At 37.9% G+C, this 144,179-nt stretch overlaps 4 protein-coding genes and 1 long non-coding RNA gene across 5 annotated transcripts; 1 reads left to right on the top strand and 4 right to left on the bottom strand.

The window, feature by feature from the left end:
• The first annotated feature begins 12,799 nt into the window (after window positions 1-12,799).
• Window positions 12,800-20,405, top strand: LOC121981424 (probable galacturonosyltransferase 4). Its single transcript, XM_042533938.1, has 8 exons — window positions 12,800-12,975; window positions 13,081-13,115; window positions 13,323-13,437; window positions 13,584-13,789; window positions 17,332-17,549; window positions 18,432-18,789; window positions 18,886-19,461; window positions 19,822-20,405. The coding sequence occupies exons 1-8, from the start codon at window positions 12,864-12,866 to the stop codon at window positions 20,095-20,097; spliced, it is 1,896 nt and encodes a 631-aa protein (XP_042389872.1). The 5' UTR covers window positions 12,800-12,863; the 3' UTR covers window positions 20,098-20,405.
• A 39,509-nt stretch (window positions 20,406-59,914) lies between these two features.
• On the bottom strand, window positions 59,915-114,757 carry LOC121981423 (sodium/hydrogen exchanger 6-like). The gene is made up of 22 exons (XM_042533937.1): window positions 114,407-114,757; window positions 88,535-88,586; window positions 88,382-88,441; window positions 88,266-88,290; window positions 88,080-88,165; window positions 87,885-87,996; window positions 81,558-81,620; window positions 81,421-81,440; window positions 81,252-81,337; window positions 75,396-75,424; window positions 63,753-63,784; window positions 63,585-63,632; window positions 63,420-63,480; window positions 63,254-63,351; window positions 63,100-63,175; window positions 62,990-63,009; window positions 62,204-62,301; window positions 62,020-62,126; window positions 60,698-60,778; window positions 60,441-60,532; window positions 60,262-60,332; window positions 59,915-60,125 (listed from the first exon to the last, which is right to left on the bottom strand). The coding sequence occupies exons 1-22, from the start codon at window positions 114,606-114,608 to the stop codon at window positions 60,082-60,084; spliced, it is 1,563 nt and encodes a 520-aa protein (XP_042389871.1). The 5' UTR covers window positions 114,609-114,757; the 3' UTR covers window positions 59,915-60,081.
• Window positions 114,758-134,254: 19,497 nt separating this feature from the next.
• LOC121981421 lies at window positions 134,255-135,892 on the bottom strand. Its single transcript, XM_042533936.1, has 3 exons — window positions 135,849-135,892; window positions 134,836-135,764; window positions 134,255-134,728 (listed from the first exon to the last, which is right to left on the bottom strand). Exons 2-3 carry the CDS (start codon window positions 135,640-135,642, stop codon window positions 134,255-134,257), a joined length of 1,281 nt encoding a protein of 426 aa, XP_042389870.1. The 5' UTR covers window positions 135,643-135,764; window positions 135,849-135,892.
• A 2,866-nt stretch (window positions 135,893-138,758) lies between these two features.
• On the bottom strand, window positions 138,759-139,414 carry LOC121983153. The gene is made up of 4 exons (XR_006112404.1): window positions 139,360-139,414; window positions 139,163-139,242; window positions 138,931-139,047; window positions 138,759-138,826 (listed from the first exon to the last, which is right to left on the bottom strand). It is a non-coding gene; the product is annotated as an uncharacterized LOC121983153 (long non-coding RNA).
• Window positions 139,415-139,587: 173 nt separating this feature from the next.
• On the bottom strand, window positions 139,588-141,050 carry LOC121979916. Its single transcript, XM_042531891.1, has 5 exons — window positions 141,045-141,050; window positions 140,309-140,514; window positions 140,090-140,149; window positions 139,797-139,888; window positions 139,588-139,688 (listed from the first exon to the last, which is right to left on the bottom strand). The coding sequence occupies exons 1-5, from the start codon at window positions 141,048-141,050 to the stop codon at window positions 139,588-139,590; spliced, it is 465 nt and encodes a 154-aa protein (XP_042387825.1).
• Window positions 141,051-144,179: the final 3,129 nt, after the last annotated feature.

Raw genomic sequence — 144,179 nt, 5'->3', positions numbered from 1 at the left:
GGCGATTACTGGGTATATAACAAATTATGCAAAGGGATGTGAGTGATGTAGATGGGATCTATCTCTCCTATATGACGGGAGAGACATCGGTATTCTTGATAGAGTGAGACCACGAAGTGCATGGCCATACCCAAATGAGTCAATATAGGATATTGAGCTCATTTGATTTAGTGAGTCTACTTGGAGTTCAAGATTTAGATTGGTCAGAGGATGACACGGTCTATGCCTCACATTGACCAATCTAGATGTGTAGGATAGAAGGACACTTGTCATATATTGTGAGGAGTCACAATTAGTAGTCACAAGGTGATGTTGGATCTCAACATTCTTGTAACTTGGGTAGTAATGATGTGTTGCTAGATACCGCTCATTACTTATGCTCCTAAATGGGTTTAGGGGCATTACCAATGTTACAAGAACCTATAGGGTCACACACTAAGGGCAATTAGATGGAGACTAGGTTCATTTGATGAACCTAAATGATTACATTCATATGATGAACCAAATTGGATTAAGAGTAATCCAAAGTAGGCTAATTGAGTTGGACTCAATTTGGTTCATGTGTTAAGTGAGTCTAATTTGGACTTAGACTCATTTAATTAATTTAATTCAATGAATAGAGATTCATTAAATTAAAATTGGCTTGGACCAATGGTTAGATTAGATCAACCAAGGGATAGAAGTGGTCAAGTTTGACTTGACTTAAGTAGGAAGATGAAGAGTCAAGTTTTGACTTGACTTTGACTTGACCAATGCCACATCATCAAGGCTTCTTCATTTGGTCAAGTTTGACTTGACCAAATGCCACCTCATGGGAGTTACCAAGAGTTATGACTCTTGATATTCCATGGGGGTTACAAGTCTTAATGTGGCCGGCCACTTTTAGTGTGGATGAAAGTTTTATTTTCATTCAAGGCTAATTGATTTCATCTTCTTCCTCTTGCTCACAATTCTTCTCTCCCTCTCCTCCTACTTGCCGAGACCTTGCTTGAGTGCTAGCACACTCTAAAGGTTTCTTCTCCATCTCTTGCTTGTGTGGATACACATAGAGAAGTGTCTACTTTGACACTTTCGAGATCCAGCGAACCGAGGACAAGCGGGATTGCGAAGGGCTTCGCTACAAAGGTATAAAAAGGTTTATCCTTATGTAGATCTACTGTAGATCAACGTTTAAACTCGTACTCATATTTTTCGAATGTTTTCTTCGCACAAGATCCAGTGGCTAGGGGGTTTCGGGGTTTCCACAACGCGAAAAAGCGGTTTTTACGGCCCGAAAAACCCAACATACTACATGCTAGAATTCAAAAGAACTAAACTTACTGATTCTAAGCATATGTGAAACTTGTTTCATTTGTTCTAAAACTTATACTTTATTACTTCAAAACAATAATAAAGTTCTTCTTGGTTAAAAACTTATACTTTAATACTTAAAAATAATAATCAACTTCTTTCTTGGGCCCAGGCTTAGTACCAATGCGCGCTCCCTAATAGAGACTGTGGTAGCTAGTCATCAGTCCTACGATGGTAAAGACCTTGGTTTTACCAGGGCCAAGACCTTGGAATTGGTCACCTGGATTTGTTTAACGACAACCTCGGAAGTCGGGTACTAGCCTCTTTAAAGTAAAATACTTATTATCTTTTATTACTTCTTCTTTAAATGTCTTGACATTTTAACAAGCACCTTGTGTGCCAAAATTCCTAAAGTCTTGACTTTGGAAATCTACTTAAGGTCTTGACCTTTTTCTTTCTTTTCTTTATCTTTCTTATACTTGTTCAAGTAAAATACTAGCCTATTCCAACATGCTACAACAGATTTAAAACCAAGGAAAACAAATATGAAATCTTTAGGCATGCTACAGCAGAAATAAATTAAAGAAAGAAAGATCTGCATTCTTAAAAAAAAAAAAAACTGCATGCACTTAGAGAGTAGCTGTTCATGCTTGTTAAAGTAACGAAGTAACTAAAATTGCAATGCTAATAACAGGGCTGATCATGTTTGTTAAAATAGCAAAGAAAACTAATACTATGTACTTAGATTAAAGGTTGTTCGTGCCCTCTAAATAGCACAAAAAAGTCTAAACAGAAAATGCTAAACATAGGGCTGTTCATGCCCATTAATGACACAAAAAGATCTAAACTTGTATGCTAAATATAAGGGTTGTTCCAACTAGTTAAGAAAGCATAAGAAACTAAATCTGAAACTGAAATCTTATACTTAGATACAAGGTTAACAAAAGGAAAACTATAGAGAACTAAATCTGAAACCTGAGCACGAAGAGGAAAACTAAAACTACATGGTAAGAAAAACTAAATCTTATACTTGCTAAACTGCAAATTGAAAAGAACTAGATGCTTATAGGAATCTAAAATTCTACACTTCTACTAAATATGGTACACGCCTACTGCCAAAACAAAAAGAAGTAGATACTTAAAGAAAACAGCAAAAATCTGCACTGCTAAAGGAAATAAACTGCAATTCAAAGGAAACTAGATATTTGATGCAGGAATCTGAAATGCTTAACACCTACTGTACATGTCCAATTAATTGCAACCTAACTCAAAACTGAATTACTATCTACCAGGTCTGAAGAAATCCAAATCACATGCTTAAACTATACCATTTACTTCCTTCCTTTGTGATTCATGGTAGCAAACTCAAACACAACAGCACTCTTCAAGGCTTACTTCGAAAATCAAGAAGAATTCGAAACTACTCCTACCACAGGTGAGTAGCAACTTACACTTGTTCTTGCACTTACAACTGACGGAATGGTTCTAGGGTTCGGAGGAGGTGAAGATCTCAGCGATCCCTTCCTATCCGCATGTTCCCCTTGACGAGGAGACCACGAATCCGTAAATGGCTCCCGAAAAGAAGTCCTCGCCGGCCGCCAAAAGTGGAGCCCTAATGTCGGCTTCTGTTTCACCCAAGCAAAAGTCGTCGTCGCACGCAGAAGAGAAGAGGAGAAGAGGTTTAATCGAGAGAAAATTTCCTCTCCTTAACTTATCCTTTAATACCAAGGTTTTATTTCCGGTTTCTAAAACCTCTTAAATACAATTCAGTTCCTATTAGTTCACGAAATAGCCGCTTGACCACTTGGTCATCCGCTATGCTTAAGTCTCGAGTTGGGTCGGAGGTCGCCGGGTCGAGCTTCGGCTCGGCCATTTTTCTGCAACCTTTTTAAACCTAAGGTATTTCTGTATCAATTAGAACTTATATACATCTCGTTCCATAATCGTTCACGAAACACTTGCGGAACAGTTGGCTAGCTGGGTTCGGTTAAGGTTTGGTTCGGGTCCGAGGTCTTCGGTTCGAATCTCGGTTTGGACATTTTTTTGTCAAAAACTTCTTTCGTTTAGTAAAATACCAAACGACCTCCAAAAATCGCATAAAAATACTCTAAAAATTTCTAAAAATCTCTAGAATATTTCTATAGCATTTTTAAATATTTTTAAATTACTTTTAGGACTCAAAATAAGGAAATTTGGGTTGTTACAATTCCCCATACCTTATAAAAAGTTCGTCCTCGAACTTAGAATAACTCTGGATATTTCTGTCTCATACTATCCTCACGCTCCCAAGTGACTTACTCGTGTTTCTGATTCTGCCAGATGACCTTCACTCGTGGCACTTCTTTGTTTCTTAGTCTCTTGACTGCTCTGTCCACTATCTGTGTAGGTCTGCTCTCGTAGCTAAGATCCTCTTGGATCTGCACTGTCTGAGGCTGAATCACTTGACTAGGGTCGTGGAGACACTTCTTTAGCATGGAGACATGAAATACGTTATGTTTGGCTGACATGTCCTGTGGTAAGTTCAGCTTGTAAGCTACTTTCCCAATCCTTTCTGTAATCAGGTAGGGTCCTACATAGCGAGGACTTAATTTGCCCTTCTTGCCAAATCTCATCACTCCCTTCATAGGAGCGACCTTGAGAAAGACTGAATCCCCTACTTGGAATTCAAGTGGCCTACGGCGTGTGTCAGCATAACTCTTCTATCTACTTTGGGCAGTCTCAATTCTCTGTCTGATCTTCTGAATAGTTTGAGTAGTTTCATCTATCAGCTCTGTCTGAATGCCCAGTTCAACTTCCATTTCTTTTCTTTCACCTGCCTCTTGCCAGCAAATGGGTGATCTGCACTTCCTGCCATACAACGCCTCATATGGTGCCATCTTGATGGTGGCTTGATAGCTATTGTTGTAGGCAAACTCAACTAAGCATAGATACTTGCACCAACTCCCCTTGAAATCTAGTGCAAAAGCTTTGAGCATATCTTCTAGAATTTGATTTACTCGCTCTGTCTGCCCATCAGTCTGAGGATGGAAGGCTGTGCTGAACTTGAGTTTGGTGCCTAGTGCATTCTGAACACACACCCAAAAGTGAGAGGTGAAGCGCCCATCTCTATCAGAAACAATAGATTTAGGAACTCCGTGAAGTATGATCACCTCTTTAACATACAGCTGTGCCAACTGCTCTATAGAGTGAGACACCTTGATGGCTAGAAAATGAGCAGACTTGGTCAATCGGTCTACTATTACCCATATCGCATCATATCCATTCATGGTTCTTGGAAGACCTGTTATGAAGTCCATGGATATGTCTTCCCACTTCCACTCTGGTATTGGGAGAGGCTGTAGAACTCCTCCTGGTCTCTGGTGTTCTGCTTTGACCCTCTGGCATGTCAGGTAGGTACTGACATATTTAGTTACATTTCTTTTGAGTCCAGACCACCAGAACCTCTGTTTCACGTCTTGGTACATCTTGGTGGAACCAGGATGCATGGAGTAAGGTGTACTATGAGCTTCTTCTAAAATTTTCTTTTTCAACTCTTCATCATTGGGGACACAAAGACGGTTCCCCTGATAAAGAATTCCACTGTCTGAGACTCGAAATTCTGAATTTTCTCCTTCTTGTATCCCTTGCTTGATCTTTTGGATATCTGGATCTTCACTTTGCTTCCTTTGTATATCCTCAAGCAGGGTTGATTCTAAGGTCAATACAGAGAGTTGCCTATAAATAATTTCCATTTCAAAGTCTGACAACTCCTTCTGCAGTGGCAGGGCTAATGATGACAAGAACATCAGGGATGCACTGGATTTCCTGCTTAGTGCATCTGCCACTTTGTTAGCTTTGCCTGGGTGGTAGAGGATTTCACAGTCATAGTCTTTGACCAACTCTAGCCACCTACGCTGTCTCATGTTTAAGTCCTTCTGAGTGAAGAAGTACTTAAGACTCTGATGGTCTATGAAGATTTTGCACTGGACTCCATACAAGTAATGTCGCTAGAGTTTCAATGCAAAGACCACAACTACCAGCTCAAGATCATGAGTGGGGTAATTCTTCTCATAGTCTTTGAGTTGTCTGGAAGCATAAGCTATAACTTTTCCTTCTTGCATGAGTACAGCTCCTAGGCCCATCTTGGAAGCATCACTGTAGATGTCAAAACTCTTGTCACTTTCTGGAACAGTCAGAATAGGAGCACTGGTCAGTCTCTTCTTGAGCTATTTGAAACTCTGCTCACACTTATCTGACCATTCAAACCTCTTGTTCTTCCTGGTGAGGGATGTTAGTGGAGAGGCTATCCTGGAAAAGTCATCCACGAATTTCCTGTAGTACCCAACTAAACCAAGGAAGCTTCTGATCTCCCTGACATTCTTGGGTCTACTCCAATTGTTGACCGCTTCTATTTTGGCTGGATCCACTTGGATACCTTCTTTAGAAATGATGTCACCTAGAAATGCCACCTGATCTAACCAGAACTCGTACTTTGAGAACTTAGCATAAAGCTATCTTTGCTGTAGGATCTACAGGACTATTCTCAAGTGCGTGTCATGCTCCTCTGGGGTTCTGGAATATACTAGAATGTCGTCGATGAACACGATGACAAATTTGTCAAGGTATTCTCTGAACACTCTGTTCATTAAGTCCATGAAGACCGCTGGTGCATTAGTCACACCAAAAGGCATGACTACAAACTCGTAGTGTCCGTATCTGGTCCTGAAAGCCGTTTTGGGTATATCACTTTCCTTCACTTTCAACTGATGGTACCCAGAGCGCAGGTCTATCTTGGAGAACATTGTTGCCCCTCTCAACTGATCTAATAAGTCGTCGATTCTGGGCAGTGGATACTTATTCTTGATGGTCACTTGATTCAGAGCCCTATAATCTATGCACATCCGCATAGATCCGTCCTTCTTCTTGACAAACAACACAGGAGCTCCCCATGGTGAATGACTAGGGCGGATGAAGCCTTTGTCAAGAAGCTCCTAAAGTTGTTCTTGTAACTCTTTCAACTCTGCTAGAGACATACGGTATGGAGCTTTTGAAATTGGACCGGTACCAGGAACCAATTCAATCTCAAACTCCACTTCTCTGTTGGGAGATAGTCCAGGTAGCTCCTTTGGGAATACCTCTGGATACTCACAGACTACCCGAACTTCCTCCTGCTTGGGTCTTTCTTGTTCTTCTGTACTCACAATGAATGCAAGAAAACCAGCACACCCTTTAGCTAACATCTGGTGAGCTGTGAGGGAAGAGAGGAATTTCTGGGTCTTCCTCTTTGGCACTCCTGTGAATTCAAAGGATGGTTCACCTTCTGGACTAAAGATCACTTTCCTTCTACGGCAGTCCACTGAAGCACTATACTTGCTGAGGAAATCCATACCAAAAATGATATCGAAATCCTACATGGTGAGGACTACCAGATCAACATATAACTCTCGGTCTGAAATTCTGACTGGTATAGCCCGAAGCCACTGGTTAGATTCCATGATTTTCCCAGAAGGTAGGGTCGTCAGGAACTTGGAGTTCATGCTTTCTGTAGGTACCTATAATTCTTTGGCAAAAGGTACAGATACAAAAGAATGGGTCGCCCCAGTATCAAATAGTGCAGTAGCTAAATGCTGAAAAATAACTACTTGACCTGTTACGACCGTGGAGGCACTAGCAGCTTCCTCTTTAGTGAGGGAGAATACTCTGGCACTGGCTGGAACTGGTGGGGCTTCCAACCTTCCTTGACTGAGCTGAGGTCCTTCCAGAGTTGCAGGCATATAATGTAGATGAGGTTTGCCTCCATATTGTATTGCCTGTGGCTGAGGTGCTTTGAGCTTGTTAGGGCATTCTTTAGCCATGTGTCCTTCCTGCCCACACAAATAACATCCTGTCTTTCCCAGAAGACAGGCTCCTGGATGTGTTCTCCCACATTTAGGATAGGGAGGGAACTTGATCTGCTTGTTTGTTGGCCCTCCTTTCTGGTTACCTCCTGAGTTCCACTGCTTTCTCTTATTACTTTTACCCTTCAAGTGCTGCTTATTTGCCTGAGGTTTCTGACTCCCAGCTGTCTTATCTTCAATCTTGACTGGCTTATGTTGCGCTCGTTGTGCCCTGATGTTGTCCAGATAGTGCTCAGCAACTAATGCTCTGCTGACCAGCTCTTCGCCAGTCTGGGGCTGATGAGTACCACTACTCACATTAAGTGTTATTACTGGCCTCAGCATCCTGAGCATTAGTCTGACGCGTTCCTTCTCCATGCTTACTAGCTCTGGATAGAGACGAACTAGCCTATTGAATCTCTTTACTGCTTCTTCCACTGACAGGTCACCTTGTCTGAATTTTATGAACTCCTCATAATGCTTGTTGGTGATCCGCTGGCAGAAAAATTCTTCATAAAACTCTGCTTCAAAGTCAGCCCAGCTCATCTGATTGACTGCTCTCTTGCTTTTAACTCTCTCCCACCACATACGAGCATCTCCAGATAGGCAGAAAGAGGCACACTTGACCTTTTCGACTTCTGGCCAGTCAAGAAGCTCCATGGTGCTCTCCAGTGTTTTGAACCAAGCCTGAGCATCCTAGGGCTCAATCGTGCCTGAGAAACTCTCTGGCTTCAGCTTCAGCCACTGTATCAGATATGCTTCTTGTCTTCTAGGTGCTGTGGGGACTTCCAAGGCGGTTGGTGGAACCTCAGTCACCACTGGAGTCTCCACATTAATCGTTGGAGGAGTGGGAGGGACTGGCTGCTGATTCGCCATCAGATTGATGATTACTTGCTGCTGCTCCGCCACTTGTCTCTGGAGTTGAGCAACAACTTCAGAGAGATCAGGTACGGTTGTTCTGGGCTCTTCGTTCATCTGTGCTCGATCTTCAGTACGAGCGGTACGGGGACATCCTCTTCTTGGCATCTAATTATGCAGAGAAAAGACTTGATACATTCTTTATCCTTTCTAAATAAACTTATGTATATGAATAAAAGAAAACAAAACTTCCATCTTACTAAAGCGCATATAAGCAATTACTCTATACTACAAATAATAAAGAAAGCATAAAAGGAAAAACTTAAATACTTTCTTACTTGAAGACGGCAAGGTTGATGCTGATGTGTGTGTGATGCTGGAGAATGGGAACTTGGCTCTGATACCAACAGTAACGACCACCCTTTTTAAAACTCTACTACTCTCTAAGGTGACCATTACTTAACTATTAACTCTACTTAACCGGTGTAATCGAAACCACGAGGAATCCCTACCGAAAAATTTTGGCAGAATCTCCCCTATACCGGTGACCATAAACATCAATACATACACAGTATACACAGCCACAGGCGGCTGGAACATATATCAAACACCCACGCAGTTCATATATAATCAAAATAATTAACTTTCGCAAAACACGATAAAACAATCCATAGAGTAGCATGTACAAGTTCTAAATTCTTTAAACAATTAACCAGAAACAGACTTAATAAATTCTTGGTGAATCCCCAGGTCTCTCCATAGTCCTGGCATCATACACCATCCGCACCGCCTTGTCGCCTTCCTTGCTATATCTTTTCCTTTCCTTTATCTGTAGTAGGAGGAAATGCAATCTATAAGCAAAATTTGCTTAGTAAGCGCTATCTAACTCACAAAAACATGGATATGCATGTATACAAGAAGAACTAGAAACTGAATGCTCTAAAAGAAAATAAAGCATAAATATAGCTGCATCATGTTTAAATGTACTGAAACTAGAAATAAATCTGCTCATGCATAATCAATAGTAATCACTATAAACTACATACTCATGATATACAAGAATAAACTGCATGCTAGTAGATAAATCTAATCATGCTCAATAAACTAATCAGGAAACAAATAAAACTAATACTGCATGCTAGAATTCAAAAGAACTAAACTTACTGATTCTAAGCATATGTGAAACTTGTTTCATTTGTTCCGAAACTTATACTTTATTACTTCAAAACAATAATAAAGTTCTTCTTGGTTAAAAACTTATACTTTAATACTTAAAAATAACAATCAACTTCTTTCTTAGGCTCAAGCTTAGTACCAATGCGCACTCCCTAATAGAGACTGTGGTAGCTAGTCATCAGTCCTACGAGGGTAAAGACCTTGGTCTTACCAGGGCCAAGACCTTGGAATTGGTCACCTGGATTTGTTTAACGACAACCTCGGAAGTCGGGTACTAGCCTCTTTAAAGTAAAATACTTATTATCTTTTATTACTTCTTCTTTAAATGTCTTGACATTTTAACAAGCACCTTGTGTGCCAAAATTCATAAAGTCTTGACTTTGGGAATCTACTTAAGGTCTTGACCATTTTCTTTCTTTTCTTTATCTTTCTTATACTTGTTCAAGTAAAATACTAGCATATTCCAACATGCTACAACATATTTAAAACCAAGGAAAACAAATCTGAAATCTTTAGGCATGCTACAGCAGAAATAAATCAAAGAAAGAAAGATCTGCATTCTTAAAAAAAAAACTGCATACACTTAGAAAGTAGTTGTTCATGCTTGTTAAAGTAACGAAGTAACTAAAACTGCAATGCTAATAACAGGGCTGATCATGTTTGTTAAAATAGCAAAGAAAACTAATACTATGTATTTAAATTAAAGGATGTTCGTGCCCTCTAAATAGCACAAAAAAAGTCTAAACAGAAAATGCTAAACATAAGGTTGTTCGTGCCCATTAATGGCACAAAAAGATCTAAACTTGTATGCTAAATATAAGGGTTGTTCCAACTAGTTAAGAAAGCATAAGAAACTAAATCTGAAACTGAAATCTTATACTTAGATACAAGGTTAACAAAAAGAAAACTAAAGAGAACTAAATCTGAAACTTGAGCACGAAGAGGAAAACTAAAACTACACGGTAAGAAAAATTAAATCTTATACTTGCTAAACTGCAAATGGAAAAGAACTAGATGCTTATAGGAATCTAAAATTCTACACTTCTACTAAATATGGTATACGCCTACTGCCAAAACAAAAAGAAGTAGATACTTAAAGAAAACAACAAAAATCTGCACTGCAAAAGGAAATAAACTGCAATTCAAAGGAAACTAGATATTTGATGCAAGAATCTGAAATGCTTAACACCTACTGTACATGTCCAATTAATTGCAACCTAACTCAAAATTGAATTACTATCTACCAGGTCTGAAGAAATCCAAATCACATGCTTAAACTATACCATTTACTTCCTTCCTTTGTGATTCACGGTAGCAAATTCAAACACAACAGCATTCTTCAAGGCTTACTTCGAAAATCAAGAAGAATTCGAAACTACTCTTACCACAGGTGAGTAGCAACTTACATTTGTTCTTGCACTTACAACTAACGGAATGGTTCTAGGGTTCGGAGGAGGTGAAGATCTCGGCAATCCCTTCCTATCCACGTGTTCTCCTTGACGAGGAGACCACGAATCCGTAAACGGCTCCCGAAAAGAAGTCCTCGCCGTCCGCCGAAAGTGGAGCCCTAACGCCGGCTTCGGTTTTGCCCAAGCAAAAGTCGCCGTCGCACGCAGAAGAGAAGAGGAGAAGAGGTTTAATCGAGAGAAAATTTCCTCTCCTTAACTTATCCTTTAATACCAAGGTTTTATTTCTGCTTTCTAAAACCTCTTAAATACAATTCAGTTCCTATTAGTTCACGAAATAGCCGCTTGACCACTTGGTCATCCGCTCCGCTTAAGTCTCGGGTTGGGTCGGAGGTCGCCGGGTCGAGCTTCGGCTCGGCCATTTTTCTGCAACATTTTTAAACCTAAGGTATTTCTGTATCAATTAGAACTTATATACATCTCGTTCCATAATCGTTCACGAAACACTTGCGGAACAGTTGGCTAGCTGGGTTTGGTTAAGGTTTGGTTCGGGTCCGAGGTCTTCGATTCGAATCTCGGCTTGGACATTTTTTTTTCCAAAACTTCTTTCGTTTAGTAAAAATACCAAACGACCTCCAAAAATCGCATAAAAATACTCTAAAAATTTCTAAAAATCTCTAGAATATTTCTATAGCATTTTTAAATATTTTTAAATTACTTTTAGGAGTCAAAATGAGGAAATTTGGGTTGTTACATAACAACCGGTCAAAGTCCAGTTGAGTCTGCGGACCTGACAACTGGCGGGAAGACCTAGTGGGTCAAAGGCAAGTCGAGTGACTATAAGTGGTAAGTAAAGGTAAGCAACTAGAGGAGAGATCCAATGAGGACACATTCCCCATTGAGGAAACTGTAGACGTCGGTCTAGCTTAGGTCCATTTGAAAAACCTAAGTTGAGACCTTGACTAAATCTTGGTCTAGTTACTACTCATGTTTTATTATGTTGTGCTAACTCTGTTTTGTAGGGAAAATTTTATTTTTGGTTGCCTAGGACTAACCTTTTCTGTAGGGGAAAGATGTTGAAGAAAAGAGGTCTGGGCACCTAGAAGGAGTCCAGGCGCCCGGAGTCCGAGCGCCCGGAGTCCGAGCGCCCGGAGCTAGTCCAGGCGCCCAAACCAAGCTTGCTCGAACGGGCCGTAGGCACCCAGGCAGTCCGGGCACCCAGAGTCGGTCCAGGCGCTCGGACTCAAAACTTCATCCACAAGCTAACATGGAGCACGTCGATTGGCCGAGCCTTGTGGTTCAGGCACCCTGAGGGGTTCTAGGTACTCGGAATGGACTTATATAAAGACCTAGAGCTTCAGAATAACAACGGCTAAAAGTTTTCTTCTTGCTTGGTGCTCCGAAAAGGCTTCTACTACGCTCCACCAACAACCGGCGACCAAGACTTTTCAATTCTATTGTTGTTGGTGGTAACTTTTTCTAGTTCTTATACTTAACTCCTGCAATCTTTTGCGAACTGTTAGTGGATTGCCCAACGAAAACATTCCATGAGTGCGGATCTTAGAGTATGAGTTGTCGAAGGCTCTGAACCAAATAAAACTTGATTTGTTAGCATTGGTTTATTTTCCTTCCGTTGCATACTTCGATTAATTCGCTATCGATTTTCGAAATCGCTTTTCACCCCACCCCCCTCTAACATTCTTTTCGATCCTATAAATTGTTCTCCTAAATCTAACCACTTTTAAGGTTGAATTTGCTCCTAAGTCTAGCCGCACCTGCACCTCATTCTACAAGTGCAATTCTCTCATCCTCATAGAAGCTTAATTGCATGCCAAGAATCTCCATGACTTCATCCTTCATCTTGCCAGGAAGCCACACTTCTATATCTTCCATGCCTAGAGACTCTTGCTGCTTCTAGGATTTCATCACCTTGCTTTGCTCTCTAAGTTTTATAAATTTTAAAATTTTCAAAATTATATAATTTATTTACCAATTTTAATCAGCTGTTACTTTCAATTTTCTAAAAACAAATCATAAACAAACCAAATTATTCTTTGATCGAGTCAAACTCATTTTCTTGAAACTATGAAATAATTTAAATTCAAATCTCAAAGGTCAGACAGAGCCATGCACGTGTCCTCCACGTCATCGCGAGAGTTCCGCTGGGCTGGACCCAGGACTATTCCATTCCTCGTCGTTTCTGGAAGCCCGCAACGGCCATTTCGATCGGCGAGTAATGAAGGCTTGTTTTCGAAGGGGGCGGTAGGGAATACCGAATATGGCGAGGAGGAGGAGGAGGCAAACGCTCGTTCTGTTCTTTCTCTGCATAACTGTTGTCGCGCCGCTGGCTGTCTACACTGATCGGCTCGCCACCACGCCTACTTTTGTCGGTAACGCCTCCCTGAAGCAAGCAGTCCGAAGAAGAATCAATTTATTTGTGTTCATCTATTCTTCGCTCTATCACTTGACATTGTTTCCTCTTTGCTTTTCGGCAGCAATTGATCATCTCGATGATGAGATCCCTTTCCAGGTTTGTTACTCCTAGTTACAAGTTACATCAGATTTTATTTTATTGTGTTTTCCACGTTCTGGAGTTCAGGCAATGTGACTTGTATACTGAATGTCATTCGTATGGCTCTTTTCAATTTTCTCTAATATTTCTCGAGTTTATTTGTGCATTTTGATCTATAACCTCGTAATAAAAAATTGTCATTTTTGTGGTTCAATATCGACGCAGGAGTCTCTTGGTGCTGTCAAAGAACCAGCTTGGCCAATTTTCCCTAAAAAATTGAGTGATTCAAATCAGATCCATGCTCACTCTGGCAATGATGCCCCAGTATCTGGGGCAAGAGGTAATTTCACTTATTCTTGCTTCATTTTTATTGTAGTCCCATATCATAACCTGACCTTTTGCCTCACCAGTGCTTGCACTTCTCAAATTTGTTTGAGAAATTGTTTTGCTGTGAGTTTGATATTGGTCTTTTATGTCTGATGATAGAAATATATTTGAGCAATGCTGGTGACCGTCCAAATAGAGTCTTATCCGAAGATATCAAGGGAACTAGATTAGAAGCAGAAAGTCGAATTAAGCAAGTGACTAATGAAGAGGGAAAGCATGCCGGCTTGCAGGAAGGTGAAACCAAAGGAGAGGAAATGCCGACAAGATTCCATAAAACTATATCTAAGACACTGTCTGTCAATCAGGTAGCTTCACATATGAATTTATCTGCTTGGATTAGGTTTACCTCTTGTTCTACCAAAAATTGTTTACTCGTGCTTGTTATAACAAGTTCAATAATTCCTACATAATTTCTCAAAGAAAAGATATTGGAAATTTGGTTTCCGTAATCAATAAGATGAATATGGACAAGGATGACTATTTTGCATGTAGACCATTGAAAGCTAATTTCTCAAGTGAATGATAAATTCATGTCCAAAAATATTCAAGTAATGGAGGGTTGATCCAATGTGGTACAACAAAAGTATCAGTTCATACAAAAGTAGGGTCTATGGATATAAGTACACCAACGCTAACTTGAATATGCGTAAGTGATATTTCTCGTGGGATCATTGTCTAAAATATTGGGATTTATTCTTGAGATTAGTTTACGAGGAACTAAAATTAATAATGGATGCTGATACGGGATGTTACGAACGGATCTAAGTATGACATGACAGTCAAAGTCAAGGTGAGTTGGGGGTCCAAGTCAAGGGGAGGTGGCAGTCAAAGGGTCACTCAGCGCTAAGAGCCTCGGTACAAGGATGGCCATTCAAGAGGCCGGTCGGACCAAAGGGGCCTAGTGCTCCCCGCCTGTATTAAGACACCTAGTATATATTCGACTATCCATCATTCGTTCAGGTTCACGAAAGGCTCGACCGGCCACAACACCGTCCGGGAGTAATATTCAGACAAGTCGCAGGGACCTAGTCTTTCGCTCTGATTGCCTAGTATACAGTGGGTCGATCTGACAGCCGGTCAAATATATGGGCTTTCATTGTTCATTCCCCATCCTCCTGCATATGGGTGGCTGGGTATAAAGTTAACTAAAGTTATAGGGCTCAATATCTATCTCTGAAGAATAACATACAAGGCAAACCTCAGAAGAAACTCGACCGAATTTCTAAAGCTCAAGCTATCAGTTTAGGGATAAGCCTCCAAGTACAAGGCCGATCGGCTGAAAGTATCGATTAGGCCTCTCGAGGCTCAATTCCCCATTCAGAAGCAAGTACCCCCACACATGGTGGGTCGGTTATAAAGTCGTCCGGAGCTAGGGGATTTGGTTCTCTATTATTTCATAATCAGATCTCCAGCACCACACGACATGTATCCGAGCAGCCCTAAGGGCCAAAAGCCTTACCATACTCTGCTTCTATATATACACTCGGTCGGCTAGGTATTCGGCCGGGACATCTTCAAGGGACCACATGGTCAGAGAATCACAACAGCTTGTTAGAGAATACCAACCGTTTGTAAGAGAATATTCTTTTATTGTTACATGAGCATTCAATGGAACTTTCCTCGAAGGTGACTCTACATTTTCTATCAGTCGACACATTATGACAGCATATTCCTTCAAGCGCCACATTAATGGCATAAGTTACAAAAAGGATGCACATGGGTAACGGAAGATTCCTCGGACGGCGATTTTACGCCTCCCAGGCGGTACATATTCCCTTACTCGACAGCTTCTGATATCCAACATTCTCTGTCACCTCATGATTGTGGAGGTTATGAGAAGTGGTATATAAAGGGGTCCTCTCTATTGGCTAGGTACGCTTTTATAGCAGTCTCATTTACGTGCACGCATTCTACTATTTATCTCTCTGTTTTTTCGCTTGGCCATTAGACTTAAACGTCGAATGTCCTTTGCCAGGGACCCCTTCCCTGGTTTTTGGGCACTGATATTCTGTCTTCTTGTTTGAGTGTGTGCAAAGGATCTTCACCCCCGTTCGCAACCTTTTCTCTAATTAAAAATCTTCTCTCAGTCAACATTACAGTCATCTGTCCAGCGCGCCATCTCTCTAGATTTCAGACAGGATCAGATGCACTAATTGAAATGGGTCAAGATAGTTAAAATCAAGGGGATTAACAACTCATTTATTCCATTATTGATTTGGTGGGCCAATAAGGCCTAAACTTGATAGCTTAGTGAACTTCCTAAAAGGCTTCCATTTAGGAAGCCCAATTCTATAGACCAAGAATTTTGACCGTTACGTCAAAATTAATTAAGGAGTATTAATTTCTTTTAATTCATGCACTTTAGCATAGTTACTGAAGGAAAGTGTATGGTGGGTATAATCAGTGCATCAATATTTAAATGGTCATAAAGGTGATTTGTTTGCTTTTGCTTTTTTATTAATGTTTTTTTAACCTTTCATACTCCCTCCTCACTCCTATAAAAAGGGCTCAATACCTGACTTCTAACTTTATTCTCAACTTGTGAATTTTCCTATTGAGTTATTCTTTCTTCCTCTCCTCTGTAAAGAGTTCTAAGACTTTGAAAATTTGTCAGGCCTCAAAATTTAGAGTGTTCCTATTTCAAGTCATAGGTTGTATCTTGCGAGGCCATTACCAATCAACCATAAGCCTCTAGCGTGTCAATATCATCTTTTAAGGAAAGAAAGGCTAGTCTTTGCCTCATCTTTAAAATTGTTATATGAAGGGATAAGCTCACATGAAATGGTGTGTCGATATTTGAAGGGATAACTCGGCGATCAACGAGATAAAGTTAGTGATGATGATACCAAGGAGAGTATGTTTGTTACTCAAAGGGGTGCCTGATGGCCAAAAGGGTGTATTGAGATTATAAAGAGGATAAGATTTATATTGCCAAAAGGGTCTGGATCGAGATGTCGACTCATTAGCAAGGTGGTTGAATCAACTTTAACAACTATCCAACAACAATTGTAAGACAATATTGTCACTTATGACGATCATAAGGCTCACTCCTATTGAAAAGAAGGCCAATGAAAGGCAGGCTTCCAATGGGTAGCTAAACCAAGAACTAACAAGAAGAGGCACATTAATAATGACCTAAACTGAAAGGCCATGGGAACTACTACTGTGGAAAACCTTACCATAGAACTAAGGATTGACCCTCTAAGAGGCAAAAACAAGGTCTTAAAAAATAGAAGCCCAAAGGTCAGGTGTAGTTTACTGGGACATACTCGCTCACAACAAATGTGTTACATCCATCATTGCTGGTACTCGAAACCAATATGATTGTTACCCCTGGAGACTAGTGGATTGACACAAGAGCAACACATACACATATGTGCTGATAAGGAGATGTTCTCTTCCTATACTTCAACAATATGTAGACAAGAACTTTGTAAGGGTAACTCATCTAAAGATCATACTCCATATGTCCTCGGGAATAAAGCTAATGCACATTGATGTCTTGCACGTTCTTAATATTCAAAAAAGTTTACTATCAAAATGGTTGCTAGTCAAGAGAGACATCATGTTAGCATTCGAGACTGATAAGGTCATACTTATGAAGAATAACGATCTCAAAGAGAAGGGATACTTAGAAAGAGAGTTATTCAATTTGAATACAACTCTTGTAAAATATAATTTGATTAGTCTGGCAATGAAATATGGTAGTTCTAAGTAGAGGGTTTGAAATCAGCATTATCTTATCTACAGATATCCATTGGTTGTCTTTTCATTTCCTTGCCAACTAAATTTGAATTAGACAAAATCCAGTGATCATTTCTAAATATATGATTTTTTTTTTTTAAAGGATCTTCATAATCCAGAAATGAGTTCTAAAGTTGATTCAAGTGGTTTATCTCTTGCAAAAGTTCAGCAATTCAAGGACCAGCTAATAAGAGCAAAGGTCTATCTTAGCCTTTCGCCTTCCAGAACTTATCCTGAATTCATCAGGGAGCTTCGAGCACGGGTGAGGGAAGTTGAACACACACTTGGAGATGCAACTAATGACACTGAACTGCCAAAAGGGTATAATCTCTTATTTTTGGTTGCATCTTCTTAAGTGCAAACAAACGTTTCATTTGATATCATTTATCCTGTTTCTATTTCGATTATAGAATTATAATAGAGCATTACTTTGCCCTCGGATAAGGACATGACAAGGTTACTACGTTTGTTAATAGCAACATTAGTCTTTTCCATATTCAGGTTAAGAAAACAAAATGTAACATCAAGCTTGAAACATATTCATAAGATCATCCTTTTTTTCTGTTTTGCAAGATACTTTGTATGCCCCACTTCCATATCATATCAAGTTAGTCAATATTATCTTTATCCTTCCTCCATATTCAAGTTGTAAGGTCATCCTCCTTTTTTATTTTATGAAAGTTTGTATGTCCTACATCTGTGTGATCATCGTTGTCATCGTCATTGTTATAATCAGCATCATCATTCTTTTATGGGGTTGAGGCAGAAGCATCTACTTAATTATTCTACTTTGCAACAACGCAACCTTGGCAGCTAAATCCATTCCCAAATAGTTCATTTTTTTTGGGTTACGTACTGAACTGTCCCATGATTTTACATAGGGCTTCCTTGAGAAAATAAAAGTTTGGGGATAGAAGTTTGAGGGATGAGGGATTAATTTGTATTCTACCTTTCTCATTGCCTGATAATGCAACTGTATTTGTTGCATCCTTGGAGTTGTTTTTAATTAACCCTTGTTAATTTTTTTGCTGCATTCAGTTTGCATTTTAGGATATCTATCTGCAGGGTTTGTCATAGATGTTTCTAACAGTCATTAGATATGTTGTTGCAGTGTCTTCTATATTTATTAAAAGCAAACAAACTGAAGCTGATGCTTCTTAGAGACTTGACAAATTTACATGTGTGATTGGTTGTTTGATCTAGTGCCCATGAGAAACTGAAGATGATGGAACAAACTTTGGCAAAAGGCAGGCAAATTCATAATGACTGCTCTTCTGTGATAAAAAAGCTTCGAGCTTTTTATCAATCTGCAGAGGACCAATTGAGAGCTCAGAAAAAACAGGAATTGTTCCTGACACAAGTTGCTGCAAAAACCCTTCCTAGAGGTCTCCACTGTCTTCCTTTGCATCTCACCACAGCATATCATTCACTTGACTCAAACAAACAGCAGTTCCCTCACCAAGAAAAGCTTGAAGATCCCAAACTCTTTCATTATGCACTTTTTTCTGACAATGTACTAGCGACTGCAGCAGTTGTTAACTCTACAATATTAAATGCTAAGGTCATCTTCTAAGTGCATTAACCATTGTGTTTTATTTATTCTGAGTTTAAAATTGAATTCATGCTTATCAACACATTCTTTTCTTATTACATGCAGTACCCTGAAAACCATGTATTCCATATTGTTACTGATAGGCTCAACTATGCAGCAATGAAGATGTGGTTTTTAGCAAATCCACCAGGGAAAGCGGCAATTCAGGTTCAGAATGTTGATGAATTTACATGGCTGAACTCAAGCTATAGTCCGGTTCTAAAGCAGCTTGGATCTCAGTCTATGATAGATTACTACTTCAAGTCCCACCTTGCTAAGTCTGATGGGAACTTGAAGTTTAGAAATCCAAAGTATCTATCTATCCTAAACCATCTGCGATTTTATCTACCAGAGATCTTCCCCAAGCTCAGCAAAGTTGTCTTCCTGGATGATGATGTCATTGTGCAGAAAGACCTTTCCTCTCTGTGGGCTATTGATCTCAAGGAAAAAGTTAATGGTGCAGCTGAGACCTGTGGTGAAAATTTCCATCGGTTTGATAGGTATCTCAACTTTTCTAATCCTCTCATTGCCAAAAATTTTGACCCACGTGCTTGTGGCTGGGCATATGGAATGAATGTGTTTGATTTGATTGAATGGAGGAAGCAAAACATCACGGAGATCTATCATCATTGGCAAAAATTGGTAAGAAACATGCTCTATTCTTCATAAGGCACTTTTGGTACTATTTCACTACTATTCTCTCTGAAGTATATATCAAAATGCCAATTAGGATATCTTAGCAAATTACTATTAGTAATCACTATTCAGCATTTGATATATAACAACGTGCAGTCCTTTTACTTGTACCATGTTACTTGTACCAAATACATGGCATTACATGTTTCCTTATGTAGATACTTGTGCGACTTTCCTTACTGTGTCTTGTTCATACACGGTTATCCTCTATGCAAACCTCGATGGTTTACCAAGTTAAGATCCACGTTTATGCTTCATTGACACTTCGAAGTTACTTCACATTTTTCCCCCTACTTTTATCTACAGAATGAAGACAGACTATTGTGGAAGTTGGGTACTCTTCCACCAGGCTTAATAACATTTTGGAAGCGCACGTACCCTCTTGATCGTTCATGGCATGTTCTAGGGCTTGGGTATAGTCTAAATGTGAGCCAGAAAGATATTGCAGGTGCAGCTGTGATACACTACAATGGAAACATGAAGCCTTGGCTTGAAATAGGCATCGGGAAGTACCGTAATTACTGGTCTAAATATGTGAACTACGACCAAGTTTATTTGAGAGACTGCAACATTAATCCTTAGGAGCCATCTGGCACTGCTCCAGCTGATTCATTTTTTGAGTTACGGTTCTTTTGGGCCATGCATATTCTCTTATTTTCTTTCTTTGTTTTCAGTTTAAGTAAAAACATTATGCTTAGATACGTTCTTTGTGCTCTGGTTTCACAAAAGCAACTTGGGCCTTTGTCTTAGGGTTTTCTTGATACAGGCAGCATATATAGATAATTGGGCATTCCCCTTCAATAGGTTTTGAAGTATGTATGTTGCATTCGCAATTTTAACTTTAAAAGGACCTTGAGTAAATATATTTTCTTAGATAGTGAAGGTAATAATTCTGGTTTCATGGGATCATATCCTCCCTTTTCCATTAAAACATGTGAAGTATGAATATAACATGACTAATGCTAATGCAAATAAGAAAATAAATTGATATAAAAAAAGTTAAACAATGATTGAAAAATAAATTAATAATTGTTCAATTCGATTAAAAACCTACTTTTTCCATTTTGGATTTATGTGTGATGCAACTAGAATTAACTTGTATTGTCCTATCTTTTCATTTGACGGAATCGTGTGCTCTTAAATTTAGAAGAATATCATATTTAAAATGATTTAAGTTATTCAAGTTATAATTTTTATAATATTGAAAATTTTAAAAATAGTCCATTTAGTTTTAATATTTTTAAATGAGTTGAAAAGTTTTAAAGAGGTTCAAAAGTATATTAGAGTTATTAGGAGGTGAGAATTGATTTGTTGTCAAATTCTCAGTTAGATAGTGTATGGTAAAGTTGTTTTGATATCAAGTGTATGGTAAAGTTGTTTTGATATCAAGTGTATGGTAAAGTTGTTTTGATATTAATAAGGTAGCATGCCTTTAACCCCTTATTTTCTATCTAGTATTTTGCCCCTTTATATTTAAAAAAAAAACATTTAATCCTTTTTAACCAAAAGTTAAATGTGAGAAATCTTGTAAAAGATAATTTTACTATTGTCTTTTTTTATTATTTTTCAATAATAACTTTAAGAGAGAAAAAAATACATTGAATTGACCATTATATCTTTCGATAAAAACACTCATAAAATTTATACATGTATCAACATAAATAATAGAAAATAATAACTTTGAAAGGGATAATAAGATAAAAACTTATTCCACCACCCTCATTAAATGAAAAAAGAACCAGGAATCTAAATTAATGAACCAAAACCAAATGAAGATAGAATAAAGTTCATCATTAAAAATCTCCTCATCATCAAATGTGACATACAATGAATAAAAGATAATTGTGTTATTGTCTTTTTTATTATTTTTTTATAATAACCTCAAGAGGAAAAAAAATATATTGAATTGACAATTATGTCCTTCGATAAAAATTCTCATAAAATCCATACATGCACCTATATAAACAATAGAAAAGCAGCAACTCTGAAAGGGATAACTAGCCAAAAACTCATTCCACTATTCCCGCTAAACAAAAAAGAGCTAGAATTCTAAATTGATGAACCAAAATCACTTCTACTTCATTATACCTCACATTTGATGATGAAGAGAAGATTTTTAATGATGAACTTTATTCCATCTTTATTCGATTTTGATTTCTTAAATTTAGAATTTTGGCTTTTTTTTAGTTTGGTGAGGGTGGTGGAATGAGTTTTTTTGTTGGTTATCCCTTTCAGAGTTGTTGCTTTTTTGTTGTCTATGCTAGTGCATATATGAATTTTGTAAGAATTTATATTGAAGGGATATAATAGTCAATTCAAGGTGTTTTTCTCCTCGTGAAGTTATTATTGAAAAATAATAAAAAAGACAGGCATAATTGTCTTTTATAAGATTTTTCACATTTGACTTTTGGTCAAAGGGGGTTAAATGTTATTTTTTAAACACAGAGGACAAAATGTTATTGGATAGAAAATAAAGGAGGTTAAAGATATTTTAGCCTATTAAAAAGGTATGTCTTTAAGTAATTTAGGAACCACTCCCAAGTTGACCCACACTCAACCTTAGTAAATGCAAAGCCATTTGACATAAGGTTTCCATTACTATCTACTGTTGTGGTCATCAATAAAATACTTGGCTATTCGTTACTCAAGTGTGTTGCATCAATTCCGATTAGTTTATGAAAGTATGTTCAGAAAACTTTGCCATATGCACCAAAGGCCCAAAAACAACCTTCGAATTTTGTTATCGATGCTTGTTTTCAATGCAACATATATTTCTGGGTCTCTATATTTTAGTTCTCATAGAAGTCTAAGGAGGTCACCAAAATCCTTTTCAAAATCACCTATCATATTTGTTAGAGCTTTTTGACATGCATTATATGCCTTGCGATATGATATATCTACTATAAATCATCCTCTCATATTTCATTGAATATTTATAGGTTTGTATTCATCTGGAGACGTAAATTGACTTTCAATCTGAGAAACTATAAAAGAAGTGCGTGTAGGATGATAAACTTTTCCTAAGCAACGACCACACTAGTATTCTTCTAAATATTTTATAACAATCAACTCTATTTTTCCCATTGCAATTATTGTTCATGTTCATTTTCTCCAACATAAATTTCTTTAATTCTCGTTTTTCTTGAGTTCTTTATTTTGTAAATGAACTTCTTCTTCATAGCATACTGAGCAAGTACATCTTTAAATTGTTTTTAGATTGGGAATACCTATACAATAATTGATAGTTTTTTAGTTACTACTACTGCACGTTAATTATGAAACATAAAATAAAATTTTAATTACATTAGTGTTTTGAATTTAAATAATAAATTACTTATTACATATTTTATTTTATATTACCTTATCAATGTAAAATTCATCCTTCCCGTCTAGTTCTTGCCTTTGCAAGGCATACAATGTTGAGTTCCTTACATACTCATCTTCAACTAATGGAAATACATCTTTAAAATCATTATACTCAATTAATCACTATCGAATCTATTGAATAATATATATAATTCGCTATAAATTCATCCTCAGAGACATCTCTTTTAATTTCTGCTACCATTCGAATGTTGTATTTTTCTTGTTAAGTCCACGTATCTTCAGACATTTGCTTTAAACAATTCTGGCCTATGATATCGTCAATACTAATAGCTCCTTATAAATTGTATATACAATTCATACTTCCTCCAATACTCACCACAATGTAAGGAACTAGGGCGCTAAACACGCGAAAGTATAGCAAAAAACTTCTAGTTCCTTTATCTAATAGATCCATGCGAAGGGAAGAAACATTGCTTAAAATAATCTATATTAAGTTGCATAATAGTGGTTATACCTTTGATGCGTGCTCACGAACTCCAGACAGCTTGGATCTCAGCACGATCACACGTTCAGCCTCTACGGTATCCACACAAACAAGTCTTGCCTTCGTTTATCTCACAAACTCACAAGAAAGAGATGGAAACCACCTAAGGTTGTGCTAGCAACCACACAAGGGGTTTCGGCTAAGAGAGGGAAGGAGGAAGAAGAAGAAGACTAAAGGTTTTCACATAATGAAAATATCATCCAAAATGATATATATACCCATCTCATGAATACCAAAGAGTTTTACCCTTTCATCTTCCAATCCAATGGCTCAAACCATTTCATCTTCCAATCCAATGGCTCAAAATTGGTCATTCAATCCAATGGTTCAATTTTGACCATTCAACTTCCTTGGTGAACTCAAGTTCACCCAATGAGTCTAACTCATTGATTCTCATGCAATTTCGAATTCAATGAATCACCATTCCAATCCTTCGAATTGATTCAATGAGTCTAGTTTGAATTGGACTTAATCCAACAATTAGATCCAATTGAATCTTACTCAATAAGTCCAATTCGGATTAGACTTAATCCAATGAACTTATCTCCATATCTACTTGTTCTTTGTGTGTGACTCAATAGGTTCTCGTAACGTTGGCAATGCACTCAAATCAATATTTAAATATATAAGTAATGAGTGGCATCTAGCAAGGCATCATTGCTACCCAAGTGACGAAAAAGTTGAGATTCGACCTAACATATCCGTGGTTATTATCTTGTATGACTTGGTCCCTCTATCCTTGATATCTAGATTGATCAATGAAGTATAGACCGTGTCATCCTCTTATCAACCTTTGTGCTTCTTAATCTCTAAGTAGACACACTCAATCAAATAAGCTCAATATCTCATATTGACTTATTTGAGCATGGTCATGTTTTCTTGTGTCATACTAATCAAGGGGCTCACAGATATCGCTTCCGTCATATAGAAGGGATAGATCTCATCTACATCACTCACATCCCTCTGCATAATTCATTACATAGCCAGTGATCGATTTTATTGTCTACCTTGTTACAGGTGACGTTTGTCGATATCAAAGTACACAACTCCTTATATAGGGAACCGTAGTGACTTTAGGTCTAAGGACTATTTATACCAATAGTCATATGAGAATGTTTATGACACTCATATAACGATCCATGAAACATTTTCATGGCGGGTCATTCAGTATATATTCTTTAATATATACTTATGTGTCAACCTGATATCTCATATCCATGACTTGTGAGATTAAATCATCCGTTTACCTACATGCTAGTCTCAACGTATTAATATTGTCCTTGTATATTAATGCTTAACTAGAAATAGTTAAGAGTAGTGTTCTATGTATATCTACAATATCTCATTATCAATTCAACCAATTGATATGTTGTAGATAAAAACCTACTACCCAAGGACATTATTATATTTATTCAATCGGCACTAAATTGAAACAAATATAATAACCAACCTTGTCTTTTATTAATAATGAAATATGATACAAAATTGAGCCCTTTACAATCATCTCATAATTGGTACTATGGATAATACTAACACAACACCAGCAGAAGTGGAAGATGACATCTTACTACCACTGTTTTTATATTTGGTGTGCCATCACCGAGTCAGTATTCTTTTTTGAATCAATCGATTCCATCTTACATGACAACACTTCATCAGAAAATGAATCCCTGCATTGATGCAACCATAAATAACAATATCTTTGATTAAATATATGAATATCTTTATAACACACTAGCCAAGTGAAAAAAAGTCAATAGATCACCACATGTTCCTAAATTTATAGTTACATATTTCAAAATTTAACATTTCACAGACAATCAACTTTAATCTCATAACCACACTTTTTATGAATTGATTCAAGATATTATGAATTAAACTCTCAAGACTAAAAAGGAAAACATAAAAGTCTAGATATATAGCATTAACAACATAAGATAATCGCTAATTTACTAAATTACATTGCCAAGGTTTCATATAATACTAATCTATACATCATATTAATGCATTTACACATTAGTAAAATCAAACATACATGTTGTTCACAAGATTGATTAGATCATAAAACTTCATCCACACTACAATTTCAGATATCACTGCTATTGTAATTGGTTTTTCAACAATGACAAAAATAATTATTAGACGAATATAACAAAGATTTCTTGACCTACAATTTTGGTAAGGGCAATTTAAGATGTTATTGTCGCCTAACTAGGTTTACAACATATCAGGAAGGTTGTGTTGGGGATCTTGTATGGCAGTCTAGAAGGGGATTGGATAAACGGCCCTCCCAAATCAATCGTTTCCTAGGTATTCATTAGTTGCGGAGAGGAATAATACAAAAACAAAAGTTAAAGACAATAAGGAAAGAATAAGCAAACCAATACACGTCGATTACATGGTTCAGAGATAAAGCTCCTACTCCACGGCTGTCCATAAGGTGGGCGATCCCTATCCGTCGGTGGATTACTCCCCAGAAGACCTCTGGCTAGCTCACGTAGCTCCTTGTGGGTGGAGAAATCTCACCACAACTCTCACAAGAACTCTTGAGAAGTTAGGGCATTGCTAGACTACTAATAGGGGTTAACCACCTCTATTTCGTCAACCTTAACCAAGCTTCCAAGCCTTGGTTATATAGGCCACGGGTTGGAAAACTCTGCCTACCAGTGGACTGGTGAAAGTGTCAATCTACTGCCCTCTGTGGAGATTCGATCGTTACAATCCAATGGCTCTATACCAGTCGACTGGTGAAAGTACCAATCGACTGCTCCACACTGGCTGAGTGAACAGAAGTATTCTGTTCGCTCCCAGTCGACTGCTATTTCCATCAGCCGACTAGTACCCCGAGTACAATCTCTCAGCACTTGGACCCTCACTCTTACGACTCACTTGACTCTTCTTCGTTGCAGCCTTGACCTCTTGCCTTCAAGCCTACTTCCTTTGGCTCTAGTCCGTCAGATGCATCTAAGCCCCCGGCTCATCCCCAATGTCATCCTTCGCATATGCCTTGAAGTCGCTTCCCTCGGCCCTTGTCCTTGTTGCCTTATCCACGGTCCCTCGGATGCTCCATCCTTCACCAGACCCGAAGCCATCAAGCTGAGTCATATGTATATCCTGCAAACCTGCACACTCATATACACATATCAAATACAAGGGTGAACATAACTTAAACTCTTTTCCTAAACACCAAAATACATGGCCGCACGAACCATTGGGATTGCTCCAACAGGTTGGTTGACATAATTTAACAACTACTTGCATTATTTGAACCTCGCGTTACACATGTTTACACCCTCTGCCCAACCCCTCGCTTGAACCCTTCTCTGATACAATAATAGAGGACTGCCAAAGCCACAACCTAAATCTAGGTTTCGTTGCTTTCAACTTCGTGGTTATGAGGGAGGCGTGTGGTCTAGAGCAACTACCTTATGAAGATCGTCGAAGCTATAAACTACGCTGTGTTGGTGCAATTTATACTAACGATCTAACTCAAGTTTTGATGAATGACAAGTGAGTTGAGTTAGGTGTTATTGTAATATAACCTTATTATCGAGTGTGTAAGATTGACTAAACTTGACGGGTCAAGAGGACTTGACACTAGGCAGGAAGTCCAGTTGGGATGTGTGATTCTCGAGTGGCAAATTCTGGATGTGTGATTATGGCAGGAGATCAGGATGTATGATTCCCAAGTGGCGAAGTTCAGATGTGTGATTCTGGCAGGAGATCAAGATATGCGATTCCCGAGTGGCGAAGTCCGGATGTGCGATTCCGGTACGAAGACTTGGTGGGTCAGATTGAATGTCAAGGAGGTGACTTGACACTTGGTAAGTAAAGGTAAGTCACTGGAAGAAAGTGACTAAGTGAGAATGCGTCCCAGTTGAGGGGACAGTAGGCGTCAGTCCAATTTAGGTCTATTTCAAAAACCTAAATTGAGACCCTGACTAGAGCTTGGTCTGGAGGACAGGGTCTAAGTCATAAATTAATCTTATTATTGTTGTATTAACATTATTTTGCAGGTTAGATATTGTCGTATTGGACTAACCTAACTTGTAGGGCAAAAGGAGTAAAAACACCTCGGGTGAACAGTACCCGAGGCACCTTCAAGCATTGGAAGATGCTTTCGCACTGTTCATGGAAGGCGCCTTCACTGATATGGAAGGCGTCTTCCAAGGGATAAAATTTAAGCTTCATTGTAGATAAGGAGCAAAGAGTTTGGGAACAGATTTTACACGTTGGAGGTGCCTTCAAGGCTATAGAAGACGCCTTCCACACCCTTTAAATGGGTATCTCGACCAAGCTTCAAAACACAACTGATATACGAGTTTTTACGCATTTGATTGGCTTTCCGACTGCTCCAGCTTCCTGTTGTTGCCCTGCTTTGACTTTACTACATCCTACTGCCATCAAGAAGTCGCCCAAACACCAAGCTTGAGCCAACCATCTATAAAAGTGTTTGTTAACAGTAATTTATTTGTGTACTTAATTTCTGCAAACAGAAAGTATAGCGTGTTACACTTTTTCGATTCTTGTATATTCGATCCCCTTTTTCAGCGGTTCCAGAGGAGGTTTTTCAATGAATTACCCGTCGATAGATCCATGGGACCTAAGTTTTGAAGTAAGAGTCATCAAAGGCTCTGAACCAAGTAAAATTGAATTGTGTCTTTTACTTGCTTTTGCTTTTGTGTTTGCTTTCTAATACATACTTATTTCAAAATTTTAAAAAAAAAGTTTTTTGAAAACCACATGATTCATCCCCCCTCTCATGTGCATCTCGATCCAACACAATGTTCATCAGAGAAAAAGTTGCACCAGAGCTACATTTGTTAGGTTTTCTCCGATCACTTGTTCTGTGTACGATAAGCTACAAAGTTTGCCAAAAATGATACTCTACTAGAGTGACGATTTTTACCTATGTCCTGTTCCCCGTTTTCTCAAACAACAAGATACACTGTTCGTCAAAAAATTTTCCCCACTGGCCCAACATTTGTCACTTCCTCTCCGTTTGACTTTTTTGGATAGCAAAGGATCACCGTTTTCCAAAAAAATAGTTGCACCGTTCGCTGGAAAATTAGCTACACCATTCGCTAGCTGTCGCATTTTGTTCGAACGTAGGTCATTTTCTTATAGAAGATGCCTTTGCGATTTGGAAAGTTCCATTTTTGGCTTCTAAAGGGTAAAATAGAAATTTAATCTGGAGGAGATTACACGATTTGGACACTACCAAAATGCCTACGCGCTTTGAGGAAAAAACAAAAGCAACTACGTTATTTGGTAAACTACCAAAATACTTTTGACTAAGAATATTTGATGGGTAAATGTTGATTTCTTTAACATGAAATAAAACTGTAAAAACTTACAGTGATCTCCCAAAGCGAAGCGATCTTCTAAAGATAAAGAACAATCTTCATGCTTGTCATCAGTGAGAAGATCACAATGAACCTCCTTGACATATCCATAAACCAAATCCCTTGTCTCGAACTTGAATGTTCTTCTGCCAAAATGATGCACTCTTCTCCACGCAAGAATTGAGTTCTCCCCTTCACTTTTAGCTACTCCCTTTTCACTTGGATGAACTCCCTTTAAGGAAAAGGAGTGTAGTGGGGTTTATGGGGTGTGGCAAGCAACTGATCTGCAGTTGTAACTGCCACAACCCTCCCATTATTAACATCTTCCACTCATCCAAATTATGTCATAAAGACCATATTAGAATCTAGTCATAAAGATTATATCAGAATCTAGTCACAAAGACTATATTAGAATATACAATTTATACTAAAGGAAAAATATTTCGTGCAACAACAAGCATACTGAGCAATTGATGCTTAGAAGGTTGTGACACCATATATAGCCGTTCTTTGAGCGATAAATGCTAATAAAGTTGTTACACTTTACTTAACCACTCTTCTGATGGCACACATCTGCTCTCCAAAAGATATCAATGCCTTGTTATTTATCCAGATTAAATCATTTACATCATTATAAACATCTCTAATCTGAGTGGAGTAGGTGGCATCCTCACCTACTCCACTCAGGAGAGTTTACCTGTTGTCTGTTGATCCTCCAGACTAATTGGACTTTTGCTCAGATCCCGAGGCTCCAAGACTTTCTGTTGGATGTCCGCTCCACGACCCATCCAATCTTCCACCTAGTTCGTGACACTAGGACTTTCCACCTAGAGTCCTCGACTCTAGGACTTTTGTCCGAAGCCCTCGACCCGCTAAGACTTTTTGCCTAGGGTTACCAGCCCTTAGGATTTTTCACCTGCCTAACCGTAGCTAGGACTCTTTTCTAAGTACACTTAGGACTTTTCTGCAAGCTCATTTAAGCATGTTAGATCACAAATGACCTTAACTTTGAACCCTTTGTCATTATCAAAACTTAGGTTCGATCGTCGGATGCTTACCACACCAACAATCTCCCCCTTTTTGATTATGCCAACAAAATTCAAAGTTAAGTAAAAACATAGCAAGATTATAGCATAGTAAGATAAATACAACATGGCATAAAAAACCTAGCAAGTAATGCAATAACAAATTGTTCTAATTATTCAACTTTAACTTAACTTTTTATTTATTTTTAACTTAACTCTCACTTTCCTCTCCCCCTTTACCATAGATCAAAAATACTAATTATAGAAAGAAATAATTAGCTCCCCCAAAAGGTAGCTCGTACTTGAAATATTAGTTTTGATAAAGAAACTTTAGCAAAATTTTTGAATTTTTGAAAATGACTTAGAGAAAGTTATATACATTTAAAGAATCTTAAAACATAGTAAAGTACTTAAGTTTTTAAACGATGTGAAAGAGAAGTCTAAGATAAGGTTTTTACTCAACGCTTAGCTAAATATTAAGATATTTTGAAAAAAAAATATTGACTTTAGCAAAAATAAGCTTAAAAAGAAATTTAGCACTTCTAGCTTGGAAAGAGAAAAATCTTATAAAAACCTTAGTAAAATGTAGTTAAAATAATTTTGTCCAAAGACATTTTTAAGCTAAGTCAAAAATATTTATTTCAAAAACTAAGAATTTATTTTATCACAAAAATTTTCAACACTTAGTAAAAAAGTTTTTAAAAAAATTTAACACTAAGTAACATAATAATTTCAAAAACTAAATCAAAAGAAAATATCAACTTAGTTTTAAAAATCCATTGTTCACTCCTCCTTGATTAATGCCAAAACAATTTTCTTATAAAAAAATCCTAGAGTCCAAGCATGAGTAACCAAAATATTTACTTACAAATAACTGTCTAACATTTAGTTACTAGTTGTTTACTAAGAGGTAGTAGCTTCACTTGGTTAGTCAAATTAAGTAAATGTTCCAGTTAGTTTTGACTAAACATGGATCACTCAATTTGATTGATATAAGTTTGTATTTATTGCCCAGACTTATGTCAATGCACAGACATAAGCATTCTGAAGTCCAGGCAGTACCCTATGCATCTCACACCATTCTAAGTGTTTTGCATAGACAAACAAGGTAAGCCTAGTGTGCTTGTGAGATGCTCTGCCTAAGAACTAGGGGTACATGCTTTCTAGGGGTAAATACCTAGGCTAAGTACAATATTTTGAAAAACTAATAAAATTGAAATTTTAAAAATATTTTTCCTAGAATTTTAAAATTGAGTAACAGACTGAAATAACAATTTAAAAAGTAGAACGAATCCAAGTCTATAAAGCATGTTCATCAAACAGACCAGAACAAACTGTCTATAGATAATATGTCAAACATATACAAAGCATAGAGAAATATATGGACTGATCAAGTCGGAGCATCGTTAGTAGGTGGCGGTAATGGTCGCTTAGGGCCCCGCAGAGTCTGAAGGATCTAGTCAAGTCTGGAAGTCATGTCATCCCGGAGAGCAGTCATCTTCCCACTGAGTGTGCTGAAGTCATCCGAGACTGACTGTTGTAACTGTGCGGAGGACTCCTCAAGATGAGTGAGGTGATCCTCGACGGACAGTGAAGTCGAGGGTCAGGTCAAAGTCAAGGGTCGGGTCGAGGTCGAGGGTTGTGCCGGAGGAGGATCCTCAAAGAGATCGGCCTCTGTAAACTTTAACCACTCCTCTCCCTTGGCAGGGGAAAAAATCATCTCCTACTGGAGCAGCTAGCTGTGGCCCACCTCTCTAGGCTAGGATCCCCTGAGTGGTAATATCTACATGCACTAGGACTAACTGACGCTGTCCGAACTCATCGTAAGGACTAAGGGAAGTAACCCTCCCCTGGGTCGTGTCTATCCCTAAGGTCGAAAACATATATGTCAAGACATGACAATAGGGCGTATGGATCTCGAGCTTAGTGACGAGACCGGATGCACGTATAATGTTATGAAACATATGTAACACTATATCTATATCCAAACGCTGACAAAGGGCGTATAAAAAGAAGGAATGAGAAGAGTGCATCGTCGGAACATTCCGAGATGTGATCGGCAAAATGCAGGAAGTTAGGACTCGGTACATAATATAGTCCTGGACCTTAAGAGAGAGTGACCTGAAGTCAGTCACTACAGGTGGTCTCTCCTCCCCAAAAAGGTACATATAGATAATATCTAGGGTGATATGGGAGTAGGGCTCACCAAATGGCAGGTTCCTACTAGGGTAACACAAAAATGAACATATGGATGGCCTATGTCCTAGACTAGTGCATAACAGGATGGGAGAAAACTGAAAATCCTTTTCACCAACTCAAGTGGAGTAAGTCAAATCATTTACTCTATCTAGATTATTATAAAACTGGGCACACAGGTCATGATTAACTGCATGGCTGCAGTAAACCAGTTTATCTAGCTGGTAATGCTCAAACATCTGGATGAAAGATGGATAATATTTAGCAAAAAAAGATCTTCTTAAATATCGACATTTTTATGAAGTAAATTTATGCCTAAGGAACTCTATCCTATGCCGCTCAGAAGGAAACCGAGCATCAGTGGATGGGGTACTACTAGAAGGAGCATCTACATTCCTTCTCTTCCTATTTTTATACATGCAGACATATAACAAAAATATACAGAAAAATATATATTGAAACAATATAATGAAATAGGGTATACCTATGAGGCATTTTGGGGTCGAAAGAGAGAAAATATGATCGAGGAGGGTGCCTCGGTGTGAGTTATTTTGTGAAAAGCGATAACAGAGAAGCTATCTGTTCGCTGGAAAAAAAAAACGTTGAGGGCACCCTCAAAAGCATGGAGGGCACCCTCAATGGGTTATGGGGGCGCCTCCGACTGGTGGGAGGCGCCCTCCAAGGTTTCGGCGGGAGCTTTCCCGCCGCTCACGAGGGCGCCTCCCTTTACTGTGGAGGCGCCTTCGTGAGGCGCCCTATGTAGGTTTTTTTTTAAAATTTATTTATTATTTATATTAATTGATTTATTAACTAGGTTTATTGATTTATTAATTAGTTTAAATTAATTTATTAATTGAGTTAATTAATTTATTAATTAGGTTAAATTAATTTAAGTTTTAAATTGATTTATTAATTAGTTTAAATTAATTTATTAATTGAGTTAATTAATTTATTAATTAGGTTAAATTAATTTAAGTTTTAAATTGATTTATTAATTAGTTTAGATTGATTTATTAATTAAGTTAAATTGATTTAATTATTTTAAATTGATTTATTTATTAGGTTAATTGATTTATTAATTAGGTTAAATTGATTTAATTAGTTTAAATTGATTCATTAATTAGGTTAAATTGATTTAATTAGTTTAAATTGATTTATTAATTAGGCTAAATGATTTAATTAGTTTAAATTGCTTTATTTATTAGGTTAAATTGATTGATTTTATTCTAAATTTTATCTAAGTCCATCTCACCCGTTTCTAAGTTATCAATCAGGGAACCTTATGGATTTTGTAAGATGGTTAATTTTATCTTTGATTTAAATTATGTCTAAAGATTAATTTATATTTTGGGTTAGACTCAGATTTTTCAATTAGTCAATTAAATATACATTTCAAAGATTAGCTTCCAGACTGTGGTGAGACACTATGCCTTCTTGGGTATGGGATCATCTATCACTTCTAGACAAAGTCTATCAGAGAAATTGGATATTTAATTTTCCTTTTGAAATCCTTAAGTATAACTAGTCAAGTGTAAATTACGTCTATGTCTTTATCTAGCCTAATCTAAGCATGTATAATAAAAGCAGTAAAGGCAATCATCAAACAATTCTATCTATTGATAAAAATGGTCTTTCTATTGGCTCCCTCTGGATCATAGCCTCGATAGGGTCTATCAAGGTAATGAATTTGATCCTTGGGGACCCAATAGTGTCCAAGTCCAACTTGATTAACAAAGTTTGACTTGGGGACCCATGCTTGGACTAATTTTCTATTATTTCGATTAACAAGGGATAAATAAGATTTGTATTTTCTATTAGCCTTAAATCCAAGTTCGGATCGGTTGTAAATGACTCGTTGTTTTCCAAGAATCGGATCAAGATTCTTGGAGCCCAAAGTAAACCGTTCCAACGTGTCCTTTAGTTCCTTGACTTGATTTTTTGGCTAGAATTCTCTTCCTAAAGCTTTTAGACTTGAGTTGAGATTCCAGTCTAAATGAAATCAGTCAAGGAGCTAGGGTTAGTCACTTCTTTAAGGGTTGTTATCTCCTTTTGAAGTGATTTAACCCAGACATTTGATTTAGCTAACTTGAGTAACAAATAATTAACTAAATTATGCAGTGAATTTCTTACAGTGGGTTTGGGTCCTTCGAAAATGAATATGGATCCGTGGCTTCGCTCGGACTCGACTTCTGATTCGATTTCGGTCTCTGATTCATCGATGTGTTCACAGGCCGTCAGTGCAAGAAAGCTCGTTTGTTCGAGCTTTTCGTTGGAGTCTTATGAAGAGGACTCATCCCATATTGCCTACAGTGCTTTCTTCTTCCTCTGCTTCTTTGCTTCTTTTAGATTTGGACAATTGGTCTTGACGTGTCCCTTTTGATTGTACCTGTAGCAGGTTACTTCAAACTTTACCTTTGGACTCGTTTGTACCTTTTTGGATTAAACCGCCTTCTTGATATCCTTCTTTGTGAACCCCTTCTTCTTTCTATAGAGCTTGTGTACTAGGTTAACAAGTTTGGCTTCTATCTCATCGTCGTCATCTTCTGAGTCCAGTTCTTCTTCGGACTCTGGTTCGGTTTTACACTTTATTTTTGCTTCCCGGGTTCTGCTTGTACCTGCAATCAAGGCAATACCCTTCTCGGCAGAGCGTGTATTAATCTGTTCGTATAATTCAAATTCCAAAAAAAGTTCATCTAACTTAATTAAAGAAAGATCCTTGAATACCTTGTAAGCATCTACCATGGATACCCACAAGGTATTCCTCGAAAAAGTGTTTAATGCATACCTGATTATGTCTCAATTCTCCACCTTCTGTCCGATTGCGTGGAGACCGTTGAGGAGGTCTTGGATGCGTGCATGCAATTGACTTACTGTTTCACCTTCTTGCAATTTAATGTTATATAATTTATTAAAAATCAAACCCCTTTTACTTACTTTTGTGTCAGAAGTCCCTTCATGCAGCTCAATCAGCTTCTCCCATAAATCTTTGGCACTTGAGAATGGTCCAACTCGATTCAGCTCCTCCTTTGTTAGACCACATTGAAGGGTACATGTAGCTTTTGCGTTGGCTTCGACCTTCTTTATGATACTTGCGTTCCAATTCTCACATGATAGTGGTTTTCCTGTGCCGTCGAGTGGAAGTGTGATGCCAGTCTTGATGATCATCCATACCTCAAACTGAGTTTGGAGGTAGGACTCCATTCGGCCCTTCCAGTAGCCGAAGTCTTCATCGGAGAATAGCAGCGGGCGGGCTGTGCTATAGCCTTCTTGATAGGCCATTGTTAAAAAAATATCTTGCACACATACAAAAATAAAAAACTTGTTCCAAGACTCAGTCTTGGATTAGTAGTGCGAGATTAAGAAATTAAAACACGAACTCGAGTGGTGTTACACCAACTTCGAGGAAAACATTCGATTACGAAATAAAAACAAATCGGAAGGCGGCAATTTTACCAATTCCGATCGACTCTGAAAAATTGAAAAACTACCACGAAAAATTTGCTTGAATGGTGGTTTCACCAATTCGAAGCGACCCCACTCTGATACCAATTGTTGGATCGAAAGTGGTAGAGGGGGGTGAATAGCGCTCATGGCTTTCACTTACGTTTCGGAAAACTAAGAGTAAAACGCAGCGGAAAATTAAATAACAATTGAAAATACAGACACCAAGATTTACTTGGTTCGGAACTTGGGGCGACTCCTACTCCAAGGTTCATGCTCGTTGAGCGTTTACTTTGGGCAATCACTATAAGCTCGGAAAGTTACAATTCAGATTTATAATATTAAATAGCAATGAAATTATACCGACAATGAAATCAGTAATCTTGAAGCTTCTGGTTGTCGGAGACTTATTGCAGCTTTGCTGAATCGTTCTTTGAGCAGCACACAGAAGAATGGTTGTCAAATTGTGTTGTATCTTTGCTGCTGCTTGAGACAAGCTTATATAGCCTGTTGAGGGTGCCTCCAACACCATGGAGGGTGCCCTCATCCGCACCAAATCCGCAGTGTGGATGAGTTCTGACCTCTTTACCTCTTATCTGCCTGAGGGCGCCTCCAACTATATGGAGGGTGCCCTCCACCTGCGTCCAGGGCACCCTCAACTCCATAGAGGGCGCCCTCTACTCAGCGTCTAGGGTGCCCTCAAGCTCCATGAGGGCACTCTCTGCCCTACTGCCCGAAGCCCTCGACTCGTCAAGACTTTCTGCCTAGGGTTACCACCCCCTAGGGTTTTCCACCTGCCTAATCGCAGCTAAAACTTTTACCTAAGTACACTTAGGACTTTTCTGTAAGCTCATTTAAGCATGTTAGATCACAAACGACCTTAACTTTAAACCTTTTTTCATTATCAAAACTTAGGTTCAATCATCAGATGCTTACTACACCAACACCAGGCACGTGGAAATCCAGGTGGGTCAAGGTTGACTGGACACCTGGTCTTGGAAAGTCCAAGTAGGTCAAAGTATTCACCGGATACTTTGCATGAGGAAATCCAGGTGGGTCAAGAGTGACCGGATATCTGTTGGAAAGTCCAAGTGGGTCATCGAGGACCAGACACTTGGCATGAGATGGTAAGTCCAAGTGGGTCAAGGGTGATCAGACATTTGGCACAAGGAGAAAAGTCCAAGTGGGTCAAAGGGATTGACCGAACACTTGGTGAATAAGCCCTAGTAGGTCAAGGGTGATCAGATACTAGGCATGATGTCCCAACATATCATGATTGACCGGATATTGGGTTTGAGAACCTTAGACATTATTTAGGTAAGTTAAAGGTGAGTCAATGGATCAATCAATCGATTGAACCATAGTCCAATCGATCAGTTGATCGATTGGATGTGTGCTGCGAAGAAGGTTTGGCCCAATCGATTGTTCGATCGATTGAGAGCAATTTTCACGAGCACAGAATCTTTCCCAATCGATCAGTTGATCAATTAGGCATCTCCAATCGATCGACCGATCGATTGGAGACTGGATTTCTTACGTGCGTAGACGCGAGAAAGGTTGGATCGATTGGTCGATCGATTCAGCCATTTCTAGAGAGCACAGAAGCGCTCTAAATCGATCGACCAATCGATTCAAAACCTCCCCAATCGATTGAGAGCAATTTAATCGATTGGGATCCGACCGTTGCGTAGGTTATAGCCGTTGGCGAGCATTCTCCTCAGAATTCCTCTCCAGCGACTACAGTGTTATCTCAATGGCAATCTCATCGAGCTTCTCCACACTTTCACAGCCAATTCTTGAAGGCTCTTGGAGACAAGTGTAGTTACACTTCCAAGATTTAAGAGGCAACAACAAGCAATAAGGAAGCAAGAAGAAAGAGTTTCCATTTGTATATTTTGTATTTTCTTCTTGTGGGTGTTGTATATTGTTATGTGAGTTTGTACGAGACTTCTTTGTCTTCAGCTATGACCGAGAATGAGTGTTTTTATTAGTGGAGAGAGTGTCATGTGTGGATCCTTGGATTAGTCACCTCTTCTTGAGGTGGATACCAAGTAAATCCTTTGTGTTAGCATTGTAAGTTTGCTTCGAGTTCATTCCGCTGTATATCATCATCAAAGAAGCAAGAAATCAAGCGTGATGAGCTATTCCCCCCCCCCCCCCCCCCCCCTTAGTAAATTTTGACCCTAACAAGTGGTATCAGAGTAAGGTCGCTCTTTACCGGAATCATCGCTAGAAGGGGCAACAAGACTAGAGGGTGAAGAAGTTGAAGCACCGAAATTCATCAAGTCAAAGATTCGACACAAGGGTGACTCCACCATTCACAATGACGAGCTTCGATTCTTGGAAATCAAGAATCAAAAATTTCTTTATGATGGAGATAAAGCAATAGTTTGCTCTAATGGAAGGCTTTGAAATTCCAACAAACTCAAAGGGTAAAATTCTCAAGAAAAGAAAATTGTGCCAAGAGCAAATCCAAAGATGTGAGACCAATGATAAAGCGACCAAGTTGTTGGTCAATCTATTGCCAAGTAACATCTTGGAGAAAATTAGAGAATTCAAGGATGTCAAGGAGCTTTGGAGAAAATTGGCCAAGCTTAATGAAAAGCCCTCCACTACACCAAACCAAGAGGAATCCAAAGAGGGCAACTCATTGGAGCAAGACCAAAAGGAGGAGGACACCAAGTTTGAGAGATGCTTAACATCGGAAGAAGAAGAAGCTTCATCCTCAATGGAGTGCAACGAGAAGGGCAAAGAGGGAGCATACTCTTTGTTCCATGTAGAGGATGAAGATGAAGAGGTCTCCACCTCAAGGATTGAGGGGGAGCGACCTGCGTTGACACCGGATCAAGAAAAAGGAGAAGTTTCTACTTTTGGATCAAGTGGAGAAGAAGATGATGAAACCTCCAAAAGTTATGCAAAATCAAATGGAGGATCAAGTGTCATCCCAACGCGTGAAGGTATAACTAGTTCAATTAAAAATAAAAAAAATCATATTATATGCTTTGAGTGTAGGGAACATGGACATTACGAGAGAAAATGCCCTAAGTTGACCAAGAAAAAGAGCCAATCGACGCTAAAGGGTAAGGAGAAGCCCAAGGCGACCGCCCCCACAACAAAGAAGAGCAAGGAGCACATAATGTACTTCTTGTATAATCAAAAAGGACATTGCCAGAACCAATGTCCAAAGGGGAAGAAGTTGATCAAGCCCAAAAGAGGAAGCACAAGTCAAGGGGGAGCTCTTAAGAGAAAACTCAATGTAATATTTATTGATGTAATTCTTCTTAGAAATGGTAAAGATCAAGCTAATTCTAGTTTATATCATTTTAATGTCATTTACCATAAAAATAGAAAGGATGATAGCATTAAGGAAAAGCATGTAGCTCTTCATGCTAAAACTACCTCACCTAAGGTTAGGAAGGTACATAACTACTTGGGAAAAATACTAAGGATAGTATATACAAGCCTAAAAATAGAAATGCTCAAGAATTTAAAGAAAAATCCAAATCTAAGGACTTAAGGTTGGAAAACCAAGTCTTGAGGTCAAAGCTTGATAAAATTGAAAATACCCTAAAAAGAATGGAAAATATTCTTAAGGGGCAAAATGAGCATAACTTAGGGATAGGAACACAGAAGCCAGCCTATGGCCATAGAAGTTTAGGATACAAACTCAAAACTAAGAAGGATGTCCCTTCTTATCATAGGGTTCCATATAGTTATAGGACCAACCCTAGGTCTAGGAGTCAAGTCAAGCATACAAGATAAGTTATCCCTAGGAGTATCTTTGCAACAACAAATGTGACTAATGTTGGTGCAATATTCCCTAGGTCAAGGTTGACCTGGTTAACCAAGCCTGAGTCTTGGTTTGGGTTTCGATGTTTGACAATATATTGGGTTTAGATGATATGGACAATGCAGGTGCAGTTGTTCATTTGGGGAGATTGTTGATACAATTCTCGTTTGGTCAAAGTTGACCAGTTAAGATTGTGAAGGAAAGTCAAGTAGGTCAAAGTTGACTGGATACTTGACTGAAAGTCCTGGTGAGTGAAGCCAGGCAGAAGGAAGTCCTGGTGAGTGAAGCCAGGCAGAAGAAAGTCCTAGTGAGTGAAGCTAGGCAGAAGGAAAGTCCTGGTGAGTGAAGCCAGACAGAAGAAAGTCCTGCTGAGTGAAGCCAGGCAGAAGAAAGTCCTAGTGAGTGAAGCTAGGCAGAAGGAAAATCTTAGTGAGTGAAGCTAGGTGAAAGTCCTGGTGAGTGAAGCTAGGCAGGAGGAAAATCCTGGTGAGTGAAGCCAGGTGAAAGACCTAGTGAATGAAGCTAAGCAATTGGGAAAGTCCTGGTGAGTTAAGCCAGGCAGGAGAAATCCAGATGGGTCAAGATTGACCAGACATCTGGTGAGAGTCCAAGTAGGTCAAAGGGATTGACCGGATACTTGGCAAGAAGAGAAAAGTCCAATTAGGTCAGAGGGATTGACCGGATACTTGGCAAGAAGAGAAAAGTCCAAGTGGGTCAAAGGGATTGACCAAACACTTGGTGAGAGAGTCCTAGCTGGTCAAGGGTGACCGGATGCTAGGTCTTATGTACCAACAAGTCATGGTTGACTAGATGTTGGTTTAGGGGGCTTTGGACTTGGTTTTGGGCAAAAACCAAGATCTGGATTGATCAGCCGATTGATCCAGCAGATTTGGATTGATCCGTGGATCGATCCAGCAGATCTGGATCGATCAGTGGATCGATCCAGAAGATCTGGATCGATCGTCCGATCGATCCGGTGAGTCCCCGCGAACAGAACCCCTCTGGATCGATCGGTGGATCGATCCAGAGGTCCCAATCGATCAGTGGATCGATTGGGACGCTGTTGTATGCGCGATAACCGGATCGATCCATGGATCGATCCAGCGGAGCACAGAGGCGCTCTGGATCGATCCGTGGATCGATCCAAAGCCTCCCCGATCGATTGGGAGCATTCCAATCAATCGGGATTCGACCGTTAGCGTCGATTTAAGCCGCAGGAGTTCATTTCCTTCTACATCGCTTCCACGACAAAGCTCAGATCTTCACCAGCGACTCCACAGAGCTCTCCACGCCAGTTCTTGAAGTTCTTGGAGGTTCTTCCAAGTCAAGAGGCGGATCTATTGCAAGAGGAAGAAAACTAGGGTTAGAGTTTTCTTGTACTCATTGTAAGCTTTGTGCTTGTATTTTGTATCCTTTCCCCTTCCTTTTGTAGTGTGAACTTGTAGGGCTTCTCCTCCTTCGGTAGTTACCGAAAAGGAGGGTTTTATTAGTGGAGGGTTCGTGAGTAGGTGTGGATCCTTGGACTAGTCACCTCTTGTGAGGTGGATACCAAGTAAACCAACCTTGTTAGCGTTGTGTGGTTTGTTTCTTGTATTTCCGTTGCACATCTTTGAAGAAACAAGCAACGACGAGCACCTAGCGAGCGACGAGCTATTCACCCCCCCTCTAGCTACTTTTCGGTCCCAACAAGTGGTATCAGAGCAAGACCGCTCTTCACTGGAATCATCGCCGGAAGGGTTAAGCATAACAAGAAGAGCTAGAGGGTGAAGAAGTTGAAGCAAAATTGTCAAAGTCAAAGAAATTCAAAAGCTCAACTTCTACAATGGAATTCTGAGATGGGCTCGGATTCGACACGAGGGTGGCTCCACCATACACTTCCACGAGCTTTGATTCTTGGAAATCAAGAATAAAAAATTTTCTTATGATGGAAATAGAGCAATGGTTTGCTCTTATGGAAGGCTTCAAGACTCCAACAAACTCAAAGGGCAAAGTTCTCAAGAGGAGCAAGTGGAGCCAAGAGCAAGTCCAAAGGTGCAAGGCAAATGACAAAGTGACCAAACTTTTTGTCAATTTATTGCCAAGCACCATCCATTGTAAAATTGGAGAATTTGAAGATGCAAAGGAATTATGGAGTAAATTGGCCAAGCTTCATGAAGAGATCCCCTCCACTGTACAAGAGCAAGAAGAATCCAGAGAGGGTGACTCTTTGGAGCAAGACCAAGAGGAGGACTTCGAGGTTGAGAGATGCTCAACCTCCGAAGAAGAAGTCCAAGAAGAAGCTTCATCTTCAAGGGAGTGCAATGAAGAGAACAAGGAGGGAGCATACTCCTTGTTCCATGTACAAGATGATGAAGCCTCCACCTCTAGGATTGAGGGGGAGTGTAGACCAATGAACCCGGAGCAAGAAGAGGCCTCCACATCCGGGTCAAGTGAAGAAGAAGAAGATGGTGCCACCTCCAAAATTCAAGAAATATCAAATGGAGGAGCAAGTGTCATCCCTACACAAGAAGGTATAAATGTTTCAATTAAAAATAAAAATCATATAATATGTTTTGAGTGTAGGGAAAGTGGGCACTACAAGAGCAAGTGTCCCAACTTGGCCAAGAAGAAGGGTCAAGTGACACAAAAGGGCAAGGAAAAGCCCAAGGAGACCACCCCCGGGACAAAGAACAGCAAGGAGCACATTGTGTGCTTCTTGTGTCAACAAAAAGGGCATTACCGAAGTCAATGCCCTAAGGGGAAGAAGGTGGTCAAGGCTCAAGGAGGAAGCACAATTCAAGGGGGAGCCTCCAAGGTAAAAAGGAAGGTATCGTTCATTGAACCTACCCCCTTTAATAATGGTAAAAAGCATGATAGTTCTAATCTATATCATTTTAATGCTATTTACCATGAAAATAGGAGGCATGATAAGGTTAAGGAAAATCATGTAGCTTATCATGCTAAAACCTCTCAACCTAGGGCTAGGAATGTAGATAAAAGTCTAGGCAAGAACTCCAAGGATTTTAGCTACAAGCCTAGAAACAAAAATCCTCATGGATTTAATGGCAAACCAAAAACTAAGGACTTAGTGATGGAAAATCAAGTCTTGAGGTCAAGACTTGACAAACTAGAAAAGACCCTAAAAAGGATGGAAAATATCCTTAAAGGGCAAAATGAGCAAAATCTAGGTTTAGGACAACAAGGGTCATCCAAGGGTCATAGAGGTTTGGGATACAAACCTAAAATCAAAAAGGATGCACCTACTTACCATAGAGTTTCATATAGCTATGGAACCAACCCTAAGTCTAGAGGTCAAGTCAAGGATGCAAGGGAAGTTATCCCTAGAAGTATCTTTGCAACGACAAACGTGACTAAGACTTCTAAGAAGTCTAATAAAGTCACAAACAAGGTTACAAGGGAAGCAATCCCTAGAGTTGACCAAGAAAAGGTGACCAAAGCTTCTAAGAAGCCAAACAAGGTCACTAGAAAGGTATCTAGGGGAGTTATCCCTAGTGAATACCTAGAGCATCCAAGGAGCACCAATAGGTTTTGGGTTCCTAGGAGCATCTTCTCTACCCCATAGATGGGTTAGAGAGTGTCAACTCTAAGAAGAAGGGTAGTTAACCCAACTTTGAAGAAATTGACACTCAAGGAGCATTTTCAAGGTTTTTGTTAACCTTTGAAAATGAAATGGAATTATCATTTACTCTTTGGAAGAGTAAAATGTGCCAAAATTTGAGAAGTATTAATTTTATTTTAAAATGGCAAAATTTGGAAAAATATAAGAAATACCAAGTTGGGATTTTGGTATTTTCTTAATAATTTAAGGCAAATCTAAGCCTAAATTTAAAGTGCTTCTCTTGTGGAACAATGAAATATGCCAACACTTGGGGAATATGCTTAATTTCAATTGGCATAAATTAATCAAGAGAATTAGAAATGTCAAGTTAGGATTTGGCACTTTCTTGAAGCACTTTGGGCAAATCTAGGGTTTAAATTTTAGGATTAGGTAAGATTAAGGATACTTAGATAGATAATCTAGGTATATTTTATTTATGCTAAATCTTGTCATGATTGTTTGCCCATTATATGTCATGACATCATGTTTTATTTTTGCACTCATGCCTTATTATAAAAATATAAAAATATCATGTCATGTCATACATACATCATGTAATTATAGGAATCTTTCTTTTGAAAGCTATTTCATTTTGATGTATGTCATAACATTATCATGCATCATGTTTAATTCCTTAAAAAGCAAGGACAAATGGCATTTATCAACAAGTGTTTTCAACAAGTGTTGTCAACAAGTGGTATTAACAAGTAACATCCTAAGTGGATGTTCAATATCCACAAAATACCTAGATAGATATGCATGATCCCTAGATTAGGGTAAAACCAAACTTTATATCTCACAAAGACCAATAAGATGACTTGTATGTGTTTTAGTGCACATTAGATACAAGTGAGATGTTAGGATGATGAACAAAACTCAAGATGTTGATTTAGTGCATTCTTTTGAGTTTTAAGTTCATCAAAACACATAGTTATGTGTTTTCCCATCATTGGAAAAGTTAATGTACAAGTAATGTGCATTAAGCCCAAGGAATATGGTGGGATATTGTTTTTGAAAATGTTTTTAAAAAATAATTTTGGAAAATCTTGGTGAAGGCTATCTTTTGATAGTAATCACCATTGAATAGTTAAACACAAACTTGAAGAAAACACTAAAGTTTTTGCAAGTTCTTAAGTTTGTGTCAATCTTTGAAAATATGATGTATTTTCATAGAAAACTATTTTTCAATGATAAATTATACCCTAAATAATGTCTACACAAATTTTTACGATTTTGGAATTTTGTAGAATTTTCTAGGGGTTTCTGAAATTGGCTGAAATTGAATTTCAGTAATTTCAGGCCTCCAATCGATCAGTGGATCGATTGGAGTGGCTCAATCGATCAGACGATCGATTGAGAAGGCATTTCTCGCGAGCAAAAGCTCGCTGGATCGATCAGCCGATCGATCCAAGAAGACTGAATCGATCAGTGGATCGATTCAGCAGGGTTCAATCGATTGGAACCCAACTCCAATAGATCGAAGATGCTGATTTTGGATGGGAAAGCTTATTTTCAGCATTTTGAACCTATTTTAGTCTAGGTAACCATTCCTAACCCCTCAAAATACATTTGTATACATAAAAAGGGTGTTTTCATGTTGAAAACAAGGATGGATTGGTTAAGGGAGACTAAATTGAAGTTTATGTTGAGGTTTGTTTCAAATTTTGAATATTTGAACCTCAAAACTTCTAAAATTGGGTTTCCTAAAGATTTAGGGATTCCGAGTCATTGTTGGTGCAATGACAGAAGTTACCACCATGTCTTTAGGGGGAGGGACTCTTTAAAGACATGAAAATTATTTTTCATGAACCTTGGAAGATGATTAACCTTCCGCTAAGAACATGCTCAAGGTTGAGCGTTTGAACTTTAATGGGGAGTGGATATCCTCATTATTCAAGTGGTTTCAAGTGGATAATGCTCGAGGATGGACATTTGCCTACATTGGGGGAGAATGTAGGGTTAAGGATAATGAAGGGTATGGGATCTTCATTATCGTGTTGATCACAACGAGTAAAGTTGTGAACAACGATGAGCAACTCTTCAGGGGGAGAGTTTTCCACAAGTGAATTTGTTGATGTGTGCCCAAAAATGGGGCATGGTTTGATGTGTGCCAATAGGGGGAGAATGAAAGGGAGTAAGTTAGGATTTCATTACCTAGAGGGAGTTTGCCCTCTTAGGGGGAGAATGAAGGGCTTAACTTATGGATTCATATATTGGCATGAAGGGAGTTGAGGCTATGGGAGTAGCCTAATTTCCTAACTTAACAAGAGGTATTGTCAAACATCAAAAAGGGGGAGATTGTTGGTGCAATATTCCCTAGGTCAAGGTTGACCTGGTTAACCAAGCCTGAGTCTTGGTTTGGGTTTCGATGTTTGACAATATATTGGGTTTAGATGATATGGACAATGCAGGTGCAGTTGTTCATTTGGGGAGATTGTTGATACAATTCCCGTTTGGTCAAAGTTGACCAGTTAAGATTGTGAAGGAAAGTCAAGTAGGTCAAGGTTGACTGGATACTTGACTGAAAGTCCTGGTGAGTGAAGCCAGGCAGAAGGAAGTCCTAGTGAGTGAAGCCAGGCAGAAGAAAGTCCTAGTGAGTGAAGCTAGGCAGAAAGAAAGTCCTGGTGAGTGAAGCCAGGCAGAAGGAAGTCCTGGTGAGTGAAGCCAGGCAGAAGAAAGTCCTAGTGAGTGAAGCTAGGCAGAAGGAAAATCCTAGTGAGTGAAGTTAGGTGAAAGTCCTGGTGAGTGAAGCTAGACAAGAGGAAAATCCTGGTGAGTGAAGTCAGGTGAAAGACCTAGTGAGTGAAGCTAGGCAATTGGGAAAGTCCTGGTGAGTTAAGCCAGGCAGGAGAAATCCAGATGGGTCAAGGTTGACCAGACATCTGGTGAGAGTCCAAGTAGGTCAAAGGGATTGACCGGATACTTGGCAAGAAGAGAAAAGTCCAATTAGGTCAGAGGGATTGACCGGATACTTGGCAAGAAGAGAAAAGTCCAAGTGGGTCAAAGGGATTGACCAGACACTTGGTGAGAGAGTCCTAGCTGGTCAAGGGTGACCGGATGCTAGGTCTTATGTACCAACAAGTCATGGTTGACTAGATGTTGGTTTAAGGGGCTTTGGACTTGGTTTTGGGCAAAAACCAAGATCTGGATTGATCAGCCGATTGATCCAGCAGATTTGGATTGATCCGTGGATCGATCCGGTGAGTCCCCGCGAACAGAACCCCTCTGGATCGATCGGTGGATCGATCCAGAGGTCCCAATCGATCAGTGGATCGATTGGGACGCTGCTGCTTCGCGCGATAAGCGCTGGATCGATCCGTGGATCGATCCAGGCGTTTTTCCATAGCACATAGGCGCTCTGGATCGATCCGTGGATCGATCCAAAGCCTCCCCGATCGATTGGGAGCATTCCAATCGATCAGGATTCGACCGTTAGCGTCGATTTAAGCTGCAGGAGTTCATTTCCTTCTACATCGCTTCCACGACAAAGCTCAGATCTTCACCAGCGACTCCACAGAGCTCTCCACGCCAGTTCTTGAAGTTCTTGGAGGTTCTTCCAAGTCAAGAGACGGATCTATTGCAAGAGGAAGAAAGCTAGGGTTAGGGTTTTCTTGTACTCATTGTAAGCTTTGTGCTTGTATTTTGTATCCTTTCCCCTTCCTTTTGTAGTGTGGACTTGTAGGGCTTCTCCGCCTTCGGTAGTTATCGAAAAGGAGGGTTTTATTAGTGGAGGGTGCGTGAGTAGATGTGGATCCTTGGACTAATCACCTCTTGTGAGGTGGATACCAAGTAAACCAACATTGTTAGCATTGTGTGGTTTGTTTCTTGTATTTTCGCTGCACATCTTTGAAGAAACAAGCAACGACGAGCACCTAGCGAGCGACGAGCTATTCCCCCCCCCCCCCCCCCCTCTAGCTACTTTTCGGTCCCAATACATCTGAGAAGTCTAAGAAAGTCACTAAGAAGGCCGCAAGGGAGGCAATCCCTAAAGTTGACCTAGTGGAAGTGACCAAGGCTTTTAAGAAGCCTAAAAAGGTTTTTAGGAAGGTCTTTAGGGAAGTTATCCATAATGAGTACCTAGAGCATCCAAGGAGCACCAATAGGTGTAGGGTTCCTAGGAGCATTTTCTCTACCCCTTAGATGGGTTAGAAAGTGTCAACTCAAATTGGAAGGGTAGTTAACCCAACTTTGATGAATTTAACACTCGGAGAGCATTTTCAAGGTTATTGTTAACCTCTGAAAATGAAATGGATTATTATTTACTCTTTGGAAGAGTAAAATATGCCAAAATTTGAGAAATTTAACTTAATTTAAATTGGCATAATCAATCAAGAGTAAAAGAAATGCCAAGTTGGATTTTGGTATTTTCTTGAAGAAAATGGGGGCAATCTAGATAAATTTTAGGTTTAGCTAAGGATTAAGAATACTTAGATAGATAATCTAGGTATATTTTATTTATTCTAAAACTTACCGTGATTGTTTGCCCATTATATGTCATGATATCATATTTTACATTCATGCTTATTATGAAAAATATAAAAATATCATATCATGTCATACATACATCATGTAGTTATAGCAGATTTTCTTTTAAAAATTATTCATTTTGATGTATGTCATATATCATCATGTATTATTTTAATTTCCTTGCAATTAAGAACAAATGACATTTACTAACAAGTGACATCTTAGGTGGATGTTCAAAATTTCTAAAATACCTAGATAGATATGCATGATCCCTAGATTAGGGTAAAACCAAAATCTACATCTCACAAAGACTATAAGGTGACTTGTATGTGTCTTAGTGCACATTAAATACAAGTGAGATGTTAGGGTGATGAGCAAGACTCAAGATGTTGATTTAGTATATTTTTTTTGTTTTGATTTCATCTAAACACATATGTATTCTAATCATTGAGAAAGCTAATATACAAATCATGTGCATTGAGCCCAAGGAATATGGATGAAAATTGGTTTTGAAAAATATTTTAAATATACTTTGGAAAACCTTGGTGAAAACTATCTTTTGCTAGTAATCATCATTGAAGAGTTAGACACAAACTTGGAAGAAACATTGAAGTTTTTACAAGTTTCCAATTTTATGTCAATCTTTGAAAATAAGATGTATTTTCTTATAAAACTATTTTTCCATGATAGTATATATCCTAAATAGTATCTACAAGAGTTTTCATGATTTTTAGAATTTTATAGAATTTTTAGGGCATTTCTAAAATTTGGCTGAAATTGGATTTCAGAATTTTATAAACCCAATCGATCAGCCAATCGATTGGGAAGCCTCAATCGATCAGTCAATCGATTAAGCTGCGTTTCTTCATGAGTAGAGCCTCGCTGGATCGATCAGCTGATCGATTCAACCTGCCTGGATCGATCAGTGAATCGATTCAAAGGCAATTTCCGCGAACAGAAGCTAGTGGAATCGATCAGGCGATCGATTGAAATGGTCTCAATTGATTAAGACTCAACTTTAATCGATTGGGAATACTGATTTTGGCTGGGAAAGTCTAATTTCAGTATTTAAACCATTTTTAATCTAGGTAACCATTCCTAACTCCTTGGAATAATTTTGTACACATTTAGGGGGAGTTTTCATGATGAAAGTAAGAATGGATTAGTTTCGGAAGACTAAGTTGAAGTTTAGGTTAAGGTTTGGTTTCAATATTGAATTTTAAACCTTAAAACTTTAAATTTTTGGTTTCCTAAAAGTTTAGGGATTCCAAGTCATTGTTTGTGTAATGACAAAAGTTTAAAGCATGTCTTTAGGGGGATCACTCACTAAGGACATGGAAATTATTTTCCGAAACCATGGAAGGTGGTATATCCATCGCTTGAAAAATGCTCAAAGATGAGCATTGGATACAATGAAGTGTATGGGACCTTCATTGTGTTTGTGAAGAGATTTAATTCTCAAGGGTGGGTATTGAAGATAATAAAGGGTATGAGACCATCATTCTTGAATTGGTTAATGCTCAAGTGTGAGCATTGGAGATAATGAAGGGTATGGGACCTTCATTGTGGTATCATGAACAACATGTGTTGTTGTGAACAACGGTGAGTAACTCTTCAGGGAGAGAGTTTTTGATATGCGCCAATAGGGAGAGAATATAGAGTTTAAGTTAGGCCTTCATTACTTAAAGTGAAATTTTGCCCTCTAGGAAAGGGGGAGAATGAAGGAAACCCTCTTTCATATCTTAGCATGAAAGGAAGTTGAGGCTATGAGATTAGCCTAACTTAAAGGTATTATCAAATATCAAAAAGGGAGAGATTGTGTTGGTCTCTTTGGAGGCTGGCAAGAGGGGAGTGGTGAATTACCCTGCACAAAAAAACCACAACCCTTCTTGGACTTCTTAAACTAACACTTGTATAAACAAATAAGAGCAATAAACTAAAAGAAGAGGCACAGGAGTTTACTTGGTTACAACCGGGGAGGTTGTTAATCTAAGGAGAATGAAACGCACACTAAAGATCTCCTTCAGACGTAGAAGCCTCTTACAACATTCAAGCACAGAAAAATAAGAAGCTAAACTAACAATGAAAGCATACAAGTATTGTAATCAGAATTGCTTGTTGTTGTTGAGCTTCTTGGACCAAGGCTATATTAATAGCCTTGGTCGGGGCGCCTGGAAGGGTTCCAGGCGCCTGGGAGGGGATAAAACTTTATCCCTTCTCGCATAGATTGCGTTTGACCGGGATCTGGATAACATCCAGATCTGGGCACCCAAAAGGGTTCCGGGCAGCGCCCCGGACTAGTCCGGGGGTCCAGAAGGGTTCCGGGCGCCCGGACCAAGAAAATCAACAGTGTTGACTTTTTCAGTCCGGGCCCTCTATTCCGGTTCAGCTCGCCTCGGTCCGGGTCTTCTGCTCTGGCTTCGCTTGCTTGGGTGATCTCGGCCATCCGGAATAGGGCTCACCCGAACCCAAGTTTCGGCCTTCTCCTCAAACAGCCTTCCTCCCCGATTTCTTGTCCCTCGAATGTCGCGTACGTTCTTCTCGTCCACCGGTGTACTCTTTCGCGGCACCTCGTCCCTTGGACACACTGAGTCCGTCGGCTCTCTCTCCGTGTCGTCCATCTTGCTAGCCGCATCTTCCGCTCGACTTCCTGTGCTCTTAAGCTCCTGCACACTTAGACACAAGGGTTAAACCAAACATGACCTAACTTAACTTGTTTGATCACATCAAAACAACCTTGGGATTCCAACAATCTCCCTCTTTTTGATGTGAACAACCCAAGTTAAGTTAGGGTAAACAAATGCAAGAAAAAATGCAATGTAAAGATAATTAATTTTGAAAATAAGTGCAAACAGATTTTTCAGTTAAAAAAATATATTATACCTCCTCCCAGACTTAATATTGCCTTCTCCCCCTTTGATCACATAAAAAATGGGGTTCCTTAATAAGTCTAAGGTTATTTTTTAAAAAAAAAATTACAATAAATTAGAAAATTTTAAATGTTAAAAAAATTCTAAGTGAGAAAATTTTAGGCAGAAAATTTTCTAAGTAACACAATTTCTAAGTAAGAAAAATTTTAATTTTCTAAGTTAAAAATAAAATTTTTGTGCAATGAAATAACTTAAAAAATATTTTAACAAAAATAATTTAAATACTAAATTTTCTAAGTGAAATTTTTAGAAGAAATTTTAATAAGTGTTAAACTATTGGCAAATATTGAAAGCAATTAATTTTTATGCTTATTAGTTTGTCAATTAAATATTTAATTCAGAAATTAGCTTCTAGGTTGTAGCGAGGCACTAGGTCTTCTTGGTTATTGGATCATCAACCACTTCTAGACAAAGTCTTTTAATGAATTCAAATATTTAATTTTCTACCTGAAAGTCTTAAGTCTAATTTCATTTTCAATTTAAACAAGTTTTTGAAACCCAATATAGGTTCCTTCCTACAGGGTTAATCAGGTATTTTCTAGGTATATAAGCCTTTGATATTTTTCTGATCTGACTTTTGTGAAACCTATAATACCAGTTTAATCCTCTATAATTTCTAAAAGCAGAAATATTTGAATAAGCAGAATTTTTTAAGTTTTCTATTTCTTCTTTTAATTTATCATTTTCAAGTCTAACTTTATCAAAATCTTCTATCAAACATGATTTTGCTAAAATTCTCTTTATTTCTAAATTTTCATTTTTTAATTTTTTTTTTACTTTTTGATTTGTACATATATTTTGCCATAGACTTAATACCATAATAAAGTTGATCAGGAGGTAAGAGACATACCTCACTTACCATATCAAACTTGACGCCTGACTCTCCCCCTTCTTCGCTGCATTCATCTGAAGTCGCTCCCCCTTCATCTGTAACGACCACCCTTCTTACTACTACTACTCTCTAAGGATGACCGTTACTTAACTACTAACTCTACTTAACCAGTGTGATTAAAAACCACATGGAAACCCTACTGAAAAATTTCGGCAGAATCTCCCTTGTACCGGTGACCATATTCAACAATACATGCAGTATATATACTCAGCCACAAGCGGCTGGAACACATAACAATCAACCACGCAGTATAAAAATTCTAACTCAGCAACAATAAAGGAAAACTAATCCATACTCACAACTGAATAGCAAACACAGTATCAAGTGTCCTTATAAACAGTTATCAAATTTCCTTAACACATAAAGACTTAATTAACTCAAAGAACAAATCATAATTCATTTTATTCGCAAGGATCCCTAGAACTTCCATAGTGCAGACATCACACACCCCTCTTGCATCTCCTTGTCGCCTTCCTTCATATTAGCTTTCCTTTTTCTTTATCTGCAGTAGGAGAAAGTGCAGTCTATAAGCATAAAGCTTAGTGAGCGCTATCTAACTCACAAAAACTCGATATGCATGTATACAAATAAAAACATGCTAAAACTGAATGCTAATATGTAAAGCTACTCATGCTCATAAATGGCAAAGAAATCAACTAACAGAAAAGATAACATGTATAACTACTCATGCTCATAAACTAATAAAGAAAGCAAACTAACTGGAATGCCAACATATAAAGCAAAACATGCTCATCAACTAGCAAATAAATAACATGTAAGAAACTAAACATGTAAAAGCTGCTAGCATAAAAGAAAACTAAACTTGCTGATCTTTAAAACAAAGTGAAACTTCTTTTACTCTAAGCCTATTCTTATATTTCACTTGTTTAAAATTTATACTTTAATACTTGAAAATAATAATCAACTTGTCTTGGGCCTGGCATAGTACTTATGCGCGTTCCCTAATAGGTTGGGGTAGCGAGCCGCCAATCCTAAAAGAGCAGACCTTGGTCTACCAGGGCCAAGACCTTGGAATTGAACACCTGGATTTGTTTAACGACAACCTTGGAAGTCGGGTACTAGCCTCTTCTTAAAAGTAAAATACTTATTATCTTAATTACTTCTTTAAATGCCTTGGCATATTAATAAGCACCTTGTGTGCTAAAATCCCTAAAATCTTGACTTTGGGATTTACTTAAGGCCTTGGCCTTTTCTTTCTTTTCTTTTTCTTTCTTTTTACTTGTTAATGCTTCTAAAAGAATTTGATAGAACTCTTATTTTCCCATTAGAATACATGGTTGTTCATGCTTATTAAAATAGCAAATGAAAACTAAAGAAACTGCTCATGTGTATCTAGTAATAAAGAAAACTGATCATGCTCAACTTATAGCAATTAAAAACTGCACATGCTCAATAATAGCAAATGAAAACTAGAAAATCTGCATATAAGACTAATACAAATCTGCACTGTGAATGTTACAAAATTCTACAAACATTCCTACCTCGAGAGGAAACTATTGAGGCATATATGCACCTAAGAAAAGTAGGCTGAATTCTATACCAAAATCATGCCTAATGAGCTAGAGAAAAATGGATATTGCTTCTACTTAAACTCGATGTTCACTAACTACTCAGCTAAATCCCTAGCAACCATTCTGCACAATAAATTGCAAAATAAAGGAATCAAGCTTGCTGAATTGAAACTTTAAAAATTAAACTTGCTGAATTATCAAAAAGAAAGGCTGTCCTATGCTCTAATAGAGCTGTACGTTTCTGCAGAGAACACAAAGAAAGCTTGAACTGGAATAGGCTCCAAAGGGGGGTTGTTCTAAACTCCAAATGGAGTTGTTCTTGTCTGCAAAAATGCACAAAGAAGGAGGTTGTTCACTACTACAATTGAAGCTACTCTTAACTACTGCAAATACCACAGAGAAATGGGACTGTTGGTGCCCCTTTCCTAACACAAACCAAACTAAACCTGTTGGAAAGTTGAAACCTATATAAAGCTTGTTTCGTTCCCAAAATCAAAACCCATATCTAGCAATAGGATACTAATTCTAGCTGCCACAGAATTTAAAAGGAAGAAAACCAAGAATGCATGCTACTAAACTTCAATTAAACAGAACCCTAATCAAAAGGGAACAACTTGGCCGGAATTAATGGTCATGGCAGCACCTAACACAAGCAACCCGAAACTACACTCTTCCCCTATTCAATGTCAACTGCCCTATATCTAAAGGAACAAGAATGCCTAGTTCATACAATTATTTCCCTTCTTTAAAGTGCACGGCAGCAAACACACAAGTGATTTCACAGAATACTTCGAAATTCAAAAGACACAAGCATAATCTTTATAGCATGATTCAAAATCAAGAAGAACAAATCTGAAATCCCCTCCTACCACATGCTCCAGAAATCTATCTCACGGCAAAATCATAAAACCAAAATCCTATATCACGGCAGCAAGGAAAACAAAACTCGGAGCTATCCTACTGCAGGTGAGTAGCAACTCACCTCGCTGTTTTGAACTTACAACCGGAAAAGAGGATTCTAAAGCTTCTAGGGTTCGAAGAAGGTGAAGATCTCGGCGATCCCTTCCTTTTCGGGTGTTCTCCTTGACGAGGAGAGCTCGGATCCGCAAGATTCGCCGGAGGAAGCCTTCGCCGGCCGCCGGAGAGAAGCTCCAAAGTTGCTGCGGTTCCGCCCGAAACCAGCGACGCCGTCGCGTGAGAAGAGGAGAAGTTTAGAGCTCGGGAAGAAAATTTAGGTCTTTTTAAAACTAGGTTTCCTATTACTAACTATAGCTTATATATTTGTCGCTTCATATTTGATTAACACTGACCGCTAGCGCAGTTGGTCCGTTGGGTTTTGCTCGAAGCCACAGGTCTGTGCTTCGATTCTCAGCCGCGCCTCTTTTTCTCCAATTTATTTCAAACGTTCCAGCTACTGCATATATCTATTTCGCTCCATATAAGGTTAACAAAATCGTGTAGCTCAGCTGGTTGGGCTGGTTTCGGCTAAGATTCGGCTCGGGTCGAGGTTGTGGGTTCAAAACTTGGCTTCAACATATTTCTTCTCTTTTTTTTTTTTTTTTAACTTCTTTCTCTTGGTAAAAACACCAAACGAACTCCAAAAATTATGTAAAAATACTCTAAAAATTTCTAAAAATCTCTAGAATATTTTAAAGGTATTTCCAAATATTTTTATGGACTTTTAGAACTTGAAATAGGGAAAATTGGGTCGTTACATCATCGATGTTGGCTTCTGATGTGCTTTGCTCTTCATGGTTCGCCATCAGTGCTAGACCGGCATATTCTTGTATTCCAGACTCAGATGATGAGTTGTCATCCCAAGTAGCTTTCAGAGTCTTGTACTTCTTGGGTATCTTGACTTTATCCTTTTTGAGTTCTGGGCAATCCTCTTTTAAGTGTCTTTCCTTTTGGCACTGGTAGCAACAAACCCTTCTTCTATTTCTTAGATTTTTCTTATTCTGCATTTCTTTAAATTTATTAGATTTAAAGAATTTTTTGAAATTCCTTACCATATAAGCTTCTTGATCTTATTCTGAGTCTAACTTGGGTTCATCCTTCTTGATTGCAGTTAGCGTCATAATCTGACTTGATTCTTTTGTTGTCCCTACACATCTGATTTCATGTAATTCTAAAGTTGAAAAAAGTTCCTCTAGGGTACTTACCTTTAGATCATTTGTGATGTAGTAGGCACGTTTACTGAGGTCCAATTTGGAGTCCTGGGAAAGACATTGAGTGCATAGCGTAGCATGTCCTGGTTGGTTATCGTTTCTCCGAGGTTTTCGAGTCCGGTGATTAGTTCTTTTACCTTTGTGTGTAGATCGGCTACCTTCTCACCTTTTTCCAAACGGATATTTGTCAGTTTGTTCTGAAGTATATCTCTTCTTGCAAGTTTGGCTTCGGATGTGCCTTCGTGGAGTTCCAAGAATTTTTTTCTAGAATTCTTTGGCCGACAAGTAGCTTCCGATGCGATTGACTTCTTGAGGTAGCAGCACGCTCAGCAAGTGATATTCTGCCCAGTTATTTGCTACGGAATCATTTTGTTCTTTCTTCGTCCAAAGACTTTCTTCTTTTTCCTCTCCATTTTGATTCGTAGGAGCTACAAAATCATATTTTATTATTAAATGAATTTCAAAGTATGTTTTCAGAAATACCTCTATACGATATTTCCAGTATACAAAGTCTCCCTCAAATTTTGGTGGAACGATGCTTGGTCCGGCCATTGGTTGCTTTGCTTCGGTCGGCGGTTAGTCTTTCTGAAGCGTCCTCGCTCTAATATCATTTGTTGGTCTCTTTGGAGGGCGACAAGAGGGGAAGGGTGAATTACCCTACACAAAAAAAACACAACCCTTCTCGGATTTTTTAAACTAACACTTGCATAAATAAATAAGAGCAATAAACTAAAAGAAGAGGCACAGGAATTTACTTGATTACAATCGGGGAGGTTGTTAATCCAAGGAGAATGAAACGCACACTAAAGATCTCCTTCTGGCGAAGAAGCCTTTTACAACATTCAAGCATAGAAAAATAAGAAGCTAACCTAACAATGAAAGCATATAAGTGTTGTAATCAGAATTTCTTGTTGTTGTTGAGCTTCTTGGACCAAGGCTATATTTATAACCTTGGTCGGGGTGCATGGAAGGGTTCCAGGCACCTGGGAGGGGATAAAACTTTATCTATTCTCGCATAGATCGCATTTGACCGCGATCTAGATAACATCCAGGTCTAGGCACCCGGACCAAGGAAGTCAACAATGTTGACTTTTTTTGTCTGGGCCCTCTATTCCAATTCAGCTCGCCTCAGTCCGGGTCTTCCGCTCTGGCTCCGCTTGCTTGGGTGATCTCGGCCATCCGAAATAGGGCTCACCCGAACCCAAGTTCCGGCCTTCTCCTCGAGCAGCCTTCCTCCCCGATTTCTCATCCCTCGAACATCGCATATATTCTTCTCGTCCACCGATGTACTCTTGCACGGCACCTCGTACCTCGGACGCACCGAGCCCGTCGGCTCTCTCCCCGTGCCGTCCTTCTCGCTAGTTGCGTCTTCCGCTCGACTTCCTGTGCTCCTAAGCTCCTGCACACTTAGACATAAGGGTTAAACCAAACAGGACCTAACTTAACTTGTTTGATCACATCAAAACAACCTTGGGGTTCCAACAAATTGTTGGTGCAATATCCCCTGGGTCAAGGTTGACTAGGTTGACTAGGCTTAAGTTGGCTCAAGTCTAAGTCTTGATGTTTTGGGTTTCGATGTTTGATAATACATGGAGATTGTGAATGCAATCGTTCGATTGGGGAGATTGTTGATACAATTCCACTCTAGTCAAGGTTGATCAGTTAGATGTGAAGAAGAGTCAAGTAGGTCAAAGGGTTGACCGGATACTTAACTAGGAAAGTCCTAACTGGAGGTTAGGCAGTTGAAAGTTCTGGTGAGTGAAGCCAAGTAGTTAGGAAATCCTGGTGAGTGAGGTCAGGTGAAAGACCTAATGAGTGAAACTAGGCAATTGGAAAATCCTACTGAATGAAGCTAGGTGAAAGTCCTGGTGAGTGAAGCCAAGCAGGTGGAAGACCCGGTGAGTGAAGTCGAACGGTGGAAAACTCCTGGTGAGTGAAGTCAGGCATGTGGAAATTCAGGTGGGTCAAGGTTGACCGGACACATGGTGTTGAAAAGTCCAAGTAGGTCAAAGGATTGACTGGATACTTGGCACGAGGAAATCCAATGGGTCAAGGGTGACCGGGCATTTGTTGGAAAGTCCAAGTGGGTCATGGAGGACTAGACACTTGGCACGAGATGGTAAGTCCAAGTGGGTCAAGAGTGATCGGACATTTGGCACAAGGAGAAAAGTCCAAGTGGGTCAAAGGGATTGACCGAACACTTGGTGAAGAAGCCCTAGTAGGTCAAGGGTTATCAGATACTAGGCATGATGTCCCAACAGGTCATGGTTGACCAGATGTTGGGTTTGGGAACCTTGGACTTGATTTAGGCAAGTCAAAGGTAGGTCAATTGATCAACTGATCGATTGAACCGTAGTCCAATTAATTATTTGATTGATTGGATGTGTGCCGCGAAGAAGGTTTGGCCCAATCGATCGGTCGATTGATTCGGAGCAATTGTCGCGAGCACAGAACCTTTCCCAATTGATCGGCTGATCGATTGAGCATCTCTAATCGATCGACCGATAGATTGGAGACTGGATTTCTCGCGCGTAGACGTGAGAAAGGCTAGATCGATTGGTCGATCGATTCATCCATTTCCAGAGAGCACAAAGGTACTCTGAATCGATCGACCAATCGATTCAAAGTCTCCCCAATCGATTGACAGCAATTCAATCGATTGAAATCCGACCGTTGCACAGGTTATAGCCGTTGACGAGCGTTCTCCTCAGAATTCCTCTCCAACGACTATAGTGTTATCTCAGCGGAAATCACAGCGAGCTTCTCTACACTTTCACAACTAGTTCTTGAAGGCTCTTGAAGACAAGTGTAGTTACACTTCCAAGGTTCAAGAGGCAACAACAAGCAACAAGTAAGCAAGAAGCAAGAGTTTCCATTTGTATATTTTGTATTTTCTTCTTGTGGGTGTTGTATATTGTTGTGTGAGTTTGTACAAGGCTTCTCCGCCTCCGGCTACAACCGAGAAGGAGTGTTTTTATTAGTAGAGAGAGGGTCGTGTGTGGATCCTTGGATTAGTCACCTCTTCTTGAGGTGGATACCAAGAAAATTCTTTGTGTTAGCATTGTAAGTTTGCTTCGAGTTCATTCCGCTGTATATCATCATCAAAGAAGCAAGCAATCAAGCGCGATGAGCTATTCAAACCCCCCCGGCGCGCGCGCGCATATTTCGACCCTAATAGTAATTCCATTTTTTCAACTTTCTAATTTCATTTTCTCACAAACATCTATAAATATATTAAAAAATTAATATTATTTTTAAAAAACAATAAAATTATATTTTTAAAAGTAAAATGATTAATATTAATAATAATAATTTAAATATTTTAAAATATATTTTAAATACATTTATTTAATATAATATAATTTTAAGATAATTGAGTGGATTGTGGGACTTATAAATAATGAGTATTAATGTTAAAAGGAATATAGATGAAAAAAGAATGTTATTATAATAAGTATATAACAGTACATCTTATATTTTTTTTTATGAGATGGTAGGTATTATAACGATATAGTATCGTGGATGTCCCTATTCACCCAAGTAAACACACCTTAAGTTCCTCGCTCACACTTGTGAAATTTATGATAATTTTGTAAGCAGCAAGCAATATAAAGAATGTCATTCATCTCACCTCTTGAAATGTTTTGATACTCACAGAAAGTGTAGGACACTTCTTTACAATCAATCGACCCTTTTGTAGCATTCCTTGCAAACTTATCGTACGCATTCATGGTCACTTGGCCAACAAATCTTTTTTTTTAAATAATCCAGGTGTCTAAATGTCACCCAATTAATTCATAGTCTTCCTCTATCTCTCGACTTACCTATTAAATAAATTTAAAAGAATTTATAGCCACTTAAAAATCAAATTGTAAAATACTCATCACATAAATCTTAATTCTTTTATTACTCTTCGAGGGCTTTATCTTATCAGTTAGACAAACGATAGTTTGTAGCTTTGCATTTAGGCTACGTTTAGTTGGACGTAATATAATTAAATTTGTAACGTAATCAAATTTATAATGTAATATAATCTTGATTACATTATTACGTTTGGTAATGAAATGTATGTAATCTTTGATTACAAAGGTGATTACATTCTTTGTTTGATGTCCATTATTTTTATAAAGAATGTAATTCGTATTATTATAAAATGACAAAAATATCCTACGACTTCTACCGGCGAGCGTTATATCTTTGTCGGAGCTTGCGGTGGCAGCTGCCATCAGTCGCTGGCCGCCGTCGGTCGCCGACCATCGTCGGGCGTCACCATCGGCCGCCGACGGTCGCCGGCCGTCGACGGTCACCGATCGCCGACCGTCGACGGTCACCGATCGCCGACCGTCGACGGTCACCGACCATCGGTCGTCGCCGGCCGTCAGCCACCGGCCGTAGTCGGCCGCCAGCGGTCGCCGGCGCCCACCGGTCGTCAACCGCCGAGGGTGGTACCGCCGAGGGTGGTGGTGGGTGGTGGCAATGGCGGCGAATGAAGATGGGCGGCGATAGACTAAGATGTAATCGAATTACAATGTGTTCGTTTTGTAATCCAAAATACAAAACTTCATTACATTTTGTAATCCAGATTACATTACATTACAAATTAAAAATGAAACCAAACAAATTAATCAACCTTATAATGTAATCTGAATTACATTGCAAGACAGATTACACCCTACCAAACGCAGTCTTAATTTAATCAAGAGAATCAAAAACAAAATTTTAATTCGAATTAAAAAACCTCATAATTTTAATTTTTGCACTGACCAAAAACTGTCTAGCTTTCTTAATTCTCATCGTTCAAACAAATTATTATTTTAAAATATTAGTCTTATCAAGATCGTCGGATGCATGGTCATGGACTAAACCAATATGTATTTAAAAAAAGTAATATGCACATATTTAAGAGAAACAATAGCCCTACTGATCGAGGACGATTCAGAACAGAGTTAGAACAGGGTACTGCGAGACGTGAACGTGAATGGAACTTAAAAATGGTTTCATACCATCAAAAAACGACAGCAATACCGCAGAAAGAGAAACTCTGAACGAAATAAACTTGTCACGGTATTTGATTTTTTAAAAATAATAATAATAATAATACACTGCAAGAATTCTGTTCTGCTATCTATTGCTCCATGCATCACTTTCTGAGGCGTAGTGGAAGTATGTATACAATTAATTGCTAAAAGGTATATCAAAGTCATGTGATTATTAAAAATAAAAATAAAAAATATCGCCACTGTAGGTTTCTCCTATCCATGATGTTTCGAATAAGGCGATTGCTGTTTTCCCCAAATAAAATTTGATTGGTTTATTGACATAGTTGGAATGCTGATCTTGAAGTTTCAGGACCGACTTCTCACATGCATCAAACAAAATCAATTTCTATCAGAAAAGCGAGGCAACGAATGGTAATTCGACAAGATTTTCCTTTTTATATGCTCCAATTGGTTTGCAACAGAAAGAATTAATCAAAATTATCCTTTCTTACCAGGTACCTCGTTTTGAGATTTGAAGAAAGGAGACAGATAATTCCTATCCAACGCAGTGAATGAGGCATTGCTACACAATAATTTAAAAAAAAAACATTGATAATCACTGCTGTGACAGTCTAATAAAAAGTTAAGATAATTTGAGAAACAACTAACAAATAGATCCTATTTTATGCACCTTTGGAACTCCTTGAGTTTCAACCTGATGTGCCCAGGAGAGGTTTCCACATATGATTCTCCAAGGAAGTTATTGCTCGCCTCAAAGTTATCCTGATGTCAAGAATGAATTAAGTTTTCATAGATAGGAGTAAATTTGACAAAAGCAAGAATAGTCAGAAATTTTGTACGAATCTTAAAATTGCTACAAATTCTCAGGTAGGAAGAATTACATGAATTAATGCATAATAACCAAGTCATGTAGTTTTTCAGACTTACTTCACACAACCCATTGTGGCTATCCCCAACAACTTTCAACGATTCAAGCATCTTTCCTGTTGATCCTCCTATTAGGAGCACCTGAACAATTGGTATTATGGTAAAGAAGCAATTTTCATCCTGGAAGTCACATCTGCAAGCCCAGGAAACCATAGCAATAGGCTATAATATGAGATGCATCTACGACTTAAAACAATCCTACGCCAAGATCTTAAATTGATGAATAAAGCTTTTAACTCCATTACGATTGACAATCTCCTTATTACATGATTAATTGCCAAATCAATAACAAAAGAAAATAAATAATAATATTTAATACAATTATACTATGAATAATGTTTTTTAATTCATAGTATAATAATATTAAATATTATTATTTATTATCTTTTGTTGCTGATTTAGCAATTAACCATGTAATAGGGGCCCTGTACCGGCGGAGCTTTATGCATGTACAACTGCTATTTTTTTATACTATAAATAATGTTTACTATTTTTTTATACTATAAATAATGCTCTAACCCACAAGCCCAACCACTTCCACCACTACATGCTTCTCTTCCTATATAAAAAGACAACTCCATAAACTCCAACAACCAACCCTCCTATTTTTTTCATGTCCTGTTTGCCGCCAAAGGACTCGCCCCCACCCTGGACTTGTCTCCCTATCAATTTATCTCCCCTGAACAAGCTAGTATACCGCCCTCTGAATGTGCAACTTCCTTTGGTGTGATTGGTCATCTCAAATCTATAAGGTTAGTAGGTCAAGGAGGTGGTTAGGTTCAAAATTTAATTCCTTCCCTATTGCAAGACTTCACTCTTGTTTATCGTCATATTTTCTACTCCATCAAGACTTGATTGCCAATGATATCAAAAACCATAGTTATGGAAACATAAGTGTTAAGAGAGCAAAAGAGAACATTATGCTTTTCAGGAGCATGAAGAAGAGGAGATAGAGCCAAGAGAACAACTTTGAGGTTAATCTTTATTGTTGATACACACTTGTAAAAGTCAAACTTAGTTATTTGCAAACTTATCTATAAGACATTTTAGACCCATTATAAAGTAACTATGTCTATGACTTTGTCCATTATTAATTCCACTAACATAGAAACTGGCTTACATGGTAAATAAGAATTTTTGTACCCTTCAACTCCCAACCTTCTTACTAAATAATAATTTGGCATTATCGTTGGTATGGCTCATAAAAGGAACTACTAAAACACTACAAAACCCTCACTATCTATATCTAGCGTTAAAATTATCTGATATGCATCAAATACAAATTCTTTAGCACTGTGGCATATACCAGAGTAAGAACTTACTGTTATAACAATTATGGCTGTAGTAGCAGTTGAAATAATCTCGCCATGTCCATTGAGGTCATGTACCGATTGAAGGGCAAGTGCAAAAGCCATAGCCCCTCTAAGCCCTGCTTACGTAAGTTCACTAATAGTTGAAAATTAATCCAAATGTATAATATGTGAATATAAGAGACTGCCAACGTACCACTATACCAAAGTGCCTTTTGATGTCTCACAGGTATTTGAGAATCTACTGGCCGTGCCATGTTGATCAAATAAGAACAAGAGAAGACATGTACCGCCCTTCAAAATAAATAGGTAACAAACCATTATAAAATTGACCCATCAGAAATTCATACAAAACTAGAACAACCAAACAAATTGTCTAAGTTTATAAGCAAAAACAAAAGTAAACACGTCGTCACCATGTTTGTCTTTAACTTTTTGGGGCCAGCTACAGAATCTAATCCCAATCCCTCAATTTAGCATCTCTACCCAATGATATGCCATAAGAAATATTTAGATCAAACTAAAATTTTCCTCACATTTAAACTTGTGAATACCATCTCAATTTCTTTTATATCATTTTATCTCTATCAGATTTACACCTAGTTGTTCTAATTCCTCACAAATTTATCTTTTAGCATTTTCATCTCTATTGTATTAGTTTTATGTACATTCTTGGTATGAGTTGGATACCGACACTTAGCCATCGACACTTCCAGTGGCTCCGGATCTAGTATTGTCAACTCTGCATCCACTGACCAACCAATGCTTCGCATACGACAGACATTCTCAAGTGGCTACCTTTTTTGTTTGGATCTCCTGATTATGATTTTAGTCACGTTTGCATTTATTTATAAATTTTGTTTGACCTTCAGAAGTCAGCATCACGCAAAGTGGATGAACAGATATGAGTTTGAAGGGCATAATGTGAACTAAAAGCATTTAATGGTGGAACAATCTCAATAAAATATGCTTGTACCAGTACCTTGCAACTCCAATGAATAGCTGGTTCATTCAACAAGTGAGAAGTCAAAGAGTGCCCAAAGTTCATGAAAGAGAAGTATGTAACAAATCGATAACAGTTAAAAAGGATACAATAGAAAAGAAGATGAATCCAACATGCGACCAGCTATGTTGTTCCATTGTGATATCAAAACCCATGTATATAAATCTGGAGAGCATGTCAACAACTATGATATAAACCTGGAATTCAATGAGCACTGAAAGTCATAACACAGAATTGCCTTACAGAAAAGTTTCTGCTAGTGATGAAAGTAAATGAAAGAAATAAGGAGTAAGCTGTTGAGAAATTCTGGACAAATTTGAGAATGTATATCGCTTCATCACCTGGCATGCAAAAAAGAACTATTAAATATCCAATATATTTAAGGGTTAGTGAGGTAAAGATTACTTACAATTCCAGTAAACAATATGGAAACTATACCAGAGAGGCCAAGCCCTTCAGCTAGCATATACCTAAAAACATCAAAAAAACTTATGATAGAAGTTGGCAACTTTGATATTTAATTGAATCAAAGAAGTTTAGAGGAATATGCAGGGTTGGAGCAGGATTGACTTACGAAAGGTAAGGGAAAAGGGCAAAAAGACAGCTTTCCAGATTGTGCAGACTGAAAATAAATAAATTAATAAATATATATATATATTGAGATGGAATAGTGCATTTATCCAGTCGAAAAATTGATAATTATTTTTAAAAGAAAATCATCTGTCTAAATGTCTACACTTACTTATCAATATCCAATCCAGCATACTTGAAGAGGTGCAGAGTGGTTAAGGATCTCCAGAATACAAACTAATATGAAGCATACGACGACGACGACGACGACGACGACGACGACGACAACAAAAATATATCTTATCTACAATCACTCTTGTATTCAATGGGCATAAGACTTTCCAATTTCTGAAATTTTTTGTCAACTTCTAATATTACACATCACTACCTCATTTTGCAAGATTCATAACTGAAGTCCACACATAATCTTAAACCAACCTTTCTGGGAGTTGTCCCCCAGTGGCCAGCAATTGACTTTCTGCATAGTGGTAGTTCACTTGAAGGAACTTAGCAAATTAAATTACCATTTGGCCATTGAAATAATTTTCAGAAGTAAATTTTGGTCATTATTAAGTTATTTGATACCCAAGGAATGGAACAAAATGATTTTCCTAGTGTTCTAGGTTTACATTAAGGGTAGGTTGGCTCTAAGTTCCCATCCCTTTTACTCAAGTATTAGATGAACTCAACCTTTGCAAAAAGTTCATGTAACAATCCCAAATAGTTAGGATGACCCCAAAATCAATTTGATTGGCTAATCATTTATACCAATTTATATGTATCTTCGTATTTATATAAGGAATCACCATACTTATTCATGTGGGTGACCAATGAACGTGGAGCCTCCTAACTTCAATGTGCCCCCTCACAATATCATAACTTAGGTACAAGCCTTTTTTTAACGTAAGTAGGATTCAAACCCTACACCTTTTCTCTTTAATATCATGTTAAATTTAATTAGCTAACCATTTATCCCAAAATCTTAAATTCTAGGAAAGAGACCAATATGTATTTATATAAAAGATCACCGTACTTGTACATATGAGACAAATAAGCATAGAGCCTCCTAGCTTCAACAAAGATAAACCTCCTTGGCTTATGTTATTTAGAGATGATATTATGTTAACATATAATAGTGTCATTGGATCAAATTTAAAGTTTAAATTGTAAAGAAAAATTTAATTAACTAAAGACTTTAATAGAATTAGAACAAACACTGAATTCATAAAAATTTCAATAATAAGAAAAGAATTGATGAAACACTTAAGATGGATACTTTTATGGACAGACTAAAACGATGTGATGTGGACCAATAAATGAAGTACAAGTTGCTCTAGCTCAACCAACAAAACGGCAAATTAGTTGTTGATCTCAACCAAGGTGAACCCAAACTGCCTAGGGTGCTTAAGTATCATTCAACGTGTCTGCAAATTTCTTAAGGTGAATAAGGCTAGGACAAGGTAGGCAAAGTGTGGATGAGTTCAGGATTCGACTCATTTGTCTTTATAGCCCCTAGACGATATTAAAGCTACCTCCTAACAATAGTTATATTATGAGTTAGGAACAAAGCACAAAAATAAATCCTTCCATTTATAAGCCTTAGGAAAAGTGCTTCCAATGCTACTCTGTTGTATTACATCATCCTATTGACGCAACTAATTGGGTGCATTAGGCACAATTTTCTCTCTTAGGTTGTAAATGCGGCAACAACTTTGCAACTCCAAGGGCTCAATTTTGATTCCGTGAGGCACATATTTCATAAGACTAGAGCCATTATCTATGCCCTACTAGTCAAGATGATCCAAACTTTAGGTCCTTACGATCTTACCATCCAGCATGACCTATAACTGATCTAGATCACAAATAGAATCTAAATGAAGTTTATATTGTATGGATTTACAATCTCATTCTGATCCTATACTTACCATTCTTATATGTAGATTCTCAGTCCTAATAACCTTAAGTAATTAAAATATATTTGTATTAAATCAAACATTTTAAAAGTTGCCATTTGCTACATAACTAATTCTTTTAAAAGTCATATTATTTGATTAAGTCTTCTGTTATACGAGATATTTTTTAAACTATTCGTTAAAAGAATCCTTTTTAACTATTATTATTGTCCGTCTTATACAATCATAATCATTTATCTTATAAAAATTACTACTTGCTATATAAAATGAAACTTATTTTTAATTATACTTCAGTTTATTAAAATGGACAAATGGTAATGTTTGAAATGTAATATTATATTTATAATATTTTGATAAATTATAAATGTTAAATATAACGGACCCCATCCAGTGGGATAAAATTTGATTATTGTTGTTGTATAAATGTCAAATATAGTTCTGAAATATTATAACTCTCTGATCAATTATCTAAACCTATTAATAGGTAGTCTTGATCCTAATTACCTTGCTCTATGCAATGAATGTGAGATCCCCATACTAGACGTCTTTTACCTTCTCATGATTCTAATGGTCAGTTTACTTGAAAGCGTGGATGAAGAAAAGAACATATTACACAAAAATTGAGATCTTTTCTCTTATTTACATGTAAAAAAATAATGGACAGACAGATTTCCAATCCATCAGTAATTTTTTTCCTTTACTTTTAGCCCCCTCGAAATCGGGCAGAAGCAAATGGATGGAAGCAAGCGGCAAGACAGGTTTTGCCTTCGTTTGGCCTCATTCTTCTTTGCCTCCTACTCTTCTCGTCGCCTCCTACTCTCCTGCTCTTCTCTTAGCCTCTTGCTCTCCCCGTCACCTCGTACTCTCCCCTGTTTGGCTTCTTTCTTCTTCACCTCTTGCTCTTCCCTGTTTGGCCTCTTTCTTCTTCGACTCCTGCTCTTCCCGTAGCGTCCTGCTCTCCTGCTCTTCTCTTCGCCTCCTGCTCTCCCCTGTTTGGCCTCTTCTTCTTCACCTCATGCTCTTCCCTATTTGGCCTCTTTCTTCTTCATCTCCTGCTCTTCCCGTCGCCTCTGCTCTTCCCTGCTTGGCCTTTTTCTTCTTCTCCTGTTCTTCCCGTCACCTCCTGCTTTATCTTGTTTGGCCTCTTTCTTCTTTGCCTCCTGCTCTTCTCCTCACCTCCTGCTCTTCCCTGTTGCTCTCCCATGTTGCTCTTCCCTTCGCCGCAGCTCTGCAGAGCCTCCTAGTCCTCTCTTTCGAGGAAGGTTACACGTAACTATTAGGCGACAACGGCCTCATCTTGTTCCGCAACAGGAAGAGAGTTCACATCTCCCTCAACGTGAGAACAGGTTTGATACCTCTCCTCTCCTTACCTCTTCTCTCTTGCTTCTTTAAAATCCTACCTTCTGAGCATTTATTCTTCGCCTCCTACTTCTTCAGCGCCTCCATCAAGCTTCCTACCGATTACACCACCGGCATCATCGTCGTGTTCTTTAGCATTATCGCTCTGTATGAGACAGTCTCATTCTTTTCCCTCCCCCTCTGTTGTTTCTTTCATATTATCTGTTTTCCTTTCCCTTTCCCTTCCCTCCTCCATAGGATAGTTTTCCACCGTGGATCCCTTTCCATTCCTCATCTGCACTTTAAAATAAACAGAGCATAAATCTTCCCTCCCTTCTCATTTATGTTTTGTTGGGCCATTTGAGGGAATCCTCTATTTAGACTACAGGTGTTATATTGTTTTTGTCTTCTTCTCTCTTTACTTTGGTAAGAACTCCTTCCATCCAAAATTTTCAACTCAAGGTCATCCCACTTTTAACCCAATAGGTTAGATTAACTCTTCTCCGTATTTTCCTATTCTCTTAAATTCAATAGAGGTCACAAAGAGGTCATCCCCATCAGTAATGATAGGTAGCGAGAATTTGATAAAACCACTAAACTTAGGCAAAGTGGGAGAAGGCCTATACTAAACCTTCCACCATGATCTATGTGGTATATCTCTAAAGGGACTACTATATTCCTTCTCCTTCAATTTCCATGCTTTGACCAAAATACCGGGCTTTTTATCTTCCTAAGAGCCAAATCTGCTTGTTTTTCTTAGTATTTCAAGGTTGAGCTTCCCCTTCCATTTCTTATCTTCATATTTCACCTTCTTAACGAGTGGGAATTAATGGTTAGCTAAAATTCTCCCCACTAATTCCTGGTGTTAATAAATCAAACTTTAACTCCCATAGAGAACTTGTATTATCAAGGCATAGGATTGTCACTCAAAATGGTTATTAAATGATTCCCTAAGGTTGGGTGGAAATGTCTTGGAGACCTTTCGTCAAGAGGTGGATTTGAAGATTCTTCTTCATCTTTGACCCAATTAGCCTATATTATCTTAGTGATCCTTCCCTATCATTGTCAACAATGTGGCACTCAATTTATCTAAGAAGGCACCATAGCCTGTCGGACATCTTTTTGACAAGGTTTCCACATCTCTGTTTCTTCCAACTCTTATTAAGGCATGTCTCAAGGCTATAGGCCTTTAGGAGCCTTTAGGGTTCTATCTCATCCCGTGTTCCACAAGTTCTTTTTCTTTTTAATTTCTTTAGCCGATGTGGTTGATTCTCCTCTTTTAAGAATTACAGGTGTGGATAATCCTTGAATATTTATATAAAAACAATTCAAACCAAAGGAAGTTCTCGCTTGCAAGAGGTCTGCAACTCCCCTCTACTAGAATTCCAAGCCCCCAAACTCCAATGTCTTCCATTAGGAGGGACGAAACTTCAAAAACTTGAAGGAGAAGCCCTTCAACCAAAATGCATTAGATTTATTGGTGCAATCATGCCCCCAAATGGTCAAGTTCAACCAAAGTGTTTTTTATGTAGTTGTGAGTTTGTCAAGTGTGTGGATCCAGGATACTTGAAGGTACTATATGTGCAATGAACAGAAGAAGTTTAAGTTCGATTAGATACTTGGCAATTAGAAAAGTTCAACAGTTGTCGGTAGAGGCAAAGTTTAACAAGTGTTACAAAAGAAATATTCAACAAGTAACATAAGAGAAGTCCAAAAAGATCTTAGCAGAAGATTAAGCCCAATTTGGTTAAAAGTGATTGAATATATACTTGGTAGTTGGAGAAGTCCAAGTAGGTCAAGAGTGATCGTAGGCTTCTTAACAACAAAGTAGTCATGAAGACAAAGCCTCTTAGACAAACAAGGAAAACACAAAGATGAGGCCTCTAGACATATTAAACTCAAGTGAGTTATGAGAATCAACGATAAGTGAGTTGTGAGAGTCAACAAGGATTTTAGGTAAACTTAGCCAAGGAATTGACCAAGACATAGAGCCAACTGGGGATATATTGAGTCAACTATAGATGTTCTTCTTATTAATTAGGTAATCGACTAACTCCCTAATAGAAATCCGAAGTTAAGTCAACTAAAGAAGGCAGTAGTTGTCAGTTGGCTTATTTAATCAATTAGAAAAAGTTTGAATTGACTAAAGTATTCATTTTTAGGCAGAATCTTACGCAATCACAAAATCAACCAACTTAGTAAAAGGATGAGTTAACTGGAATCTCGTAGAAGAGTAAATTGAAGCTGGTTTGAAGGCAACTTGAACGTTATAAATAAAGGGGTGAGAGAGCTTGTCAAGGCAAGCGGAAAGTGTCCTATATTCTATTGCTGTCTTAGTTAATTTGTAATATTGTTTTTCTTTGGGCTAAAGTTCTTTACCTTAAAGCTCCATTCTTTTACACAAGCTATGATTTACTGTATTTTAATTGTAAGAAGTGTTTTGGAAGAGTTTCTCTCCGTATTAGAAGGAGAAATAATAGTGGGATCGAAGGGGTGACTTACCTTACAAGTCATATAGGTCATGGAGTAGGACTTTGGGAGTTTTGAACTACATTAGACAAACTGTGTTAGCTGTTTTTATTCTTTATTGTTGCATTATTTGTTTTTAATGTGCAAGTACATGTAACTAAGCTTATTCTTGAGTTTAAGATTATTTAATTTCTGATCAGCTATGTGCCCACCTTTAGCTGTCATATTGATCCTACAAGAGTAACCTAGAAGGACTACTGGCCAATATGTGGAGAGCACAACTAGAAGTAACAAGTCAATAATCAAAGACTACCATTAGGGCTGAACTAGCAACAGCTGTAACCTCTAAGGAATGCAAAGATCAAACAAAGTTAAGGGTTGAAAGAAATAGATTGCAGTTCACTCACAAAAGTGACCACATTTAGAAGGACCATCCTTTACAATGATAGGTCCTAGGTCACTTGAAGGAAATTCATCTAGAGCAAACGCAATCAAGGAGACTCAGACTTAATGGAGAAATACAAAATTGGATACCTTAGCTTGATAGGAGACCTTATAGATAAGTTCCCACCTCATAGAGGTAACACAAATATAAGCCCTAGAGAAAAGCAAAACTCGCTAACACAAATATCATATCCTATCTTTGTCAATATTGCTTTTAAGGTGTGCAAACTCTATAACGAGCATTCACCAACATTTTTCCTCTAGAACAAAGTTCAAGATATAGCAGTTTTATCAGCCAGCACCTTCAACAAGGTTAAGGAGTTAGAGGCTTAATATAAGGATCTAAAGGAGTCTTACGTTGATTTATCCAAAGCGAGCTACTTGAAAAGCAAGGTAGCTCAATGGAATGAACCCTGCTTAAAGTAACCAAACAAACTAAACTTAACCATTGACAAGGTTGATGTGTAGTCAATATCAAACTAGGTGAAACATGGAAAAGTAGGAGTTAATATGTCAACACCAAGAGGAACATGTTGAAGCAAGAAGTGTTACATCAACATAAGATGGATATTGTGTATATTTAGGTAGTAGAAGTTGAGTTGGGATTCTCATTGGGAATGATGACTTTCCAAGTATAACGAATCTAATTGTTTTATGGTGTCTAAAAGGTAACTAAGGATGCCTTCAAGGTCACCTATGCTGTGTACACAACACTACGACAAAAGCCCTTCTCTCCAGGAGATATGAGAGGGTCAAAGATGTTTCAAAGAATCTTCAAAGATATACACTCGAGCTCTTACATCATTTCTTTTAATGATGCCTTTTTGGGATAATCTTTGATTTGTGTTGGACAGAATTTTTTGTGGTGCTCCTTCTCGTATTAGTCAAGCACAAGCACTAGTTGAGGACAAAGGTGTTGAGTGCCCCTAAGCTCAGGCAAGCTCAACCGTGGTGATTTAGTCAGTACTACGATCACCTTGGACCAACATTAGAACCCTTTGACAATAGTAAAATTTTAGAAAAATTTTAGAATTCAAGTCTCAGCACCCACAATATTCTGATATCAGTTGGTGTGAAAATGTAGCAATTCGAAAAAGAGAGAAATTGTATTGAACTTTAAAGGATTTTTAAAAAAATTTGAGGTGTTCGTGATGTTCCATGTTCTAGGTGATGAGACCAGTGTGTATGGATGGCTGGAATATTTACGGGGGTGAATAGTGATTGTTCCTGCAAATAAAAACTAATACTACTCTTGCTACAAGGTAAGAAAGGTCACACAAGAATTAGTGCAGCGAAAATAAAACCATGTGACAATTGCATATCATAATCCTAACACAAAGATGTAACATGATTTGGAATCCTCGGTTCTAATCCATGGTCTATGACTCGTTAGTGAGTCACTTCCGGAAAGCTCACTATTTTACTCCGATAATCTCTGAAGGTGAAGAAACCTCTTACAACATACAACATGAGCTACAATGAAGATCAAAGAGGAGAGGATGGCTTAAAAGAATACAATGGAAAGGCTCAATATGAACTCACCAATCTATATTTTGTAAACCTTCAAAAATCCACCTTGCCAACTTTTATATAGCCTTCAACATCTTCAATCTTCACTTATTATTCAATGATCTATCATTGATCAGTCAACTAGATTCACCATCAATCACTTGGTTCCTTGATCACTTCAGTCCAAATCTACCTTAGATTTCACTATTAGTCAATTAAGCCACTATAACCTCAGCGCAACTTTATTTGATTAAGAGCTCCTTCCAACTTTGCTATTCCATCCACTGACTAGAATTCTTTATCAGTCAACTCACAATCAATTGGGCTTATCTCTAATTGACTGGAACTTCGACTTTGATAATTGAATTTCTCTTATTAGCAATCATGCCCTAAGTGCTTGAGTTCGACCTTAAATTTTAATATTTGTGCAAACGGTTTAAATTAGGTGTTGCATGTTGTATTTGATATGTGTTTGAGTTGTGTAGGGATTTGCAGGACACACATGAAGCTTCGAGAGCTAATGACTTGACATAGTCGAGTTATGTCAAGTCATGTTGATGATGATTTGGTGCAGCCAAACTGACACATTAAGTGGCTTAGAGATTTATGGACATCCGAGAATCTTGAATAAGGCAAACAAAAGACCACAAGATGAAAAGCACTGAGGTGGTGTTGGAGCAGCTTGTGAAGCATGACTTAGCGTCACCAAGTTAGCACTCTGATGGCTTGAAGTCCATAAAGAAAAGAGAAGGATAGTATGGGGCATACAATGAACCACAGGATGAGAAGCATTGAGACACAACACTAATGGCACTGGTGGAGGCAAAATACATAGGCAAAGTGTGAAGGATGGCACATGGAGCAAGCCAAAAGCTTAATGCGAGATGGCCATGGTGGCAAAGTCAAGGTACAAAACGTAAGCTTTTATTATGAATTGTAAGAGTTGAGGGACTGCACCCCTGGGAGAGGGTAAACTCAACTTAGGTGAAACTTGATTATTAGGATAATCATAGTCCGATTCTAATCGACTGGAACCAAGTCCAATCAATTGGAGAGTTGAGACGACTATTGAGTTGACTCAAGGTGATCAGCCAATGAACAAAAATATTTCTAATTGTGGATAATCAATTGGATAGTTGAATAATGATTAGTGGTTGGTCGATTAATGAAGAACTAAAATCGAGTGATGTTGCATCAATTAAGCCAAAATGAGTCGTTGATAAGTAATTTTGTGCCATAGCATTTGGATGGCCTAAGTAATACAATGGCCCAATCAACTAATGTTGAAATTTAATCAACTTAGATAGTCATTACTAGGCTCAAGCTCAAACAATCAGATGAACCAATGGACTAATGTGTGGATCTAGTCAATTGATCTGTGATAGAAAAGTTGAACAAGTGAAGGTTGAAGAGCGATGAAGGTTATATAGGGGAGTAAGGTGGACAGTTCATGGTTGGTGAAATAGTGATTTATTAGATCCTATTAGGCCTCATCTTGTAATCCTTAGCCTTTTAATTTCATTATATACTTGTACGTTGCGAGAGGTTTCTCCACTTCCGGAGGTTAATCGTGAAGGAGAAAGATAGTGGGCTTTTCGAAAGTGGCTCACCAATGAGTCATAAGTTGTAGAATAGGAATAAGGATTCTGAACAACGTTAAACCTCCTTATTACAGATTGGTATGAAAATTTCTTTGTCTATTTTTATTCCACTATGCTAACCTTATGTGACCTTGCTAAGCTTGTAGAAAAAGTAGGATACCTGTTAGTATGCAAGTTTCTTTATATTTATTTTTATTCCAGAGCGCTAAGCTTATATGACCTTGCTAAGCTTGTAGCAAAGATAGGATTAGAATTCAATTGTAGGTACAATCACCATTCATCCTCCTCTAGCTGATCCATCACATTCAGTCCTAGCATTGCCTAGGTTAAAGATTAAAACTCTGATCATCCTAAGTCAACTCGCTCACTAAACAGCTGGACTTGGCTCCATTTGACTAGAATTCCGACTTCAATCATCCTAATGATCAAGTCTAGCCTAGGTTAAAGACTACCCTCTTCCAAGACTACAAATCTCTCAACTCTCATAGCTCACATACTAGAGCATACCATCAGTAGTTTAACTTCGCCACCAGTGTCATCTCTCTTCAACTTACTCGTCACTCAGATGCACCAAACTCTCGACTCATTTCACGTATCATCCTTCACACTGCACTTATGTAATGCACCTTCCGACTGTCATCAACGTTCAACCAAGATGTTCATCCTAGTCTCCCAAATGTTCATTCCATCCTTCTCCTTCCAATAGGCCTCGATCCATTGAGTTGCCAACTTAACTGCGTCATGTCATGCTCCACGAGCTACTCCATACCACCTTAATGTTTCTTGTCTTGCGATCCCTTAGTTACCTCATGCAACCTTCTCCAATTTCCAACGGACCTTCAAGATATTGAGTGTGTTGCTTTGCCGAGCCAAGTCATCATCAACACTTGACATTGTCAAATCATGAGCTCTTTAAGCTCCATGTGTATCCTGCTAAGTCCCTACATATCTTAAACACACATATCAAATACAACAACATACAAGACCTAACTTAAACCCTTTGCACAAATACCAAAACTCAAGATCGAGGCTGACCACTTAGGGCATGATTGCACCGACACTAAGGATCTTTGTTCCCTCCATTGTGGTAACGTTGTATGCTCCTGGTTTTACCTTTTTGGCTATCTTGTGGGGACCTTCCTAGCTTGGTGTCACCTTCGCTTGATCCATTGGATTGCTTGCCTTAGCTTCCCCTCCCCATCTTTAGCCTTCTCTTTTTGATTCCTTGGTTTTAGGCTAGGTTACTACCAATTTGTACTATATTATGCATCTCCATGTGTGGTTTTAGATTGACTATACTAGATCCAGATTCACTCTCAAAATCTAATTCACCTACTCTTGCATGAAATTGGCAATCCTATATCCCAATGTTCTCACCTGAGTTGGTATGCCATTTCCAATTTGAACACCAGAATGAAGACGGACTCCCAATGGAGGAATTCGAGGTTGGTAGAACCACATTACCCTGGATACCTCTCATATCCAACTACTACCAAAGTCCTCCACCCTTTTCTTCAGGTCCTTAAGCAAGATTTGATTGGTGACATCAGTCCGTCTATTAATCTAGGGATAAGCAACTAAGGTGAATTTCAACTTAATTTCATATTCATAGGCTCATAGCAGTAATTCCTGTTTTAAAGCTGCTGAATTTGGTTGTATTGTCTGTCACCAACACTAGGGATACTAAATCATGTATTATATTTTTCCACATGAAATCTTCGGTCTACTTCTCAGTTGTATTTCATATTGGGTTTTTCCCCCACTTAGAGAAATGGTCTACCCAACTATTAAGTAAGTTCAACGGAGTATATGGATATGGCTCTAGAAACACACCATATGTACTACAACGATCAAGTTGTCATGACAGCATCTAATTCAATGTTCCATATGTCACACCATCAAACAATCAACTAGTAGATTTGATAGCCAAATCCCCAAGGAATTCAAGAATTGAGTATATCTATAACAAATTATATTTCTTTATATATTTGTAGCAACTTAAGGTAGAGCACTGAGTATAGAGTCTTAAAAATGAAGCGTCACATAATACTGGGGACCTAATTATAAGTTTTAGTACAAATAGAAAGAAGAAACTCCCTACAGAAATAGCCCTAACCTACCCTGTTACAGTATCAAACTAATACAAGTAAACTGGACAAACAGGGAAGTACAAAATTAAATATAGGCCAAACATGAGAAAGTCTAGATTCCACCTAAATATATTTCAACCAAATGAACTAAAAATTTGAATTGGTAAAAAAATATTTAAACTAACTCCAAATTTGTTGCGATCTATTATTCTGCAAATCTGTAGTAGACTTCTGGCAAAAGCAAATAATACCCTAATTCTTTTAGGTAAGTAATTAGAATTAGAGAACAAACATATGCAACTGTCGATAACAAAGCATAATGCTGAAACACAAGAAGGTTTGCAATACTTTGCTTAAAAATCAAAAATGAAAAAAACAAAAATTTAGTATCATAAAGAAAGATAACCAAAATCTTTAATGAATCCAGATGGCAAGCTGATCAAAAGGATATAAGAGCAGAGATGAAACCCACTCCAACCCCTGCAGAAATGTTAAGTTAGTCAGAAGAGTCTATAGCTTTTAAAGGTTGAGCATGAAGGAATTAAGAGAAAAACTGTACTAAGAAAAATGCCAATAAATAATGCACTTGCATAATGGCAAGGGAAAATTAAAACCATATCATAGAATGATTATGTAATAGTATCCTTATAGATTGGGGGAATAATATTGTATATAAAGTTGTGAGAGAACTATTATATGGTATTTACAGGACTCAACACACACCTTAAACTCAATGCACCTAACAAAGAATTAAACCAATTAATTAGAACCTGATTATTCTAATACTCTCGATCAAACTCAGTAGATCGCCTAATTATTCTAAGGGGTGCTAAACCACCCAACACAATACGAGATTTCAAACCATGAGTGAGCTTCTCCTTACAAATAACACTTTCTCGGTAATTGAATCATATCAAGCTGATGCTACACAATGTAGCAACATGTTCTCATTCATCATCATGAGCAACAAAATTATGATGACACAATGAATATATGAAAGGATCAAATAAGCTATCTCTCATGAATGCAAAGTAAAGTTTGATATCACATTCTAGTTGAAATGAGATTGATGGTGCCATGCCAACAATGTTGACACATGGTGTCGAAGGCACCAATAAGGAGAAAGAAGGAATAGGGGAGGAGGAAGACATAGGAGTGGTGTAGAAGAGGAAGAAGATTGGAGAAGAAAGAAAAGAAGCAATATTGACTGATCACATCACCTAGTTCTTATCGCATCACATTCCCATTTGTTACAAATATCACAGAATTCTAGGGGAGTTCTCACACCACATCTCCATCATTGCAGAAGCCTCACATGAAGTTTGCATTGATCGCCATTATCTTGTGAAGCCTTGTGTTATCTATCACGTATAGCTTTTTGTGATTTTTGAGAGTTCTACACTATAGTCGGTTGGTGGAAATAACGTATTTAGTCTATGTTATCAGCATGGAACAAAATTTTAAACTATGATACTAAGTATAAAATAGTAAATGAACAAAAAATCATAGGAAATTTAAAAGCATCATACAAAACATAAATCCCAATAATTTAATGTCTTAGAGGAACAATTACAATTACAGTAGTGTGCCTAAAAACTCCCCTTGGGCTAATCAAGGGATGAGTATTAGTTTGGTCACAATTTATCTATTAGTAAATATCATAACCCCACATTACACAGATATCTCAAAGTGTGATCCCTACTTAGGCAATGGCCCTAACTATCACAGACCTTGTAATATCCCTAAAAGAATATAATCTTTTGTTAGGCATCAAGAACCTAACCATCATCCAACCTGTGATATATTTAAAGTTATGTGATTCCTTGTTAGGCATTAGCAACCCAAAAGATCATGGGCCTTATCATTTTTTTTAGTTTAGAGCGTCACCACCATAATTGGACCACCATCCAACTTAAAAAAAATAAAAAATGCAAAAAAAATCCAAAATAAGTAAAAGAGGCATCTATGTTAGTGAATAGAAATAAAGGAAAGAGATGTATCCAATCAAAGTCATGGCATACATCCACCTTCTCATATGTCATGACCATCATTTTTCTTCCAAAGTTTTCGGATTTACTCTTATACTTCAGCAATTCATTATTAAAAATGGTAGATTGTTTGTCCTTGTCGGTGGGAAAAATTCAATTCAAGAACTCATTCATAACATTGGTGTCATTTTATATACTTGGATCTTTGAAGTGAAAAATCGGATTCAACAAGCAACATAATGCAAAGAATTAACAAGTCTCCCTTAGACTTCTTATTAATAATCTTCAAAACACGGATGACATTTCCTTTTTTTAAAAAATCTTACTGGTCTTTCCTTGGCTTGTTTAAGTGCACCCTATAAAAAGGCCAAAGGGCTTTTTGTCATAGTCAACAAGACGTAAAACTTTCACTTAAAGAGTGAAAACATTCAAAGCCAAAGAAACATCATTCCAAAAAGAGATACTCGTTACCGTCACCTTCGCCACTTTCCCCTTCACACTACTCCTTAATTTTGTGTTACTCTATTCCTCAGATGTAAACATAAGTCTCAATTGATCATTCTTGCCTTTGAGACTTTCCAATGTCAAAAATGAAATAACAAATCTAGTCACCCCAGGTCTCACAATATCCCTCATCTTGGCATATTTCCTCATAATAGTCAAAGTTCTATGATGTGCATAGATGAACATTGTTAGAGCATTTGCTTTTTCAAGTATTCCACTAAACTTGAATAACTTTCCAATTGCTTCAAGCATGAGGTTGATTGTATGAGTCAAGTCCAAAAAATTTGAGGTCATGTAACCTTCAATAACTGGGGTCGCCATATTATTTGTCGCATTGTCCTTCACTACTTGAACCACAAGTTGAGAGCCAATTTCATCGATGTAATTTTCCATAGACTCAAAGATGTAAGCCTTAGTGTGTGCTTCCATGAATTCTTCAATAGAACTAAAGAATGAATACATAGGTTGCAATTAATACAAATTCATAATGCGTCTCCTCTTGCAATCTATCGGTACATCGGTCATAATTGAACATCCATTTTTCATTCATTTTTCTTTGTGTTTTTTTAAAGATAATTTGGTTCTCTCAACTTCTTGATTCAAAAGTGCCTCTTTAAAGATATTGACTTGGAGGTTTGTAACCCAAACCGAATCGATCAACCGCCTCTACAAATTGTCTAAAACTTTGATTGTCACTTGCATGAAAAGGAATCTCCGCCTCATAAATCCATCTAAGTTAAAACAAAAATTTACTATAAAATATATTAATTAAAAATAAAAATTTAATCTCCGCCTCATGAATCTCCACCTTTTATATATATATATATATATATATATATATATATATATATATTAGGATTTTATTAGGCTTTAATTAAGACTATTTAAATTATTCGAATCATAGCTATGAGTTGATTAAAATTAATAATATAAAATATTCGATTAAAGCATAAGTTTAAAAAACTAATTTTGATTTCTAACTTTCTATTCCTTCAAAGGCTCGCACGACGGACGCTTTGCCGAACCTTCCTTGCCGATCCTAGGTGACGCGTTCAAACAACTCATCGGGCTCGGGGTGACGCATCCAGGCACGTCATTGGGCTTGGGCGAAGCGTCAGTGCCTGAGTAATCGGTCCGGCGAGGAGTCTGTCACGATGCACAATAGTTATGGCGAGGCATCCGTCGCGCGAGGAAGCAGAAACTTTGAAATTAAAATTAGATTTTTGAAAGCCTTACCTAATGACGGCATCAAGCAACAGTGGTGGTGGGCGGTTCGAGGTGGAAGGGGAAGGAGGTGAGTTTTTTAAAATCAAAGCAATGAACGGTTTTTCTTTTAACCTAAGTGTTTGACCCCTCCTTAAAAGGCCGCCTCCAACAAAAGCAGGACGGGTGAGGTTCACCTCCTGCCTAAGCATCACCTAGGTGGTCGCCTCAAGCATAATTTAGAATACTATTATTATTAAGGCGTGTGTCTACTTCTAGTTTGGTTAATTAACTGCTTGCATATTTAACTGGTAGCTAAATCTATTGCATGCTTATTACCTTATCTTGATTGAATCAATCTAAGTAAATTTTATTTTTGGTGTGCTAACTCTGATTGATTCAACTATTTTATTTACTATCTGCTCATTTTTAAAATTCGTAACGCTATTCAAACCCCCTCTAGCGTCAAGGTCGGTCCTACTAATGGATGTCCATGTAGCTTCCAGAGTGGCACATGGTTGGCACTAGTCAGGTACTTGAGATTTACCTTAATACATACCTGCCAAATACCCACATAAAATATCTCATACCGACCAATTTAACTAAATGGGTGCCTATTGGGTCCCCAAATTGGGTGAATAGTTACAAATCAAGTAGAAATCAAATACATAAACATAACTAATAAAATCACGTACTAATATGAATTGTTAACACTATCAATAACTTACAATAAACTTATCAGAAACATAAAAAGTTATTGCCTCAGATCATCAAACCTGTGAAGGATACGCATGCACTAATGATCACAATCAAAAGACACTTAGTGATGAGACTATGAAATTAGAATCCCTCGAGTGGATCAAGTATATTATCTTGTTAATACTTGGGTAGAAAGTATTGCTTATCAGAAACTTGGGTAGAAAGTAGCCCCCTACTACCTAGATATAAATGTTACTAATGAATATGGAGTGAGATGGATCATTAAGGCCCCATTCACTCTAAGTGACTTCTTTTATTTACATTCACTCATTTTTCTACTTTTCCATTCATCCACATTTCCATCCGTTAGTGTAAACGGAGCCACATTCCCATTCATCCACATTTTTCTTCTTTTGCTTTCTCACTCCTTGCATTGTTGCTCTTGTTAGTTATCATTAATGGCATCATTGATAAAAGGTAATTAAATGTTTGCCTTCTCAACAATGAAGCTAGCGGCAAGAACTATTGTCAATCTTATGAATAAAGCAAGGATTATACCTTTATTTACATCCATTCATTTTTTTTTTCCATCCTAGGGAATAAATGGAATCTATGGTTGTATGTTGTTGAAAAGTTAGAGAAAACAAGAGAAAAGAAAATGAAGAGGAAAAAAGAGCAAGCGAAGAGGGAAAAAAGAGCATTTTCTTATTCGTGCTTCCTTCTGGCAAAAAAACAAGGGAAAAAAATTATACGCTCTTCTTTGTGTTTCTTCAGAGAGATAGAGGACAAGAGAAAACAAGTACTAAGGATAGAAAATAAAAGGAAGAGGATGTGTTTGCTAGAGGGGAAGGAAAAGTGTAAGGTTTAGTAAAAAAAATAAATCTTCATACATTTTATTTCCAATAGAGGATCAGACAATGAAGAGTGGCAACAGATAGGTTCTGAGTTTAATTTGGACAGATAGCATTCAAGGTAGAGTGAATCTTTCTTCCACTTTTTTCCAGCCCAAGTAATTCCTTTGAAAGGAATTTTTTTCTCACATTTTTCTTTCTTCTTTTGTTTCTTGATACAAAGAAAGAAACAAAGGATAAATAGGATGAGGAACTTGTTAGTGACAATAAAGAATGTTAAAAGGAGATGAGCAAAAACAGTCAAAAGCATGGTCGAAGTGAATCTTTCAGCATAGCTTTGAAAGCAAGGAAGATTAACTTTTTTACAAACACAACTTTCTTTCCAAGGGAATTACTTTTTCTGTCATATTTCCTTTCCTATTGTTTCTTTCACCCAAAGAACGAAACAAAACATAAAGAGGAAGAGTAACTTGATAATAATCAAAAATGTTAGGAGAGAAGTAACAAGAGGCAAAATTATGGAGGAATGCTTTGGCATATTGATAGGGATGCTTGTGCCAAGATACTTGTGAAAGAATATTTTCTTAAATTAAACATCCTTGTAGTAAACAAAATAAAGATATGGCTCAAGGTGCAATCTCAATCAATAAATACAACAATCAACAAGCAAATTGTAAGATTGTCAAATGCTAAACCAATATTAATAATAATGCATGTAAGATGTCTGCTTCCCTATGAAGAAAATACCAACATACACAAATAACAGTGAACTAGTGTATTTGTGATAAAATACTTGTGACTTATAATATCTTCCTAACCATAACAAAATATCATTGTAGCAAACAAAATACGGATTGCCTAATTCAAGAAAGTACAATCTCAATGAACAATCATGAAAATTAGCCAACAAATGCAAGGTAATTAGATGCTAAAAAAAGAAAGATAATGTGCAGAAGATGCCTTCTTTGGTGCAAGAAAAACAACACAACATATTCAAAAATCAAAATGAAATTAGTTATACACAACTATTTCTATAATAACTGAAAATTTTTGAATTCTGACCTGAAGACATAGAACCAAAAAAAGTCTCCAGAAACTTCAGAATGACCAAAATTAAATTCTGCCCTGAGGACTTGCTACTCATAGTCCTGGAATTAATGCAATCAAATTAAAGTTAGTGTTTGTACTCTGCAGAAGAGGGTGCAAGTAGTCATAACATTTAAATGCAAACCTGTATAATGAGATGGCCATCTTCAGAATTACCACAGCATAAGGCAAAAAAGGCAACCAACAAAACGCTAGTTAGCATATACATCTATCCTGTATTAGAAAATAGTTTAGCTTTTTGATGAGGCAATATATGCATACTGCATCATTAAGGACAGATTCACCAAAGACCAAAGCATATAGGTTGACATCTGTACCAAGCTCCTGTGCAGCAAAAAGAAAGGTCAAATAACTAACAAATAGAAAAGGTTTACACAAGACACTGCATTTTAAAGATTGATATCTTTTTCTTGAGATATTTATGGATAATGGCTAAAAGGAACAATTCATTTTGAACAATACATGTCTTTCTTTGTTCTCATTGATGACTTTTTACTAGAATTTCTGGTATTGCCAATGAATCAAATATTCATGAAGAAAGCTTTGTGTGTGTGTGTGAGCTTGAAAATATTTTTTAAGATCAAAAAAATAAGGAAAACAAACTTGAAAGTTTATAAGCTCAACTTGTTAACATTCAGAAACAAAACTCAGAAGTTCATGAACAATATTATTTACACACTTGTAGAAGGCTCATTTACAATCCTTAGCCTATTTACTTAAATATATAAAAGGCAGCCCGGTGCACAAAGCTTCCACCAATACAGGGTCCCATGCAAGAGTCGGACAACATTGGATCTATTGTACGCAGCCTTACATTGTATTTTGCAAGAGGTTATTTCCGCAACTTGAACCTGTCACATGATGACAACAATTTTGCTATTGTACCAAGACTCCCCTTCTTTTTACTTAAATATATAAAGAATATAATATATGTCTAGTCACATTGATGGACCGACTAGAGAAGATTAGTAGACGATCCCAAAATCTAGTCAAAACCTTCCACAAGATGCAGAAATTCAATAGTACTAAGGTGCACCTGTGTAATCTATAGCATTCAAATAAGTAACAGAAATAAATCTCAAACATGCACACGCTAACACAAGTGTATAGTGTTGTTCAAAGACCTCACTCCTGTTCTACAGCCTATGCCACTCTGGTGCATCACCCCACAAATGCAATATACTTCCCCTTTAAAGGAGGCAATGGGGTAAGCCTCTACAAATCCGAGGATAAAAACTCCAAGGGTGACACCTTGCTCAACCGCTGAGATTTTGCAAGCTAAATCGGATTTCACTCAAAAAAAAACTCAATTGAGCCTCTTCCTAAGAATGAAAATGAAACCTAGGAAAAAGATCAATTACCAAGAGTGTCACATGTTGAAGTGTTCAACCTTAGTTAAGTTCTTGGATTCCTTTAGGAACTTATTATAGATGAGCATAAGAATAGTAGATGTTACAATAAAATTCATAAGGGGCACAAAGCCCTACAAGAGCTTATTATGTTCTAGCCAAATGACTTGCTTCAATCAAATGAAACTCGGTCGACAAGCACATCTAGGCATCTCCCTTACTTCACAAGCTCGTCAAAAGTGCATTGTAAGATTCAAGCTTGAGCTAGTCAACAACCACACCTTGGGTACCTCTCAAAGTCGCAACATTTTAAGAACCAAATTCTATGTAGTCTACCCACTATCTAGGCAATTACACATCAATGTAATTTATATGCTCAAACACAAATTCGAGATTGTAACATCGTAATCATAATATAAGATTTGTAATCTTCGAATTTTTAACTCCTTGGTCAAGCATCTCCTCAATCGACATGCCTTGATTAGGGCTTGGTTCACCAATTACCTTGATTTGGGTCGCAAACCTTCAAGTTAATCAAGCACCTTCTAAATTCACACCACTTGCTTTTGAGTTGACCAAGCCCTTCCTTAATTCTGAACACTTGCCTTTAGGTACTCCAAGCATCTCTTTAATTTAAGTCAGATACCCTTAAACTCTTTATCCACTCGATCTAGGCTAACCGCCCATGAATCCAGCAAGTTCTTCCTAGATTTGAGTCACCTATGTTGTACCAAGGTAAGAGGTGTCAAGTGTCCACATGACATAACACTCATCAATACGATTGACACAATGGCACAAGAGACACTATTTGTGTCAAGTATATCAAGTTTCAGTAATTTAATGAAATGATATGTTTCGGCCATGCCGTCCGATATAGTATAAGATTTCAAACCATTGGAATGATATGTTTCAACTCGGCATAATATGAGATTAAGAAAATATAAGCTCAATTACTACATTTATAAAAACAAAGTTGAACAAAAGATTGGTACAAAAAACTTTAATTTGATTCATATTAAGTATGGTTCTAGCTTGTCTATTTTTCCAATAACAAGCTTGAGTACAACCAACCTCAACTCAACTTACTTGATTACAGCCCTAAGGATTTCAATACACCCAACAACTAACCACACAATCCTGAATATTTGGAGCTAGTTACATGGATAATCCAAGCATTGAACTTGCATTTCGAGACTATGCTAGTCTAGTAATAGATATATGTAATATCATGTCCATAAAAAAATTTGCCTATAAAGGTTAACACTCAGTGCTTCTCATTTGAACATGCTACTGTTGTTTTTGGAAGATTCTAAACCTTATAATTTTACAATTTTGAGAAAAAGATTCTTCAATATTTAGAAAGCTAATTGAAAGTATCTCAAAAAAGAGATAGAACAACGGAGAAAAAGTAAGAATCATTATCTCCATTCCAGCAGAATAGCCTCCAAAAAAATATGATCGGTCTCCCTAGTGAATGAATATATTTAATTATTTGACAAGCCAAGAAAAGTTAATGAAGGCATAAGAGAAATTGTTAAATTCACAAGAGCCAGGGGTCTGAGGCAAAGGGACCTATTGTCCCCCTACCTATTTGGTATCTGCATAGAGGTCTTCAGGAGGCCGCTACAGCAGTGTGCCCACCTCAGATTAGCTCACCTAGCCTATGATGACGACCTTCTCCTCTTCAACTGTGGCGATACAACACCAATTGGCACGATGACCATTTGTCTACAGGAAGGCGATAGGACTTCAGGTTAACAAACTGAAGTCAAATATTTTTCTGGCCGGAATGGATGATTCGACACACAATCAACTCCTTTCCATTATAGGTTTTTAGGAGGGTGTCATGTCATTCATATATCTCGAGATTCTATAAGCTGCAGCGCGTCTTCGACTATCTGATTCTAACTTACTCTTTGATCCGTCATATCAATGATTGCTCGAAGAAGACCGTGACTTATGCCAACAAGGCTCACCTCATCACTTCAATGTTTTAGGGGGTCAAGTGCTTCTGGCTATCCATCCTTCCAATTCCGTAGGGCATCATCGATCATATCTATAGTATCTAGTATCTGTCAATCATTCATGTGGACGTCCAAGCACCCCTCCCCCCTTATCTTGGGCAATATGTGTCAGCCGAAAGCTAAGGGAGGCTTGGTATAGCATTCAAAATCCGATTTATTTCAAACCAATAGTTATTTTACCCTAAAAATCAAATTTCAGTAAAATAGGGGACCTCTTTGTAAAGTACACCTAAATTTTGAATTTTCTTTTTATTATACTTAAATTGGGCCTAAATAACTAAGTTTAATATAGATTAGTGGGTCAAATTAATCCCTACACATAAATACCCAAATCCGAAGTCTTAAAAAGGGCGAGAGACAAACCTGGGATCGGGGAGAGTGGACGACGGCCAAGACTTGGCTGCACGAATCAAGGGGAAAAAAAAGGAAGAGAATCGTGGATCGAGAGGAGAAAAGAGAAGGAAAGTCGTTCCTCGATCGTGCGCTACGATATTTCGTGCCAGTATTTGGTTTTGAGTGTTGTTAACACAAAGGCACATCCTAAACTCTTCTTTTCCTCATTCGATTTATAGTATTTGTGCTTACTGAAATCTTTCATGAAAATAAGTAGAAGCATGTCTTGTTGTTAGATTTTAATGTGGTTTCTTGAGGTTTTTGAAGTTTTTTTTTCTTTTAAATCTTGTTGTTCTTGTCGAGTATTGTTGCTAGAAAACTGCAGGGAATGTTGCTGCATTTTAAGATTCTTTAGGATGAAGTCCAGGAGGTTTATAGAGGGCTGAGATGAAGGGCTAGGATGCGAGACTTAATTCTAGTAGGGAGGGAGCTGAGTCGCAAGGCAGAATGAATCAAAATGTACAAAATGTGTCAAATTCCGTGCAACTCAAATCTGACATGTGTCAAAATGTACAAAATGAGGCTTTAGAGGTTATTCGTGTCAAATTTGAGTCGACGCCTAAAGACTTATATACATGAAGTTGCACACTCCTATATATTGTTTCTACATCTAATCGTCCCTCTAAAAAAAACTACGATTTCGTGCCCTCCATACATAGTGTATAATTGATGTCAAGGCCAAGTGATGGGCCTTTGTCAAGGTCCTACTACCTCGATACTGATGGCTAAAAACTCTTAAGCGTCCGGCGATATGTGGACATCTCCGGATGCATGTGGAGACAGCCTCAGATCCTCCGGCATAGCTCTGCAATAGGGGGCATTAGAAGAGCAGATGCTCCTATGTCTCACCTAATTACAAAAAGTATATTGTCAGTCCTCCTCGTAATCCTATCTATCTCTGATGGGAAGCCTCTGCAGTGCTAGCGTATGGAAAGTGATTACATGACTCGGCTGTAGATAAGTCTTCTACACCATTCGGGCCCATGACATCCTAGGAATAGGCCGTCTAAAGAAATCATATACCTAGGCTACCCCTCCATCCTGTGCAAACCAATTCTACCCGTCTCTAACATCAGGTGACCCCTCAGCCTTTAGGATGAGATCACGTCCTTTGTAGTTCAAACTTGGCTATGTGCTGAACTAGAAAATTTGCAAGTATTCTGCAACTCATTAGAAATAAATATTGCATAATCATAAATAACCATGATATATAAACTAATCATGAATCTTGAACAATTTTTCAAAATTAATAGCACAATTGCTGGCTGGCTCCCTCCTAGGTTGTTTCTGAAGTCTCGAATCCTTTGTTGTCAGTAACAGATATAGCATGCTAGGGCTCGAGCAATCAACAGAATAGGAAACCAAAGGGTTTGATTGGAACTATACAATTTTGATACCATGAGTGAGGCAAATTAGTGGTGGAGGGAAGGAGTTGTAGAAAAAGAAAAACAAGAGAGAACAACTGAATAAGGCATTTCATGTTGAAGTTTGGGTCCCTAGTTGGAATGGTGTCATCTCATCACCATGTGTGTTGTGATAATAGTTGATGCATGTTAACATGCATTGAAGTATGTCAAGATAAGTTTAGATGAATTTTATCCTTTTATGGTCTTTCACTTGATTTTCTACTCTTTTTTAATTAGATTATCTCAATTAGTAATTGAAATAAAAACGATTTTATTATTTTTATTTTAATGTGTGTCTAACATGTGTGGAGATGAATTAATATAATTTTTTACTCCTAAAATATTATTCCACTGTCTTAGTTACTTATATAAATACTACTTACAGAAATTAGATAATCATAATTGAGAAACAAGCTACAAAAAATAAAACAACATTATACATTTTATATCATGCCAAGGCATGGTAAGTGTCAACATAATCAACCAATTAGTATTCAGTTTTAGTAATTTACCAAAATAATACATTTCAACTATGTTCCATAGCACGGTACGAGATTTTAAACAAAGATATCAGCTGTTGGATTCATCCATTTTTGCTATTACCAGACAAATTTAAGTAAATTTCAAATGAATATCATGTGAATGAGGACATTTTACAGATTTCTACTAAATTATATGTATGATAGATTTGCAGGCAAATGTAGGATCAGATTTGAATAGAAATCAATTGATTTTGAGCACTAAAAACTAAAGTATATATGAAGCATATTTGGTTTAGTTACTTGACACCGATAAATAATTAATTGAGCTTTCTATTATTTCACTATCTCAACAAAATGAACATAGGATTTTTATACCTATTCTTTCTAGGAAAATGAAAACCTATCAAAATGAGCAGTATAAAATTACCAGACACCTGAAATATGTATAGCACTGTGACAGGATCTGTTGCTAACATAGGATCAGATCTGAATAGAGACCAATTAATTTTGAGCACTATAAAATAAAAGTATATATTGGAGCAAAATATATTGAAGCATGTTTGGTCTACTTATTTGACACCAATTATTAATTAATTGAGTGTTCTATCATTTCACTATCTCAACAAAATAAACATAGGATTTTTTATACCTCTTCTTTCTAGAAAAATGAAAAACTATCAAAATTAGCAGTATAAAATTATAAGACACCTGAAATGTAGGATCAGCTCTGAAAAGAGACCAATTGATTCAGAGCATTATAAACTAAAGTATATGTGAAAGCATGTTTGGTTTAAATATTTGACAACGATTATTAATTAATTGAGCTTTCTGTCGTTTCATTATCTCAACAAAATAAGCATATAGGGTTTCTATATCTCTTTTTTCTAGGAAAATGAAAACCTATCAAAATGAGCAGTACAAAATTATAAGACACCTGAAATATAGATAATACTGTGACAGGATCTGTTGCTGATATTAGAGCACCAAACATTAGACATTCAACCAGTGGCAGTTGATACATTAAATATGCTACACCACCAAGGTACCTGCAGTTACAGGGAATGAGTTATACAGGGTTTATGAGGGAATACATACATCAGAAATGTGTCAGTTATGAAAACAATCTTACACTAGAACTCCTGTTACAACAGAAGCAATAAAGGTTCCAAAAATAGCCAATGTGATGATAGCTCCAAAGTTTGAGAAGAATGGTTCCTGGATACAATAGGTCAGCTATATCAAACATGGAACTTTTTTATAGAACTATGTTATCATGATGATATGATCTGAGATAATAACAACTTTGGAACATTACCGGTGCTAAGCTAAATCCAGACTGAGTAGAGTGCAGTCAAGTTAAACATACACAAATACATGCTAAACATAAGATAAGCAATTATGTGTGAATTTGCATCGGGAAAAAAAGGATATAATATAATAGGGGGCAGCAAGAACAAAAAGAAAAATTCCTCATGGAAATTGAACCATCCCCTGAGAAAAAGCAAATCAACCAATAAGTAAAATGATATACTAACAATCCAGGTTAGCTAAACAGTAGAATGATACACAAGAACAGGAATATACCTAATATTTGTCTGTTTATTTGATATATTAGCAATTCCTCCAACAATTAAACCTGACACGTACAAGAAAAAGAAGATTTATTTCTCATGAATCAACTAAAACTTTCAAGACAGCATTAAAAAACAGCATGTTTCAAATATTTATGTTCAATCTATTTTGAGTTTTCAGAATGTCATCCCTAATGTTTATAATTCCTACAAAAGTGTGCCTACATTGTTCACTTAAGGCTTGTCATGCATCAAATATGAAGTTCATTGATGGATATTTACATTAATGCTAAGGAGCATAGTTGCATTCAGCATTCAGGTATCAAAGAAGAATATCCATTAGCCCCATTCATATATCAAGAAAATCCATTACCCACATAATGAAAGCCAAGATAAAACCAATATCGTGTAGTTTATTTGGAGCATATGACATCTTATCTCAGCCAGCCTCCCTTTTGTCCTCATCTATTATCTCATGAGAGAGAAAGGAGAAGATAGTACGAAAATGATAAAAATTATACTATTACCTAAATGAGTAGCACAAGTGGGCAGTGTTTAAAATAAATAAATGTGATAAAGATTCATGAAAATTAGAGCAAATCTACAAGAAATATTACAAGTACAAACAAAATATATTATATTTTGCTTCTTGATAGATTCAATTTCCTGAACTAATTTATTTTAACTAGATATATTTATTCATTGCTTCAGAGAAATATTTGCAAAGGCCGCTTACAATGTTGTGCTTAAAAAGCAAGGTAATGGATTGTATCAGTTTATGATCACATAAAAAAATGAGTCGGCTGAATCAATCTCTAATATGTTATAGTCCTTGCTGTGTCCATGGAGCTCAGAGGCATGCAAGGTTTTTGTCAAGGTAGAGGGAAGAGAGGAGAAGATGAGGAGGTCAGAGCCGCCTTCTAAGGGGAATATCCCTTTTCAAAAATCTTAATCCTAAAAAGGAGGCTTCATACCATATAGAATTTGGGAAAAGGACAATACAAGTGCCTTTGGAGCTTTTAAATGCCCCGAGCACAATCATAAAGATCTTGTATAGGAAAATTTAGTCCTCTCGGGACAATCTAGTGGTTAACGCATGAGGTGTTGCCACCATGAGGTCTGGAGTTCGAATCTCGGTAAAGTCGAGGTAAATGTCTACCTTATGTGCTAGTCACTATTCCAAAGGCTAGTAGCCGCCCGTGATTTACCTCCTATATGTTGGCCCTAGGACGGATTGGTGGGGGTGCTGGGGCAAGCGTATTCACCTTTTGCCACCATGTATAGGAAAATTTATTTTTAATAATCTATTGTCACAACATCCTAATGGATAGCAAGGAGCATGACACCTACCAAGAACACATCCGTTTAATCCTTGAAACCTTCAGACTGAGGAGTTATTTATCAATCTAAAAAAGTGTTTCTTCTTATACTCACAGTTGCTCTTCTAGTCTTCTTTGGTTCATTATTCCTACATAGAGCATTTCAACAAACATATACAAAATTAGAGCAATCAACAATTGCTTTAAACCCCATACCATTTAAAAGGCTCAAAGTTTCCACAAAGTTGAAACTTCCATCAAGGTTTCACTAGGAATTTTAGTACCACAAGGGCTTCCATCACAAATTGTCTTAAGAGAGAGGAGATTTTCATTGGTTTAAGTTTGTCTCTCTAACTTTTTAGGAAATCAAAGAAATGATGACTAAAGCACTTGTCCTCACTTAATCTAACCAGACAAACAATTCAAGCTAGCTTGAGATGCATCTAGAGGTATCCTAAGCCAAGAAAGACAACCTGTTGTCTTCTTTAGTAAGAAGCTCAATAAGACTTGACGGCACCATATAATAAAAAAAACTCACTATTCTTCAAGCCTTAAGGCATTGGCAATATTACTTATTAATAAATGAATTGATATTGAAGCCAAATCACAAAGCACTTAGTTTCATCCAATCACAAATAAGGTTGAGCTCCAAACATGTTAGATAGGTTAAGTTCCTCTTAAGGGTATACTTTCATCCCAAAGCACCAACCACTAGAAGATGGCAAACTCACACACACACATAATATGAGTCATAGGCACCCTACACAAAATGGAATCACAATAATAAGATTTAAACACTTCAAGGGAGAAGTCCCTACATGTCTTGACGATATTTTTCAAGACCTCTAAAATGGAAACTACCACAATTGACTTTGTAACTAAAGATAGCTGCCTATTTCATAGTGTTAGCTATTTTTTGCAGATCCTATGGAAACTATTTAGCACCAAACTCAAGAATTTATTCGCAATTTCAAATGGCATATAAACTAAGGTGATTAATCATAGTTTTAAAAATCTACGAAGTGTCTAGTAGAGAAAAATCAAGAATTTGGAACTCTACTTTACCAAATGATTTCTTATAATAATTCTGTAACTCATTATGCAAGTAAAAATCCAATTGAGATTATCTAGTTAAAGCTTGTCATCCAATAGATTTAGTTTCATTAATACTAATTTTCTTGCCTGCTACCTTCCACCTTTCTAAGACAACTGAGAGCTTTTTTGAGTATATTCAAGAAATCGATATTGATGTGAGGAGAAAACTCACACTAATAGCTTTTATAAATGTCATGTAGATCCACATTATAGACAAAAGGAATAAAATGATGTAGGAAACTTGCTTTATATGCATTCACGTTGATTTGTTTGCAAAAAAATGCTTAACCTACCTCCTAAATTAAACACTAGTCTAATCAACATAGAAGATCTAATATCTTACAAAGAGGACGTTTAAGCGCCTTCTTTATCAATTGATTTATTCAAAGATTGTAGCCCTATCGCTCTGACTCCATCTCTCCCTCAATGTAGCCTACTGATATGATTGTGAGGGTCATCAACAAACAATGCTAGCTCCCTATCAAAGCACAAGAAGATAACTAGTTTAGTAGAAAGGTATTCCAATATAGAAGATGATTACGAGATGCATAGGTTACAAAAGAAGAATTATAATGCATAGTTCCTAACTTATTGAGTGAATGGAATAAGAACCATCAAAGTCATCTCCTACAAATGCACCTTTGATCATTCACTCTGCATCTATGCAAGGCATCGTAAAACATGATTGAACATCTTCCTCACTTTCATGAGAGGTTCAAGTTCTTCTTAACAGGGAATATGATGTAATTAGGAATTCTTTAAAAGGTTATTTAGATTATTTGAGATTTATGTTACAGATTATATAAATAAAAATAAAAAAATATAGGGATATGATTTACCTTGATTGCAGGATATAATTTACCTTGATTGTAGAGATTTGATTAAATCTATATACTCTATATATGTATGAGATTGATGAATAAAAATAATTTTTTTTAATTCCTCCAAAACTTCTTAACATGGTATCAAAGTAAAAAACCCTAGCCGTCTCTCCAAACTATAGTCGTCATTCCAAACCCTAGCCTCCTCTTCTCTTCCATTATTGATCGATGCCGACAACTCTTCTATTCCATTATCCACTACTCGCCTAGGAGGAACCATCGACGTCGATCTATCACCCAAATTTCAATCATCCAAATCTCTGCGGGTGAGCCACATGTGCATTATGAGTTTTCTAGTTCAGTTCCACGTGACGGCATGTGAAAGAGCATTGGTTACCATAAACCTCTTCGATTGTCATTATTCCATTTACAACATCTTCACGTACCTAGTGGCGTCAACATCTATTCAAGTGTGGGACATTTTTGTGTAATAGGTTCAAAGTTTTTTTAGTATTTCAGATTTAGTTCCTGTTTTCCTTTATTCTTATCGTTCTTTGGTAATATAGCTGAGAAGAAATTTGTCATGATCTTTGTTGATGAATGTCACCCCTCTACCAATCACCCTAGTCAAGGGAAGGGTGATGATTATATTGTAACATCCTCTATTTCTGATCTTAATGAATTTGTTCTTGTTATGTCACCCATACAACAAGTTTATTCTCGGTGACATATTCCTCTTGATCCATATCTTGCTCCAGCTTATTCGTTAGCACAGTTTCAAGTGATAATCTATCAATTGCTCTTTGCAAATGTAAACATTAATGTACTTATACAATGTCTTCTTTTATGTCTTATAATCACTTATCATCATCTTGTTGTTCCTTTATTGCATTTCTCGATTCTACATCCCTTCCTATAACTATTCATGAAGCTTTATCTCATCTGGGTTAGCATACTAATATGATTGAAGAGATGAATGCTTTGGATAACAATAGTACTTAGACCCTAGTCAAATTACTACAAGGAAGAAGGCAATTGAATGCAATTGGGTGTTTATAGTTAAAGTCAATCCTGATGGGTTTATTGCTTGATGGGTTTATTGCATGACTAAAAGTCCGTTTTGTTGCTAAAGGCTATGTCCAAAATTATTAAGTGGATTATTGTGATACTTTTTCTCCTATTGCTAAACTTATTTCTGTCGAGTTCTTTATTTCTATAGCGGCCACTCAAAATTGGCGCTTACATCCGTTAGACATCAAAAATGTTTTCTCCATGGTGATCTTAGGAGGAAGTCTATATGGAGCAACCGTTAGGCTTTATTGCTCAAAGAGAGTGTGGGAAAGTTTATCAACTTTGTAAATTCTTATATGATTTGAAGCAAAGTCCTTGTGCCTAATTTGCCAAATTTAGTTAGGCAATTGAGAAGTTTAAAATAAAGAAATGTAAATCTAATCATTTTGTATTCTAAAGATAATCTACAATGGCCATCATCTTGTTGATTATATATGTGGACGATATTGTCATTCCTGGGAATGATATTGTAGATATTTTATCTCTTAAATCATTTCTTCACAATCAATTTCATATAAAGGATTGAAGGATTCTAAAATACTTCTTGAGTGTCGAGGTAACAAGAAGTAAGAAAGGAATCTTCTTATCTCATAGGAAATGTGTACTTGTCTTAGTCTGAGACAAGAAAATTAGGAGCTAAACCATATAATACTCCAATGACTCCTAAGCTGCAACTCACAAAAGATAGTGAGTTATTTGAGAATCATGAGAAGTATAGAAGATTGGTTAAAAAGAAAAATTATCTCATTGTGACTCATCCAAATATTAGTGAGTAGCATATGGTTTCTCCAACACTTAATCATTAATGAAAAAAATTCAACGAGGCTTGATCTCTATAGGATATGTGAAAACAAGAAGACACCTGGGAGTTATTTTCACAAAAGTTTTAAATGAGGTTAAGGTAGATTAACTTAGTAACAAATTTAACATGATCAATATTTATGCTCCAACTTGAGGAGGAATGTTACAAATTATATAAATAAAAATAGAAAATATAAGGATATGATTTACCTTGATTGTAAGGATATTAATTACTTTAATTGTAAGATTTGATTAAGTGAAGGGGAGCCTTGGCGTAACGGTAAAGTTGTTGTCATGTGACCAAAAGGTCACGGGTTCGAATCCTGGAAACAGCCTCTTGTAAAAAGTAGGGTAAGACTGCGTACAATGGATCCTTTCCCGGGACCTTGTGCACCAGGCTGCCTTTTTTTTTTTGTAGGATTTGATTAAGTCTAGATACTCTGCATATATGTATGAGATTGATGAATAAAAATAATAATAATTCCTCCAAAATTTCTTAATATTTTATTTTTAAAAAATAAGTAATTTAAATTAAGTTGAGAATTTGTTAAATTTTTTAGGTGACTAAGTTGTATTTTTATGAAGAACTAGTCTCATTGTCAATTTAAAAAGGGGTTAGGATGTGTTACGTTGGATTATCTTTTAACTATTAATATTTTTCCTCCTTTGAAAGGTTGAATTATTCACCATGCTAAATTAGTGCAATTCATCTTCCTAGGCATTTACATCATTGCTTCATTTAAAAGGGTGAACTAGTGGATTTATAAGGCTAGTGTAGAGCAGAAGTTGGGTCTTCCAACTATATTATATTCTCATATTAGCCTCATGTGCATTTAGTTTATTTATTTCCATTGCATTATTATCCCATTGATTATTACACATGTATTTGCAATTTACACCAATTGCAAGTGAGAAAGAGAGGACTAGAGAGAGATGCTCTCCCTAGTGTTCCAACCTAGCTGCCTTCCCCCCTCTATCTTGATCATTTGATTTCACAATAGGATATAGGAGCACTTTCTGGCTTCCTACGTGTTTTTTATTTGAGGTCATGCATGGTTGTATCTGGTGGTTCCGTTGGAGACCAAGGAGAAGCTGATATTCCAAGAGTTCCAGGGGTTTTGTAGGTGAAAAAGGAACGTTGGTGCGGGGCTAACCTTGTCAGGCCATGCAAAGTTGCGGTAAGAACCGATGTTGTGGTGAGAGGTCTAAACTTCAAATGGTCTAGAATATATCACCAAAAGTCAAGGCCGTTTCTTTCCTATCTTTTTCCCAGTTCCCATTTCTAGTGGCATTCTCCATCTAAAATGATGAGAACGGCCCAATGGGAAAGAAGAAACTCATGAGTAAAGGAGTGTCTACTACACGGTGAACGGTTACTCCCCATTTGCAGGAGGCAGACTTTCCAAACTTATAAGAAACCGCACAAAAGAGTGAGGGCTCTAAGGAGGATGAGGAAGAAGATGGAGTTGGAAACAGTGGGGATGCACAAAACAAGTATGCTGAATTGCTGAAGAGGAATTCTGAGCAACCTAGAAAGGAGACCTAGTGGCACTTATTCAAGAATAACAGAAAACAAACAAGGGGGCTATGGTCTGGAGTTGCTACCCTCAGAGGATGAGATTGTTAAACCACCAGATACAGTCTTTGATGGAAGGAGGTTGGGGATATTGCCTCGTTGGCTAATTCCCCAATAGGTTTCCTGAAGAGAAACAGCATTAAAGTTGTGTGAATCTTCAGAAGTTCCATACTCTTGCTGCACTCCAGTGGCTAGTTGGTATTCAGATTCCACAATGGGGAAGATCAAGAAACAATGATGAGTTCAAGGCCCCATTTTGTATATGGTAGAACTCAGCTATTAATACATATGCTGCCTTATTTTCACTATGATGATCATGAAATCAAGCACGTACCAGTCTGAGTCAACACATGATACCTCCCATTCAAATGTTGGACTATGAAATGCTTGAGCTAGATAGCTTCTAAAGTTGCGAGACCGCTATATTATGAAGCCATGATGCAAAACCAGGAGTGGATTTCTTATGCCTGAGAATCAGAGGAGGTGGATGCATCCAAGCCACTTGTGTGGAACATAAAGGTGCAATTGCCAAATGGTATCCTGGATAAACATCTACTGTATGAACAGGAGCCCAAATTTTCTAAACATTGCAAGATGCTAGGCTATAACTCAAACCCACAGGGGGAAGAGGTGCTGAGAACAGACTATGGTTGGCACACAAACATAAAGGGTCCAACAGCCTCCCTACCACACGTGTTGACCCTAAAGCAAGTAATCCCGAACCTCAAGTGCAAAATAGGGGGCCAGGCTCATGGGAGCTCCCTGCTGAGCCATCCATAAATTCACCAACGCTTGCAAAAGGGACCAAAACAAAGGCAAAACCGGGTGTAGTAACACATTCTATTATGGAAGCAGTATTGACTAAGGATAGGGCAGGACCAGGGATAAGTAAACAGCAGATTGGCTCACAGGAAGAAGCTAGGTTGGAGAAGGATAGGGAAGGGATGGATGGGATGGATGGGATGGATGAGGTGCGGTTGAAGGGGAGTAACATTAGCCAGGAGCTGAAACAGCATAACTCAGAGACTGTAAATGCAGGGCGAAGGGGACAAACAAAAGGGAAAACAACAATGCAACCAGATCCCCTAAGGAGTGACTCGGATAAGGGCCTAAGGCCTTTCCATCGCTTGATGAAGCTCTCTTATTGAAACATATGGAGTCTTAACCGGCCCCTTAAACATAATGGGTTTCATAGTTTCATTCAAGTACATAAACTAGATGTTATATGTGTTCTAGAGACAAAATTAAACCATGACAAAGTTCAGCAATTTATGGAGACTAAATTTCAAGGATGGAATGAGTTCAATAACTATCAGGAGATAAGGGGAGACACAATTATGATTTTATGGAATCAAGCCAGTCTTCTTTGAGTTGTTTGGTCCAATTGATCAAGCAATTAACTGCAAGGTTCACTGCAAGGTAACATCGTTCAGCTTTCATGTAAGCTATGTATATGGTCGATATTCAATTGTGAACAGGAAATCCTGATGGAGTAACCTCCAAGAATGGAGTGGGGAGTTGGATTCATGGATGATTCTATGAGACTTTAATAGTGTCACATCTCCAGAGGAAAAATATAATGGCGTAGAGGTGATGGCTTATGAGACTCAGGACATCACTGTATGCCTTTTGGGCCTGACTAACATGGCTTCCGTTGGCTGCTTCTAGATGTGGAAAAACAAATCTGTTTGGTGCAAGTTGGACCGGTTCTGGTTAACTCCCTGTGGATGCAGGCGGAGGTGAATGGAAAGCATTCTCCGTGTGTGGTGACTCTGTTTCAACCCAAAGAACAAAGAAGATTGCGGTTCACGTTCTTCAATATGTGGGTGAAACACCCGCAAATTCTACAACTGAAACAAGCGAAATGGAAGCAAAAATGGCTCTTGGCAGCATTCATGCTGTTTGAGGGTGAAGGCACTGAAACGGCCTTTGAAACAACTCAACAAGGAGCACTTCGACCGCATATTAGCTCATGCAAGTCATTCAGTCCAGTAGCTGCAAGCAGTTCAGCAAAGGTGCCAAACATATCCGGATAACATTCTACTAAGGTTGGAGACAGCAAAGTTGAGGAGAAAGATGCTTATGCTGAAGGAAGTAGAAAGGTTGTTCTACCAGCAGCAAGCTAAATGCCACTACCTAACGAATAGTGACAAGGGCACAAAGTTCTTCCATGACTTAAATCAAACAGAATGTGAAGCAAAATCATGTTGTTTCTATTTGCAAAGAGGACGGCACACAAACACAATTCCAACAAGAGGTGGCGGCTGAATTTGTGACCTACTATGAGAAGTTGCTAGGTTTGTCAGTAACCTATGAACCATTTGAACAACAGGTGGGAACCTCAGGATCTAAGATAACAGGGGAGCAGGTAAGTTGTTGGTCAAGCCATTTATGAAGGAGATCAAGCTGGTTCACTTCTTACTTTTTTAAACAGGCTTGGGAGCTAGTTTGTCTTCACTTCACAGACGTGGTTATGGTTTAACAGCAGACTTATTGTTAAAGTAAATCAATCTTTTGACGGGAGGAGCTACAGTGACTACCAGTTTGGATGCAGATCTCAAACCTGCTACCAGAGTGCTGACAATCCGTGCATTAAGCAAGCTGCCTTCAAGCTTGGACGACCATTTATGCACAGACCAAATGACGAAACAAAGAGAGTGTATCAGCTTTGCGAGGGTACTGATGGAGGTAGATATCACCATGGAACCGCCGGAGATCATTCCTGCTACACTCCCTGACAGAACTGAGGTAGACATCCCCCTACACTTAGAATCGCATTTCAAATTTTGTCTTAGCTACAGAAGAATGAGTCATTACACTCCCGAATGGCTTCTGCTGCCACCCAACCCGCACACTGTGTTGCTCAGCATGTTCAGCATGAGCAAGCAATGTCATCCTCTGCAGGCCAACCGCAGCAACCAGCCTCACCACAGATATACAAGCAGGGGTGCTCTCTGATGACCAGCAACAGCAAGCAGATCTTGATCAAACCAAGGTTTAAAATTTTGACCCGTGCCAAGGTTTCGGTCTCAGACCGGAACGATATAATTTCGGTATCGTATCGTGCCGTGCCAATACAGTTTTGGTATTTTTTATTTATCTATAGTAATTATAAGATAAATATGTTTATTGTGTATATAAAAATAAGTTGTATATTGATTTATTATAAGTTCTCAATTATTGAATAATTTAATATTGTTAGAAAAATAATTAAAAATAGTTTTATTTAAATAGAATTGATATATTAATAATTCAAATTAAAATGAAGTATCTATAATAATAATAATAATAATAATAAGAATATAAATTAATACAAGATATTACTTTATATTAATAATAATATAAATTAACTATTTATTCATTTAATTAATTATTAATTAAATAATATATATTTTAAATAGTAAAAAAAATATCAAGTAAAAAAATTTAAAAAAATTTAAAAAATCAGACTATAAATATAATTTATTAGATTTTTTTATTATTTTAGAATTTTTTTAAAAAAAATAAATGAAATTTAAAATAATAAAAAATATATTAGAATATAAATAAGAATTATTACATATTTTTAAAAAATTTTAAATGAAATTTAAAACATTATTTTTTTAGAATATTAATTAATAAAATTTAGTTAATTTATTTTAATTTTAAATATATTTTTATATATTTTATTAGGATAATTTAATTAGGATTTATAAAAGTCTCTTCGAAATATCACACATCCTCCTTAAGAATTGTTTAAATTAATTAAATAAAATAAATAATTACTAAAAAATTAAAAAAACCTACGTACCTGCGTACGCGAGATCGCCCGCGATCATCGCAAGCAATCCCGCGAGGGGCGTCCGGCGGCGCTGGAAGCATCGCCGGAGTGGTCGCCGAAAGCATCCGGCGACCTTGCTAGACGCTTTTGGCGCCACAGAAGGCGTCGCACACGACGCCTTCGGCGCCGCTGAAGGCGTTGCGCACGCCGCCTTCGATGCTGAAGGCGTCGCGGGATGCCGTCAGAGTCGTCCCGCATCTCCTCCGGCACCGACGGAGGCGTCCCGCGTCTCCTCCAGCGTCGCCGAGACGAGGACGCCTCCCGTGCCGGTTTCGGCCACCTGGCGGAACAGTAAAAACCGTCCGTGCCGGGCGGCACGGAATGGCATTTCATACCCTGGATCAAACCAAACAAACAATGGCCAATGATCCAATTCCATTAGTAGACGCACCTAAACAACCGCAAGGGACAAACCAGGATATGTGCCAAGCAGAAGTGGAGCCATGCGAACACACCTCCAACAGAACCTCATAGTGGCATGGACACAGGCTTAACACAACAATTGGATGCCTCAAGTGCTCAGACCATTGAGGATGACAGGGGCAGAGTGGACAATGGATACAAGAAAGAAATCATCAAAAAAGACAAAGGAGTCATTGCTGGTTATTATCACTTCTTTGCCTGCACCAACCTGGACTCAACAGGCCTATTCAGTAGCTCATCTAGGTGTCAACATCCCCAAAGAACCAGCAACGATATCATTTGTTGATGGACACCGCAAAGCAGGAACTAGTATGCCTCGTGGGCTAATGAGAACTACTCGGTTCTTAGACATGGTGACTACAACTAAGGGAAAAAAGAAGATCAGCAACACTGGATGGCTCACAGTCTCAGGGGTTATGAAGCTTGGCTCATGGAATATTCTTGAAGGGGGTGAAGACCCTCTTCCATAAACATCAACTCGCTGTTTTGGGAGTATTGGAGACAAAACTTACGACTACGAGTTACCTGCAATCATACAGAATTTCCACCAACTTCAGATGGCACGACATAATCTTTTGAAGGGCCGCAGTGGGATACTATTGTTATGAGATGTTGGAATACAATCAAAGTCCCACATTGGAAAGATATGGAAAAGATCATGTGTTTAAAAGGATATAAGATATCTTCATTAGCTTGAGCCTTTTGGATAGAGTCCAAAAATAAGTGGCTTAGGCCTAAAGTGGACAATATCATATTATTGTAGAGATACGCGCGAATATCCTTTGGATAGAACAAATGTATCAGAGTCATAGTCCAAACTAGATGTCATGTGGGGTGGCATTGAACGAAGTTGCAGGAGGCCCGGAGCATGTTAGAGTGATCGGATGCTAGCAAAGGGGTCCGAAGTAGGTCAAAGTGATCGGATGCTCGCGGAGAGCCTTGGAACAGGTCCGGAGTAGGTCAAAAGTAATCGGATACTGTGGAGAGCCTCGGAACTGGTCAGGGTGACCGGATACTCGTCGGGAAGCCTAAAGCAAAGCAGGTCTCGCGAGGAGTCCCAAAGCAGGTCAAAGCGACCGGACACTCGCGCGGAACATGTCAGGGTGATCGAATGCTTACAAGGAAGGCCTAGAGGATCAGGGTGACCGGATGCTTACGGGAATGCCCGCGGCTGGTTAAGGTGATAAGATGTTTGCGGGGAAGGCCTAGAGCAGGTCAAGGTGATCGGATGCTTGTATGGAGGCTCGGGATGGCCGGATGCTTGTGGGGAGGCTCGAAACAGGTCAAGAGTGACCGGATGCAGATGTTTGCAGGGAGGCCCGGAGCAAGTCAAAAGTGACCAAATGTTTACAGGGAGGTCCGGAGTAGATCAAGAGTGATCGGATGTTTGAGGGGAGGCCCGGAGCAGTCAGAGTGACCATATGCTCGCAGGGAAGGCCCGGAGCAAGTCAGGGTGATCGAATGCTTGCGGAAGACCCAAAGCAGGTCAAGGTGATCGGATGCTCGCAAAGAGGCCCGAAGCATGTCAGGGTGATCAGATGCTTGTGGGAAGGCCCGAAGTAGGTCAGAGTGACTAGATCAAGAGTGACTGGATGCGGATGCTTGCGGGGAGGTCCGAAGCAGGTTAGGGTGACCTGATGCCCGAAACAGGTCAGAGTGATCGAATGCTTGCGGGGAGGCTCAAAACAGGTTAGGGTGACCCGATGTCCGGAACAGGTCAGGATGATCGGATGCTTGTGGGGAGATATGAAGCAGTCAAAAGTGACCAGATGTTCGCTAGGAAGCTCGGACCATGACAGTAATGGTGGTCCTTCGTTTGAGGGAAAGATTGTTGAGATATAATCAAAGTCCTGCATTAGAAAGATATAGAAAAGATCATAGTTTTAAAATGATGTAAGATATCTTCAATGGCATGAGGCCTATTGGGTAGAGCCCAAAAGTAAAATCATGAGGGCTTAGGCCCAAAGTGGACAATATCATGCTATTGTAGAGATATGTGAAAATCCTTTGGACACAACATGGGATAACTAAAAGGTTGATCTAGTACTCTAAGAATAGGACGAACAGCTGGTGCATTGCTTAGTTCATGAATTGCTCGGTGACCTGCAGGACTTCGCACAAGCTGTTCACCATGACTTTTGTCTATGGGAAGCTATCCTTGATCAATAGAAAACCGTTATTGGAGGGTTTGCTGCATCTTGCAACTGATATAGAGCTGCCATGTTTAGTTCTAGGGGATTTCAACTCATACTTATCGTCTGATGACAAACAAGGAGGGCAACCGGTCACACAATATTGTATGGCAGATTTCTAGAATTTTGTGACCTCCGCAGGCACGAAGGATATGACCAAGGTTTAAAATTTCGATCTGTAGCGAGATTTCGGTCCTGGACCAGAATAATACAATTTCGGTACCATATCGTGTTGTGCCGATATAGTTTTGGTATTTTTTAAATATAAAATATATTAATTAAAAAATAAAATATTTATCATAAATATTTAAAAAATATAATATAAAAAATAATCTTTAAAAAAAAGAAAAAAATATGAAAATAGATAAATAAACAAATACCAATTTTATTATAATTTTTAAATTAAAATAAATGAAATATAAAATTAATTAGATAATTTTATTAGGGTTTTATAAAGCCTCCTTAAATTATCTCCATCATAGTTAGGAGTTAATTAAAATAATTAACCTAAGTTTAATTTAAAAATATCCGAAATCTGACACGTCGCGCGACTTCGGCGCTGCCGCAGGGTTGCGCGACCCTTCAGCCATGGCTACGGGGATTGCATGACTCCTCCGACGCGACCACGGTGGTCATGTGACCCCTCTGTAGCGGTCACAGGGTCGCGCGACACCTCCGTTGCGGCAGCGGAAAGATTATGCAACCCCTCCGTTGCTGTTACTGGTCAAGCGACCCCTTCGCTGTGGCCACGGGATCGTGCAACACGTCGCAGTTGTTGCAGGTCTGGTGTCGGGGTCATGCTATGCCAAGACGGAACGAGATGTTTTGCCCGTTTCAACCGTCTCGGCACGGCACCGTGGGCATATCTATAGAAATTGGACGGTGCGTTCATCAACAATCCTAGGTTGGAAGCCGAACTACGTAGCTACACTGAATTCACTCCTCCGGGCTGTCTCTCTGATCATTCAATGTGTTTAGTGTCGGATTTAGGTGGTGACACTTGCATTCCCAAACCTTTCAAGTTCTTCAACATGTGGGCCAATCACGGCACATTTTTGTCACTCATTGAAAGCAAATGGTCAGCCTATAAGCAACAATTTAATCGAGGCACTGCCCAATACAAGCTCCTGCAAGTTCTTAGCCTCTTAAAGCTTGATCCGAAGCAACTGAACACTGCTCATTTCCAGAATCTCGATGAGGGCAGCGTCAATAGATGGAAGACGTGCAAGCTGCAGGTTTGGACACCGGTCGCATGGAGGATGGCTACAAGCTCTTACAGCAGAATACGGCCCAGCTAAGTGCAACAGAACACAGTTTCAACATGCAGCATGCCAAAGTGGGCTACTTCAAGCAAGTGGACCGAAACTCAGCCTATTTCCACTCCCTTGTCAAGCGTAACAACCGTCGAAACGAAATCACAGCAGTAGAAAAACTCGATGGGAATCTCACTACATCATTTGAAGAGATAGTGCAGATTTTTACTATGCATTTCCAAACTCAACTTGGCACAACATCCAGCCGGCATCCTCTCTCACAGCAACTATTCCAATCTGGTCGGACCCTCATTCCAGATCAACATGAGCAACTTACCCATCTATCTACTGCTGAGGAAATCAAAAATGCTTTGTTTGACATTGGGGATCAACGGACACCTGGTTTGGATGGCTATGGGTCCATGTTCTACAAGCATACATGATATATGGTAAGTGCAGATTTTATTGTTGCCATCATGGAATTCTTTCACCATGGAAGACCACTTCACCAATGGAATCATACACTTATAGCCCTCGTCCCCAAGTCTGCTCATGCTAGTAAGGTCACTCATTATCGCCTCATTTCCAATTGTTCAATGTTTTATAAAGTTATCTCTAAGATATTGGCAGGACGACTTTTGGACATCTTGGGCCACCTTCTCCATCAATCTCAGACATCTTTTGTGCAGGGTAGACTTATTACTAATAATATACACTTAGCTCTGGAAATATGGTCATAAGTGCATCTCACAACGTTCTATCATGAAGATCGATCAACAAAAGGCCTTCAACTCGGTGCATTGGACATTTCTACATGAGGCTCTCCTTGGATTGAATTTCACAGAGCATTTTATTGGATGGATTATAGAGAGTGTCACTACTACATCTTTCTCACTGGCCATCAATGGTGGATCCTTTGGACACTTTCGAGGAGCTAGAGGGTTACAGCAAGGTGACCCACTATCGCCTAGCTATTTGGTATATGTATTGAGATCTTTAGTAGGCAACTGCAGCAGAGCACATCCCAGTCGGGTTTTGGCTACCCACAATGTGCCCACCTCAGATTATCTAACCTAGCTTACACAAATGATTTGATACTTTTTAGCAGAGGAAATACTGCATCCGTCGAGACCTTGACCGCATGCAGGAGTTTGGACTTCGGCTTAATCGCCTAAAATCGAGCATCTATCCGGCGAAAGTTAACGACACGACGAGTAGGAGGCTTCTCTCGCTTACTGGCTTTCTAGAGGGTACCATGCCTTTTCAATTTCTAGGGATTCCACTAGCTGCGGCACATCTTTAAATCAAGGTTTAAAATTTAGACATGTGCCGAGATTTCGGTCCCAGATTGAAACGATACGGTTTCGGTATTTTTTTTATTTATATATAGTAATTATTAGATAAATATATTTATTGTGTATAATTTAAAAATAAGTTGTATATTGATTTTATATAAGTTCTCCATTATTAAAAAATTTGATATTATTAGAAAAAATAATTAAATATAATTTTATTTAAAGAAAAATTGATCTATTAATAACTTGAATTAAAATTAATATATCATAATATGTTGTCTTACTAATGCTAAAAGGAGCGGTGTGAATTAGATGGAACCATTGATTCTTATAATATTTTACTTAGGTAGCCTTTATAGTTCTTCAATGTTCAGATTAAATAATTATAATTATATAAATTATTACAAAATACTATTTTATATATAATAATAATATAAATTAACTATTTATTTATTTATTTAAATAATATATATTTAAAATAGTAAAAAAATTAAAATATCAATTAAACATTAAAATAGTAACAAAATACAAATAATTTTAAAAAATATCATAAAATAAATTTGATTTATTAGAATTTTTATAAAAAATTTAAAATTTTTAAATAAAATTTAAACAGTAAAAATAATTTAAGAATATTATTTAATAAAATTTATTAATTTTTAAAAAATTTTAAATATATTTTTATATTTTATTAGGATAATTTAATTAGGATTTATGAAAGTCTCTTGAAAATATCACACTTCAATGAGAATTGTTTGATTTATTTAAATTGTAATATTAATTCTGCAAAGTAACGTCCCCGCGACACCTTTGACGAGCAGCGAACGCCTCCGACGGCGCCGAAGGCATCCGACAGCACTGAAGGCATTTGACGACGCTTCCGACGGCACCAGAAGCATCCCGCGACATTTTCGACTAAGCCAAAAAAAACGTCGCATCACAACGCCTACGACAAGTGCGACGTTTCAGGTGCCCCACAACGCCTCCAACGGCACCGGAAGCATCCGATAATGCATCGAGATATCAAATTACACCCCATGTTGGATTCCCCGATCCGTCATATCAACGTCTAGCCACGGAAGACACTGTCTTACGCTAGCAAGGTGCAACTTATAACATCAATACTTCAGGGCATCGAGTGCTTCTGGCTATCTATTCTACCTTTACCTCAAGGCATCATTGATCGCATCTACAGTATTTGCAGGTCTGTTATGTGGACGTCCAAGGCTCCAAGCATCCTCCTGTATCATGGACAAATATGTCAGATCGAAGGACAAAGGCGAATTGGGTTTCGGAACTTGCGAGCCTAGAATTTAGCTCTCCTAGCAAAGGTATTATGGCGCACAAGGAGGATGCATTCTAGATCAAGTGGGTACGTCATACCTACTTACTCACATCGACATTTGGGTGTGGCTCGTTTAGATTCCCCGTTGATTAAGTGATTGTTGCAAATATGGGATCTCATATTAGCGACTCTGGATCACCATGCTCGACAACGTTGGTAGATTGGTTTGCGTAGGATGATGGGGCGGTCTTACGACTTCTTCAAGCATCTTAGTCCTAAGAAGTCGTAGGCTCGGATTGTGTTCTGGATGTTGACGCAGAGTCGAGTTCCCATTAGAGATCGGCAAGACTACTTGAAGAACAAACAACACATTTTTTATTGTCACGTGATAGAGACACAGGAGCACCTATCTTCAAATGCCCCCTCCCCCGCCCCCCATTACAGAGTTGTGACGGAGGATCAAAGATTGCCTTTGGCTTCATATGCGGCAAGAGATGTCCACCTACCGGCGAACAATGAGAGTCTTTGGGCGGAATTACGGTGGGAGCGGGACTGTGACAAAGGCACGTCATCTTGTCTTGTCATCTATGATCCATTATGTATGGAGAGCCCGAAATAGTAGTTTCTTTGATGAGAGATAGTTAGATGTTGAGAGGATATACAGGGGTATACATCTCCATGCATATAGGACTTTAGGTGTCTACTATGATCTAATATTTTGCATGAGTAATTTCTAAAGTCCCATTTTGTGCATTTTGATACATGCTATCAATTTTATTTATCCCAAAAAAATAAAGTTGAAGTTAGGATCTCGAAAAGCGTCTCGTGCTCAGTGGGGATGGAGGATTTTAGGCCAATAGGATGCTGTAATGCGACTTATAAAGTCATAATAAAATTGCTGGCTAGAAGGTTATTAGAGGTTCTGGGTTCCGGCACAAATAGCTTTCATCAAAGGGAGAAAACTAGCTGATAATACACAGCTAGCTCAGGAGCTTCTTTAGTAATACAGCAAAAAGAGGATCTCACCTAGATGTATGATAAAGGTTAATCTACAAAGAGTATATGATTCTGTCAGCCGGGAGTTTCTGAGAGATGGTCCGTCAGGCTTGGGGTTTCCCCACAGTTTCATCAAATGGGTAATGGAGTGTGTGTCAAGTATCCTACTCAGTGAAGGCGAATGGGAGCTTATATGGATATTTCAAAGGAAAAAGGGAGTTCCAACAGCGCTGTCCCTTATCTCCGAATCTTTTTCTATTGTGCATGGAATACCTTTCCACACTGCTAGGGCAGAGGACTGTAAATTCTGATTTTAACTACCATCCAAGATGTGGTAGTTTGAAGAACATGCATCTGGCCTTCAAAGGTGATTTAATTCTCCTGGCACATGGAGATATCACCTCAGTTAGAATTCTTCTCCAAGGACTTTTAAATGTTGGAGCAGCTTCTGGGATGAATGTGATGTGATGAAGTCAGCCTTTTATACAGCATACATAGTTAGACCAGAACTGGAGCAAATTCAGGAGCTCATACAGATTCTGAGGGGCACTCTACCATTCAGGTATCTGGGTATCCGGATATGCCACTGGATTCAACAAAATTGAAAGTGATGCATTATGCTCCACTACTGGTTTGGATAGCTAGCCTCATCAATGCATGGATTAATATGACCTGATCTTCAGCCAAAGCAGAGTTGATCAGAATAGTGTTGCAGGGGGGTGGAATGTATATGGTTCTCCATATTCCCAATCCCTGCAGTGATCATATCTCGAATTATTCATCTGTGTAGATTGTTCTTGTGCGGGGTGACGAGGTAACTGGTGGCATGGAAAGAGATGTGTTCTCCCAAAGAGGAAGGGGGCCTAAATTTTTGAGACCCTAGGAGCTGGAATCTAGCTTTGCTTACCAAGATGCTATGGAATATTCATGCAGAAGCAGACTCGCAATGGGTGAAGTAGATCCAAGAATTTTACCTCAATTTTCACTCAATATGGGAGTGGCAACTGCAAAATGGCGGCTCACTGATCTTCAAGTAGATTGTTGAAATTGGCAACACCCTTCTGGAAAGAACAAGTTCGGTAGATGCAGCAATACATCTCATGTCAACTTGGTGTTTGGAAGCCAGATTGAACATAGTTAAAGTTCATGACTTTTATAGACAAATGGGCCAACAACAGCAACCCATGAAACTGATTTAGATTCCTGCATCCTCCCGAAACAATCATTCATTTTATGGCTAGGGGTGAGAGAATTCCGCAACAATGAGGTAAAGACCTTAGACCATCTAATTTTTCGGATATGAGATCATGTGGAATGAATAGGGTCATGTTCAGGATTGGATGGTTATTACTCATCAAATGTGAACCTTAAGGAGTGTTATTAAATGGTTGATGGAGGCTCAAGGCACAGGTTGGAGGAGTCGGGCGAAGAAGATTGTTTTTGCTTGCATGGCATATCAATTATGGTTGACTCGTAATAAACGAGTTTTTGAGAGAATGGTGTGTGCTCTAGACGGCATAATATGTTTAAAGTGCAAGTATATAAGATTTTGTTCTTATTGTATCCCGAGGTTCAAAGATTATATGAATAATGGATTATCGGGGCTCTAATAGATTGAGAGAAGATGGATAAGGTATAACAAATGTAATAGAGTGAAGGTGTGTTTTGGGTCTTTGTACATGTTGAAAAAGGACGAGGGTTGCGTGTTAGATTGCAAGCCAACATGAGCAAATATTCAATGAATGAATCTATCAAACTATTGTTCTAATGCTAGGATGTTCCCCGAAATAAGCGCGTTGCAGGTCTAACTATAACATCTCAGCAAATATCATTACATCTCTATGAGAACTCGGGTGCAATGTTAAATATGCAAAAGTTAGCGTTGTAGCTGTCTTGGCAAGAATTGTTGCATCTCTATGAGAACCTAAGTATAGTGTTAAATATGCAAGAGTCTTCACACCATAGATTTGGTAAAAATAAATATTATAAGAAAACTAATTGTCTAAGAATTGGAACATGGAATTTAGAAACGCTCACGGGTAAAACAATGGAGATAGTAGATACGATGATTAGAAGAAAAATTAATATTATACAAGAGACAAAATGGATAGGAAAGAAAGCAAAGACGATAGAGAATTTGGATTTTAAGTTATGGTACAAGAAATGGAATAGGTATCGTTATTGATAGTTCACTAAAAGATGAAGAGTAGGAGTAATTAAAAAGGAGGATAGGATTAGAGTAACAAGCAAAAATGAATGTTCAGTCTAGCCAACTAGAGGCTCTATAGTCAATTGAACAGATTACCAATTGATATATTCGTTGGTGACTCAATGGTCATTTGTGCAAGATAAATCTGTTGATGACCATTTTATATAAGCTCTTAAAGCTTTGAACTTGTAAAGTTCCAAAGAAACATTCTTTAATTACTCCGTACAAGTGTCTACATTGCTCAAAGATTTCTCAAGGGTTTGAATAAGGTTAAAGGCTTCCTTTCAAACTCTTAGCAACTTATTTTATTTAGCTTTGCATTTCATTATATAAGAAAGGAGGGATTTCATTATAAGCATCCCAAGGTTCTAGTGGAACATTTGTTCGATGGTTGGATACCTAGAGATTATTGTGCAAGCAATTGACTAATGTAACAAACCAGTCAACTGATAGCATCTAGAAAAGCATAATCAAAGTTAGAAAGAAGTTGAAGAGCTCATGTAATAAAGGGCACCTTGGGGACTCGGAATCACTATTGAAAGTGCTCTTTTTTTTAATCCCAAGATTAACTCTCTTGCTCTCAAAAGTATTCAAATCTTCTCTTCTTCCTTATACAAAAGTTCCATTCTTATAACAAAAAAGAAGTGTAAGGGATTTCTCCAACAAAAGATAGTGAAAAATCAAGGTTTGATAAGTTGTGAAATAGGGGTAGAGAGGTGTCAAACCACATTAACTAGATTGTGTTGGTTTGTAATTAATTGTTCTTTCTTTAAATTGTTTTGTTTGTATTTTTTGCTACACTAATCTCTTATAGAGACGAAATCAATTAGAAGCAAATGTGTATTCACACCCCCCCCCCCCCCCCAACCTCCTCCAGCCTCTCTTAAGTCCCAACAATTGCTATCAAAGGCCAATCACTCCCAAAGACTAATTGCTATAAGGAGTAATTCTTGAAGAGATGGCAATGCAAAAGAGATATAGCACAACACGGCCCCCATTTTTTGATGGCACAAATTTTACACATTGAAAAGATAGGATGGAGTATTACCTTATGAGTGACATTGAAAATTTGTATAGTGCCATGGAAGGATTTGTAATGATAGTGGACGAATTCAAAGTGCAACTACCTTCTAAGGATTGGACTCACAAAATGAAGAGGAAAGGGCAAGCAAATGCAAAGGCAACAACTCTCCAATGCATATTGTCTTAAGAGCAACTCAACAAGTTAAGACACTTCACAAGTGACAAAAAGCATTGGGATAATCTCATTAAGCTTCATGAAGATATAAGAGATTCTAGAATTGTCAAACGAGACTTGCTTATCAATTAATTGTAAAATTTCACTATGCGAAACTGAGAAAATGTAAGCCAAATGAAAGGGAGGTTCAAGGAGATCTTGAATGGACTCTATATCATCAAGGATAAGATAGAAAATAGGGACTTAGGTTAGGAATGCAATTAAAGGCTTTACCTAGACTACCTTCTTGTCATTCACAGTGGATGTCTCTAAGGAGTCTAAGTACTTATCTTTACTTAAATTAGATTAATTATTTTGTGAATTTTAACTTCATGAACAAGCTAACCTTGGTCTGAAAGAGAAAGGTTTGGCTTTGGTTGTAGAGAAGAAGCCAAAAAAAGAAGAAAGAAAAGGAGACTTTATTGCAATTGAGCATGGAACGAAGAGCGGCGGGAAGTCACAACGAGTTAGATAGCTCACTTTATCAAGAAAATGATAAAGAGCAAGAATTTTAAAAAGAAGGATGTGAAGTTTTCTGAGACCCAAAGAAGTAATCAAAATTAAAAGGCATATTTAAATCAAAAGTTAGCGTGACATGTTTTGACCATAGATGATGGGGTGAGAGCTCTAGTGAGGAGGAAGAAGAAGTTTCATCTTCCAAGGAACAACTATCGTCTAGCAATGATGAGGTACTCTCTCCCATAGTACATAAATTTATGAAACTATAGCATGTTTTAAGCAATTCTTTAGCTAGGTTTAAGGATAGGGTTATGCCTCTCCAAAAGGAGCTTAGAGATCTTAGGGGGAGACTTCTTCATCTTCTATTGACAAAGGTCAAGAGGGAAATTCTTGTTAAGTTGAATGACATAAGGAAGAAAATTCCTCTTTAAGGTTACAAACCGATGAATTAACGAAAAGCTTGGAACTGTTTCGTTTGGGTTCCAAGTATCTAGAAACAATACTTGGGAGTCAGCAGGCCCTGTATAGTAAGGCGGGTATTGGCTATAAGCCAAAAAAAAAGGAGATCTCATATGTATCATTGACTTGTAGGAAATACCTCCTTCATGCCTAAAACTATCACTAAGAGAACTGCTAGGTTTAGAGTAGTCAAAGCTTAGGTAGGGTTATAAATGAAACAAATGTTTATGAACAAGCTTGGTGTTCGTCTTGATAAGAGTTTGTTTATATTCGTTTATTGCACACAAATTCAATTAAACGAACAAGCAACTTGTTAAACTAAACAAACAAGCTTGAACACATATGTATTCAGGTCGTTAATGTTCGTGAACAACATTTGTGAATAGCATTCGTGAACTATATTCGTGATTAACATTCATGAATAACGTTCATGGATAATATTTGTAAATCATGTTCATCAATAAAACTCTTATTAGCATGCTCAATAAACAAAGAAAGTTTCAAAATGAACAAACAAGTTTGTAACCAACCAAACAAACTTAAAATATAAAAGTTTCAAACAATCAAACAAACTTAAATTGAGAGCTCAATAACATCTAAGTGAACCAGGCTCTCAAGCTCAAGTCAAGCTTGAACCAAGCTCAAGTTCATAAAAAAGAAACTAGGTCAAGATTACATTTCAAAAGTTTGGTTCATTTTAGGCTTAGCTTGGTTACCATATAAAACAAGCTTGAACACCTTAAAACTTGGCTTGGCTTGGCTTGTTTACAGTCCTAAGCTTGGGTACCCAAGTTGTTTGGTTAACTATATAAAACTTATGGATCTTAGGTACCAAAGGATTTAGTATTTCATAGTAAGTACAAGTCAAGGTACAAGCCAACGAATTCCAATAAATAAATATTGGATAGTGGGTGCTCTAGGCACATGATGAGAGAACATCAAGACCACCTTCAAGCACAAGAACAAGGAAATGGTATCCTTTGCCATTAGTGGAAAGCTCAAAGTGATAGGTTTAGATAATATTGAACTAAAATTTTTTCATTTAGAAAGTACTTCTAGTAGAAAACATAAAATTTAACTTAATATTAGTCAATTGTGTGACAACAGGTTGTTGAGATTCACTCAACCAAGCTCACCAAGTGTTTGGTAAAGCACAACAACCTAGATACTATCATGCAAGTAGGACATAGGAAGAATATTATATATGTTATAAATCCTTGCTTGTGTTTCTAAACTTTCTAGTGAGTGTCGCATGAATCGAGAAGAGGGAGAATGGTTGTGGTATACGAGATTGGCACACACCACCATGAGGCAAATCTCAAAGTTATCCAAGGACTTGGTGAAAGGCCTGTCAAATATACAATAGATCAAAGAAAAAATTTGTGATGTGTGTCATTTGAATCATAATGTACTTTATGTTGAATGGTAGTAAATATTATTTAGCTATAATAGATTATTACACTAAGTCTTGTGTTCATTTTTCTAAACATAAGAATGATAACCTAGAAACGCTAGCTAGATTTTATAAAAGAGTAGAAAACAAAAAGAATCTCAAAATAAACTGAATTCGGAGTTATCGTTATGATAATATGAGAATTCTAGTTTTCCAAAATTTTGCAAGGAAATTAGGTATATGCGTGAGTTTTCTTGTCCTAGAACACCTCAACAAAATAAGATGGTGGAGAGAAAAAACCAAGCCTTACAAGAGGCGGTTAGGTATGCATACTCACTACCTAGTTACCTTTGGACTAAAGCAATCAATGTCGCATGTCATATTAAATATAGGATTTATCTATATAGGTTTTTAGGAAAAAACATATGACCTTTGGTATACAAAAGTTGATCTTGTAGTTTCAATTGAGCATAGAATCTTATAGTTTGAAACTCTTAAACTAACTTAGTATATTTAATAGTGATGCCAATTAACTAAAATCATGTTATCAAAAAAATGTCCACACAAGAATAGGACTAAAATCTTATCACCAATTCAATACGACTAAAATCTTATCACCAATTCTTATTGAAGCCCTATATAGAACTAGTCTTGTGAAGGGATAAATGATCAGATATCCATAAGAGGGGAATAGGGTTTTGTCAGCAATGATGCAACCAAATCTTTGTGATAGACAAACCATTGAAGAAAATTCAATGGGTAATAAATGGGTAGTTGGTCAAAGGAGTATACTTATACATGGCTAAATCAAAAATAAGGACCAACAATTATTTGATCTAGCCATAACTGAGATTGACTCAAAGCACTTTCTGCCAAAGGTGGAGGTTTTGAATTTGTACAATGACATTGTTTGGAGGGGTTTAAGGGGTTTAAGGGGCTAAGGGGATTAACCTTGTCACGCCTACCTAATTGGGAATTGTATAATATCCATTGTAATGTGTGACCACTTTGTGGTCAACGAAAAAGATAAGAAGAAAAGCACTTAATATGTGAGTAGTTCTATAGAAAAACTTTCATTCAATTAATGATGATAAGTGGTTCAATATACAAGAATAAGATAAGTTTCTAGAAATTCCTAAAGTGATTTGAAGTAGCATAGGTGTGAGATCTGATTTTACCCATATCCCTAACAAAGGATTTACCATATAACAATTTTTTAGTTTAGCCACAGCTATGAGCCATTCCCCCTATGAAACCAAGGTACTATACATGGTTATTTATACTCTAGCCCACCTCGTACTCTTATACTATGTAAATTTTAGTTAAAGTCATGCCAAAAGATATGGTTCAAGAGTTGAACACGCCAAGTAAACTTAAAATTAAATATGTAATAACTTATTTTATTTAATTTTGAATTTTGTATTAGTAAAAGACACAACTCTTTCACTCCAATTGGTATATTGAAGAGGTATTTGTACACTATAAAAGGAGATAAAAAACCATTGACATTTGGCACTATAGGAGAGTCTTAATCTGTATTGCCCTCCCCTATATTTTTTTGTTTTCTTAAGTGTTTTTTATATTATATTTCTTATGTGTGTATATGGCAAGTCTCCTCACCAACATGTCTGACAGTAGAGATTATTCTGATTTTATCCTTGAGATAGAAGGTTTGGAACCAGACTAACAATTGGACTTAGGATCATGAGCTTTGATTTCGTTTTGGGTTTTTCACCAATATTTCTTATTTCTATGCATTAATTTTGTGTTTTGATTCGAGATATCTCTTGACCAGTATATGCTACGTGCAAATCAGCAAAATCCATATTTTATATAATATGGCACAGACAATAATTAACCAGGCGTCCATTTGAAAGCACTGATTAACTCCAGTAACTGTCTTTCTTTTTTTCCATACAAGTAACTCAGCCTATAATGAAATTCTCGTAGATTCGAACTCATCTGCCAAGACATGTCCAAGAAGGGATGGTAGGAGGGTGCGTGAGCATGTGAAATCATGAAAAGAATCACACAACATACAGAGCGGAATTCTATACGCAAATGCCTAGTTATGATGTAAAAAAGATCAAGCAAGCGAAAGGACTTGGTAACGCCCAGAAAAAGGATTTTGAAAGACAAAACGTAAGTGAATCCGACCTTTCTTTGTTCTCAAGCCATTACCTATGAGAAGGGAGACGCTTGCCTCCGGTAGGTAGTAAAACTTGCGGCGACGGAGGAGGTGGCCGACGAGGAAAGAAAGAATCAGCATTGATATCTGGAGCAGGATCCCTAGCCCCGCCGCCTGCTGCTCCTCGCCCGGGTCCGGAGGCGGCAGGATTCCGGGAGCAGAGGCCGACACCTTCAAACCCGACATCGCCGGCATTGTTCTCTGTTTTGTCGTGCCGATCGATCTCTATCTGTCTTCGTTAATCCCAAATCCTCCTTGATTTCCTCGTTGTGTTCTCCTCTCTCCTCTCCCCTCTCTCTCTCTCTCTCTCTATATGTTCTGCTCTCTTCCCGCAAACGAAACGAGCCGCAGCGGGCGGAGGCCGTTCAAAAATGAGGCGGACGATGCCGATTCACCTTCCCGGGACTACACGCAGGGGAACTAGCACGAGTAGTGGATCATCCACCGTCAGGTCTTTGAGGCCCGAAACGTAAGAAGATGATAGCCGTAGATGGGTTGAGACTTGGGCCCATGTTCCGATTCCACGTGGCGGACGGAAATGGCCGTGTTATTGGGGAGAGCGCTCGTCGTGGAGCGAGAAGTCAGCGGATTCCGGATCCGTGCATCCACTGGAACGGGTGCGGGTGGCCCGGCAAAAGAGCGGGAACGAGATTGGGAATACTGCTAACATTTTATTTATTAATGTGATATCAAACAGGTAAAAATCGAAAGGGAATTATTGAGTATCAGTGTCTCTTTTTTAAAATGAAGTCAGGAAGATGCCTTGTTATATTTACTAGAGGAATGTTATACTCCACGTCTTTACTGTAGTAAAAGATGAATATATTTATCCTAATATTTCTGTCAATTTGTCTCAAGACCAATACGAAGGAGATAAATCATAGACGACTACTAGTCTTTGGAATAGTGACTAATACATAAGGAAGGTATTTATATCAGCTTTACCGAGATTCGAACCCTAGACCTCATTATGATAACACCTCATGCGCTAACCACTAAATTCATCCGAAGGGACTATATTCCACGTCTCCACATACATTTTATGAACATCTTGTACTCATTTATGTTCCGTTTCCTTAAGGGCGGAGGAGAGAGGAATTTGAAGGAAAAATAATCTTTTGAACGAAGGGGAGAGACGAGAAGAGAAAAGAAATAAAGCATGCGGAAAGCTTGCGAATGGAAGAAGGGAAGAAAGCAAGGTCCGTGTGAGGCGCGGCTGTGCAACGTCGCTTGTGAGTCATGGTGCCTGCTCACGATTGCATAGTGTCGCCCAAAGAAGTGTACACGGTCTAGCTTCTTCCTCGCTAATGCTCTGTTTATTTAGAGGCGTGGATTAAAGAAGGAAAATAATCATTAAAAGGAAATAATCCTTTTGGGAATGAAAGAGAAAAGAAAAAGAATCCAAAGGGAGAGAAAAGAAGGAAGATAGAAAGATCCATCTCTCCCTCACCCCAACATTCTTCCTCCCCGTATCTTTGAAACATCAATCTTCTATCTGCAGAAGTAGCCAATCCACCCTTGCAACTGTAAGTAGAAGAATCAGCCTCATCTGCTTCTACTTAGTGAAGAAGCCTCCCTCTGATTCCAAGCAAAGATCGCTTCGATTTCTATTCCCTATCATTTCTAATCCATGTTTCTTCTATGATGGTTCGATCGTAAGCGATCGTGAGCAGCCGTGAGCACTTCAGATTTTAGAATATAAATTGGATTTTTTAAAATAACGTAGTTGGGAAATCTTAAGATCTTCACTTTTTTCAGTTCCCATGACTGCAAGTTTAGTTTTGATGGGAAACACTTCATATTTAATAATATAAATCTGTATTTTGTCTTGTTCATCTTCTTAAGACAAGCCCTCACTTGACATAGTGATTTGAAGAATTTTTTTGCTTGTATTTTCCTTTGTTTTTCTTTTTTTTTTGTTCTGTTCGATTTGAGGTTGAGGGAAAAAGAGAATGATTAGACTGTAGTACCCGCTCGGGAAGCAACACGATGAGTAAAAGGAGGACAAAGAGATGGTAGCAACTTCTCAGATCGGATTCCAGTTCCTTGTTCGAATCCAAACTCTTGGTGAGAAAAAATCTGTGTGTTGTTGAATCAAGCGAGGACGAGGAATGAGATATTCTTGTCACAATAGGAGGGTCGTCAGCAACTCTTGAGGTTGAGGACAAGGAGGGAGCGAGGTTGAGGACAGGAATGCGAGGTTGAGGACAGGGATGCAAGAGACGCGATGGGAACACGTTCCGCAATTTTGGGTGGATAAAAAGTTATTAACAAATTGATCAATGGATGATTACATAAATCCATCTGTCTATTATTTCATAACAGATAAACGAGGGAAAGGATAAATAATCCATCCCTTATATGAAATAAACAGAAAAAAGTTTTTTGCGCGAAAAATTTTCCTCAATTTTTATATCCGTCTGTCCAAGTAAACTGCCCATAAGGCGCAACATGAGAAGCTCTTCCAAACAAGCAAGTCGTGCCTCCTCTTCCACCTTCTCATGGATCCTCGCCTCCTTTCACAAATCCATATGTATGTGGATCACGAGGCAACTTCCCATGCTTAGCTAGGCTCAAGGACGGATCCAAGAATTAGCAGTGCATTAGGTTGGATTAATTAAGTTGACCGAGGACGCCATAGAAGAGATCAAGTTCATTTCACATGAGCACGGTACCATCACCTTTTCCTATATACCGATTTATGAAATTGTTAAGTTAATTTACTAATAATTATATCTAATTAATATATATTGAAAATTTGGAGATCATGGTGAAAGATGTGGTGGCACGGCGGTGTTAGAGAGTGTACCGTTGACGATGAGAAAGATGTAGTCAGCCCACAAGAATGACGTGAGGTCATGCTCGAGCATCTCACATAGGACCTCGATCTATAGCTGCTCACCTCCGGCATAGACGTAAGGGTATGCCAGCATGGAGGACACATCAATCTAGTCGTGGCAGCCGCGACCGAGGGACCATGTCAACAACTACACTTTCGGGGGCAAGGGTTTGGCCACAAAGGGAGTGGTTGTGGCCACAGACAATAATAGGAAATAAGCATGAGGACGAGTATGTGATGTCAAGTAGCAAGATGATATGTCCATCCACTTGATGTAACAACCATTACATTGCTTATGTCGTTACACTATGTATGACAGACGTTATTGGTTATAACAAGAATAATAACACTAATAATTGAGTAGTGGGAATGTTCCACTATATGTGGGATGACACTGTCGTCAAACCTCCGTCGGACTTCGATGTCGGGCACCTCTACAAGTTATCCTCCTTTTTCGCCTTCCTCCTCTTCCTCAACAGCGTCATCTCCTCCCTCTGCTCTATATGTCATTAGGATTATAATGATCCTTTGGATTGGCAGCCCCTCGTCACCATCATTCGCCTTCTCCCCTCGCAGCACCCCTGACTCCCCTACTTTTGGTGAAATCCTTGCTCGTATAATAGTAAGTGTCGTGGAAACTCAACGAGATTGATTTTGTACGAGTTTTCTTTGCTTGTGAAGTATGACGCCCAAGGGTGATTGGAAGAGGCTCCGAACGATGTCAGCATTGACGGAGGGCGAGGGATCCGATGTTGTCAAGATGAGGGAGCCCATTGTCTATGACTAGCTCATCTTGTTCTTTTCATCCCTTCCCTTCTTCTCTTTCTTCAAAAACGAAAAAAAAAAAAATCAAAACTAAATATTGCATTTGGTAATAGGGTTGGGTTATCCAGGACTGCCCTTGCATAGCTCCATCCTTAGCTAGGCTGCCGACATGCGCTAAGTGAGGCTACCTGATGCGGTGTTGACCTACGCCAAGTGAGGGCATCTCATGTGGTACTGACATGCGCGAGGCATGACTGCTTCGTGCGGCCACCTCACATGGTGCCACCCACACTACCACCTTGCATGGCGCCGCCTGCTTGGTCACCTCGCTCGGTGTCGCCTTCGCGACACATGGCTGCCTCACACGATGCCCGTGAGCTCAAGTAGTTGAAGCAAAGATGCGACAAAGGACGAACGATGACTTTCCATTCAATTTGGGAGGATGAAAAAAAACCAAAAAAAAAATGATTTGTGGATGGATACATGAATCCATCTGTCTTATATTTGATAACAAGTAAATAGTGGAAAAGAGGATTAATCCATCCTTTCTCATGAAGTTAAGTGGAAAACTTTCCTTAGTTTTTAAATCAACCCTCACAAGTAAAGAGAGTATTAATGTAATCTATTTTTCACTTCTTTTAATTTAAATCTTAAACTCTAAACTCTAACTCCTTAAAAGAAATTATATTATGTGAGCATGGAATGTGCGCCATCAAGGGTGAAGCCAGGAATATAGCCGAGAGGAGGGGGGAGTTAATAATATATAATTTTAATGCAGTTAATAAATATACCAAAAAATATTTATGCTGAAATTACAATTGTTCATGATGAGAAGTCATGATATAAAATTGTTGTATAATAACTTATTTATCAATTCCATTAAAAACATCTTTCTCAATATACTAAACCATACAAGCATTAAGTCAATCATCTTCTATTTGGATGTGCAACCAATTTTTTATGATATTCATTACAGAAAATACTTTTTCTACACTCGTAGTAGCAACCGGCAAGGTCAATGCTAGAGTAACAAGCATATAAACCAAAGGATATATCACATATCTTCTTGTTTCTACCATTTACATAGCAGGATCTCAATCGCATGGACTACTGATAATTTATTGCTTGTACGTACATCAATAATATAATTCTCAGGTTGATTATCAAGTAACACAATATCGTATGTAGAAAAATTATTAGGATATAATTTAGCAAAACTAATGAGATTTTTCTTATTGAAAGTAGAGAATGAGTTTCTAAGATTAAGGCATCCCACACAATAAAGTAATTCAATATTTGTCTCAGAAAAACAGCTATTAAGCTCCATAAGTTATTTATCTAAAATATCACAAAACAACTCATAACGATAATGAACTAAGTCTTTTCTTGAGTTCTTAGTCTTGGATGACCAGGAGATATGAACTTTTCATCCATATTTAGGATCATAACTTCATGTGCAAAACAAAATGAAGAAACTTCATTCAATAGAAAATCTCATCGATCATCTCTCATAGATTGAAATTTTTGTTTTGAAATACGAACTATTCTCATAGTATTTTCAAGTTCTTACTCTTTTCTTTGCAATGCAGTTATTAGTAATCCCTAATACATTTTTCATTAAATGCATAGTGAATATAAACTCAAATGATTGCATTGCTTCCTTCCAATAAGGCGTGTAATCATGGGATCTTAGGCTTCTGAGTTGTTCGCTATGAGCGCTTCATAATTTACTCTAACGGCTAGTGGAAAACTTCTACGGGGTCCGGCCGATCACCCCAGGTTCGTTGTTACCTAGTTTAAAATTTTTTTTCTTCAAATGATTGCATTGCATCTAACAATATGTGTGCTTGAACTTTTTGCTATGTGTTTACCTATCCTTTATAATAAGTTCAAGTACTTCAATTATGGATGAAAACATGGAAATGAACATAACTAAAGTACCATAATGTGAACTCTAATGAGTATCACTAACTCGTTGCAAGTTAGTTTCTTGAATCAATTCATGTCCACTAAGAATCTCCCCTCTTCTTAGTGTTTCTATAACTTATTTCATGATGTTTGACTCTAAGAATATCTTACCTCTTACAAGATGCTCTTGTAAATACCCCAGGTAGTTTTTGTATGATCAACCAAGTTAAGTAAAGTTAAGTCTTGTGTATTTGATCTTGGTGTCTAAATGTGCAGAAACTTAATAGTACAAGAAGTTTAGCGAAAGATGCAGTTATCAAGAAGGATGACACAGGAGAGAGTCGATGGATTCTATGTGCCCGAGGGACGAGGTATTACAAAAGAGTATGCTAGCGGATGAGAAAGAAGTGTGTGGCATTTTCGAGTGATGAGAAGTCGAAACAGAAGACTACTGAAGGAGAGAAGGCCTAAGTTAGGTTTGGATGAGCTCAATTTTGGAAGGTCGGAGATCACCCAAGCAATCGAAGAAGGAGGCAGCGACCGGAAAAGGCACTGGATGGGCAGCACATGGTTGATCGGTCTAGGCACCCAACCGTTCAAGCAGTTGGACAAGATGGTCTGAGCGCCCGGACAAGATGGTCCGGGCGCCCTGACCACTTTGGTGCCAACCAAGGTGTCTCGTCGAGTGGATCATCGTTCGGTCCACATCAGCGGCTGTCCAGGCACCCGGGAGTAGATAAAAAGTTATCTTCACACCATTGCGAAGGTCGTTGCGTGGAAATAGACTTTGCCATGCTAGAGGCGCCCAGACACCGGGATCGTGCCACGTCAGCAAATAATCAGATTCAACCAACAAGCTATAACTAGAGTCCTAGTTTCAGTAGTTTGGTACAACACACTTCTGTACTTTGAATTTCACTCTGCTTTTCATTTCTAAGCTTTATTTTCGTGTATGAGACTTCTCCACCTCCAACGTTTTGTTTGAGAAGGAGATCTTCATAGCGAGCCTGTTTTCCTTAGAGTAGCAATCTTCTGAGCAAATCAAGTAAATTTATTTATCTCGTACTCTTCTTATTTCTATTATCTTTTTATTAAGTTTGTAATTGTTTAAGCACAATAGTTTGAGAAAAGTGTGAAACTGTCTAAATCTGTTACTGGGAACAAGCAGACGACAATGACGATCTAAAGAAAGAGTACAACTGGATAAAGAAGGAACAAGTCAAATATGTAGCCAATAGAAAAGCAAAATTCCATTTACTGAGTGTACTTCCACCACAAGAGGTCAACATGATCGGAGTCTACAAAAGATCTCTAGGAAAAATTCTTAGAGCTTTACAAAGGATCCTCCGAAGCCAAGCTCGCAAGAAGAGATCTACTTTAGAACCAACTGACAAATCTTCGACTGAAGGAAGGTGAAACTGTCCTTCAACTACACGCCAAGCTAACGGAGCTAATCACCAAACTCATGAATCTCGAAGAAAATGTAACCAACTGAGATTCGATAAGGTATGATTAATGCTTTTCCAAGAACATCAAAATGGTCAACCTTAGTAGAAGTATATTGTATCTCTAGGGACATAGAGGTAAGTAATCTAGAAGAATTATTTTGTACTTTAGAAATTCATGAATCTAGATATGCAGAACTAAGGAAGGAGCTAAATCAGAATGTTACCTTAAAAGAAAAAAATGGATAAACCAAATTCTGAAACTTCCATCGACGAAAATGAATCTGCCCTAATGGTAAGACACTTTAGTAAATTTCTTAAAACTAACAAATTTCACAAGTCACAAGCAAAAAAAACCTTCGAAGTAAAAGCAAGGTTTGATGCTACAACTGCCAAGAAGAAGGGTACAACAAGAATGACTGCCCTAAACTAAAAAGGAAGGAAAAAGAAAATGACAAAGGACCTAGACGGACGAAACACAAAAACTTAAAAGCTACATAAGATGAATCATCGTCCTCCAAGTCCGAGATCGAGGCCAATATTGGATTGGTACTAATGATGAACCATCATAGGGATGAAGAAAGTACATCAGAGATGAGCATCGACAAAGGAGGAGCATCATCAGAAGAAAACATCGATGAAGAAGAAGCATTAGAGCACGAGGTAAGTGAGATGCATGCCTTACCTTCTGAACAATCATACCAGTTTTGGTGTAATCAACCAAGTTAAGTTAAGTTAATCAACCAATTTTCTGACTATTAATGAATTATTTACAAATTCTGTGCCAAAATATTAATTTTTAATATTAAAATATTCTTAACATTCTGTAACGCCCGAAAATTCTCAAAACTATTTTAGAAATATTCTATGATTTTTCTGGAATTTTTAGATATTTTTCCGGAATTTTCCAAGTAGCGGAAGTAACAAAAATAATTAGAACCGCAAAATAACTTAGGTGGGAATCGAACCCGGAACCTCTCGGATCTGATAACTTTTAGTTAGCCTTAGTAACCGGTGAACCCAGCAGGGCCGTGCTGAAAGAAAGAGGAATCAATTATATTTATATTAGAGTCGGGTTCAATTATCCACTTAGTATAAATAGAAGAGTTAGGTTGGGTTTGGTTTATTTTAGAATTTGGTTCGGCAAACTCCTCCCCTCCAAACCCTCACGCCGAACACCCTTCTCCTCTCCTTCTCTCGGCGCCAACCACAAGAACACCCTAGGGTTCTCTCCCTAGGGCCCCAAGAACATCTTCCGGTGATAACTCCGGCACGAGGATGCTCTCCTTCGCGAGGGGAACGCTTAGACGCGAGAAGATCGTCGAGAAGTCGTCTCCACCGGAATTCTAGCGAATAGAATTGTAAGGAAATTAGCGTACGAGGTAAGAAACCCCTCACCTGCAGTATAAGTAGCTTCTGTTTGGTTTTCTATGCATTAGTTTAGTTATATGCAGATTTTTCGACATATAGGGTGTATTTAACTCTCCTCGCAGATTTAGGGATTTAGTGAGTACCTTTAGATGGGCCGAACACGTCTTTCCCCCTTCAGTTGGAGGTTTAGATGCTGTTAGGTGCCTAAAGGTAGTCTCCCTAATAGAGAGGGGAGTTAAAGCACACTAGGTGTTCGATTAAATGACTAGCTTAGAAAAATGCAACTTAGGCATTGTTGATAGCTCAGAAGATGCAAAGGGAGCATTTAAAATAGCTTAGTTAGCCTTACTACAGCTTTCATGGGACTACGGTCCAATGGGTGGGCTCTCACAGTCGCCTCTAAGTTCAGACAACCTAGCACTAGGTTCAGATAACCTAGTAATAGCAAGATAAGTAAATTCAGCTATACCAGTATTTTATTTTCAGTGGCACTGTACAGGATCAGATATCCATTGGGTTGGACTCCCACAGTCGTCCCTAGGTTCAGACAACCTAGTAACCCTACTAAATTCGGGACTTGCAAACCCGGGTCTAGTTAGGGATGCGCGCACAGCAAAGTACAGTTGCCGGGCCCAAATAGCAACATGATTATGTATTTTCACTTATTATGATAATAGCTTTCAAACTCATAAACTAATTAAGTGATTATAGTTTAAGATCAGTTTTAGCTTAGTTTCAGTTTCAGTTTCAGTATCATGCTCCAGCTTAGTTTTTCCCCGTGAATATGCATGATCACTCTATGTTCAATTCGTTATACATGTTTGGATGATTGTATGCCATGCCATGTTTTATATGTTCAGCATATGTTTTCAAAGCATCATTAGCATCGTATGCATATTTTGTGAGGTAGTTGGTTTCTTACTAAGCTTTAAGCTTACAGATTCTACTTTCCTTATACTGCAGATAAAGGTAAAGGGAAAATGGACTAGCAGAGGAAGCTGGAGTTCAATGCAAAGATGGTGTGTTTGGCAGGAACTGGAATAAAAGATCCTCAGGGGTTTTAGCAAGCTTAAATAGTTGAATTCTTAGTATTTCTTCTTTCATGCATTTTTAGACCTTAGAATGTTTAAACCATGGGAGATTTATTTAGTTTGTTAGTAATTATGTTAGAATGCTGGTTAATAGTTGCTAGAATATATTCCAATTGATTTTAGAATTGTTGTGTGAGGTTTTGGCACGCCAGAGTGCTGAAATCAGAGTTTCAGGGTGAGATCAGAACCCAGACCGGTCTGCAGACCGATCAGAGTTTGGGTTGTGCCGCTGGATCGGTCAGCTGACCGATCCAGTCGCGAACAGAGAGTTGGCATCTGTTGTGGATCGGTCAGCCGACCGACCCATGCGCGAACAGAGAGCACCGAAGCTCACTGATCGGTCAGCCGACCGATCAGTAAGCCACTGGATCGGTCTACCGACCGATCAGTGTGCTCCTGGATCGGTCGGTAGACCGATCCAGCCGCGTACAGAAGCAGGATAGCTTGTGGATCGGTCAGCCGACCGATCCAGAGCCTTTTTCCGTGCCAGTATCAAGCTGGATCGATCACGGGATCGATCCGACAGCCCAATCGATTCATGGATCGATTGAAATGCCTGATTACAGCTAGCAGGACATCCGGGAGGCATAGATTATCTTCCCTAGCATGTGTACAACTCCTAGGTACACCCAGAATATTAAGTTCAGATTTTACAGTAATCAGGTTAGTAAAAATTTTAATCAATCCAGATTTCCACAATAGTAATTTAGCACAGCATAACGTAACGGTCCGGCCTCGCAGCCTAGTCAGTAGGAGGCGGGTCGTTACACATTCACATAAAAAAAGGGGAGATTCTAAGTACCCCATGATAGTTTTGGTGTACTCAACCAAGTTAAATTAGGTCATGTATATTTGATCATTGTGTCTAAGTGCACAAGAACTTACGAGCACAAGAAGTCAAGCGAAAGATGCAGCTAGCGAGAAAGATGACATGGGAGAGAGTTGACGGGCTTGATGCGTCTGAGGGATGAGATGTTGCAGAAGAGTACACTGGCGGACGAGAAGGATGTGTATGACATTTTTGAGGGACGAAAAGTGAGAGCGGAAGACTACTTGAGGAGAGAAAGTCGGAGTTAGGTTCGGGTGAGTTCAATTCTGGAAGGCCGGAGGATCACCCAAGTGATCGGAGAAGGAAGCAACGATCGAAGAAAGCATCGGACAATTAGTACATGACTGACCGGTCTGAGCGCCAGGATAAGATAGTCCAGGCGCTCGCACCACTTTGGTGCCAGCTAGGGCACCTCGTCGAGTGGATCATCGTTGGGTCCACACCAACAGCTGTTTGGATGCCTAGAGCGAGTCCGGACGTCCGGGAGTGGATAAAAAGTTATTTTCGTACTACTGCGATGGTCGTTGAGTGGAGATAAATTTTGTCACTCCAAGAGCGCTCGGATAGGGTCCAGGTGCTCGAGTCATGCCAAGTTAGCAAACGTTCAGATTTGACTAGCAGACTATAAATAAAGCCCTGCTCTCAGTAGTTTGGTACAACACACTTCTGTACTTCAAATTTCATTCTGCTTTTCATATCCCAGCTTTATTTTCATGTACGAGATTTCTCTACTTTCGATGTTTTATTCGAGAAGGAGATCTTTAGAGTGATCCTACTTTCCTTAGACTAGTAATCTTCTAATTACAAACCAAGTAAATTTATTTCTCTCGTACTCTTCTTATTTCTATTATCTTTTTGTTAAGTATATAATTGTTTAATCATAATTGTTTGAGAAAGGTGTGAGTTTTCTTTATAGGATAATTCATCTCCCTCTTGCTGGTCGCATGGGACCTACAACTCCAACAACATTCATAACTTTCAACGTGATCTCAAGAAGATATTGAACTTGAAAATGATACTTTGCGATAACTACTAAACTCAATTAGAGTTTATGAGCGAAACAATTAACATAAAAGCACATGGATTTTCTTGTAAAATAAAAGTTTTCAAGCCTTTAAGCTCACCTTGTATATAGCTCACCTGATCGTAGCCTTGACCACGCAAACTTGATATGCCTAAACCATGATAAAAAAATAAGCGATCAATGGCATCCTTGAGTGAAGCTGTAGTTGTAGTAAGAACATATTCAATGCCAAGAAAATGTTCTAATATCTTTCTTTTTTTTTGTTCATGTATCTTAAAACAATTGTCATTTCGTCTTTCATTAATACATCAAGAGACTCGTCAACCTAGATAACAAAGTATGTCTCACCGATATTTTTGATAATAGCACAAGTAGTTTTAGCATCAACAATACAAATATCCTTCTGAATACTAGATGATGTCAATTGACAATTTTGAGGACATTTTGAAATGAAATTGTAGGATTATAGAAGTTGAGAAAAAGGGGAGTGAATCTCGATCGTTCAAAACTTTTCATTACTTTGTGTAAAATTCAAATCAAAGTAGTAGTGAAAAGAAATAACAAACACATTGAAACACCCTCGAACTTATACCATTCACAATCATCTAGTCAAGACATATATCTAAATCGAGTTCAACTCGTATTCTAACCAAACTAAGCATACATCATAGTAGTGGAATAAGGAAAAAAGTGCTTCAATGTAAAGGAAACAATCCAAATATAAAATAAGTAAGAACTTGGATTTGGGACAATGGAAAGAATTTAAACCATCTTTCTCAACCAAAATAAATAAATAAATAATTCGGATTAAAGCAAACCGATGTCCTAATGCATAGTGAATTTAGTCTTCTAAAAGAGCGTCGTCGGGTGTGCACTACCATGTACAAGCAAGCTCATACATCAAGTCCCTCGATCTCTTCATTACCTACACCATAGGGATTTAGTAAATTCAAGCATTTTAAGCAATAAATAAACATACATTCACATGTTTTTCAATATATATAAATTTTTAAGAATATGTCTTGAATATTTAAAAGTTAAACCTTGCTGACATTTAGTCCCTTAGGCCTTTAAACTTTAATTAAACAACATCAAACATTAACTTTCAATGTCAAAATATTTAGGTGACTTCATATTATTGAATGAGGCCTCTTTTACCTCAATCTCTGATTGTTTGGCCAAATTTTTACGTAGTACTAGGTTAGTAAGGTTCGCTGGACCCTTTTTAAGTTGGATTCCCTAACACATTTGATTTGATAAGGTCCACCGGACCCTTCTTAAGCCAGATTCCCTAACCACTCTATTTTGGTAAGATTTACCAGACCTTTTTTAAGCTAGATTCCCTAACCCATTTATTCTGTTAAGGTTCATCAGACCCTTTTTTTGCTTGATTCCCTAACACCTTTGATTTGGTAAAGTTCATTGGACCCTTCTTAAGCCAGATTCCCTAGCCACTCTATTTTAGTAGATCACCAGACCCTTCTTAAGCCAGATTCCCTAACCCATCACATAAATTCATGTAGGTCATATTAATAAATAATGTATTTTTACTTTTCATGTATAGAAAGTCATTGCTAACGTTTACTTGTATAATAACGAAAAAATAACTAGTATACATGGAAAGTAACTAAAATAGAAATGTTGTTTAAGGACACTGGCCTGTGCTCCCCGTCCCTTCTTTCTCAGAGACAAAACCTCGCCTCACGACTCCCCCTCTCACTCCCTTTCTCCCTCACCCGAACAATACAGATTTCCAACCCTCTTCCCTCATCCAAATCAACCCCGATTATTAGTCGAATCTGCCCAAAACCTCAGCTTACTTCCCTCACCCGAATAGCATAGATTTCCAACCCTCTTCCTGTTGGTTGATACTCAGAATATTGTACCGGTTCCCCTATATAAAAATTTTATACAGGTCCTGAACCATTCCTAACAACCTATTATGTTCTTTAGAAAGTAAATTAGGAATCGCAAACGGAACTTAACATTATTGATTCCAAATTTAACTTATCTGTTCTTAGAGGTTTAGACTTAGATCGTAAACGATACTTAACATTATTGATCTAAATCCACCTATGTTACAAATTCAATTAAATATTAATTTCAGATATCGGCTTCCAGGTTAAACATGGTGAGACACTAGGTCTTCTTGGTTATAGGAGCATCCACCACTTCCTAGACAAAGTCTTTCAACGAAATTTAATATTTAATTTCATTATAATAACCCTAGGTTTAACCAAAAGGAACAATCGAATCACAAGATCGAAAAAAACAAAAGAACACAAACTCGAATCACAAATTCGAAACCTTAAATCATATGCCTCTTGTGTTTGGTATTTCAAAATCTATACAAAGAAAACTAGTATGATGTGAAATAGAATTACTAGTTATACCTTTCTTTGTAATCAATAACCTCTTGATCTTCTATCATATTCTTTTTCTTATCTCGGATGTCGTGTGGACGACGATCTACCGAGACGAGAACCACCCAAGCTTCCTTCTTCTCCAAGTAAGTTTCGACCACCACAAGAACTCCAAGAGAAGATGAGGTTCGACCACCACCAAGCTCCAAGGGATGCTAAGAAACAAGATCTCCTATCTCTCCTTCTTCCTTTCACAAGATCTGGCCACCAACCAAGCTCCTTGAGATGAAGATGTCGCCGAACAAGGAAGAAGAATAGGAGAGGGAGAGGAAGAGAGGGGCCGGCCACCAACCAAGGAAGAGAGGAAATAATAGAAGAGATATTATTATGAGGTGAGGCACCTCTACCATCTCTTTTATATTCTTTGGTCTTGACAAATAAGGAAAGTTTTATTAAAACTTCCTTATTCTCTTTGCCAATGAAAGGAAAGTTTAATAAAATTTCCCTTTCAAACTATATATGGCCGGCCACCTTAATCCCTCCAAATAAGAAAAGTTTTAAACATAAAATTAAAACTTCCTAATTTGTTTCTGGAATTTTTTTTTAAAAAAATTCTCTATTGAAAATTACCTTCATGGTTGGTCATAAAAGGAAACTTTTATAAATTAAAATATCTCTATTAAAACATATGAATGATTTACAAAAAGAAAAGTTTTCTCTAAAATTAAAATCTTCCTTTCAATCTACAAATAAGGAAAGATATCAAATCTTTTCTTAATCTTTTATAGAAATTATAAAAGGAAATATTTAATTTTAAAGCTCTCTTTTAAATCATGAGGATGGTTACAAAAAAGGAAAGTTTTATTCAAAATTAAAATCTTCTTTTTAACTACAAATAAAGAAAGATATCAAACCTTTCACTTAATCTTTTGTAGAAAACTATAAAAAGAAATATTTAAATTTTAAACTCTCTTTTAAAACCATGGATTCCACATAAGAAAGATTTTAAAAAATAAAAACCTTTTAATTTATTGTGGTCGACCACACCAAGCTTGGGTTCAAGCTAGGGCCGACCACCTAATGAAACCAACTCACCTTGGTTTGGCCGGCCCTAGCTTGGGCTCCAAGCTAGGCTTGGCCGGCCACCTTAAGGTGGGTAAGAAGGTGGGTATGGGTGGGTATAATACTTTATAAATAAGAGACTACGATAGGGACTGAGAGGAGGAATTGGTTTTGGTCTCCCGATGCAATTAAGCTTCTCGTGTTCGCCCCAAACACCCAACTTAATTTCATCAATAATAATTCATACCACTAAAGAATTATTATTAAACTATCACACCAATCTCAAATTATAGTTTGGGCTCCTTCTTATCATGAGTGTGTTAGTCTCCCTGTGTTTAAGATATAGAATGCCCACTAATTAAATGAGTTACTGACAACTCACTTAATTAATATCAAGCTCCAAGAGAAGTACCACTCAACCTTATCGTCATGTCGGACTAAGTCCACCTGCAGGGTTTACATGGCAATCCTTATGAGCTCCTCTTGGGGACATCAAATCAATCTAGATTACTAGGTCATAGTTTCCTTCTATAATCAACAACACACACTATAAATAATATCATTTCCCAACTTATCGGGCCTATTGATTTATCGAACTAAATCACACCCTTTGATAAGTCAAAGAAATAAATACTAGATATATGTGCTTGTTATTATATCAAGATTAAGAGCACACACTTCCATAATAACAAAGGTCTTGTTCTTTTATGCAGTAAGTATAAAAAGAACTTACCTTAAATGGTCTTGCTCAATATACTCAGAGTGTACTAGTGTAATTTTATTGTTAAGATAAACTAATACCAAATTACACTACGACTATTCCAATGGTTTGTTCCTTTCCATCTTAGTCGTGAGCTACTGTTTATAATTTATAAGGAATTGATAACATGATCTTATGTGTGTGACACCACACATCATGTTATCTACAATATAAATTAATTGAACAACTACACTTAGCATATAAATATAGATATTTGACCAATATGATTCTTTATTTCAAAAGTAAATGTTTAAAAAAAACTAGACTTTTAGTATACACTCTAACACTTCCCTCATCCAAATCAGCCCTGATCGTCATTTGAATTTCCCAAAATCTCATCTTACTTCCCTCACCCAAACAACAAATAAAAACACCATCCTCCTCCTTCCTCTTTCACCCGAACATCCCCCAATAAATTCCCAGCAGAAAAACAACATCTCCCTCAACCATCCAACAGCAAAAATTTTGGTGCAAAAGTAAATAAAGAACATTAGAACTTATTTATTTCGGGAAGCATGACTTTGAGAAAATATGCTCATAACATCAAATCCATATATTATTAACCATCTAGTGCAGAAGATAAAATGAAAGAAACCTTGTAACTTCTTCAAAATAACATCCTATGATCCCTACGGTGCAGTAAATACAAAAAAAAAATCCTTGCCTTGAGGTTTTTCGTGCGAACGTTAGGAAACAATCTTTGCGCCCCCCCCCAAAAAAAAAAAAAACAAGGCTGTTCCTCCACCTCCAAGTTGGCTAGGGGTTGGAATTTAAGGGGAAAAGGAGGGACAACAACTTGTCAAGGAAGAGGAAGGTTTCAGATGGGTAGGGTGGGGATGGGGGTGGGGGTGGTGGTGGTTGTGGTGGTTGCCGGCTTCAAAAGGGGAAGGGAGGGGGAATGAGAAAAAAAACCTTAGAAATTTTTAGGGCATATATATAATAAGTCGGGTTGAGTTTGCTAGTCATTCGGGTCAGGTTCGTTAATCTATTAGCATATTAATTACTTAACCTATAACTCTTGATTTATTTAAGTGAACTAGATTTTTTTACGCTACACACATAAAGACACAATTCTTTTTTACTTGGTTTGTAATCCAGCGACTACTACTCTAAGATCTACGATCTTTGATCACTTCTGATAATCAAACTAAAATAGTTCTTCCAAAGAAGCGGAATTAAACAATAATGAAGTGTATAGTAACAAGCTACTAACACTTTTAAATGAATGCAAGTACTGAAAATGAATATACTAACAACAAAGAGTTGAAGCTTTAGCGTAAGTTGTCAGAGAGCCTTCCAGTGTTGTAATAGCAATAGGTTACACAAGTAGTAGCAGAAACGAGAATGAGCATAGTGAGCAATAGTTCTTTTCGAATTCTAAAGTGATAATCGGCTTAAACCTCGAGGGATTCTTTTATAGGCACTGTTTAGTTTAATGAAAACACAATTCATCAACTGAACCTATCCATTAACTGAACATCCTATCCGTCGACTGATCTTCGTACCCTTCCTTGTTTGCCTAGACCTGATATGCTCGATCCCGTGGTTTCCACTGTTCGATTGAATGATAAAGCTTATCTATTAATAGAACCCTGAGTATACCTTTTCTCTGTGATTCAATATGATCGGTTATCATTACCTTTTATGGATTAGTTGGCTTATCCCACTGATCCATTGACGAACAAGGTGTATACCATATTTGTTGAGCTTCGATCTAATCTTTGCCACGCTGGCCAGATCGATCGACTGATCCCAACTATCGATCGACTGAACTTCTATCCAATTTCAGAACTTTTTTATAAGCTAAACAATGTTAGCACGGACAATATATAACGATAGAAGTTTTGCAAACCAAGTTAGACATTAGATGAAATAAATGCATGAGTATGATAGTTGGATTATCTTGATCTCAACTTAGAAACCTCCATTGGTTTTTTCAGTTGGATCAATGTCTAAGGTTTGTCACAACTGAAATACGATCTCACAACTCCACTCCAGGAGCTTACCTCAACTTACTCGCTAAACATCCAGTCATCCAGACATATTTGAACTTTATCTACTCAGCATTTGATCAGCCTGCTAGGGTTTCCTGATTTGATCTCTAGTCTTCTTGACCTATCAAATCCACCCTCCCAGATGCCTAGTTTGCCTGATCCATCTGGCTCTCTACGATTTGCCGAGACTTTCGCTACCTAGTATTCGACATACCTGATCTACTAGGACTCTCTAAGTTGGTATCTTGTAATCTTGATTAATCAATTATATCTTAATAAAACTTAACTTAACACTACAAGAAAAAAGCTAATAGACAACGCTTTTAAAGCGTTGTCTTTTTGCCTGAAAAAGCGTTGTTAAAGGCACTGTTGTAAAAAGTCTGCTCAACGACAACGCTTTTAAAACGTTGTCGTTTGTACCAAAGACAACGCTTTTGCAACGCTTTAAAAGCGTTGTCGTTTTATGCAAAGGCAACGTTTTACAACGCTTTTAAAGCGTTGTTTTTGGTAGAAAAGACAACGCTTTTGCAACGCTTTAAAAGCGTAGTTATATTTTGCAAAGACAACACTATTACAACGCTTTAAAAGCGTTGTTGTTTTTTACAAAGACAACACTTTTTTGCAACGCTTTAAAAGCATTGTCGTTTTAAAGAAAAAAAAATTTATTTAAAAATCATTATTTTTATATTTACGAAACTATTATTTTTCTTTTACCATGTCTAGATTCGAATTTTACATATAATCAACTCAGTTAATGATTTCAAACTCATAAAAATAATAGAAATCTGACGTTGAAGTAATATTAATAATTAATTACATGAAAAGCTAGTAAATATCAAAATTTACACTAATTTTGTTTCAAAGTATATAGTGATATTCACATATAAAACAAAAGAGCACAAAAAAATCTGTTTTGAACAGCTATAATCTGTTTAGCCAATAATCTGTTTACTGAATACTGAATACTGAAGTAGCCAACAATCTGTTTACTCAAAATAGTACAGTAGTTACTGAATCCATACGCTAGTGTACTGATCAATTACTGAATCCAGACGCTCCTTAGTGTACTGATCTCGACTGTCCTGTATCCACCTATAAAAGTAGCAATAATATGTTTCAAGTTCATATATGAGCATTACTGATGGCTCTCGAAAGAAACAAAACAATCATCATGACTTTCTACCAAAAGAAACAAAATTTACACTAATCTTAATGAAGATTTTCAGATCCTTGATGTAAAATAGTTTTCAAATTGCATGCAGCTATCTGACTGCTTTATTAAACTGATCTCATGCAGCTTGTTCTTTGATCTACTAAGAGGCAAGCACATGATCTCCCAAGTTTACTTCCTCCCCTATAGTGAGATACACTTTGCATTTTGCATAGGAGACTACTACTAAAGGGCTTTCATTACTCAAATCACAATTGCAGTGGTGGTATTCATCCAGATTTTGCAGCTCTTAGCAGGTACACATTGATGTTCTTCTTGTTAATCCTCCCTCCTATCCAATCCGATCCTTGCATTTGAAAGTTACACTTGTTTTTTTTTTATTTATGCAGTTTTCTTGATACTGGGCCGATTAATCATAGCGCCTATGATAGTTTGGTTCTTGCTTAGTTACAAACTATGGAACAGGGGAGTCGCAGTTGACCTTATAGAGAAGTTTCTTCGGCGCCAGCAAACACTGATGCCAACAAGATACGCCTACTCTGAACTCATAGCAATCACAAGGCATTTTAGAGAGAAGCTCGGCCAAGGTGGCTTCGGCTCAGTCTTCAAAGGGGAACTTCTAGGGGATCGTTTTGTTGCAGTTAAGATGTTAAGCAGTCTTCAAAGAGAGCTTTGATTTATGAGTATATGCCTAATGGCTCACTTGACAAGTACATTTTTGCTCCCAATGGAACTAATGGTCACTTTTTCACCTCAGAAAAACTCATTCAAATAGCAGTTAGTGCAGTTAGTGCTAAAATGAAGATTACTGATGGCTCTTCCTAATGTTTCTATTAGTCTAAATGCCCATTCAAATAGCAGTACTAATAGCAGTACTAATAGCAGAGTGCTAATAGTCTAAACTCATTCAAATAGCAGTACTAATAGCAGTGTTGTTAGAGGCGCGAGGCGCACCGAGGCGCAAAAAGCTCCTAGAGCCCGAGGCGCGAGGCGCGCCCGAGGCGCGCGCCTCTTGAACATGAGGTTGATGATTACCAGACTATTGCCACACTCATATACTATGTCAAATATGATAACTATTAATATTCCACACACATCAATATCAAATATAACAAGCAAAACAACACCATGATAAAATTAATAAAAGTTTCAAACTTTCAAGTTTCAAGTTTCTAATTTAAACTAACAAAGTCCATCAAAACAAGTGTAATGAGTAAAATTAATCATCAAGCTCAAGATCATCCTCATTGTATTCTTCTTCTTCGTTATCTTCATCTTCTTCAAATTCAATTTCTTCTTCTTCTTCTTCATCTCTAAATCTTAGAGATGAGTGTCTCATAGAGGAAGATGCATTTCCCTTCTCGACTTGTTTAGGCCTAGCATTTGAACTAGAGGTCATGGTTGCAATATTTTTTCCTCTAGTACAATATTCAGGCTCTTCAGCTCCACTAGCCCTAGCAACGACATCCCATGTCAAGTCATCACCTTCAAAAACCAACTCATCTTCTTCATTATCACTTTCTCCATCCATTCTACCCATCAACCATTCATTACTATCATCAATATCTGTCAAAGAGATGGGGTCAATCTTATCACGTGCATCATACCGAAGCTTTAAGGCACGATTGTATTTCACAAATACCAAATCATTTAAGCGCTGCTGAGCTAGCCTATTTCTTTTTTTGCTGTGAATCTACAAAATGTCAAAAATCACAATAAGTATAATAAAATATCAAAGAATATTTTCTACTTATAAAAGTAGCATACTAATAGTATCAAACATTTATATTTATTACATACCTGCTCAAATACACTCCAATTGCGCTCACAACCAGAAGCACTGCAAGTGAGGCTAAGTACTTTAATAGCAAACTTTTGCAATTCTGGGGTATTTGCTCCATAGCATTCCCACCATTCTGCTGGAGATAATGCTCTTCTATGTCTAATTGCTACATTCCTCCCAAATAGCCCTTCTGCCTTTCGATATATAGAGAGCTGGGTAGTGATTTTATCTTGCTCGGCAGCGCTTGAAACCAATCTCTCCATAGTTTCAAACAAACCATTCACCACTTCTCCACAGATATTTGAATCTGTGTATGAATAAAAATATTCTGGATTCAAATAATGTCCTGCAGCATGCAGAGGCCGATGAAGTTGACATTCCCATCTCGCATCAATGATCTCAAACACTTCTTTGTATTTCTCTTCTTTCTCCTTGAAGGCCTTCATAATTGTTTCTTTTGCCCTATCCATAGCCTCATAAATATAGCCCATTGCAGGTTTTCTTTCGCCATCAACCAATCTCAGAACACGGACTAAAGGGCCATATATTTTTAAAATATGCACAATACTGCTCCAAAATCTAAGTGTCATGATAATTTTAGCTACCTTCTTCCCCGCCGCTTCTTTTGCCCATTTACTTTCTGTCCAATCTTTTGAAATGAACATTTTTCTTAAATTTTGCTTCTGTAGGTGCATCCTTTCAAGAGTAAGAAAAGCTGTAGCAAATCTTGTGACACCTGCCCGACAAAGCTCTTTTTGTCTTGTGAATTGCCTCAACATATTTACCATGCCGGGGCGAACATAAATGTAAGCATTCACACTCATTGCCTTCTTCAATGTTGCTTTAAAATCAGGCAATTTCCCTATATCTTCTAAGATCAAGTCAACGCAGTGAGCAGCACAAGGAGTCCAATACAAGTGTGGCCTTTTTGCTTCTAATAATTTTCCTACAAACGATGTTAGAAAAGTAGATAAATTTAACATATATAAGAAAAAGCATATCGATAAGAAAGAATTAAATAGATTCTTACCAGCAAGCACATTGTTACTTGCACTATCTGTAACAACTTGAACAACATTTACTTCTCCTACACGCTCCACAAATCGATCAAGCAACTGAAATATTTTCTCTCCAGTCTTTGCATAATCAGAAGCATCAACCGATTCGATGAAAACTGAACCTTTAGGAGAATTCACTAAAAAATTAATCAATGTTCTCTGCCTTTTGTCTGTCCACCCATCTGCCATCAAACTACAACCATACTTGGCCCATTCTGTTTCACACGACTTAATGTAATCATTTGTCACACTATCAACCGCCTTTTTTAGAAAAGGAACCCGCACCTCATGATAACTAGGTCCTTTTAGACCTATACCATATTGGCCAACCAAGTCCAACATTCTTTTGAAGCTTGAATAATTAACGGCATTAAATGGAATTGCCGCATCATACATCCACTCAGTTATGGCCATACAAGCTTTTTCCCTCAATTCTTTCTTGTATGCCTCATTTATCGTAGATTGTCTTTCTTTACCCTTTCTACTTTCAACAATTTTTTGTACATTAGGAGCAAAATACGTATCCATTGGACCTATTTGTCTGGGCCTTTTTTGCATATTCACTGATCTAGAACTTGTACTTGTACTTATAGGTGGCACACCTTTAGCTCCAATATTATCCATATCAATATCATCACCAAGAGGGTCTACATCCTCAAAGTCCAATGTCGCAAGTTGAGAAAGATTACTTTTCTCTGCCTTTTTCTCCATGAAATTTTTAATTTCTTCACGTACATGAGGTGGACATTTTTTGCAAGTCGTAGTATTTCGAAACCCCCCAACAAGATGCTGTTTTGCACGATAAATACCCCCTTTTGTAACTTTTTGACAAAAGTTACAAATTAAATCATTTTTATTATCCGGATTAATTCTTTGAAAATAATTCCATCCCGGATCTTTTGATATATATGTTGGAGTATCACTACTACCTTCCATGATAATTGAACAAGAAAATAGTCTGAAAAATTAAAAATAAAAATAGAATCAATAAGGTACCAACAATAAAAAAGCATTGTACAATCTGTACCAGTAATTTAAAAGTAAAACTTAGACCAATTCAGGCACTGTACCTACCGCCTGAAAAAATAAAAACCAGTAAAAAAACAGAAATGTTCATTTCAAAGCAAAACAAAAAGCAGTAAAGAAAAAAAAATAAAAAAATAGTAAAAAATCTGAAATACTGGACAGGGGACAGCACGACAGTCGCCAACACCAATACAACAAAACCAAAAGCAGTAAAGACAGAAAAAATGAAAAAACATTAAAAAAAATGAAATACTGGACAGTGGACAGCAGCACGCAGGAAGTCAAAAACTGAAATACTGGACAGTGGACTGAAATACTGGACAGTGGACGCGTAGCACTAATACAACACCAAATACGAAACAAAAAAACAGTATAAAAAATCCAAAACCAGACGGCAAAAGAGAAGAAGATGATTAAAAAACAACCGGCAAAAATTTAAAAACAGAAACCAAAACAAAACAAAACCTGACAGCAGCACAGTAAGTACACGAACCGGACAGCAGCGAAAAGAATACTCGGCGGCGAAACGATTACAGAACTGCAGCGGGTAAAAAATACAGAAAAGAAGAAGAAAAAGAAACGAAGAGAAAGCAACGAAGAGAAGAAGAGAAGAAGATGTTAACAGACGAATAAGAAGAAGAGAAGAAGAAGAAGTGAAGAATAGAAAAAAATAGAAAAAAGAAGGAAAACATACTTGGCGACGATGCAACTCAGCGATGGCGCGACTCAGCGATGGCGGCGGCGGACAGAAATGGGTTCAGGTTTCTTCCTCCCTTCCTGCGTTTTCTTCCTTCCTGCGTTCTCTTCCTTCCTGCGTTTCCTTCCTGCGTTTTCTGCTGCGTTTTTGCTCCTCTTTCCTGTGCCCTAATTCCAAACAATGCTGATTTGGAATTTTTTTTTTTGTTTAAAATCCAGATTTAGTCAAGATCTATTGCGGCGCCTCGATCGCGCCTCGATCGCGCTTCGTTGAGGTGCAAAGGCGCACGAGGCGCGCCTGGCGAACAGCGCCCGCCTCGCGCGGGGAGAAGCGTTTTCCCTCGCGCCTTGCGCCTGGGGCGCGCCTCAGGCGCGCCTTTAACAACACTGACTAATAGATAACAAATATATTTTGTGATCAGACAAGTTGAAATATCATAGTTGAAGGGGTGAGGGATAGCACGAGATAAAAGAAACTCCAGTTAACATAGTAAAAAATGAATTACGATACATTGACATGACGAAGAGTCATGAAAACACATTAACAATCAGACAATTCCTTCCAAAATAACTAGTTAGGAATCAAACAAACAAGACGGTGAAAACAAGGTAATTTCAGCCTTTATGTTCTTGACATACTTTAAATCACCAAATAATATTACTCAGTACTCACGCAATCCTCAATTAATTTGAAGCTAAAATAAGAGAGATTTTGGGAAACATAAAGAAAATAATAATGTGGAACCGAGAGCCATCTAGTTACCAGTCACCAATAATGAAGGTTCAGACTATCAGGGAGACTTCTGTGACCAACCTAAAAGCGTTCACAATGATGCATTTACTCAGAAACAAAATGGACCACTAAGGTTGCATTTCTAAAAATTTTTAGATGTCAGTTGAAGTACCTGCAAGTATTTACCAATGGGTCATATGGCTATTACTTTTTAGTGATAATGAGCATTGGACAACACAAGTCAGTACTGTCAGACATGCTAGTATGAGACCATATTTCAAAATATGCCACCAAAGCATCAGAGGTAAGGCAAATTTTCATACTTTATGTTCAACACATCATTCAACCATTACTAAAGTAATTATTTTCGCATCCATTTGCAGGTAACAAGAGAGTAACTAAGGTCTCACCAAACCAATTGCAGATCAAGATGTCCAAAATAATACTATCCCACCAGCACTCATTGAAATTTGGCAACATGTGGCGAAAAGTAAACTGCAATTGTTAGCAAATGAACTTTAAAAAAAAACATTATTTAAGTAATTTTTGCAAAAAAAAAAAGAAAAAAAGAAAAAAGAGGTAAAACAATGAAAATGAACCTCCATCAATTCGAAGCCAATTGACAACACCCACAGAAGGGGCTGGTTTCGTATCATTATTGCCTTACCCTACCATCCAAAAATATGAGCAAGAACAAACTCATCAAATAATGTATTCTGCAATAAACTAACACAAATTAGTGATGACAAGATCTAAAAAAGTATAGGTTCCTTGAAAGATCCAAGCAATATAAACTGAATGACAAAAGGTTGATGAATGAATGAATCATACATAAACATTGATAAACTTGTTTTTTGGATTCTCTGGGACATAAATACGGCAATCAGCTCCATATGATCTTTCAGGTAATTCTGGAATGCACAAACAAAGATTCTGTTAATTTCTTTATCTATGAATATGCTATTTTCCAGAGGAAACCATAAAGCACCTAAATCAAGTGTTTACCAACTCCCAAATCAAGTGTTTACCAACTCCCAGAGCAGGATGGAGATATTTCATAAACTGCCTAGCATCATCACGATTCTGGAAATGAGAAAAAGAAACCAGAGGAACATTTGTCAAATTCACAGCAGAATTATTAGATGACTTTATTGATTATTTGAGGTCTAGATTCTACCAAAATCACAATAACAGATGAAGCAACAAAAACCTCAGTAGCAAAAAGTTTGAAGAACGAATCTTCTATATGTGAATTTTCATGAGAAATTAAAGCTGATGAAGTATCCAGCATCACATACTATTAGAATTATTACTCTTGGCTCAAATTTTATCCTATTTGAACCAATGGCAACAATTACTAAAGCACAATAAATAGGAAAATGGTTTCCAAAAACAACAAATGGAAAAGAATGAAACTGAATCAGCACTTGATAATCATCCTAATTAAAAGATAGAAACACACAACCCTGGAAAAGCAAAAATGTTAGGGCAACAAGGTACACAATAGCCATTCCATGAACTAAGCGCCAAATTGCAGGATGTGGCCTTATAAAAACCCTGAATAAAATAAAGTGTACAAACAAGTGACAATGCCCATAATTTATAGAAAAACTGCATTATTGCAATTCTTGATGGGGAAATTATTCCAGATACAAAGCAACAAATGCTCTTGAATGACCTTGTATAATGCTGAGATACATGCATCTACATCATAAAGTTATAAGTTCTGAGCTCTCAAAAATGGAAGCCATAGCTTACGTTGAAGGTGCTTGCAGCAAGGAATAGGCTAAAAAGACAGCAATCATCGCCCAGACACCTCTGCAAGAGAAAGGAATTCAAAGAATAAATCCCTCGGACACAAGAAACCCAAAATCCAGCCAAAAAAGCTCGAAAAAGTGTTCCCTTTGACGAGGAACAGCGCGAAGGGGAGTGGAGAAAAGTGAAGACGCGAGAAATTGGGCATAAAGCAAACTATACCGTTGCGCAAGCCTATGCTGGATTCCTCGGTGTTGATGCTGTAGAGGATGCCCTCGTATCTGATCTCGCTCTTGGAGGTTAAGCTTATGAGGCTCCCGATGTAGGAGTCCGCCGACGCCCCGGATCTGGAGGCCGGAGAGGAGTTTGCTGGAGAGGAGTTTGCCGGAGAGGAGTACGTGGGAGAAGGCCGCGCGAGATGAGGAGTACTTGGGAGAAGGGTTCGGGACTTGAAAATGATCGGAAGATAGAAGTTGGGAGAAGGGTTTAGGTTTTCTACTCCTTACCTAGATCCAACGGTTTGTATTAATCAAGATTTAGATCCAATGGTTTGTATTAATCAAGGTTTAGATGAGATTTTAAACATAGACAACACTTTTTAAAAAGCGTTGTCGTAGACACTAAAAATCAGTCTAATAGACAACGCTTTTTAGAAAGCATTGTCTTTGACCCGTAAAAATCACTAATAGACAACGGTTTTTAGAAAAGCATTGTCGATTAATAAGAAAATAATGAAATAGACAACGCTTTTCACTAAAAGCGTTGTTAAAAAAAAATAGACAACGTTTTTTATAAAAAGCGTTGTCGTTTAAGTGTTGTAGAATCCCAATTTTCTTGTAGTGTAAACTTTTGATAACATTAAAACATAGATTCAATTATGGTGCTTCCTACACCAATAGAAACTTTCTGCACAAATTCATTGTGTTCAACATGCTACTGAAAAGTTTCAAATAATTGCCTCCATTTGTTGATAAATTAGATTCATCATCATCTCGAAATGTTAATATATGTCTTAATAGAAAATGAACACGATCGACTGTTGTATTTAACTGAATTTGATATTCAGCTCTATCTTTATTTATCTTTCCAATAAATAAAATAGAAACACTCCTAGTAAGATTTTGATTCTGCTTTATTAGATCATTGCATTTCAATTTTGTTATGCTGTGAAGACTATTATGCTTGCCAATATGTTGATCAAACTTCTTTTTCATTCTCTAATTTTTAAATCCTTCACCAACAAGTGAATTCCCCCACCTTGGTTACTTGGAATTCTAAAAAGACGACGATATAAGCAATATGCTCTATCTTTAATTTGGATATGATATACTCCAATCAATTCGGGTATTTTTGAAACCAATTTGCAATAAACCTTCTTTTTTACATTTTCTATTTTAGTTTGTGGAAAGTCATGAAAAACAAGTTGCAAGATCCCTTTAATAAATACGCCCTTCACACTTGATCCTTGTCATTAGCATCATAACTCTATATTATTGGTTGTTGTCTAGATCAACTTGAAGATTTTCAAAATCAATAACCATATTTAGATTAGGATGTGTGAAGATTTAATTGCTGTAGATTTTTTTTTTGAGAAATTTCTCTATATATAATATTATTCTTCAACTCATTAATAATCAAACCTGAATATAAATTAGAATTTACAACTCAATGTAAATTACAATTCAATGTAAATAGATACAAAAACTTCAATGGAATTTAGAAGAGTCAACAAAAATAAAAGAAAATCTTTTGGATGGAGAGTTAGGAGAGCAGTTTGACACAAAAAGAAGAAAATTTTCCCCTTTTCTTATTTTTCGTTGGGTTCCCTTCCGCCCACCTCTTTACTATGTATATTTTGTTGGACCCCGTGATTGTTTTGATGTGATCAACTAAGTTAGGTTAGGTCCTGTTTGATTTTTGATCCCTGTGTCTAAGTGTGTAGGAGCTAGGAGCGCAGAAAGTCGAGCGGAAGACGCAGCTAGCGAGAAGGACGACACGAGAAGGGAGCCGACGAGCTCGGTGCGTCCGAAGGATGAAAGAGCTATAGAATAGGACTTCGGTGGACGAGAAGAACGTGCACGATGTTCGAGGGATGAGAAGTCGGGACGGAAGCCTGATCAAGGAGAAGGCCGAAAATTAGATTCGGGTGAGCCCTATTTCGGTTGGTCGAAATCACCCAAGCGATCGGAGCTTCGGAAGAAGAAGAAAAAGAGAAGCTGAAAGCTATTTATACCATGCAGGTTGAAGGCGCCCTCAGCAGCATTGAGGGTGGCCTCAACATTGAAGGCACCCTCGACAGCATTGAGGGCACCCTCAACGTTGAAGGCATCCTCAATGTCATTGAAGGCACCTTCGACCCAGTCTACTTGACCGTTTCGACTTTGGATAAAGTTTTATCCAATGCCATGGCTGGAGGCGCCCTCAACCCATTTGAGGCGCCCTCAAGGCATGAGATAGAGTTTTCAGGAGCTATATAAAGGCCTTTGGACCTAGGAATTAGTCAATCAACTCAGTAGTCAATTTCTAGCAACTTGTGAGCTTTCTTAGTGTGTAAAAAGGCTTCTCTGCCTACAGTGAAGGAGATTCGTAGTATGTTTTTTCAACTATCTTGGATTAACAACCATCTAAGTTGTAACCAAGTAAAATACTGAGTCTTCTCTTCTCTGCTTTACTTTTATTACTGTTTTATTTTATTATTGTTGTTATTCTTGAGTTGAAAGAACAAGGAGGGTTTTGTTTTATTTACAGGCAATTCACCCCTCCCCTCTTGTTGATCCCGCTGCACCAACAAGTGGTATCAGAGCCAGACCACCTCAGAAGGAGTAACCGCTGTCTGAAGCAACAAAGATCAAGATGATGGTCGGAACAAATATTCATCCCCCGAAATTCGACGGAGACTTCGCGACATGGAAGCGCTGAATGGAGGTATTCTTCAAAATGGATTTCGATATTTTATTAACTATGAAATATGATTTTTCAGTCCCAAAAGATAAGGAAGAATTCCAATGGACGAAGAATGAGCAAGCCAATTTTGTGGCTAATGGAAAGGCAAAATTTCATCTGCTCAGCGTCCTGCCGCCCTAGGAGGTAAGTTGGATCGGAAGCTATGACTCCGCCAAAGACCTCTGGGAAAAATTCCTAGAGCTCCACGAAAGGACCTCAGAAGCGAAGTTAGCAAAACGCGACATCCTCCGGACTCAGCTGACAAATATCTGGATGAACAATGGCGAAAAGGTGGGGCAACTCTAAACGAGAATTAAGGAGCTGATAACTCAACTAACCAATCTCAAAGAATTGGTAACGAATCGAGATTCTATCCGGTATGCGCTCAACGCCTTCTCAAGAACTTCAGAGTGGGCGTCCTTAGTAGATGCTTACTACATCTCTAAGGACTTTGAGATAAGTAAGCTAGAAAACTTGTTTTCTACTTTCGAATTTCACGAGTCTCGAATTGCAGAACCGAAACAAATAGAGAAGTCAAACCTCAATGTTGCCCTACAAGCCGAGATGGACTATCCCGACTCCGAAGCGTTAATCGACAAAATTGAAGCGGTGTTATTGGTAAGAAAATTAAACAAATTTAATAAGACTAATAAATTTAGATCGCAGTCAAGAAAGCATCAACACAATAAAAGGACGGTCAGATGTTACAACTACAACGAGGAAGGGTACATCAAGGATGACTGTCCAAAGTTGAAGAAAAGGGACAAGGAGAAGCCCAAAAGACCGACGACCACTAAACGCAAGAGTCTGATGGCTACATGGGATAAATCATCATCCTCTGAATTTGAAGTCGAAGCCTTCTCGGGATTAGCACTGATGGCCAATCATCTAGTAGAAGAAGATGAGACCAGCTCAGAAATGAGCATAGATGAAGGGGGAGGATCATCAGAAGAAGAAAGCTGCAATGAAGGGGGAGCATTAGAAATAGAGGTAAGTCAGGTACGTGCGCTAACCCCTAAACAGTCTTTTTGCTTTATCAAAGTACTTAATAAAGACTTAGTCAAATCAGAAAAAGAAATTGCTAATTTAAAAATACTGTTAGATAATATGAACTTAAAAATTGAAATTGAAAAATTAAAAAATAGTTATG

The sequence above is a fragment of the Zingiber officinale genome, chromosome 5A, assembly GCF_018446385.1.
Source record: "Zingiber officinale cultivar Zhangliang chromosome 5A, Zo_v1.1, whole genome shotgun sequence".
Classification (NCBI taxonomy): domain Eukaryota; kingdom Viridiplantae; phylum Streptophyta; class Magnoliopsida; order Zingiberales; family Zingiberaceae; genus Zingiber; species Zingiber officinale.
This window is presented reverse-complemented; position numbering and strand designations above follow the sequence as displayed.

Excerpts from the sequence above, each read along its gene's own strand:
- LOC121981421 (XM_042533936.1), bottom strand. The coding sequence starts at position 135,642 with ATGAGTGTGAATGCTTACATTTATGTTCGCCCCGGCATGGTAAATATG. Across the intron at positions 134,729-134,835 it reads ATTGGAGTGTATTTGAGCAG|ATTCACAGCAAAAAAAGAAA; the intron begins GTATGTAATAAA and ends GACATTTTGTAG.
- LOC121981424 (XM_042533938.1), top strand. The coding sequence starts at position 12,864 with ATGGCGAGGAGGAGGAGGAGGCAAACGCTCGTTCTGTTCTTTCTCTGC. Across the intron at positions 13,116-13,322 it reads ATGATGAGATCCCTTTCCAG|GAGTCTCTTGGTGCTGTCAA; the intron begins GTTTGTTACTCC and ends ATATCGACGCAG. Across the intron at positions 13,438-13,583 it reads CCCAGTATCTGGGGCAAGAG|AAATATATTTGAGCAATGCT; the intron begins GTAATTTCACTT and ends GTCTGATGATAG.
- LOC121979916 (XM_042531891.1), bottom strand. Across the intron at positions 139,889-140,089 it reads TTGCTGCAAGCACCTTCAAC|GGTTTTTATAAGGCCACATC; the intron begins GTAAGCTATGGC and ends TATTTTATTCAG. Across the intron at positions 139,689-139,796 it reads AACATTTTTGCTTTTCCAGG|TAATTGTTGCCATTGGTTCA; the intron begins GTTGTGTGTTTC and ends ATTGTGCTTTAG.
- LOC121981423 (XM_042533937.1), bottom strand. The coding sequence starts at position 114,608 with ATGCCGGCGATGTCGGGTTTGAAGGTGTCGGCCTCTGCTCCCGGAATC. Across the intron at positions 60,533-60,697 it reads GCCACAATGGGTTGTGTGAA|GATAACTTTGAGGCGAGCAA; the intron begins GTAAGTCTGAAA and ends TCTTGACATCAG. Across the intron at positions 60,126-60,261 it reads ATCTCAAAACGAGGTACCTG|TCGGTCCTGAAACTTCAAGA; the intron begins GTAAGAAAGGAT and ends GCATGTGAGAAG.